Source organism: Rattus norvegicus, chromosome 14 (genome assembly GCF_021556685.1).
Source record: "Rattus norvegicus strain SHRSP/BbbUtx chromosome 14, alternate assembly SHRSP_T2T, whole genome shotgun sequence".
Lineage (NCBI taxonomy): Eukaryota > Metazoa > Chordata > Mammalia > Rodentia > Muridae > Rattus > Rattus norvegicus.
Window position 1 is genome coordinate 16,485,664 of NC_141547.1, and position 144,179 is coordinate 16,629,842.

The window sequence follows — 144,179 nt, forward strand, 5'->3', positions numbered from 1 at the left end:
TTAGTGTACTGGTGAGTAAGCTTCACCTCTTAGAATTTGCATGAGGAAGGGAGTATGACCTCTACAGCTAATACAGACGAGGCCCATCAGCATCTGAGTTCCCCAATGTATTGTAACCATTCAATTTATTGGTTCACATAGAAACAGATTACATTTGTTGATGCAAACTGACGATGTTACCGTGCAGCGGGCTGTTCTGGTGAAGTGAATGTAGCTTGCAATGCCCTGGCCAAAGATGAGATCCTTTAAGAGAAGCAATGTCACCTCTTGCAGCTCTCCTCCACAAGACCAGTGTCTTGGAACAGTGATTTTCGACTCAGTGCTTTCTCCCAAAGCTCAAACGTTAACCATCCAATTATAAATGTGTAAACTGTTTTAGATTGAATACTAAATTCTTGAAAAGATCACGATTTGATGCTGACAAATTGTCACATAAGGAAAGATATTCATTTGGACATCAGATCTGAGAGTGTGTTAATGCTACACATTCTTTTCATGTTAATGAATATACTATTCCATATAGAATATATATGAATGTACATTATACATATAGGATGTGCATGTGTTCACGTGTGGGCTCATGCGTGTTTGACTGCAGAAGGAAGTCAGAGGTTGTTGTCAGGTATCTCTATCACTCTTCATCTTACTTTTGGAGACAAGGTCTCTCCCTCTCTCTCTCCCTCTCCCCCTCCCCCTCCTCCTCTTCCTCTTCCTCATCCTCTCTTTCTATGACCCATTTTTGTTAGAGTGGCTTTCCAGCATATCTTCAGGATGCCCATGACCAGAGTTACAGACATCAGTGCCAGGCACGGCTTTCATATGGGTGCTGGGACCCAAGTTCAGGTTCTCATGCATATATAGCAAGTAATTTTCTGAATGAGTCACCTCTCTAGCCCTAGCTACAAATTCTTATTAATCTTTTGCTTACTATTAAATTTAAAGCATTTTCTTACCACCTTCATCCAGGAAAGACTTTTAAATTTTTAAATAGTTCAAAAAATTTATTTATTTTATTTATGCATTTATTTTATCTTATGATCATTAATTTTATGAAATGGTTATGTTTTATTTTTCTTTTTATTGAAATGACTATCTTTTAAAAATTGTGTGTGTATGTGGGTGGGGGGGGTAGGTGACCAATGAAACCAGAAGGAAGTGTCAGGTGCCCTGGAGCTAGAATTACAGGCAGTTGTATACTACTTATCAAGGGTGCTGGGAACTGAATTTAAGTCCTCTAGAAAGTTATCTTTTCAGCCTAAGAAATATAAAAAAGGAATCTTCTATTGCTTTTGTTCACGAGATAGGTCTTCAGGAGGTTACAATTCATGGGTCCATTGTTTGTGAGAGTGAAACATCTGGTCAGGAGAAGAGCTTTGGTTTGGTTTATGTTTTCAGAGGTAACAGTCCACGGTCCTGGCTCTCATGGGATGGTAGTGGGAGTGTTAAGTAGGAGAAGATGTTCATCTCTGGCAGCTGGAAATCGAAAGACAGAGGAGGGTCCTTCAAACCAGTGACTTAAATTCCTTCTACTGAGCTCTGCTTCATAACGATCTCACAACAACCTCCAGCAGCACCACAGAGAGGAGACCAGGCCCTCACCTCAGTACACAAGCCTCGGAGGGATGCACACTCAGATTCCGTCACCCAGAACAATCAACAGAAGGGGCTTGTTCTGTGTTTGGAATCCATTCCTTAAGATGTCCTAGCAAGTCTTTCATGTTGTGTTACTGGTAGCCGGATGACTAAATGAACCAACCCGGACTTAGTCAGCCATATAGTCAATTGTGCCTTGGTGGTCTTTGTCAATCATGCTAACACTTCAGAAATGGTGGTAGAGGACCAGGAGCTCAAGGCCAGCTTGGGCTGCATAGTAAGTTTGAAGGCCACCAGGACTTGATTAGGCTCTGTGCCAAGGTTAAAAAGGAGAAAGAAAGATGGCACAAAACTCCCCCAACCCCCCCCCGCCCCCCACCGTGCAGCTGGTCTCCTCCTCCCTATGGAGTAAAGTGCATGGGCTTTGCCGTGGCTATTTTCTTCAAAATCAAAATACTATTTGGTTAGCTTCTCAGGGTTGAAATTATACTTTGGATGGCTGAAATTGCCTGCTAATTAGCTGTCAGATAAGGATGAATATGCTGAATTTAATTTTTTTTTTTTTGAAACGGAGTGGAGCAAACACCACATGTACTGCTAATGCCGTGTGCTTTAATGTGACTTGATTATGCTTACCGTCTTGCTCATTGAATCAGAATGTTTGCTTCCACCTCGGCTGGATGGAGCACACGGAATATTTGGAAGCGAAGTCACTGCTCAGAAGGTTCGTTCAGCACCGGAAGTTCCCCAGCCTGTTTCAAGATCAGAGCGACCTTCCCAGGCTACAGAAATTATTATTTATTGATGGGGTGGGGGTGAGGGATACGATTTCTTTAAGAACAAGTCAGAGCTGTTTAATATGACTGACAAAAACAAACCCAGCAGCCTGGGCAACAAAACATCTCAAAACGTGAATCACCACAGCTACACAGAAGCTTTTAACCACTTTAATTGGCAGAGTTATAATTGGTATGCAATATGTCTTACAACAAATGCAGATATGACGTCATCAAATATCAAAGAAGTTGCACACCTTCCCATCTTCAAACGACGTCGGCTAACTTACTCCTAGAGACCAATGCGCCAACGAGTCAATATGAGCTAATGCCTCCGAGATCAAAGTTGAAATGGTACATCCATTTGCCCTCAAAAGAAGGTTAAAGGCAAAGAAGGTGAATCGACGTGCAAATTAGCATCCAGACCAATCACAAAATTCATTTTTCAAGATGCATAGGATCCAACCATGCACCCTTGCAAGCAAGATGAAGGGCAAATAGATGGCATCAGCCCATAGTCTAAGTCCTCTGAGAGCTCGGGGTGTGGAAGTCCGAGGCCTTCTTCCGCAATGTTGACATGTGCCATCCTGACCTGGATCCTAATGCAGGTCTCTGAGACCTGTGTCCTGGGCCATCTTCTCAGTTGGAGGGGAGATATCCTCTGTAGTTCCAGGAACAGTTAAACCTGCATCAGCCCGGTGCACAGGAGGGAAGTTCAGAGCTCTGATAGCCATCTGAGGTGGCCATGACATTGACTGTAGTTTCATAAAGGAAGTAAAACCAGCACACTAGTCTAACAGCAAGTAAGAAACTGAGATCACTTATATATCTACGTAATACTTGAAGTGTCCATAAATAGTTTTTCTCCGGTTGAAAACACTGTAGACACAATTTCATTAATCCTCACAACACGTCTGTGAGGTAGGAAGGGGTAAGGCCACTATGAAAGCATCACCCCCATTTTATAGATGAAGACACAGATGTGCAGGGAGGAGAGGGGCCCATCGGGGCCATGGGGAAAGAAAGCATAGTTGCCTACCATTCTTGGATCGTTTAGAGCCCACGGAGAAGAAGCTCCTAGCTTTCTTTTTGCTCTGACTTTCTCTCCAAAACATTCTGGCCAGACCGATCCATGATGGGGTATGACTGTTTGGATCTACTTAGGGGGACCACTAATTTCCCTTGTGTAGACTTAAACTAACTCTCCCTGAGGTAAAGGTCAATTATTGGCATATATACATATATATATATATATATCAGATGTGAGTGTGTGTGTGCGTGCGTGTGTGCATGCGCATGCGTGTGTGTAGTAATGTTTGTAGAATAAATATACTGAAATCTTTTGGCCAATTCAAAAGCAGAAAAATACATTTGGCAAAGTACATTCTCACACTGACACACTTTATAGTAAATAGGCTAGGGTCATTCTTGAGCTTTGAGAGGATACTGCCGGTTACCTTGTTGTATATGACAGCTTTGTGTTTTGCCGAAAGCAATTAGAGGCTAATCAGAGCACTGGCAATCACAAGCTCATATACACTGGCATCCTTCTGTGTGAGAAATTTCTTGCTGTGTCTCTGGTTTCTAACAGGTAAGAGGGCTTAGGAAGAAGCCGGTTCCTCTGGCCTAGGATTTATTTTACCTATCTGAAGTACACTTCCCCTAAGGTGTTTCATAGAGAGCTTTGTGTCATGTGTCAAAAGTGTTTTAGACTGATGGAGGACAGTGACGTGCAGAATCCTGGTGTGTACTGGTTTGTCCTTCGCCTAACCGGAGAACCGGGGTCAGGGTAGGAAGGAGGGGCAGTTGTTCAGGCCAAGTGTGGCCAGAGGGCATACCCTTGCTGTGCACAGTGTGTGTGTGTGTGTGTGTGTGTGTGTGTGTGTGTGTCTGTCTGTCTGTCTGTGTATCAGGTGTTTCCTATTCAGGGATATCTTAATTTCCGTAACCTCATTCCTTGCTACCCACTCTGCTTACAGGCTAACTTCCAGGACTGATCTCTCCTTTTGGCACTTCTGAAATTTAGGAAGGATTTTCGTCAAAGCCTGGCGTGGCAGGTTGTGGGAGGTACCCCTATCTGTGGACTCTACACCGGAGAGGTTCAAGATAGCAATTGAGAGTGTTTTCCTCAACCGAGTCATGGCGGCCAGATCCATCTGAGGAATTAAAATGGATAGTTGTTTCCTCTGACATCACAGGACAATGTAACATAGTTTGTGATGTAGATTTCCTCCTCCATGAAATCAGGACTTCAGATACTAGGTGTCAGCTGCTTCAAAAGAACAGCGGGGTAGCCCTGTAATAAAGCTCTCTTCGACCTACATGAGGCAACAACAGTGCATACCAGAAGCCAACCCATCGGGCAGCAAACTAAACACTTTGGGGGAAGAAATCCATTTTTCACTTTGTTAAACATGAAAGGGTCTTCCTGATGCCTGTTCGTTTGTTTGCTTTACGTCACAAGGGCATTGCGGTGAATGGTCTCAATCTCAGCCTTTGATGTTTTCAGCTAGGAAATTCTTCGGAGTGGACGGTTGTCCTGTGCCAGGTAGGGTGTTTAGCAGGATCCATAGTCTCTACCCCTAACTAGCACTCCCAAGGAACAAAGTCACAATAAAAAAATTGCTACTAGACACCTCGGGTGGGGGTGGGGGTGGTATGAGAGATACTCAAACACCTCCTGGTGGGTCATAAGTGAAAGAAAAAGAGCTGACAAAGAAGGATGATCTCTCCTCAGAACTGGTTGTACGGGAGTTGAGACTGCACGCCTGGGGGTATTTACGTATTAAAAGGAAGGATGGGGAAGGTTAAGCGTTAGGGAGAGCAAACAGATAGTTCTGGATGTCTCCATCCTATGGAAGTGAGTGCTTTGGATGAACAACTGCAGATAGAGTAGGGCCTCTCTTAGCTTTTTTTGGGGGGGGGGAATAGCATACAGCCATTACTCAACACAGATAGCAAGGCAGTGAGGCAGTTGCTTTATGGGTTAGAGTTCTATGGTGTTCCTCCAAGATTTTGATATCTCCCACTACCATGGAGAGCCGACTCCTGCTTGCTTCAAGAGGGTCCTTGGTGCATGTAAGCTTTCGTCTCTCCCTTCTTCCCCCATCCCTTAGTCTCTGCAGTCTCTCCCTGCCTGTTCTTCAAGATCACCTCTCCGCTTCACTCTTGGACCTATAACTTTCTTGAAAGCTATCGGGTTGGGATCCCTGTCGCCTTCCGGTGGCCTGGATGGGGAGAGCTGGTTGAGTTTGCTGACTGACAGCCTGCTGTGCTGCTCTGCCCTTGCCTGCTGCTCTCCTCCTGGGCAAGGCCTCTTTTACCTTTCATCTGTTAGGCAGCTGAGAATTGTATATCTGCTTATAGGACTAAGTCGGCATCCTGTCAGATACAACCCGGCAAACAAGGGTTAGAAAGGAGTCAAGAAGTCCCTGCTTCTTCCACACAGGGTGGCAGCCTCCTGGGATTTATTCCTTTCTCCTCGCTGATATTTAATGTAATTTCCTGTCGAGAACTTTAAGAAATAACCCAAACCAAAAGATCACCTAAAATTAAATCCCCAACCAAGCAACTCCGAGCCCCTTTCCTAGGTCATTTCCAGAGTGGTTCCCGTGATAGGGGTTCTGCAGCCCCCCCACCTCATGATATCTGGCTTGGTCAGTGCAAAGATGGCCCACGTCAGCTGCAAATCGGCCTCCACTGGCCTTTACGCAATGGTTCTTTTGTACCAGAAGGGGGACATTGTAGTAGCAGCCGGAGGAGAGAGGAAGGAAAGCAAAAACAACCAAACCAACAAAAGAGGGCTTGCGATTGTCGTTCAGTGTACATCAGGTACTTGTTATTAATTCTACTGGATAAGCACTTATAAATAAAGGACAGTTATTTCTTGTCCTCAGCCACCTTCCTTTGTTAAGAGTCATCATAGAGAGGGTTGTTGTAGTTTCCCCAGGACCCGTAGTCATGGTCATCCAGCAGCCTTCCGTAGGAGGAATGCCTGTGTGGGAAGAAGAGGGGGAAGGGTTACTTGAGGATGTGCCAATCTGAGGACAAGTTAACACCCTGTAGCCTGAACCCAGGAGCTCACAGCTCCCTGGGAGGGAAAGATAAGATCAGATGATCTCAGCAAGATACCCCTGGACCACGTCAGCCTTAGTTAGCAGCTTCTGCTGAGGAACCTGCTTATCCCATTCTCTTGAGATTGGTTGAGTCTCTTTCTCTTTCCCCTCCAGTACAGCAGAAGGGAGAAGGGTCTATTTCAACATCTACCCAGTAAGAAAGGGAATGGAAGCTTGGGTCCCAGTGTCTTGATGTAGGCTCTGGGGCTAATTTTCTGTGAAGTAATATTCACACAGCCACAGCCACTGTTGCTGCTAAACACAGCTTTTAGTGTTGTGATTTGTGAAGTGTGTCTATGTTAGGTGTTTAGTAGATCCTCAGAATCAAGGCTGGGGGAAAGAAATGTTTCTCTGATGAGAAAAAATGGTATTTGGGAAGTTTGATTGGTATGACCCAACTATCCAGCTGAGCTGTGTGCCAGATCCCCACCTTGATCTAAAGATGGAGTTCTCAGACCTTGAATCCCCCTGAGTCTGGTTAGCCTCTTAGTTCAATGGCAACATGTTCTAGCCAGGCTATGTGTCCCAAGAAGTTGTAGGACACTTAGGATTTCTGTAAGGAACTGAAGTCAGACTGCCATAATTTCTTTCCTGAAGATCTCTGAATGGTTGCTCATGGAAGCCAAAGTCCTTACAATGGTTCATAAAGGCATAGGCTCTGGATCGTCTTTTTTTCTGAGAAACATTGATTGCCACCAAACACGCTTTCCTTCTCAACAACAAGTGTACTGCTCTTTCTGTTTCCCATGTGTAAGCAGCCTCACCCCAGGGCCTTTGCATCTTCCAAAGATACTACATGATTTATATAATCGTCTTGTAATTACTTCTCCTCTCCAACTAGACTCTATGTCTTGTGAGGGCAGGGATAATTCGCCTGTTATGTTTATTCATGGTTCTATTTCTAGCTTCTAAAAGATACATGCCCCAAGTTACCCAGAATCTTCTGTCGCAGACATAGTAATTGAAAAAGATGTATCTTGAGTTCTCACAGAATTCAATCTGTTCACAAAGATGGGAGCTTCCCTGGGAATGGCATGGTCACTTAAAGACTAAAGAGAATGACAGGATTGGAAGAACGTCATAAACAAGCATGCTGTGACCCTGAGGTCCACGCTAGTATATGCATTCTTACATGTGTCATAGCCTTCCACAATGACACTGCCCATCACAGCCTGTTTAAATTGCACTCTTGCTGGGCTAAGGTGCCAATCAGACTCTGGAAACCTGAGGTGTAAGAGCTGAATATAGATCCAGGGGGCTGAGATTGGTCTAGAAATTATGGATGCTAAATACAGTGCATGGACATGCCCATTCCCCATAGTGGTCTCACAGTCAGATGTGGGTATTAAGCAATCAGAAACACAACCCTAGGACCACAAAAAGCATTCACTCTGCTTCTGTTGGTTGCTCAAACACTTGCTCCTGTCCTCCTGTAGCTTACTGACATCAGTTGGGATTGGCAAAGAGATAGATGACATTTAGTAAGAACCAGGCCCTTGCTGTGCTCATGTCAGAATTCTGATGTAGCTCCTGCAAGCTAACTCAGTGGATCCCGTCTGTATCCCTAGCAACTTGAAAATGTTTCACAAAATAATTGGTTTACACTACCAACTCACACTTGTGTGTGTGTGTGTGTGTGCGCGTATGTGTTTGTATGTGTGCATATGTTTGTGTGTGTATTAAGTGATGCATGTATGTGTATATATGTGTGTATGTGTGTATTAAGTGTGTCTGCATGTATGTGTATATATGTGTGTGTATTAAGTGTGTCTGCATGAATGTGTATATATGTGTGTGTATTAAGTGTGTGCATGTATGTGTGTATATGTGTGCATATTAAGTGTGTACATGTATGGGTGTATGTGTGTGTATAAGTGTGTGTGTGCATGTTTGTGTGTGTGCATATGTTTGTGTGTGTATTAAGTGAGGCATGTATGTGTGTATATATGTGTGTATGTGTGTATTAAGTGTGTCTGCATGTATGTGTATATATGTGTGTGTATTAAGTGTGTCTGCATGAATGTGTATATATGTGTGTGTATTAAGTGTGTGCATGTATGTGTATATATGTGTGCGTATTAAGTGTGTCTGCATGTATGTGTATATATGTGTGCATATTAAGTGTGTACATGTATGTGTGTATGTGTGTGTATAAGTGTGTGTGTCTGTGTGTGTGTGTCTGTGTGTGTGTGTCTGTGTGTGTGTGTGAAAGACAGAGATCATAAATAGCAACCCAGGGACACTATTGCCTTTTTAATATACAGGAAGAGCAGAGGTCATTTTGATGGGTGAGGATCATGAGCTACACACCGCCAACTCTCCATTTACTTAAAAGCCTCCAGTCCTAACCAACAAAATAGGATGTCAGAGAAAAGGGAGCTGCTGTGTGAGAAAATAAAGTCCTAGGCGTTTCAACACTCTTGAAATGCCACCCTCTATTTCAGCATGTCTTTATTGCGATAAGTTTGGCAAGCATTCTCATAGTAACCCCATGCCTTCATTGATGGGGGGCCTCTGCTTCACCTTGGAAGTCAATTTAATTTCTTTGTGACATTTTAATCTCTTTCTTATAATTTTATTCTCATATGCTGCCAGTTTGGTCAACAGACGTATGTCTTGAGTGGGTTCCTTGACCCCTTTGTTCCTTCATCTACAAAATGGTGAGTTAAAAAATGCATTAAAGTTGTTAGAAGGTCTCAATGAGGTAATGCGTTTAAAGGCTTGGCACACAATAAATATTGGCCAACACTGCTTTGTAACTTTTATTATAATGAAACTTATACAAGCCCATGCTAAATCTGCAAACAGTAAAATCGGACGACTGAAACTGTGCTTCGGGCACAGTAATAAATCCAGTTTCTGATGTTATTGTTATTTGAATCTTATAAAGTATCATTACAGTCCAAGTGAGGTCAAAGGGTTAGAAGTCCTCTGGTCACCGAGCTGTACAGTCTGTGGTTATTTTGGGCACGTGGGACAATGCTTCACCTGAGTTTGCTGTATTGAAAGTAGCGTCTGCTGTACAGACACGAGGGAAATGAAGCAAAGCACTGGTCTTGGCTTTCATTGTTCTTTGTCTTTACGCTTGAACAGTGAGTGCTACTGAGTGAGGAAAGACATGCAAGGGGGGTGGATCAACCAAAATGGGGAGAAATAAAGGGAGAAAAATAGGAAGCGTATTGAACCTGCAGGGTTGCCTCTTAATACAGTCAGTGGCTGGATCTCAGAGTGGATATGCTGAGGTGAGCGCTGGACTTGTGTAAACCTGATGTTGTGGACGGAGGAAAAGAAACACAGTTGTGGGAGGGCAGAGCAGTTAGTGAGCATTTGAACCTTTCTGTCTGAGCCAGCGCTTCTTAAACCATAGCACGTGGTGATTGGACCCAGGGAAGTTTCCATGTAGGTGTGTCTAAGAAGTAAAAAAAAAAAAAATGGAAACTTCCTCTTACTTCTAACATTAGGAAAGTAGGCATGAAGGAACTCAATGGCTTTGTCAATGTTATTTAATGGGAGACTCAATAATAAAACAATGTTTTGCTTCTGTCAGACAGCACTGCTGTATCTAATTACAGCCTGAAGAACAGTTGGCATGAGTGACGCCATCTTGCTCCTGTGGCTTCTCAATACAGATGGGCACCATCTTACATGACTCTGTTTTCCATTTGCTTCGAATTGTCTCCTCTTAAATGGACTTCTTGGGGATAATCTTTATCTTACTTACTCTCTAAATATCCACATGCTTAATGTGTTGACTTTGATACCATGGTTATGGTGTAAATATTTGAAGGTGACTGCTTATATCTAGGAGCATTTAAATTGCAGATGTCAAGTTGGTCAATCTTAGAGAGGGTTCTTATGGCTTGAGGCAACATTGGCAAAGTGAAAATAAATTCTCAATAAAGAATGCCAGAGGTCAAAGGCTCCTCTTGACTTAAAGAGAGGAAGAAAGAGAAGAATTATGGCTGGACCCTGTGCCATGCTGTGGTTTTCTGGCACTTAGCTCAGTGCCCAGAGTGCCCTGCACAATGACTCCATGTTTCTTAGCTGTACTCCTTTTGTTCTATATGGTGTCATTAGCTAAAGCAGAACCTGAGAGGGAAATAAGGAGCAATCTCTTATTTTATCCCCTCATCTTTTTATCAGTACCTAATTGTCCTTGAAGATGAATATGATGTCATGCTTTCTTTGCGTTTTAACAGATTTTAGAGAACACCTGATGTTTGTCCGAGGGTACGTCCCAGCTCTCGGCAAAGCCTTCACTATGCTGATTAATACACCCCCAGTCCTCTGCTTCGGCAGGGGAGACCTCACTTTTCAATCATTAGTGTTTATCATAAGCTGAGCAGGAAGGAAGCACAGATATTAAAACCGGATTTAGTTCAGGGAGAATGCTGCAGTCATTAGCCATTAGTAATTAAGCATTAAAACTCTTATCTTCCATTAGCAAAGATGTCCGTGCGGCTGTCCCTCTGTCTTCTTTCTGCTTCTACCATTTGCTTCCTGTTCCTAACTTTCCCACCCTTGCCTAGCTCCTTTCACTGAACTCTTAAAACTTAGTCTATGGGACCCTGTTTTGGAAACGGGTGGTGGGGAGGGGCACAGCGAGCAACTGAATGCACTCAGATGCCTGTCCTTAGGGACCTTACATTCTGGGATGGAGTCACAATAGCCACGTTACAAGGTAGTGAGTGCTATGGGGGAAATTAAAGAAAGACATGAGGACTTTCTAGTGGGAGGTGAGGATTTCAGTGCTGAACAGTGTCCAGAGAAGGTCTCAAGAAGGCATCACTTGAGCAGGCTCCTGAGGAGATGAGGGATGAGTCCCATGGGTGTCTGGAAACATTCTAAAGACAGAGGTGGCAATTCTAGAGACAGGACATCTGTGTGACATCTGCTAGGTCCCTAATACAAATAAAACCAACTTTTCATGTTGGATGTTTCAATTCACAGAAAGGTTGCAGGAAATGGTGACAGTGGCTTCTATCTGTTCACCGCATAGAGTCGTTTAAGGTCAGTACTCTGCATTACTGTCTGTCCAAGTTAGGGGCATTAAAGTTCTGCATCATGTTCTTAAAGCTATGAAAACGGAGGCCACAGGGACCAAGATTACTCAGCAGCAGTCACTATAGCAAGTTAGTGGCTGAGTATCACAACTCAGACCTTAGCAGTCCTGCCTCTTTCTACCAGAAGTCCCAATGATGGGCACATTTCCAAACATTGTTTTCCAAACCTTTCACGGTTCATTGTTTTTCTTTTCCCAAGATAGTATTTTCAAACCTATATTCAACAATCAACCACCTTCACACATTCACATCTGCGTCTCCTATTTTTCAAAGGTTTCTGTGAGAGGCTGTCTGTCTGACCATTGCCACAGAAGAGGGCTGGAGGCCTCTGCCTCTGTCAACAGACCCAGTGTGAAGAGTGATCAGAGAATCTGTGTGGCTCAACAGACATGAGTGGCTCCCACTCCCTCACTCTTAGTTCTTCCTCATTTGAAATACATGCTGCTGTCACATCCCAACTTTCCTCACCCCAGGTCATTCTTCCATCCAAGAAATGTCCCAATGGAACTATGGCATGTCAGCTGTGGCTGGACCAGAGCTCTGGTGGAAGATGCTGTGACACACGGCTCCTTTCTGGAAAGTGCTTGGAACAGAGCAGGGAGGAGCATCCAGGAACTCAGTATGGGGGGCAAGGGGCGGATGAAGGCTCCAGAAGGAGGCCTCTTTGGAGTCACCACTTTGGAATTTTAAAAGGATGAATCAAACACCTCCTAGTTTGTCCAAAGTCACGGAAGCATGAAGAGACAGGGCCATATGTCTGGGAGACCTCCACAGAAAAGTATTTCTTACAAAGCAGAATGATTTAAAGTATGGATCTTGGACCCTCAGCTTCAGTACCCTTGCTGGGCTAACTAGGAATGGAGATGTAATATCCCCAACTGGCAATTTTATATAGCAGAGCCCCAAGAGCCGCAGAGGTGGGAAATGAAGTAAACTAGACGTGCAAAAGTTCCAAAAGCTAATCTGAAAATTATTCAGCATATGGACAACAAATTCTAAAAGATTCTGACTGTCACAGCTGGCCAGGGCTAGTCATTAAACCCAACCACAAGCAGAAGCAATCTGCTGTCACCTCGAGACACAAAGCGAGACAGAGAATTTCTAACAAAGACATCTGAAGAGCCAGGCCTTGTTGTGTCGAAAAATCAAGACCACATTTATTTTTGTGAAGGGCTACCTAATCATAGCTTCATCCACTTCTGCAGACAGGGGCTCTTGTGTGGGGGAGATTATCTCCTACCTGAGCAGACTTGAGCAATTTAGACAAAACAGAACTGACTTCTATACCGCACTTCAATCATCACTAATTAAAGACGCCCCTTTGCAAGAGGGAGGGAGGGTTTGCTTCCCGTTAAATTTGCAAATGAGCCTTGGAGTAGAGATTGCCTGAGAGAGTTTCTGCTTAGGAATGTCTAACACAAATGCAACCTCATCTATAAACAGCATCACGAGAGAGCTGCCACGCAACGCACGGTGACACTACCGAGCTCCTGTTCCATTCTCTTCCTCTCTTCCCCTCTCCTCTTTAGCCTATGAAGTGTGTGTGTGTGTGTGTGTGTGTGTGTGTGTGTGTGTGTGTGTGTGTGTGTGTCTGTGTTCACCAAGCAGGGATGCCAAGGACCTAGTTGTTCTTCCAGCCTTATATTGGAGACTACCACGTACCACATCACATGACATGTACAGTTCTGAAACTGACAGATGCCACACAGCAAGCAACTTGGTTTAGTAGTGTCCCTCAGCCTCCCCGCTGAACATGTGCAGGTATCCTAATACAATGCTCACCACACTCTGGGGCTAAGTGTTTTATTATAGTCCCATTTTACGGAGGAAGCCAGCGTAGACGGATTGAGATACTCGCCCATAGGTCCTGTCCTTATCGCATGATGTGGTCTCCTTGGATATTCTTCTATATACATTATCTCAATCTTAAATGAATATCGACAGCTACAGCAAAAAGGCTAGTGTAGTCTTGAACTTGAATACAGAGATCCTGTTTCCCCCTTTCACATGGCACTACTGCTGGTCAAAGTGGGCCCACAAGAGGAGAGCTTGAAATAGCTCCCCGAGTTCAGTTGTATAAGCGGCGTCCCATGTTGGCTCAGCTTATTAAAATATACAGTTCTCAGGGCGGCAGACTCTGTGACAAAGGTAGAGGTCCCAGGCAAACAGATGGCTGATGAGTTCATTGATGGCTTAGGGAGAAAGGGAAAGGCCCTGAGCCCTGTCAGTGGAACTTGCAAGGGTCACTGTGTTTGAGAGGTGAGGGTGCATTTTGCAGTGGCTTTGCACTCAAGGGACATTAGCCAGGGCTAGCGTTGCTAGGGCTGTAGCGCATGGATCTAAGTCATAGGCTAACAGCTCCCATATGACTGGGATTTCAGTTAGTAGCCAAGTGGTAAGAGTCCATCAGATAAGAGAGCAGTTGCATTGCATTGCTCTCAGAAATATGGGCTGAGAGAAGCAGAATGAATTTTTAGCCAAGGTAAAGGTTGCTATGCATTGCCTAGTGTCACACATGCAAGTACGAGTTCACTTGTGCCTATACACATAGACATAGACACACACACACACACACACACACACACACACACACACACAGATATACACACTCTCAAATGGGGAGGGGAGGTAGACATCAATGGAGCTGACTATTATTTGATGAAGGATTGATTAGAGGCATTTCCCAAGAATCTGGCCAAGTAGCATTTGAAGGGCGTAAAACTCATGAAAACAATTAACCTCCTTATACTGCCACCCCACCCCCACCCCGCAGCACTCCCTCTACCCCACTGCCCCAGATGTAATGGAGAAGTAGAAAGGGGCTTTCCTTGGGGAGTTTCTAATGCCTGTGTGTGACTACCTTATCCTTAAGTTTACAGTGCCAAATCTGGGTAGATTATTAGAAAGCAGCGTCCTTCCGCTTATACCACTGTGGACCATCTTCATTTGAAAAAGAGAGACATGGGAGAGAAAAACAGAAACTCATTTAATTGTAGCCCTGACTTTATCTGTTGTTAGAGCTGGGGAGCATAGGGTTTTAATTTTGGACATTTTTCATAAGTGCACAGAACAAATTGTGATGGTATGCTAATTTTCTAAGGGTGGTGCATTCTGTGATGGCAGAACTTTGTAGTGTCTCGTCAATCAAGTGATTCCATTATTTGGAGAGATGCCTGTGTGTGCGTGTGTGTGTGTGTGTGTGTGTGTGTGTGTGTGTGTGTGTGTGTGTTGTGTGTGTATGTGTTTTGTGTGTGTGTTGTGTGTTGTGTGTGTGTTGGGTATCTGTGTATGTATGACTATGTTACCAAGATTCTTCCTAGCCTACCATTTTGCCGATGATGTCAGAGGCACACAGCCCACATTCACTCTCCCAATATATCCACCAAGTGGTTAACCTCACTGCTCTTTTCAGGATAGGAGGGTGAAGGCCACTCACGTGTCATGACCAGCCCAGGCTGCTATGACGTGGTGGGGCTGGGACTTGAACCAACATCTCCCAGGATCTAGAATTACTGTTCTAGCCTGTCTGCCAGTAGACAGTATTTGTTTGAGATGGTAATTTTGAATTCTTACTTTAAATCAAGACAAAGAGTCCTTTAGCTGATTTTAAACACCCCCCCTCTTGTTTATGTGTGTGGAGAATATAGCCAAGTGGGACAACATTCTTACTGAGTTCATGGGGTTTTTTGTTTGTTTGTTTGTTTGTTTGTTTGTTTTGTTGTTTTAGTTCTGTAGAACATCACCTTCCATGATTTGAAAGACGATTATAGTTTATCTGTAAGTTTCTTTGGCTGAGGCAGGAATATATTTTTAACATATTTTTCTGAAAGAATCGTAGTGAAGTTACTTAACTCATAGATCCAACATAGTGACAGCAATGAACTAGTAGTTAGGCTAGAAGGGAAGATGCTGTCCACAACTACCTGATTTATAAAATTACCTTTGCTAGTCAAACAAATTTGAATTTAATGAAGACAAAGACTTTTGTTTTACATCTGAAGGAGATGTCAATGTTTTTCTAAAAGCTTTCAGACATAGGTTACCCACTTTTTCCTTGAAAATTGTCCTTCGTACCTAGTAGATGGAAGCGATGTTATAAGCCACTCTCATTCCTGATGCCATTATTAGATTGATTTGACATCACGTGATAACAAATGGGGTAACATAAGGAAAGGAGGTGTTTTGAAAACTAACAATACAGGGACATAATGGGGTGCCAGAGCTCAGTTTTCTAGAAAGTGCTACATTTCCCTTTTATCTCACATATACTTGGATTAGAACTAATTAACACCCCTTGAAGAGACGGATTGCCAATCGACTGACGAGTGTGCGGAACACTGGTATTTAGTAACCGCTGATCCTACCCTCTGTCCTAGCCCACAGCTGAAGAGGCCCGGGTTCCCAGAGGTGTGCAACTTCCCCAGAGCAATGGAGTGATTTCAGGGCAGACATCTCCATAGAGTTGACAGATTCTAGGTAAAGCTTGACCCATGATATCATCAAGCCATTTACCCAATGTTTTCTTCTCCAAACTGTCTGCCCCTGTCTACTGTGGGGTTAGTTTACTGGCCACATTACTTTCCTGCCAATATTTCTGAGGGATGAGATGCCCACCACAAAAGAAGTCCTTGGCAAAACAGCCTTCAGCCTGGAGCCTCAAAAATGGAATCCTGTTCTTTTCAAAGAGGAAGAAGCGACTCACCTGATCTTCAGGTATGCCGCAGCTCCAAACACCAGCAACACCACAGCAATGACTGTCACGGTGATGGCGGCGATGCTGCCTGTGAAGGAGGAAAGACCCAGAAAAGACAATGAGGGCAGCTCAGGGACTTTACAGTATGCAATACCCACCCTCCTCTGAGAGGAAAAGGCTATTCGCCTCACCATTCTAATTAGAACTAGAAAGCCCAAGATTTAACTCTGTTATTGAACTTCAAACTAAGTTCAGTAAATGGTCAATATTTCTTTTAGCGTTTATCGTGACGTTGGATGCTCTGGAATCCAAAGGGCAATACACAGTAATGTCTCACAGTCCTCTGAAGAATGATGGCGGTCAGTTACCAACCCTGTTGTCTGTAGGGAAAGAAGATTTTAAATCTCCCGGGATTTAAAAATCTCCCAGCATGTGTGGTGTGTGTGTGTGGTGTGTATACTGTGTGCGTGCATGTGTGTGTGTGTGTGTGTGTGTGTGTGTGTGTGTGTGTATGTGTTGCTTTTCATGTCTCGTTGAGTCGCCGGTGAAATATTAGGAGGAAGGCATCCTGTTCGAGTGCCACTATGAAGTGAGGCATCTGAGTTTTTAACAAACTGGAACTACACAGCTTTATCAGTAGCAGCCACTCTAAAGAGGTCGCTTCGGTAGGAGATATGCAAATTTCAATGATGTCATCATCTCAAAGCATTTGCAAAAAAAAAAAAAAAAAAAAAACCCGCTCCCCTTTGGGAAACGTGAGCAGCTTCTGCATTCAAATGGTCTATTTGGATTACAGAGAATTAAGCCAAAAGTTGAATGCAAAATAAGGTCAAGCGTTCAGGGAGTGCTGTTTTTGTTGTCCTCATTGGAGAGACATTGGTATAAAGCAGTGACTTCAGCTTGCCGGTCCTTTGGAGCCTCTTATCGGATACCCGCATATCAGATATTTACATTGTGACTCATAACAGTTGCAAAATTACAGTTATGAAGTAGCAACCAAATAATTTTATGGTTTGCGTCACCATCATGTGAGGAACTATATTAAAGGGCTGCAGCATTAGGAAGGTTGAAACCCACTGCTTATAAAGTAACACAAATGCTTTATGTGGTAGCTTGAAATCTGGTCCCTACCGCGATTATTAATGGGAAGGTAAGAGACAGGCAGAGAGACCAACCCTTTAAGCATGTGTCCCCATAAAATAACCATTCTGCACTAAATATATCTTTGAAGTCTAGCACTCTTTCAATATGTATTTTGGGCTAATAGAGTATGAATCAAGTATCCAGGATCAATTGGACTCTTGTCCCCAAATGTTGCAAAAGACTTTTGGTGTAATACACCTGTTTCCTAAGTAGGTACATGACTTACTGCTTTAACAAGTGAATGGAGCTGTTCTTTAATGCCCAGAAAAGAGCTGAGTGATCTGGAGTGAAGTATGTAGATCTATGTGCGTGTGGTGTATGTGTAGTGTGTACATATGTGTGTGTGGTGTGTGGTATGTGTGTATGTGTGTAGTGTGTGTATGTATAGTGTGTGTGTATGTGTGTGTAGTGTATGTGTTGTGTGTGCATATGTGTGTGTGTGTGGTGTGTGGTATGTGTGTGTATATGTGTGTGTGGGGTATATGTGTAGTGTGTGTGTATGTGTGTGTGTGTGGTGTGTGATATGTGCATGTGTGTGTGTGTGTGGTGTATGTGTAGTATGTGTGGTGTATGTGTAGTGTGTGTGTATGTGTTCGGTGTGGTATGTGGTGTGTGTGTGTGTGTGTGTGTGTGTGTGTGTGTGTGTGCATGCGAGCGCACATGATTGACTATGCAGCCATAAGCTATTGTCTATCTGGGTTGATTTGTATGTTCTGCCCATTTCACATGATTTTAATACAGGCAATGAGATGCCACATGCACCAATCTGAAGAACTGTCCAAACGCATGGTCCTGCCATTTCCAATCTTTTGTACAGGGATCTTTCTCACACCCTTAAAGATTTATCAGTTGTAAAATTTTTGGCATTTCCTTTCATTCCCACCCCACTTCCATGAATGGTTTGTGCTGTTTTCTCTCTCATCCCCTCTACCAAAAGAAGAAGCTCAGAGCCAAAAGGCCAAGCTATTTCTTAACTCTTCAGTAATTCCCCTAAACTTTTAGATGAAAGGCGACACCAGGCATCTACAGGACTACAGGAGCGCTTCAGGGGTCATTGCTAACATGAGGACAATGAGAAGAGTTTGCTATTTCCATGACTCCATTTCAGAGCTTGCATATCCCAGGACGGTTTGTGTATCTATTTCTTTGCTTCTAGAAGGCTTTCGATCCAGATGAGTGTATTTAACAGTGTGGCTATCTTTCCCTTTTATGGCATTAGATAGATTGTGTTGCTGATTGTTGGAATCTAGATCTGGTCAAGCAGAGAAAGCCCGAGGTCAGATCCTCTTATGAAAAACCTCCACTCCTAATTTGAAAGGCAGCTCTTAGCGTCTTGGCCTCCAAACTGTGCTGAAATTAGAACAATTCAAGGTTCACTGAAGCTTCTTAAGAGCTGGGAGCTTTGAAAGGGAGGGTTATAACCACAAGGTAAGCCGAGGGGGCAATCTGAAGATTCAAAAAAATAAAATACAGTCATTACAGTTAGGAACAGTAAAAAAGCTGACCTCTTCATTTAATTCCCCTCCTAGGTGGCTCCCCTAAAAGTCTCTGCCCCTAACTCTTTCCCCCTCCCCCGACCCTAAGGATGATTTAATATAGGAAGTTGTAGGCCTGACCTTCAGAGTTTCTTGCCTAATTCTAAGGCGCTGGGTCTCCTCCAACTCTGCCATTTCCACGGTGTATTTATATACCACCTCTTTTAAAAATAAACCAGGCAGTTTCTCCAACTCAAGAGCTGTGTTTTTCCGTGTGGAGACAGCAAGCAACAGAGCGGCCTGCTCCTTCTCCACATCACAGTGGCTCCTGGTGGCTGTCCAGCTCCAGGAGCTGTTCCAGTCTCCAGATGGGCATCTCCAAAGGCCACCTGTCCAAGACCACAAGTGACATCATCCTTTTTACCAGAGATGGAGGTTACACAGGACATTTTACCTGGTAGTCTCCTGGAGGAAGCTGGATAACTGGCTCTTTAGAGGGTTGGTTCCACTAGTATGTGGCAGAGGGTATGAGGTAACATTGTGCTGAAATTTGGGACCTTTTCATGAACTCTTCTGTTACCATTTGGCTGTTCAAAGGGAGTGCACTACCCTCTCCTGCCCCACTTTCCATCCCCAGGAGCTGGAGACTTCTCAAAGTAGATCTTTATCAGCTGGAGATTGATATCCAGAAGATTCTGTTTTCTGAGCCTTCCCTCAGCAGCTGTTGCCTCAGGTTCCAGTCAGGTCTGGCCCAAGAAGCCCTACCTAGCTCTGGGATCTGTGTGCTCCTGAGTGTGCACTGCTTTCTGTGGTGGCCGAAAGGTTCTGTTTTCTTTCCTTCTGGAAACAAGTGCTGTGCCCCCCTGACTTTTGTTTAAACTAACCTGGAATTCCCCCTTCTCTTGTTCTCATTTTTTTTTCAAGATGGGGTAGGGAAAAGAAAAAGGCAGAAGGTATGGTTACAGGACACATGGGGAAGGAAGTTAGAGTACCTCGGGGGCTGTCCTGGGAAGGGCAGTGGGAAGTTTGCTGGCATTTTATTTCTTCCGCCTCACGGTCCATTATTCACAGACCTGGTGTGACTCATGCCATAAAGCTCTGGGATGGGCAGACCTTAAAAGAGAACTGGAGGAAACTTACCTGTATTTTGTGAGCCAAGATACAAGCTATCCCCCTGTGCCAGCACATTGCACTGTGCCAACGTGTTCTTCCTAAACAAGGGGCACTTGAAGAGCCAAATACCAATGCCTCCTTGAATTTTTTGCTACCCCCAAGGCCTGGGATTTCTTAGAGTCCCCTATTTGTGACTTTCATAATGAGAATACCCCAGAACAAGAACAAATGGGCTCATGTGTACCCACAGCTTCTATCTTTTGCAGGCAGTTACTTTGGGTCAGCCCTTGACCGTGAAGGTTGTTACACCTCTCATTTAACTATCTTTACAAGTTGAATGGACCCACCCCATTTTATAGATGAGGAAGTCCAGGCCAAGAACAGTTGAGATGTTGATTAAAGTTTTACAGTGGGTAAGTCATGGCGCTAGATTCTAAACCCAGGCTTATTTCACTTGCCTTGTGCACTTTAATTATTACTATGCTAGCTGTTTCCTATAGCCTGTTTCCTGGACTCATCTTCTTGGTTCATTCATTTGGCTCTTTTTTTTTTTTTCTTTATAACTAAATACCAAGGTGTCTTGAGAAGTTTTCCCTGATGACTTGAGTAACTAACAGTGTGTCTGGATGTGCTTACATGGCTGTGTCTCCTTTTACTAACACTGGATTGTGTTTTAGGGCTTCCCTAGACAGATTCTAATCATATCTATCTTGTGTCTCCTCCCATCATGCTTTTAGCATCAAGCACAGTCTCAAACCCATAGTGGGTTCTTAACACTATCCTTCAGCGTAGAACCATGATTGTAATATTGGCAAGAAACACTGGAAGTTTTGACTCTAGTCACTGTACTAAGAAAGTTCAGTGTACTAAGTTGAACATAGGCTTTGCACCTATCCATCCTGGAATCTTCTGGTCTAGGTATTATCCAAGGGTCTATCTCTAGGACTCCATCTCTGCCCTGCCACCCTAGACCTTCACCCTTCACACTACTTAATGGCGACTTTCTATGGATGACCAAGTGGCTGGAAGGGAGTTAATTTAGTAATGTTTGGTTAGAGTACTATTAGACCTGTGCTATAGTGTGAGTCAACTTCTAAAAGGACATGCCCCAGCTCAGAGCTGGGCCGCCATTACTCCATCTGTCAGTGCCCAGAGGCAGTCCTGGAATTGACATTTCAAGGGTGCTCACTCGCCATGATTGCCTTTAAATCACAGACATGTGAGCTGTTGTCTCAAACTTAAGGCCGCTACCTATGCTTTTGCTATCACTTGGCTGGGAAGTGACCACTTTTAGAATCTTATTGGAGGACTCCCCCATCCCAATGAAACACAAAAGGAGCCTTTCATTTGAGCTTTTTGATGGAAATATTTGCTAAGCATACCCAGAATAAAAATGCTGGGACAGATAGGGAGAGTCTAAGCACCTGTGAATAAACTGGACTAGTGCTTTTACAAGCGTTGTTTGAGAGTTCAGCGGGTGGAGCAGGCAGTGGAGGAGTGACCGAGGACGAGGAACAGGTGAGTGCTTAGCTCCTGTCCATTTGACACTCGAGCCACACAGAGTGTTTAGTCCACATGTGCGAGCGATTGACCAAGGTTCTGCGTTTATGTACACACAGAGTTGCTAACGACTCTCTCAACAGCACTTCAGTCTTATCACGATCCCTCTCCTCCTTCCTGGTTCATAAAGTCAGGAAGGAATAGAAAGGAGCAGGTGGCCACTTCAGACTGTACAGCAGCTCCTTCAGTCAAGGTCGTCAGGAGGAGAGGGACATTTGCCTTGAGTGTCTGTCTGTGAATGTGCTTTGGGGGAGGGTTAAGTACCAGAATAGCATGTGCCTGAATTTCAATTCATACGGTAGGCTCTTCTATCTTTACAGAAGTGATATCCTTCCTTCTAATAATCATGATATTTATAGTAAAAAATATCAATAATACAAACAATAGCAACTATTGCTTTCCTGCTGTCAACTCTATCAGCTTTAGCATTTTAGTATATCTACCCCCTTGTAAGAACTCTGTAAACTCAATACTTTTGTTATCTCCACTTTACAGATGGAGAAACTGAGGACCCTATGTTGATAACCGGAAGGGCCAGCTACAAGGACATGCTTGCTGGCTTGGAATCTGCACTGCTCACTACTCTTCCCACAGTCTTGGCTGGAGTGTTAGAACTGTGCCAAGAATTAGATAAGGCCTTTGTTCTGGACATCTTGTCTGCTTTCCGTTGGCTCTCAGGAATCAGTGTAATTCAGGACTGTGCAGTCCTTTGGGTCTTCCTACAGGCACTGTGAGGATGAGTCAAAGCTTAGTGATATTTAGATATTAAATAAACTTGCATACAGGGTGACTGAAGTTTCTTTGGTGGTGATGTGTGTGTTTTACGAAGAGGTCTAATTGGAAGTCACAGGATAGCAAGTTAAGATAAGAGGATCCTGGGCACTGGTTTCTACAAGCTTGCAAGGCCATATTGAATGAACTCCTTGGTCTCACAGGCTGTTTTAGATTGCTTCTTGATTTCCTCTTGATCTAGGAATGTGGAATACAGAGACCATCAAGCCAGTAGCTTGTAGAGACAAGCACAAGTGTCTGGGAGCCACACAGGAGAGTCCAGGTTTGGATTGGCAGATAGGAAGGCAGGCAATGCCAAACTTGGTATTTCTACCTGTAGCAGACAAGTGGGTCTGGAAAAATTGGAACAAGTTTTGAGAAGAGAATGAGTCATTTCACTGGGTGGACAGGATTTGGACAGACAGCAGTAGAGGTGTGTGGTAGAAGCTGGCTAGGAGAGAGCAGACAGCTAACATTTCTGGGTCAGCAACAGGCCGGTGACGGAAGCACCCAGACTCAATGTCTTATCTAAAAAAGGGTCGAGTCTTTGCCTTTTGCTTCTAGAGCCACTGAGAAGAATGCACAGAAGGAAATGTTTTGTGAATTAGCACAAAGAGAGAGGGTTAATCTGAGATCTTCGTAGCTAGTCTCTTCATGAACCAGGAGTTGGTGTGACTTTCCCAAGGTCACATGATTCACAGAAATGGATCTGTCTTAGTTTGTGTTCCTATTGCCTCGAAAAGACACTATGATCAAGGCAACTCTTATAAAGGACAACATTTAATTGGGGCTGGATTACACGTTCAGGGATCCAGTCCACTATCATCATGGCAGGAAGCATGACAATGTCCAGGCAAACATGGTGCTGGAGAAAGAGCTAAGAATTCTACATCTTGATCCTGAGGAAGCCAGGAGAAGACTGGATGGAGCTTTATCACTAGCAGCCCTCAGAGCCTGCTTACACAGTGACACACCTCTTCCAACAAGGTCACACCTAGTCTAACACCTCCTAATAGTGCCACTTCCCATGGGCCAAGTGTATTCAAACCACCACAGAACCCATGTCTACATAAGAAGATACAATGGAAATTAAAAGAGGCTGTGGAAAGTTCTATGTACTCAGGACCAAGTCTCAGAGAATTCTGAAGGTCAGGGGTGGTGTTTGATCCTAACAGTGCTGGACAGGTGTGGGAATCATAGGAGCATTCTGGGAAGAGTTTTTTTATTTGTTCATTTGTTTTGTTTTTCAAGAAACTTTTTAAATGTGATTTCCACCAGAAGTCATCTCAAAGGATGGATCTACCTTGAACCCCATTTTCTAGGTGTTTTCTTTTACTTTGGTGAGGCTGATATTGACATATGTGGCTGTGGGTAGTTATGCATGTCTGCATATTTATACCCAAGATCCAAGCATGAGATGTATTATTATGCTGATGATTTAAGTGTGCAGATCTCACCTACTCTCCATTGGAAGTCCCTGAAAGTCATGAATACCAAGCCTGGCCTAAAGTAAGTAATTCACAAAGTAACTCTGATTTATTCTGAAGCATAGCCAATTAATAATTAAAAACTAATTTCAGAGTATGTATGTGGATGTGTGTATGTTCATATGTATATGTGTGTGTGTATGCTCATGTGTGCATGTTAGAGGACAGCTTTGGACATGGCTTCTCAGGAGGTTCTCCACCTTGCTTTGGGAGACAGCCTCTCTCACTTGGATATGAGGTACAATAATTTGATTAGGCTAGCTGGCCAGTGAGTCTCCAAGGGACTGCCTGTCTCTTCGTTTATAATACTGAATACAAACATTACCACCGTGCCCTTTGTTTTAGGTGAGTGTTTGGGTTTGAACTCATGCTTGTACACAAGCACTGTACCAACCGAGCCATTGCCCCAGCTTCAGAACTGGTTTTCATCACATTTGTTAGTACTTATGGTATAAGGAAGGAAATTCCGTACCACCACATGATTTTCACTAGAAGTGTTTTAATGAACACAACCTAAGCTTGTCCCTACACATTCTTCCTTTTCTCCCCCAAACTCTTTCTAGACCTCTAAACCATTGGTTTCATTCGTATGTAGTCATCTCCTCAAATACAAGGTGAAAAGCCAACTTATCAAAACTGTTATCTACCTGGAGGGTTTTCTCTCCTTCTACTCATGACTAACAGCTGGCGAACTGGGTGAAAGGGCAGATTGGGCCTGGGGCACAACTGTACTTTTACACTTAATGTCATTTGAGGACCTGGTTCGGAGACTAGTTTTCCTAAAAGTTCTGTTCTGGGGAGGGAGATGGCTCAGTCAGTTAAGGCCTGGCCTCCCATGGAAGACTTGCATTTGGATCCCTAGCACCCACATAAACAGCTGGGCACACCTGTAATCTCAGTGCCACGGAAGCAGAAGAGGGGTGGATCCCTGGCTCACTGCTAACCACTGCAGCCAAATAGGTAATCTATCAGCTTCAGTGAGAAACCATGTCTTGAAAACAAAGATGGAGAGTGACTGAGAAAGAACTGACTCTGACCTCTAGGTTACACACACACTGAGTCACATGCATGTATATACACATACACATTCCTGCACACACATAAACATTCACACACATATCCATACACATACACACATACACATACACATTCACACACACATACACAATACACATACATACAAACACAAACACACACACTCACACATGCATGCCCCCACATACATACGCATATGTACATTCACTCATACAGATACACATACACACAAACACACACCCATGCCCACACAAATGTCCACATGCACACACATATACACATATACACACATACACATATATACAAACACATACATGCATGCACACACATACTCATGTATACATACATGCACGCACATACACATACATATACATACACACACTCATGCATACACACACACTAATGCATACACACACATACACATATACACATGTCACATATACACATATACCATACAGATAAATAATAAATAAACACTGTTCTGCATAAAGCATATGGATAAAAACGAGTAGTGGAAATGTTAATCTTGGTTAAGATGACGAAAGGCATGAACTCCAGATTCATGTTCTTTCCTCTCAGCCCCATTCTCTCATGGGAACACAGCCCCGCACTCGCTGTGAGGAAGCACAGAGCACAAGCTTGCAATTAATGAAACCATTCTGGGCCGCTCTCCGTTACTATGGTTTTAAAGTTTCATCACTTCACTTACAATTACAGTCTTTTCCAACACAAATGAGACCTCCTTCTCGCTTGGAATTTATTTTAACTACCTGTTTCGATCGCTCAGTCTCAGCTCGCTTTTGACATTTGTAACACGAGCTACCTGAGGTTTCCGAGAATAGCAATGGTCTTGCTTATCCACTTTTCTCATAGCATAGCGCTGTCTAAGCTGATTGCCACATAGCAACTCCAGGGCTGTCAGGAGCACAGCTCACCTTCAGTTGACCAGAGGGTAAGTTCCACACCCGGTCTGCAGGGAAGGAGGGTTATTAAAGACCAGCTTATGTGTCTCAAACTCCCAAGTCATCTCTTTGAGTATTGCCTGGTGGGGGTGGGGGGGCAGAGTTCTCCTCTTTTGCCAAGTAATGTGCTTATTTATTGCTTTTAATTATTACTGTTTCAGGTCATTTGTCCCAGGTCACTTGTCTCAACAGCTCTGAGGCCAGTGACATCAACATAATTACAGTAATCCCAAGGAATCAACTAAGAACCATTAGTTAAATTCAGTCTTGTCCCCCACGTAATTAATCACCCAGATCCCATAGGCCCTGCTTTCAGACACTGTATTTACCAAGTTTAAAGTTTCCCAGACTCAGGTCTCTGGAAAGAAAACTAAGTTCCCAACTGTGATGCAAGCCAGGGGAGGGCACAGCTCCTTCCTGTTCTGCCTCTGCGACCCCAGGACCAAGGTTTTCTCTTGTAGCTCACTACTTGCTTCCCTTTGGCCCCTGAGACTGCTCTCCTCAGCTGGGAAGGTCTAGTCATTTCACAACTCAGCCGGTTCCTTTCTGTTTCCCAAGTGAAAGTGTCAGTGTTTCCGAGGGGAGCAGTGATTCTCTCCCACACCATTTGGATTTATCATTCTCTCTATTGTCCTGAAGGCAGGTACTTCCGCAGGCTTTTATTACCCACTACTCACTGCAAGTGTCCCTTTGGGAGTCTTTAAGTGTTTTATAAACAGTCTAAGTTTTCAAGCTAAGGAAACTAGTCTCTACAAGCATCTGAGCTACCAATAGCCACCCCCCAAGTTAAGGGCCCAACTGTAATAATTAAGCTGACATAATTTACTGCTAACTTATTAGAAGAACGTTGTTTAGCTGTCATATTTAATGCTAGTAAGAATCTTATGGAATAGGTACAGCTCTGTGCGAGCCCTCATCTTGAAGATGGAATGTTGAGACTCTTAGCCCAGAGTCTCTCATAAGCACTGGAGACTGTCTGACTGTGGCATTTGTATCATCATCTGCACCCTTGCAGCCTGCCTTCAAAGTTATTCCATACTGCCTTCATACGGAAACATGCTACACAGTGTATGAGAGCTCATTTTCATGCACTTAGTGAGATGTTTCATTTTAGCATAAAATATACCATTGTCTTTAGGCCAATGGTCTACTCCATGAAGGTCATTCATCTAATCATGAATGAAAGCCACTGTAAAAACACCATCTGTTATGAACCGTGTTGTTTTTCCTAGGATTGAACAAGCAGTATCAATTCTCAGCATCACTTATGCATTTTCCCAGAACAAACTCAACTCCCCGTGATGAGACTTTACGTTCTTTTCTGACAAAGTTGAAGACCGGCTAACCGCCATTTCCCAACGAGTTATTCTACAGCTAAAATGATGCTCTCCCAAGATAGAGGCTTCTGATGGTTCAGGGCAGAGAGGGGATTGGGTCTATCCCCATCCGAGTCTCCCAATGAGCCACCAGGCTGAAGGTTCCTAATGGCATTATCTATGTTTATATGCTAACTTTCATTTCCTCAGTGAAGAGTTTTCAAAAACCATCTCTCACCTATCATCTATGAAAGTCAAATCTGGAAAAGAAGGGAAAGTGTTCTACAGAGACAGAAATTCTCCAAACATAACTGAAGCCAGGATTGGGGCAATTAAAATGCACAATGGTTGTCTTGCTACTGATGACAATATAAATGGGAAAGAGCTGATTTTATTACCTTGACATATATTTTTTCAAAGGGTATCTTAGAAATACATCAAAATTAGATTAAGGTTTAAGCAGGAAAGGCAAGTCAAAGGAGAAATAGAAGATTGTGTTTTAGCTGAAATAGTGTCTAATGGAGTTCCCGTGGGAACTAGCCAGGTTTGAAGGTTAGCATTTGGCCTATAAGAAGAAAGTGAGATAACAGTTCATAAGAACAGTCATAGCAGCCACAGCATTCATGGAAGGCCCAACGCGGGCAAAGACAGGTTTGTTGGGGGTGGGAATAGCTGGAAACTCATTGAGACAGCAGAATCCACTTCAGAGGCTCTGTGGTCTTGAGAGGGAATAGAGGTAACTTTACATACACAGGTGGGAGGGTTCACAGTTTTGCTTCCATTTTCACTTCAAAGCTCAGAATTTACAGAGTTTCTATATAAAACTAAAAAGGTTCATTTGTTGAGTATTTATTCAAACACCTACACTGAGCTAGGCACAATTAGGTGCTAGGCATAGAGTTTTGAGTCAAAACAGTTTCTTCCTACCGTCATGGGTCTTGAGAAACGGTGATGGCCGTAAACAAGGAGCTACATATCTAAGTTTCTCACCCTACAATGGAGAACAGGTTCATGGGCGTTGTGACAAATTATAACTGAACGCTAAGGACTGGTTTGGGAGTTGCTTAGAAGACATCTGGAACAAGCAATGTTTGAACTGAGATTTCGGGCCTGATTTGGAATTAACCTATGAGGTACCAGAGAAGGTTTCAGCAAGATACATTCTATGGATGATAGCCCTAAGACCATCGGACTGAGGAACCCAAGGGTCAGCCGGTAGAAGAGGTGCTGAGAATGAGCAGGTGTTTGGATGCTACAGGGAGGCAGGTGGAGGCCACATAAAGTGGAGGCTTGGGGGCTTCATGCTGAGGGCAGAGGCATTGATGGAAGTTGCTGATGAGTGTTCATTTATCTGAGTTCTGTTTGGTCACTGCTCTGGCTGCTCTTTCCTTAACGAGCAAGATCAGGAGAAAGGCACAGTGGAGAGGCTTCTGCTGTGGGATTTTGAGAGCTCTGACTCGAGAGTGAGAGGAGATATGTGGATGAGGGTAGGGGCTACCAATAGTGCAATCTCTGGAATACTTGGTGGGACTGGAGAGATGGCTCAGTGGTTAAGAGCTCTGTTTTTCCCGAGGACCTGGGTTTTGTTCCCAGCAACCACAGTGTAGCTCACAACTGTTAGTAACTCCAGTCCCAGAAGATCCAATTCCCTCTTCTAGCCTCTGGGGCCATAGCACACAACTGGTATACAGACATATGTGAAGGCAAAACACTCATGAATATGAAAATAAATGAATAAATAAATACTTGATAAAGGAGAAACAGGAAACGGGAGTCAGAGAACAGAAAGGCGGGCAGTGCCATTCACCGATGTGATCCTGTATTTTTTAATCTTTTCTTCGGAGCTGGGGACTGAGCCCAGGGCCTTGCGCTTGCTAGGCAAGAGCTCTACCACTGAGCTAAATCCCCAACCCCGAGATCCCGTTTTGAGCATATGTGATGTATTTATAAACCTGAGAACTGAGTAATGCGCTTGTCAGCAGTAGTCCTTTCTGATACATTCTAAGAATTCTGAAAATATGTTAAGGAAGGCTTAATATTCCTTTTACACAGTCTTAATATATATATATATATATATATATACATATGTGTATATATATATACACATATATATATTATAGTAAATCAATGTTAGGTCCTTTTACCAATTTTGATGTTTTTGAAAAATGCTCATTAATTTTCTACAATACCTATTCTTTCTACTTATAAAACCTCCCTAGATATATCTTAAATGAATCTTTCATCTTTCCTATCAGTTAATTTTTTTTCAAGTCTGCATTTATCTCAAAGGTATGAATACCTTCCACACAGAAGATTCCTGGGGTTGAAAACACAGAGAGATCCAGATGTCTCTGTACGAGTGCCCTTTAAGAATGTTCCCACTGAAGAAAAGCTAGAGTTCAAACCAGTAATGTAAAGTTCAAAGGAAGACCCCGACTTTCACAGGCCCGTCCTCATCGTAATGGAAAATGCAAAGCAGTGCGGGCCCGGTGAGCATGTGGAGTCCACACTGCACCAAGCAGACTGAGTGCAACTGTGCAGTGTGCGTGTGTGGCCTGCAGATAGCGTGAGCGTATCTCGGTCTCATCTCAGCCCCTCCCCTCCCACACCTGCCTTGTCCTGAGTTGTGCATTGCACTGAGTTTGCTCAGGGGGTGAAAAACATGTCTCAGTGTTTACACACGACGCGTTCTGGTTAAATAACACAGTTTGACCCCAGTTTGACACATGCTACGCCTTTTCTTCCTCGATTAGCTAAACAAAAGCTGCAAATCAGAACATCTGTCTTCTGTGCAGCTGACTTGTGATGGCTGCCAACGCCACCTGCTTCTCTTCTCACTGGTGACCCAGGTGGTGGGATCAGACACTGTCTCGTGTAACCCATTCAAGTGTGCTGGCAGCCCTTGTCTCTCCTGACTCTGTGTCTCCATTATGTCAGAGTGGATGGGTTCAGAGGCAGGAAACCTAAGACCAGACTCTGGGATGGAGTTTGAACACTGGCCCTGTCGTTCACTCACGTGAGGACTTGAGTAAGTCAGTCTCTGTGTACATAAAACAGATTACAGCTCATCCAGCCTCATTGGTGTATTCTGAGGACTGAAGGGAGCCTGTGCCTATGATGCCTGATCTCCAACGAGCATCTCACGAATAATGATCTCATTTCTTAGGCATTGGGGTCAGTGCGGCAAACAACTGTCATAGTACCAAGCACAAAGTGAACAGATAGCCTCTCCTGCATTCAGTTTATAGCGAAGAACCGTAACAGGAGACTGGTTAAATAACATGGCCTACCACTGATGTCCAGCAACCTGAAACCAGGTGTGAACTGGTATATATTATTGGTCCTCGACTGCTTACAACTTTCCATGGGCATTTCTCCTGCCACCAAGTAATATCATTTAAATATAATCCTTAGACTACTCTTCCCATCGGTGACTACCAATGGACTACCAGGTATAGCCAACAACTTTATCTTATGATCTAGGGCCTCAGGCATCCACCCTGAAGTTTCTCCCTCCTTCATCTGTGAGGTGCCTATCCAGACAGCTTGGGACTCTATTGCTTTCTAGGCCCTATGTGTGCTGCGTTGTAAATTTCCCGAAATGAATGACTATCATTCACAGCTACATGGATCCCTAGTATAGAGCCAGATACCCAGCCTAATAAATGCTTGTTGAAGATGGTGGGCATCCTTCATTACGGCAAATATGATAATAAAAGTGGTGATAGTTGTAACATCAAAAAGGTAATAATAATAATAATAACAACAATAATAATAAATAACAGTAACACGCCTATCAAAGCCATTGTTTGGGACACTGTTCAATAGCCAAGTGAATTGTGTTACTTAGAGCTTATACTAGCCCCATCCTACAGATGACTCCTTGCTCCATGCTGTTGGTAAAACAGGTCTCAGATAAATGCAGCAACCTCCCTGGTGCTGGCTGACCCTTTTCATTTATTCAACCAGTGCTGCTGAGGGTCTGTCACACCAGAGGGCTGGGAATGCAGCCTCCTCCTCATTCTCTACAGTCCGGTTTCTTCCTTTAGCCTAGCAGCGGAAAGCAGGCAGTCCCCCGGTAAAGGAGATGCTGTCAGAAAACGGCAAGCAGTAACGAGACAAGCGAAGCGTGCTGAAGAGAGCCACACTGATGGCAGTTATCGTTCCACTTAGCAGAGCAGAGGTCTGCCGAAGGGATGACAGCTAGAGTCCAGACAGGAAGCAGAACTGATCATTAGGAAGGGGGTGGGGGGGTGAGTGTTTCAGGCAGGGGGAACAGTGAGTGCAAAGGCCCTGAGGCAGGAAGATTCTCTGAGTTCAGCTGACAGGAAACTTGCCAGGGAGCTCGAGGGTATAAGAAAATGAGAGCAGAGAGTCTGTGCAAGTTCAGGGCACGGTGAACTCTGTGGGCTCGACCGAAACCCTGGCCTCTTTGTTCTGATTCAGAGGAGAAGCAATTAGGCTGTCAGAGCCCCAGTGCGGTGCTTTGAGCTGCCGTGGCTTCATTCGTCTTTTTAAATAATCATATTAATTAACTGTATATATCCAAAAGATTACTACCTTAGCCTGCAAACAATATAAAATTACTGAGTGTCCTGTTCTTTTTTTGCAGTGGATCTTTGAAACGCAGCAAATACGTTTCCAGCCACGGATTCTGGGAGCAGCCACAGTTCTGGGGCTGAGTAGCCCGTTCGGATACTGGCTACTCTAGTGGAAGTCTGAGGACGAGTCTAACAAGATTGTCTTCCTTTCACTTATGACATCATCAACATTAGAGGTGAAGGTTGACAGGAGTGTCCACTTATATCTGTGCACAGAAAAGGGCCAGTCTAAGAAGTGTTTGATTCTGAGGTCCTCATTTGACTAGATAAATGTCAGTCATCAGGGCTGAGCTAGTAGGGACAACATAACCCAAAAGATCCAACACTCCAATGCTAAAAGAGTCTCTCTGGTAGGACAATGATGGGTGGTCAGGTCACTTTCAGGAATACTGTAGGAATCTGAAAGGGAGAGGGAGAGAAGAGAGGAAGGGGAGGGGGAGGGGAAAGGAAGGGGAGGGGGAGGGGAAAGGGAAGGGAGGGGAGGGTAGTGGGAGGGGAGGGGGAGGGTAAGGGTAAGAGGAGACCAGGCTAGATCCATTGATTGTCTGGATGTGGAGGGTGGGAGAAAGAAGTTCCAAAGTTCTGGCCTGAGATCTCAATAGAAGAGAAGGCATGTCTGAGGAAGGAGCCGATTGCAGTCTGAGGAAGCTAACAATCCCTCTCAAACATCTGCAGCCCTAGGGAAGATCTCCAACCAGCTGACAGCAGGATAGACACATGTTCAGTTCCATAAAACAGAACAGGGGCGGTGTGTCTCGGCTTTATCAGGATGTAAGAAGGGGCAAGGGGAGGGATCGGAACAGCAGGGGAAGAAAAGGCCGGCTGGCTCTGGAGTGCTGGTGGTCAGCGAGAGGTGAAGGAGGGAGGCACCGACAGAACAAGTAGAGAAACCAGAGAGAAATCGATCATCCTGGAGCTCAAGCAAGGACAGTGCCTTAGGGGTGAGGGCACTGACCACAGCCACCAAGGTGCACAGCTGGGCAGTGGTTAGGTCATCCCAGGCCTGAGAATTAGCCAAAGGAGCTGGTGGCCAGGAAGGCACTGGGCTCCTCACTGAGATCACTCGGTCCCACAGCTGCAGTGGCTTCTCCTCAGTGTCACCTGTAGAACTTCCAGACCCTCACCTGGGCCCATTCGCTCAGACCCCTTTATTTCCTGCAGCTCCCGGTTCCCTTTACCAGGGAGTATCCAGCTTTCTCTGAACTCATAAAGCATTTGCTTTGTCTAAGAATTAACCAGCGGATGAGGTCTAGGTGTTTGCTGAAGAGAGGGATTAATAGATTACAAAGCATATTTCTGAATAGGACAGACGGTCATACAAGGTGTGGTCCATCACATCCAAAGGCAGCACATAATCTCCGAACAAGAGCATCCCCGTACCTGGAAGCGGAAATGCAGGAGAGCCTAGGGCTGATGGGATATAACAGCAGTGCCGCCGCGTTGCCCCAGAGCCAGATCACTCTGGGTCCAGCTCTGCTCCTGCGAGAGGCGTGACCTTCAGCGAGGTGCACCACACCTCCAGACAATAGTCTCTTCACTTATGCAATGGACAGACTGAATCCCACCAGGATGCTCATCCCAGCCATCTTGGTTTGTTCTTGGGTTAGAGGCTGGGAGTGCAATTAAGAGCTACTTGTGTTCCTCCTCTCTGCTTTAATCTCAGCGTGTCCCGGTGGATGCACAGGGAGTATGTTGCATGAAAGAGATCTTAAGGGACAAATCCTCTGAGTTCTATGCACAGGGGAACCTTGGCCTGGCCTTGATCATTGTCCTTCCCTCCCTCGCCCTCCTCCCCTCCCCCTCCTCCTCCTCCCCCTCCTCCTCCTTCCCCTCCTCCTCCCCCTCCTCCTCCCTCCCCCTCCTCCCCCTCTTCCTCCTCTTCCTCCTCCCCCTTCTCCTCCTCCCCTCCTCCTCCTCCTCCCTCCCCCTCCTCCCCCTCTTCCTCCTCTTCCTCCTCCCCCTCCTCCTCCTCCCCCCCTCCTCCTCCCCCTCCTCCCCCCTCCCTCCCCCTCCTCCTCCTCTTCCCCCTCTTCCTCCTCTTCCTCCTCCCTCCTTCCTCCTCTTCTTCCTCCCTCCTTTCTCCTCCTCCCCCTCCTCCTCCTCCTCCCCCTCCCCCTCCCCCTCTTCCTCCTCCTCCTCCCCCATCTTTCAAGCTTCCCTTCACTCAGTAGTTCCTGTGTGTACACGTTCCCTTGAATTACAAAGGATCATGACACAACCGTGCCACTAATTTTGATCCCGTGGTCCTGCTGGGTTAAAAAGAACAAGATACGTGATCTAAAGACCAAGCCAAAATACTAGAACATTCCTGAAAGTTCCAGCAAGAACTAGAGAATTTTAGTAGAAATAGATGCATCAGATCATGTAGAGTAGTTTTTGCCAAGTACAGACTTTGTGTCTGGAGCGTTAACCTGTCAGGTCTATGGAATATGGGAGGGAGAGGAGGATACAGGGAAGCTAAAGGGAAGCAGCACATGTAGACAATGGTGCTTAGGGCCAAAACCAGGAAGGGGAAGGTGGACAGGACCATGCCCACAGGCATGTATGTGCACGATCCCTCTACAAGAGATGGGTTTCATAAACCCACTCTGCTTTAGGTACCTCCTCCTTACTAGGGCAGGAAGTCAGGCTGAGAAAACAGCACAGCACATGTCTATGTGCAGTGCTGGCCTGGAGTCGTGAACAAAGTGCCAATGAGATACACATGGATTCCCTACCCCCCGCAGGCCTGCCTCTGCCTATCTCCATCTGGCTCTCCCCTGTACCGCAGGCTTCACCTGTCCTGGTTTCTGGCCACCTGTCAGATGGGAGGTTGTTTAGCAGAGGGCAGTGTTTTCCTCAAGGGAGAGGCTCTTCTGTCATGGAGGTGGTCTTTTCACAGGGCTTAATACTGCGTTCTGATTCCAGCTCTCTCCTGTCTCAGGCTGGACTCCATACCCCACCCAGGGCTCTGTAGTGGGCCCCTTCATTCCAACTGAAATGTTTCTTTCATTCTTTCTCCCCTCACTGATATGCCCAGCCTTTTGAAATAATGTTTATTTTATTTATTTATGTTTATATTATGTTTATAATATTTGCTTACTATAGCAATAGTAAATATAGTAAATATATTATATTTGCTATATAACACATAATGTTTATATATTATAAATATATACAAATATACATTATATATTATATAATTTATACATGTCATATAGTATTAGTTTATAATATCTATGTTATAATATATAGTTTCATATTATATAAAAATATTACAATATACTTATATTTTTATATAAATAATATAGATATGATAGGCATAATTTATTAATTGTTAGTAGACTGTGTCTGCTGATCACAGTTCTCAGGGATTGTTTGCCTGACTGGCCTGTGAGCTCTTCCATAGAGGTCACTGCGTAGGTAATCTAGCTTTCTCTTTCCTCCCACTCTCTGGTACTAGTTCTATTCAGAGCACTCGTTTGTTTACATTAAAAGATGTTTATCTCTCACCATAAATGGAGGGAAAGGGGAATCTTCCGCTATTAAAGGAAAAGTTGCCTATTCCTCCTCTTTATCAGACTCATTTTTTAAAATCCCCTGTATGCATGGCATTCCCACAGAAACAAGATAAAGAGCTGATCTCTGAGCCCAGCCTCCTGGGCCTCTGTTCTCTGCCATGAACAGACAGGAAGCCCCAATGCTCACTGGGGGCTGGGAGTTGTCAGAAGCAAAACCTGGGAAAGCCGAACTTGACCCAATTCTTTTAGTCTCCACGATCTCACTTCAGTACAATCCCTGTGGCCTTTTGTAAAGACACATCAGACAGAGGACAACTATGAAGAATGTCAACTATAACTGTGACTGAGAACTCGAGAACTTGCATTCTTGTTAAAGCTACTGAGCCTCACAATCGCCCTTAGCTTTTACACGTTCCACCTGCCTCCCGTGGGACAGGTTCTCCATCTCAGCATAACCAAGATCTCGAATTCAGCTGGAGAGGGACTCACCTGAACTTAAGGCATTCTCGACTTCCTGCATGATCAGGAAGGGGGTGGTGGTCTCAGACTCACAGATCACTTTGCCAGGCTCAGTGTCTTGGGGTGATTTCTCCTTGGGCACAGGCTCTGTGACATGGGAAGTGGGGGTGTGACTAGAACTGTGCTCTTCTGTTGGTGATGCAGGTGCCATTGGAGCTCCTGTGGGCTGGATGTTGTTCACAGTAGAGCTGTGGTTAGAGGTAACGGAAGCGGAGAGAGGCTCGGAAGGGGAAGTTGCTGGGGATGTGGATGCTGAGGTTGGACCTTGAGAAAACAGGAGTGTGGGTGACTGTGACCCAGTAGCTGGCACACTTGTTTCAGGACTGCCGAGACTGTGTTCCTCAGGTGTGGGTGCCAAGTGGATGCCACTGCTGTTTGAGGAGAACCCGGTAGGTGAGGAGTCTGTGCTGTTGACCTCCCTCTTCAAAGGCGGACTGGTGACAGCCTCTTCTCTAGGGTGAGTGGGGAGCTGAGATGTCAGGGATGCAGCAGTCATGCGGAGAACTGAGGCGTTGTGAGTGGCACTGGCTACAGGGGTGGTGGCCATAGCAGTGTGTTGAGCAGAGGTAGTCCAGGTGGCCATAGGTGCTGTACTTTTTGTCGTAAGAGAGACAGGCAATAGGGTTGGTGTTGGTGAACCCTGTACCCTCAATCCTATGAAAGAAACAGTCAGAATAAATGCAGTTAATTGCATGTATTAGACACATGTATGTTATATGTATATAATGCATACATGTATATGTTCTATATACACATCATGTACATATATGTTATATGTCATATATAATATACATATATGTTAGAGGTATATAATATATACATGTATGTGTTATATATGTATATGATATATGCATGTATATGTTTTATACATACATGTATATTCTCTATATATATGTGTATAATTCCACAGCTGTTTTACAGTGTGGTTCCAGGTATTTCTCATTTTTCCCCACCTTGTAGGGACATTGAATGGTGAAAGTGTCTTTTATAATCTGTTTTTTTTTTTTAACTAATTGTTCCATTGATTTGTGACTTCCAGTAGGAACCAGTCTGAGGCTGCATAAAAGCAGTGACTAGATCAACTTAAGACCAGCAACAGGTGGAACGAAACAAGCTTGTTTCCTGCTGGTTTAACCACTGTCCTTGGAGGGGGAGGACGTCTGCAGAAACTCTCCATCTTTGCTTACATGACTGGGTGTCATTTCATACCAACTGCACAGTGGGGACGCAAAGGTGTGAGCGTGAGAGAGTGGGCAGTGAAATTGGTGCCTGGTGACTGGGAAGAGTGGGATAGTCTCAGGGGAGCCGCAGTGTTCCTGCTCCTGCTTCAAAGCCTGAAGGGCTGTGGCGAGCCCGTCCCTTCCCTCCTCTCTTCTGCCTTTGTGTACCTCAAGGTGGGCTTGGTGGCTTTCTCAGCACATTTCCTGTGGATGGGAGAGGGGTTTTATAAGAAAGCCTCATCTGTGGTTTGGGAATATCACTGAAATTGTAGCCCGGTGTTTTTGCAATCATGATTTTGCCAAGTCATGTTTGCCTTTATATTGTAAAGTTAGGACTCATTCTTCCCTTGTCTCCTGTCCCTTCTCCCTAGCCTTTATTCACTTTCATGGTTCATAGTTTTATGGTTCATAGATGACGTCATTGAATTAGTGCTCCTCCGGCGAGCCCTGGGCTTATCCTCCCTCTCACTGTGTAGGGTGTATATGGCTTTCTGTACCATTCCTCATCGTCCGGTCAGCTTTGTTGGGTCCTTTCTATCTCAGCATATGGGAACTCCTGCTTGCCACATTCTCAGCTAAGAATAGAGATGTCATCCTTTGTCCCCCACCCCCCCCAAATCAACTCCTTTGGTCACTCACTCCCTAAACTATAGCCCCTCTTCTCTTTACCATCTTCTCAACACTCCCCGAGTTAACTAGTCCTGTGACAGCAGAAGTCTCTTGAATGACTTTCTGACTTTCAGGATTCTCCCAGAAGAAGCCTCTGTGTGATTTTCACACACAGCAAAGAAAATCTTTTAAGTGACAAATCTTAAAATTGTTTATGGTGTTTGTTGTTATTTTTCTTCTCTTTTCGTTTGAGACACAGTTTCACTATGTAGCCCTGGCTGGCCTGGAACTCTAGAGATCCACCCACCTCTGCTCACCCCCAACCCCTGCCTTGGGCAATGAGATTAAAAGTGTGTGCCATCATGTCTGGCTTCACTTCTTTCAATTGATCAAAACATTTCAAAAGCATTCTGTTGTGTTTAGAGTAAAATCAGAAAACCCCGTGTCATCTTATGTGCAAATCTCACTGTGATTAGCTTCTACTCAGAATCACCTCAGCAGCCCTTCTCAGACAATGCTAATTAAAACCACCCCACTCCAGCTCATTGTCCATTTTTCAAAAGAGTAAATGAGACCACGGCAGCTAAATCACAGCTAATGAGCTACTACCTCAGTAGTCGTCACATGCATCTCGGTGACACTGAGTTTATTAACATTGTCTCAGAGGTGTCGCCATCCATCTCTACAGCCTTTCCGTTCCTCAAGCTCACACTCTCACCAAGCAGCACCTCTCCCCTCACTTGTGTGGCCATTCTGTGCTCTCTGATGAACCGACTGTCTATGGGCCTCACAGGAGTTGAATCACATAAGTTTGATCCTTTTATCATGCTTATTTCATTCGGCCTAAATTCTTCAAATCTGACATGTGCAATAGCATGGGTTAGAAAGTCCCACCTGTCCTTCACTATCTGCCTGTCTGTCTGTCTATCTAATCTACTATCTGTCTATATGTCTGTCTATCTATCTATCTATCTATCTATCTATCTATCTATCTATCTATCCATCCTAATATCTTTCTATTATCTCTCTCTATATATATATATATATATCTGTAATCTGTCATCTAACATATTATCTATCCATTCACCTATCTATCCATCTAATCTATCATCTATCTATCTATCTATCTATCTATCTATCTATCTATCTATCTCCCTCCTTCCTTCTCTACAAACCTACCTACACCATTTGTGTTATTCGCTCATCCCAATGGACATTTGAGCTGCTCCTGTTTTTGGGCCACTGGGAAGACTACTGCCATAGACCTGGGTGCATAGATATCTGCTGTCTCCCTGCTTTCAGTTCCTTTGTGTATCTGCTCAAGAGTGATACTGCTGGGTCCCAGGGTAACCTGTTTAACTTTCTGAGGAACTGGCCTACTTCTCACTTATTTTTGTTTTGCATACTTGTATCTCTGTTTGAAGTAACATATTTTCACGTGTGCCAAGAGGTAAGCCTAGTGAGGGTACAAAGACAGGGTATTTCTCATTGTCCTTTTCCCCAAGGACAGTGTCCCAGTCACAGTTAATACTAAACAAGTACTTGTAGAAGGCAGCCAGCAGAGAAGGAAGAAAAAAATCAAATGCTTATAACCTTTCTCCCTGAGGGACTGTAGCTAGGGCTCAGCGGTTAAGAGCGCCAACTGCTTCTCCAGAGGCCACAGGTGGCAGCTCATGACAAACTGCCTGTCAGTTTAGTTTCCAGGGGATCTGCACACATGTGGAGCACAGACATACATGCAGACAAGACAGCCATGTAATGGATAATGTAATGGGTACTTAAAAAAGAGGCAAATAAAAACCTTTCTTCCTGACTATCCCAACATCTGTCTCATCTATTCTGCATGCCATTTGCCTCCAGCTGTGTCTACCACAGCTTCCTCAGGTCTGCTTCCTGTATTGTGTGAGGTCCATATCTTCGCCTCCCTCTGTCTCTCCACTGTAATGTATATGGATGACTCACATCTTGTTAGGCCCTCAACTATGTAACCTTCCATCGCTGGGCAGCCTCTCTCAAGAATGCAGAAGAGTAAAGGCCAGGCCTAAGCAGTGTTCAGAAAGAACAGAACATGGGCCAGATAGCATCAGAGAAAGGGGAGAAAGGACGTGAGGGCGGGCATTCAGGTATTAGGATAGAATTTGCCACTTTGGTGCCATGTGACAGATTCAGGGGCTAATGGAGTATGTGCCTATTCTGAACTTAGAGTTTGGATTTCCTTAAAAATGATTGGTTTAATTTTATTTTTAAAGCATTGATCAGAGGCTAGACTGACTGTTAGACGCACTTGCCTTGAATGCAGTTCAACCACTGGCAAGGAAATAATTTGTTTTAAGGAGTTGGTTATGAATGTGAACAGTGAGATAATTATTTCCTTAGGAAACAAGAGGACAGACCTCCAAAGAGGCTGCACGGTGGTCTAGGCTTTTTTTATGGTGTTATGGTGTCTTTTAGAGGCTAAGAAATCTTTGAAAGATGTTAAGGCCACAGTAGGTCAGATATTAGTAAAGCACAGAACCTTTGCACGTTGCTCTGAGGTTCAGTACCTGCGTATCCCACAGCTCCCATGGCTGACTGAAGACTCTGAGGGTGAAAACATCATTCATTCACCACACACTCACTCGTTTGTTCCAACATTTATCGAGTAGTTTCTCTGTCCACAGTTTTGCCTTCCGAGTTCACTCTTTGGCAGGACAGAAACCATACCCAACTTTCTGTAACGCGATGAGGTAAATGCCTTAGAAAAGCAAAACCAAGTCTCACTTAAAGCCTCAAAGGAAGATTAATAAAGTGTGCACTACAGGATGTAAAAACATACAAATGTCATTTTCAATTGACATTTAGAAAACTCATGGAAGAGATGGCATTTGAGCTGTTTCTAAAGGGATAAGAATGTACGCGATACCGCCTAAGATATGTGTTGTTCAGGACGACACTTACATTGTTCTATCAAGCAGAGCCAAGTGCTATTCTATTATATTGTTACATGTCTAAAATGACTGCTCCAAGTGCTGATTTATTGCTGGAGACTTCCACTTTCTTTTGCAATTCTTACTAATTTACTTTTCTTTTTCCATCCTATTTGCTTCTAAAGAGGGATGGGGGAGGGTCGGGTGGCCATTTACTTCCTCTGTAAGTACCTGCTGTGTACTTATTTACAGCACTTTACAGTCCAGGTCGGGCAATTTCTACTCCTAACCAAGCAACAATGCATGAAATTGTCTGACAATGCTGGTTGCCATCACTTGAGTAAGGTGTTAAGGACCCCAGCTTTGCTGTATCTGATTGCCTGCACCTGAAGAGCCTCTTCTAGCATAAAGACAGCCCCGATGGACTTACTATGACTGTCTTACAGAACACATTTGTTTTCTGGGGCACGGGGTGGGGTGGTGGCTATAACTGAATACTGTAGACTGCATGTTTGAAGCAATGAACCTCAGTTATAGAAGGTGGGAAACCCAACATCACTATGCTAGGCAGTTCGGTTTCTGGTAAGGACTGTCTCCCTGACTCACAGATGGCTAGCAGCTCTCTGTGTTCTCTCATGCCCTTCCTCTAGGAATTTGGGTGGGGAGCAGAGAAGGCATAGCTAGCATTCCATTCTCTCTCCTCTTTTTTCTTCCTTCTCTTTTATTTTCTTTTTGAGATTGGGTCTCACTTTGCAGCCCAGCTGTAGCCCAGGACAATCTTGGCTACACATTCCAGAGGGCTCTGATGTCTTTTGTAAGAACGCTAATCCCACAAATACGATCCCACACTCTCATACCTACCTCTAACCATAATTAGCTCCCAAAGTTCTGTCTCTAAGCATCACCACAGTTGGGGGCTAAAGCTTCACTACTCAGAACCTCTGTGATTTTTTTTTTTAATATGGATGAGGACTTGTATTTCCATAGGCAAACCAAACTGACAGAGTCTAAAGGGTAGGAGTGCATACTTTCTGAGCGTTTTAGGGACAGAGTCAGGGCTAGAGAGTGAGCATAACCTCTAATCTGCAATCAAAGAAACAGATACAGGCAGGGAAAGTCACGTGATCCACCTTTGAAATCCATGAGCCAGAATGGGCCATGTCTCCGAAGACTGTAAATGTCTCTTTTATTCACCAGCTGTAATTGTCATCTTGGAGATTTATTCCTGAATAAGCTCACCACTTCTAGTTTTTTTCTGAACTCTGTTTGGCTGGGTCAACTCTGCTGTGTTTTGGGCCAAACTTCTCTTTAACTTGACTGATTCAAATTGGCTCCTCTTGGCTTCTGCCTGAATTGCTCTGTTTGGCTTCAAACTAACTCTGGCAATCTGTTCTAATCTTCTGGCTGTTTCTCATTTTCTGGCTCATTTTGTCTTCACCTGCAACCTGTCTCTGTGAGACTGTTCTCTCTCTCTCTCTCTCTCTCTCTCTCTCTCTCTCTCTCTCTCTCTCTCTGTCTCTTTCTGTCTCTCTCTCTCTCTCTCTCTCTGTCTCTATCTCTCTGTCTCTTTCTGTCTCTGTCTCTCTCCCTTTCCCTCTCCCTCTTTCCCTCTCTCTGTCCTGCTCCCTTCAGTAGCCTTTCTCTCCTGTTCCATTCTCAGGAGAGATGGGCATATCCTATTGCTGCCTCATTCTATTAAAATCTTTCTTTGATTCATCTTTTTCTGCCCCTCAATTAAGTGTCACTTTCAAATATGGCTGCTTCCATCTACAAACTAATTTTTTACCTTCATTGTTTGTGGTTAAAGGTGTCAACTAAGGGCATGTCTACATTCCAGACAGAGGGATTAAAGGTGTGTCATTTCAGCCAGATCACACAGACCTAGAAGGTTTTTGGATGTGATCCCTTGCCAGAGCAGCCAGACTGCTGGAATGAAATTCCCCTAGAGAAGACAGTCAGAAATTGAACGCTTGATGTCTAACTCTTCCAGGCACATTGTGCCTCAACATAGCTGGAAGACCTAACTCTGCCAACTGCCATTCACAGAGTAAGGAAGCAAGAGGCCCCCGGGGTGATCAGAGAAGGTCTGAAAAGCATAGTGCACCGCCCACCCCGTTCTGCAGCAGAGCCATTTTACTCTGGAAAACCAAAACAGTTTTAGTATTTCCTTGAGAGAAACAGAAGCTACTAGAATGAAGACATTAAGCTCAGTTACCTCTCACTTAGAGGTGAGCCAACATTACTTTCAGACGGGGTGACGTTAGCAGACATGGCATGCTCTGCCTGGGCAGTGTCAGGCACTGTGTGGTAATAGGATGCAAGGTCAACTTAATCCTGAGTTACCGTGTGAGTATTTGCAAGCGCGAGCTGGTCCTGGCTTGGCCGGACTCATGTTTCCATGTTGTACGATCTGATCGCTGTCGTGAAAAACTGCAGATTCTTTGGCGGGGAGAAAATCACTTGTTCCAACGGGCATTGTTCTAAATGGGACATTGGCATTGTGCTTTATACGTCTTTGATATTTGAAAAGACAAGACTTTTGGCTTGGTCCCTGGTTTCCCACCTCGTGAGGAAGAGGGATTTGGGGCTGATGCATTCGGGCATTCGAGCATGTTCTCCAACGATTGGGAGGCACCGTAGGCTAGAGCATGCTTCACTGTCCTAATCTCTGTCTCCTGTCCCTAAAGTTCATGAGTGACACCCTGGGCTGGTGCCAGAGTCTCGGGCAGCTTGGTTTCATGACTGCTCAGTCCTTGTTTTCTCCTTGTCCCACCTTGTCCTCATTTTGTTAGGTACCCAAGAAAAGATATGATAAAGCTTCGGCAAATTTGGTGAAACTTAATAAAAATACAGTTGGCTTTCTCTGCTGCTGCCAAGTTAGGCTGCTGGCTATGGTCTCCTGGCAGAGGCCTGGGCTGTAGAAGGCCTGCATGTTAAATGTTTATGGTTACTCTACATAGCATTAGCTCAGCTTCAGAGGAGCCAGTGACATGTACATCCTCCACACATGTAAGCACATACATGGACACACATACAGATGCAAGCACACACACATGTATACATACACACAATCTGTGCATTCAAACACACACATACACATAAAAGCACAATACACATGCACACATACACACAATGTGTTCAAGCACACACATACACACGCACACATGCACACAGACATACACATGCACATGCATGCACACAAGAATGCAGGCATGCACACAGGACCCGAGGGAATGTGTGAGTGCCATGCACAGGGCCTAAGCTGGGCAACTTCTATGCATCATAGCCATTGGCTTCATGAAATCTTCACAGGGTTGGCACAATCTATCTCAAGTTTCGCAAATGACCAGAGCCAGACTCAGAAAAAGTAAAGTAAGTTTTCTAAGCTGAAATTTGAACCAACATTATCTTGCTCAAGCCTTGCCTTTTAACTGTTGCATGATTGGAAAATGCAGGGAGATTTGTAAATCGTGGAAACCATATTTGAAAGAAAAAATTCCTCCTCCTTCCCTAGATATACTGTCTAGTGTGGGTCATTAGAATGATCTTAAAAATGGCATCTGACTGTATTAGCCTTTCTTAACTTTAATGCACATCTCCACTGTGTAGACAGTATAGATTGAGCTCTTAGGCACAGTGTACCACACCTCTTGTTGTCTCTTCATGGACCATGAGGGCCTTGTCAATCATTCTGTATCACCATGAGTTCCTGAAATGTCCCAAGACCTCCCTTCTTTGGCTTCTTGTCTTCCTCTTCTGGGACCATCCTCTCTGATTCTAGCCTTGCCACCCCAGTTCCGAGAGAGGGATCTCAGTCTCCTCTGGGAAGCGTACTTGAACCATAAAAAGCCTTTGTCCAGGCTTTACACAGGCGCGAACTGTGGTGCACACTCTTCTGTGCAACCATTCCTTCTATGCTCTCTCCCACCGAGCTGACAGGAACTGAACCTCATCCTTGATGTGTTAGTGCCTGATACGGGGACCTTGCCCAGTAAAGACTGAGAAAAACAGGGATTGTCTATCCTTTAAAGACAGGAGTGCTTTCTGATTTAAATGCTGGGTCCAAATAGAAATATACTTCCCCATCTCCCTCTGGTTTGTTTATAAGTTTCAGAAAAAATGAATATGTTACAATAAATCTCAAATGGGCTTTAAACAGACATTTGTAATTTTTCCTAACTGATTTTTAGAGATTGTAGGCTTTTAAAATTATTAATTAATTAACTTACTTATTTACTCTCTTCTCTCTCTCTCTCTCTCTCTCTCTCTCTCTCTCTCTCTCACACACACACACACACACACACACACACACACACTCTGTAGCTGAGGATGACTTTCAGCATCTAATCCTCCTGCCTCTACTGCCTGAGTGCTGGAATTTCAGGTATAAGTCACCATGCCCAGTTATATGGTTTTGTGTAGTCCTAGGAATTGAACCCAGGTCCTTGTACATGTTAGGTAAATACTCTATCAACTGAGCTATATCTCCAGTCCAAGATTTCTTCTATGTAACAATGATATGGATTAGAGTTTATCAGCTCTATGGTATGATTTGGCTTAATTTCAAGCTGATATCAACATCACCACGGTAAATCAGCTGAACATTAAGAGATTCTAGAGGATAGGGGGAGACTGAGCTTTCCTTCAGCATCAAAGCTGGGTCTTTATATTCTTTAGGGTAAGGAAAACTGACCTACATGCTGCTCATACTATCTTTGGTTGAGGAGAGCTCAGGGTACCCAGTGCTCTAGAAACTTCATGTAGCATCTGGAAACCCATTGGTGATTGGGATGTGGTCCAATTTTAAATTTTATTTAGATTAAAAAATTTTAATTTTATTTAAAATTTAAATTTTTATTTAAAAACTTTAATATCTTACTTATTTTTAAATTTTATTTATTTTTACTTAAATTTAAAAATTAAAGTTGTTATATGCCTAGACAGAATGTGTGTGCCCTTAAGCTATCAAACTCTGTTTCAGAAGACACTTGTCTTTAGTAGAAAAGCCACATTATCTTGAATGTGTTGCTTATGGAAATGAGACGCCATTAGGTTCAAAAGGTAGGCAGATAGTGTCTGCTACATCAACACTACATAGGAGTCTGTAGACCCACTGTGTGACTTGACTTGTCCATCCACACATTCAGCATTACTGACATCAACAGCTGCCTAACCCTGCTATGCATGCTATAACACTAATGAGAAAATGACATTTATAAAGAATGCTGTACCTCTTGGGGAAAAAAAAATCTATTTTCATTTCTTAACATCTAACGTCGTCAGTCAAGGCCCTATCAAAACTGAGAAGGCCTGAAATGCTCAGTCCCAGGAAGCACTACAGAGAAAGAGTACCTGTAGTCGTGATTATTAATTAATAAATCCCGACGTGGGGTTTGTTACCTGCCTCAATAGTTTGTGTCCCCAAATGAAAGACACACACACACAGCACAGCCTTTATATTTTAATCTGCCTTAAACAGCACAATAGCTAGGCCACTGCCTAACCTGCATGCTGTTAATCCAGAGTTATTACTTATTAATCCTATGTTCCATTTTGACTGTTCCTGACACAGTTGAGCAGCCCTCTGAGCTGCGCTCTCCTGGCCCATTTACATGGTGGCCCTGCCTCTCTGTCCTGCACTCTCCTCAGGCATGGCAACTCTCCTCTTCCTTTCTCCAGCCACTTTCCTCTCTTCCTCTTGGTCTCAAGACCTGGGAATCCTAAAAATCCTGCCTTGTCTGCCTTCTCCCATTGGCCGTTGCCTTCTTTATTTACTAATCAGAACCAACTGGGGGCAGGTTCTCAGAAGCTATGTGCAGACCCTCTCATATAAACAGTTTTTAGGGGGAACGTAATTAGCATTAGTAATAGAAGCAGCTGCAGATAGCATCAGATAATCGACGGGTGCTTCAAGGTAAAGGCACCATAGTGATGTTCTTCAGAGGATGGTGGGAAGGAAGAACACAGACACAGGAGGTAAGATACCTTCTCTTGGATCACTTTGGGTTGAATGTGGCCATCAACCACTGCACAGTAGGTAGTGTCAAAGGAGAAAAAAGAGCTCTAAAGCTCTTTTTGGGTTAGCAGGGGCAATGTCATGCTTTCTGATACTTTCCTTCCATACGCTCATTCCTAACATTTGTGGGGTTCTGGATAAGTCCGTCACATTTCCACACAGGCCTTGATGACTTAAAAGATTCCATGTTAAAAATGAAGATGTCTCTGTGGCCAGTCTGTGTTTCCTCCGGTGCTTTGTAGACCAGTCCTCGGGGATCCCTGCACTGATCCCTACGTCATAGGGACTTAGATGGTCTGAGGTAGTGTGTGGGAGAGAGCCTGGCTTGAATGGAGTGCCCAGGCAGGCTTAGTAGGCAGTGTCTCTTTTGGTGCACCTCACTTTTCTGGAACTTTCTAGCCATTCCTAAGTCGAGAGAAAGGAGAACATGCAGGCATCACCTCAGGTGCTTTACCAGAGACAGGCTTTCTAGAACAGGGGAGGCCGTTCCCTAGGTTCCTTCATCCTGTGCTGGCAGGCCACATTCTTAGGTTTACAAACTAAGTCCTTGCTTGTCAAGAGATCAAAAAGAAGTCTGTTTGTCTGGGTGTTTATAAAAAGCAAAGGTCTCTGGGCTGAGGAAGTGGTGGCCCAGTGTTTCGTCCACACCTCCAATGGGAGCAGCACACCTTGGGTTCAGACTCAAAAAAACCTCTTGCTCTTGAAACAACCATGCTGTACAGCTGCGTGTAAGGGTTCAAACTATAAGCCAAGCTACAATTTTGCTGGGCGACTTTGTATAACTGTCTTATTCACTACATCTCCTTATGACAAGCTAGGGATGGTCTGAGTTCTTGCATTTAAGGGGCTTAGAGTTAGGATTAAATTGATACTTCAGGGAAGACAAACACTATTGCTTGGCTAACCCAACAGCTAGTCTTAATCGCCATATTGCCTGTCTTCCCAAAGAGGATAAAAGCTGCCTTTTGCATTCCTAGTCTCCTGGCCTGCTAATGGCAATCAATGTATCCCCGTGCTGGTCAATGAAATAGATGGAACAGAGGCTAAAGGACTGCTAGGAAATCCTCTGCCTCCTTATAAAAGGAACAAGCAAGAAGGGGCAATGTTCTTGGCTACTATTAGTTTTTCTTTGTTCTTGTCCCTAATGAAGACAGTATCTGGCCCAGTAGAAGACATCTTGTGAAAGTTGAAGATTAATGTGAACCCACTAAGAGTTATATAAGTGAAGAGGAGAGGTTTTCTCCTTAACGATATTACTGGACTGCCAAGCCATGCCTCAGATGACTGTCTCTAGACTTCCTGCTGGAGAAAGACATACAGACTGAGAATTGGGGCACTGTTGGTCAGCGTCCATTATGTCTACTAGAACCAGTTGGTCATTTAAATAATGTTTTTCCACAGTACCGGGCAGCAAGTAAGAGCTCAATAAGCATCAAGCTATTGTGCCGACATCGGTTACTAGAACCTGGGTCCAAATGAACTCAAGTCCTTTAATCCTGTGGTGGTTTTTAAGAACTGCTTTGTAAGGGGCTAACCCAGGGCACTAACTATTCCCTGTGGTCTCAGCTGTGAGCTGAGGGGATGTATGTCCCATACCCTTCAACAAAGCAATGAGTGGTTGTACACCCACGTGGCCTAGAGGTGATCTCTGGGCAGAAGCCTGATGATGTACAAGCTGTCCCCATATATCCAAAATACACATGGAAACAGAGACAGAAAGAAGAAAGGAAGAATGTGGAGGAAAAGCAAGACAAGAAAAACTTTAAAGTGAGTTGTGCCCTTTTGACCTTATCAAAATATTTGGAAACTTTAGAGGCGCTCTTCAAAGAGTCTTGATGCATCTATCAGGCCAGGAAATAGCACTCGGCGTTAGCCTGGGGCCCACACCTTGTTATTTTTAGGCTGCATGGCCTGACTTTATCAATGCAAGGAGGGGCAAACTAGAACACACTCATCGGAATGGCATTTCTGTTCTTTTGTTGCCGCAGTGACCCAATGCCTGACAAGACACAATGTGAGAGGGGAACTGTTTGGTTTGGCTCACCGTGAGGGGACATAGTTCATCGCTGCAGGCAAGGCACAGAGGTAGCTGGAACTCTAGTGGCTGGAGCAAGGGGCGGTTCGTGCTCGCATCTCAGCCAATCAGGATGCAGAGAGATATGGATCTTTAATATCTTCCCTTGGCCTTGCTATTAGAACATCAGGCTCTACTTCATATACATTGTCTATTTGTCTATAGATACTCATTTATTATTATTATTATTATTATTATTATTATTATTATTATTACTTAGACAGGGTCTTAGTAAGTAGCCTTGGCTTGTCCTGAAAACAATGTAGACCATGCCAGCCTTGAACTCACAGAAATTTGTCTGCTTCTACCTCTTGAGAGCATTATGATGTCATCCTTTAGTTTTCCTTCCTGCCTCTTTAAACTACCTCGGCGCTGCAGGCCTTAGGAGGGCATCAGGCTGCTGTGCTTGGAACCTGAAGAGTCCTACCTTCTAAGGACATCTAAGTGAGAACTAGGCTTGTCACTGACTTGCATGTTCCAGGCTAGAAGTATAAAAGCAACATTTGGGGCTTGAAGGGCCCCGCCTATGTGGACCTCGAGGCCAGAGCTCCCGAGTCACCTCATTCTCCTTGTTGAAGCTCTGTTTCCCTAATTGTTAACCTTCTCTCTGACAAGGGTTCTTTCTCTGGTAACATCCAGCTTTCTCCAAGATAGAATTGAGAGGAAGTTGGAGGTTGCGGATTGAACCTCTGTGTTCTGCACAACCCCAATTTGTTACCAGGGATCCAGGAGAGGTCCTGTGTTATATTTTCTTTTTCTGGGTCCTCACACATTGTCACAGATATGCAGGCTACCCAAAGGAAGCAGGAACCATGATCCCATTCTGTCCCTGGATAAAGAGTGGAAACCAGGTGTTGCCAGGCTCCAAAAACAGCTTGCACACAGTTGTGACTAGCAGAAAACTGAAGTGAGACTAATCTTCCTTCCAGCTATGCTTTCGCTGTGCCTACCCAAGTTCATGTGCTGGAAAATTAATCCCTGGTGTAGCAGTGTTGGGGGGTGGGAAACTTTGATGTTGTTATTGTGGGTTTCAAATGAATACAGAAGTTTGGCTGCAGTCCTATCATGATCCCTTCTAGCATGTACCTGCACATATATGCAGGTGTGTGTGTGTGTGTGTGTGTGTGTGTGTGTGTGTGTGTGTGTGCTCACTCACGCACGTGAGTGCACATGCTCTTTCACCACATCCCCCCTCACCACTCGGAAGACCCATCCTCGGATGTCAGCTCTTCCACTGTTGTCTCTCCATCCTCCTGAACTGGGGCAAAGCACGGCTCTTTATAAATGAGCCAGGCTGTGGTCCTCTGTTGTAGCCGCACAGGCAGATGCAGATAAGGTGTTGTTAAGGTAGCCTATTAATATTGTAGGGGTGAATCCCATTTGAGGAAAGATTGCCCATAATGAAGTAAATCAGCTGAGATCAATAGGCAAGATCATGCTTTATTTAAGAGATGCTGTGGGTAATGAATTCTCATCAAACCCTTCAAGTGACAAGGGAAATGGCCTGTTTGAAGAAACTCTGTGACAAATTCTCATTTAATGTAGTTAATCACCTCTCAATTTGTTACCTGTGCCAGAAGCGCTCAGATTTTTAATTTCCCTAAAATCCCCGCCTCTCTTCTGCCTTTGTTACCTAACATACTCGTGATTCCAGAAAGATAACAGCTCCTTCCTCAGAGTTTGAATTTCTGACTGAAATAATTTTAGTTACTACTCGAGCACACACAACCACACAAATATCATGTGTCCTCCATTTGTGTGTGCATGCGGGTGTACGTATGTGTGGGGTATGTGCTAGAAGTCAACCTTAGGTAGCATTCCTCAGAAGATCAATTAATGTGTTTTCTTGGGACACAGTCACTTACTGGATCTGGAGCTTGACCGTTAGCCGAGGACAGATGGCTGGCAAGCCTCCAAATATCCACTGGTATCTACCTGCCCAGCTCTGGAGTTCCAAGCACATGCCACTGTAGCCAGCAATTCTACATAGTTTCTGTGTAGTGAACTGAGGTCTTCATGATCCTCATATACATGTACTTTACCTAGTGAGCTTTTGCCACAGTGGTTAACCAGCCCCCCACTGCTGCCACCTCAGGTGTCTCTCAAGTGCCTGTAGCAGAGACCCCTCTGCTAATGACACCTTAGCACTGCCAGCTGGAAGGTGTTTCCGGTGCTGCTGCTGCTGGAGCACAGCCTCCTCTGATGAGATTCTCTGGGACCCATTACAATGTTATTCTGTATCCGTGGCTGACACAGGCTATTAGACACATCAGTCTGGAAGGACAGATTCTGGCAACGTGAGCTAAATTGGAGGAATTTTGGAAGCTATATAAAAATTGGCTCTGTTCATAGCTAAACCCAGAGAATAACTTTGCTTTGGGTAGACTTAGAATTTCTCAGTTCCGTGGCATGGGGGTGGGGGGAGGAGGGAAGGAAGGAAGGAACAACTGTGTATATTCAGTCTTCTCTATCATTTTGCTTTTTGTAGTCTTGTGGTCCCTCTGGCCCTGGTGGGATTCCGAGGTGACACCCTGATCTGTGTGTGATCTAAGGTTGAGTCTCGAGAAAATCTGAGGTGGCTTTATGTGAAGTAGTGCTTCCAGTCCAAGCAGCTTGTGTTCCCTGCTGCCTTCCAGGGATCTGTGTTGATACCCAAACCAAATCCCCTGAGCTCCCCTGATGGCAGTCATCACCTTCTCCCTTTATTCAAGCTCCAATCCAGAGTTAAGTAGCTTTCAAGAGGTAAAACCACCGTTTGCATCCAGAGGTATATGACTTCCAGAGATGTTTCAGGTCTTTAGTATAGAAGATATTTTTTTTTCTATAGATCGGGAGTTATTAAGAGAAATCCTTTGCAGTGGGGTGAAATAAATCAATATCTTCGTCTCTTTCTTTCCTTTCCCCTCTTCCCAAACAATTCATCAGAAAGGAAGGAATATTGAGGCCCAGCTCAGCCATAAGAATTCCCTACATCATCGCTCTGAGAAAAATGAGTGTCTCATTCTTTGAGGCTGTGGGATAGATGTTCACAAGTCCTCTGGCAGGGACTCCGATAACCAGACTATCTACAAGTTCAGAGGCTGTTTCAGCATGGCAGATTCCCATCTCATGCTGAGCGATCCCTCCCCAGTCAGGCCTCTTCAGGCTGAGCCAGAGCGCTGCGGCTGGGTACAGCTGAGGCTGTAATTGCACTCACAACTCCATCCCAGAAAATCTACCTTTGCTGAGTCCTTATCAAATAATGATGTATAGAAAAGCCAAAATTATTCTTTGCAAGATCGGAAATGGCATTTCTATTTGCTGTGTAATTGAATCAAGGGCACGTCAGTTTTGCCTCCTATCTCTTAAACCCTCTCTTTGCCTCTCTATCCAAGCGAGAAATAGCTAAGTACATAAGGCAGGAAAAACTTTCTTAAGGATGCAGAGAATGGTTCTGCCTTGATGTATGAAATGTGCCTGGTATTAATTTGGTTTCCATTTCATGGTAATAAAGCAATACTCGGCTTGGGTGATGATGACTGAACGAGGCGACGAGAGGAGAAATCTCTAAAGTGATAATGAGCAAGGCCAGCCCTCCTGTCTTATCACCATGAGAACCCATGTCTTGCCATGCCAGACTAACATAGGACATTTCTTCTTGGATGGCATTTTATCACCAAATTCAACACATCAACTGAGCCTCTAACCACCTCCAAAAATGAGTTTTCCAAATGCTTCCTGATTTTCCCAAGAGCACTAGCCAGGATTTCTTTTCTATATTTTGTCGAATGTAATATTCACATATATTTTAACTGAAAGAATTCAGCCAGGCCCTTCGCATTGTATTGTGTTGCGTGTTGGGAACAAGATGATCAGGAGTCATCGTTGTCACAGAGCTTCAGAGTCAGTGGAGTGGCCACTCACTAAGAATGGCTTTAGAATGCAGTGTGATTGGGGACAGCTCGGTGGAGGGGACTTGTCCTGTCCAAGCACATTGAAGGGAGCTTGTGGCAAATGCTGGCTAGATTACAGCATATATCCTTGAAGAGGTGTCCTTGTAGAAGTGAGTTTGGGGACAGGCTGGACAGAGGGAAAAGAGCATTCTCAACAAAAGGAGCAACAAAGCCCTAGACATGAGAGAGAAGGGAGCCTTCTGTCTGGAACCTAAAATGCAAATGAGGAATAAGACAAGGTTGGAGAGGCCAGACTGTGGAGGAGCTCTGGATGAAGGGTTATGTGATCGTGCTTCTGAAAAATCACTCTGATAAAAGTAGAGATGTGAGTGGAATCCAGAGTGACTGGAGAGTAACATCCCTGAAAAGGGAGACAGCAACCAGGTTTACTGCAGAGAGAAGACTCTCCTGGGCTGTGGCAGTGACCATGAAGAGAAGGGGATGGACTCAGAATCATCTTTGGCCTTGGCTTCTTTAGTGACATTCCCAGTAGCCGTGACAAGTAAATGTTGGAGGGCAGCAAAGAACTATGGGCCTATGTAGCCAAACTGACCTGTTCAAACCTCAACTTGGCTCATCCATCATTAGCTCTTGAGACCACAGTGACATTGAATCTCTTTGTCCCTTTGTTTCCTCAGATGTGAAACATAGAAAGTAATGTTGCAGGTCCCGTAACACGCATGATAGCTAAATATTTACAGTACCAGGCACATGGGGAGCACCTGCTTCTTAGTCCTTACTTGTGTTAGATGCATTGGGAATTGTATTGCCATTGGTTCATATCATGTCCCACCTTCCCCAGATGGTCCAATGATGAGATCTTAAATGTCTTTCCCGTACCATTCACCCTCGGCCAAATTCTACTGTGTGTATAAATTCAAGACCTCTCTTACACAGTCACTCGACTTTTCTAGATCTTGTAAGTTTCTTGCTTAAATCCGAACCCCAAAGCCATCATTCAAACACCTCCCTTAACTGCTCGATTTACTTCTCCCTTAGCTTGCCTTTTTGGTCAGCCAAAAAAAATTTAGGTTTTCGAAATTTCACTCACTGTTTGCATTGGCTTGTGATGTCTCTTATCCACATCTACAAAAGAGCTGTCTTGGATTGTGTGTACTCTTCTAGAAGCTACATCGAACAGATTGTCTATAAGAGATTCTTCATGCTTTTGCACACCCAGCCTGTCCCTGGGAAACCATGAATCTATAGTCAAGAAACAATGGCCTTGTGAGATCATTTTCCCAGTGGTGCTGAATCTCTAGTATTCCTGCCTTGCAAGGGACAATATCTGCCTTATCCTCACTGTCTGTTATTGATTTATTTATTATTGGGGGTTGGCTAAAATGGTTTACAAGTACGTGGTACTCGACCGTCATGAACAAACTAAACCAAGATATTCAGTCCTGTTACAGAATAATTCAGAAAATTGCCTTGGGAGGCCATAGTACCATGACTACTGTCCTCTACACACTACAATGACTAGATGACTGGTGTCCTCCACTGGCATGATAATGTCCAAAACAGATTTGGTGTTCTTTTAGCATCAGTGGTTTAATCCCAGCAGCTCTTGAAATGAGCTGTGATTATGTTTTAAACTTACAGGAATTTGCTTTGTCAGTGTTTCTAGGAGAAATCACCCTGGAAAAACAGAGGAAGACTTCTTTCTCTGCCTTTTCTTTTTCTTCTCTACCACACAGCAGTCAAATTCCTGCTTTTTTGTTTCCTAGTGTTCTGTCTTCTGCCTAAGTACCTCCCCATGTTTCTTCTGCCTCTTAAGCAAGGGCTGACTCTAGTTCTGATTTCTCCGATGTCTTCAGCAGTGGCTCTGTGATGTGGGGTCCAGAGCACTTTTTTTTTTATTAATTTACTTTTTACTGATAACCCAATATCCCAAGTATTAGAAGGATTTTTTCCCCCTGCCTCATGAGCACATGGGTTATTTTAAGGCTTGTATCAATGCCAGAAATTGGTTTGTCAACTCATTTCTAGTGATTTTGTCTTCAACTTCAAGAATTCTGCACATAAATATATGCTTGTCAGAGCTTAGCTTAGATTGAAAATGGATGCTCTGAAGTGTGCTCTGTCTCAAGAGGAGTTTGTCTTCCCTAAACTCCTCAATACTCTAATTCAGTTCAGAGATACTGCTTGGCCTTGCCTACAGTCCTGTCTAGGTAGCAGTCTACAGTATTAAAAGAGTATGTGTGTGTGTGTGTGTGTGTGTGTGTGTGTGTGTGTGTGTGTGTGTGTATAGGAGGGTATGGCCTTTAGTGTGCACATGTACACGTGTAATGTGTGTGTGTGTGTGTGTGTGTGTGAGAGAGAGAGAGAGAGAGAGAGAGAGAGAGAGAGAGAGAGAGAGAGAGAGAGAGAGAGATTCAGGTGTCTGTATAAAGTGGAAACTTGACATATTAGCTTTAATGGCCTGTAGCAGTCCAATAATGTTTCCTATAGCCCTTATGCCCATGAGCAAGGCCTCTAGACATACATATATATTATATCAACTTACTATTTATATTACATCTCAGAAAAGTTGGCTCTGAAGCCCATTCCCATGGTTTCTAAAATAATGCACTTGTCACATTGGCCTCCATTGTCTCTGTAGCCTCTAGAACAAATCCACAACACAAGATTCCCTCTGTACTGTCACCTGATCTGACAGTCTCAGCTATTATCTTTGTCAAGTACTAGTGGCAATCTCACACTATCAGAGGGCCTTGAACTGTCTTTAACACACCAAGTATTTAAAAAGTGAGTTGAGGTGAGAATGTATGCCATTGGGCTAAATTATTTTAATTACTTAATTGCAGTGCTAAGCTTGATTGGCAGTCATTGGTTTATCCTACCACTCACCTTCTGATATTAGCCTTCCACCCTCTGCTAGGATCATCTGGGTCTCTCACTTGGTCAGTGCTGATATGCAACTTTTCAAGACTTCGCCTAGAGGATCTTAAGTTCATGTCTCTTGGATCATAGACAAAGGCTACGGTTTTTTCCACTGTCTCTGATACGGCCGCAGTACATCTGAGTTTCATGTGTGGCCAGATCTGGGCTGTACTGAGGTCAAAAGCATTCTGAAGAAACTCACTAATCCCTATTTATACCTTGGCTGCGAAACTCTTCCCCTTTCCAACTAGAAAAACTGGTCCTGTAGAGGAAGCTATCTAAAAAAAAAAATATTACACAGGTGACAGACTCTGCTAGCAGGACACATTGCAGTGGCTCCTGGATGTTGATTGCTTAATTGGGACGTCCTATCAAGTGGGCATCCCACCCATTTCTGTTCTGCTGCACTTTGAGGCCAGCATATCCCAAATGCGTTTTTCCTTTGATCTTTCTCCTGAGATTGATTTTCATTAGTGACATTTCCCATTTTTGTTAGTACCTTCTATTTCCTAATTGGTAAAATTGGAATTCAGGAGTCATCTTTGACATCTTGATCTTTTATTATTTCTATTTAGTGTGTTTCTAACAGGCTCCCTCATCCCTCCTGTGTGACCGCAGCTTCACGTGCTTGTGGTTTCTCGTTTGCTATGAATTTTAACTCTCCAGTGTTGTTTCTACTCACCTTCTTTCTTAGTGTTCCCACTATCACTTCCTTGCTACCATGGTCCTTGTCCTGTATGCCACTGTGTCTAGCTTCACTGATCCATCCATGACCAGGTGACATTAGAAAACACACAATCGGTCTTTTTCTGATGAAAAGTGTCCCAAACTTGGGGAATCTCCAAAGTAATGTGACCGTCTTTCTAATGATAGAATTGCTAACTGGAAACCCAAAATACCAGGAGGGTGGGCAAAGTCCACCAGAAAGTTATTAGAGAGGTGGGACTTTCGGTTGCATTCCATGACCTTTAACCTGAGACAACTGAGCTGATTACCAACGATCAGTGATTTAATTGATCATGCTCACCTAAGGAGCTCTCACCAGAGGGGCAGGGTTTGGGGAACTTACTGATAATTGAACAAGTGGACATTGTTGAAGGTTGTAGATATTCCCAGAGAGCACTGGGGAGCTCTGTGCTGCTTCTACGTGCCTTGTTCTATGCATGCCCCATTGTCTGTATCTTTTGTAATAGCCCTCATAGCAAATGAGTAAGTGTGATAAATAGCAAGTTTTGTGAGACACATACTAACAAGTTAACCAAATCCCAGGAGGTGGCTGTGGAGACCCCAACTTACAGCAGTTGGTCAGAAGGGTGACAACCCATGTTTACAACTGGCATCTGAGGTAGAAGGTAGTCTTGCATAACAGAGCTCTGTAGATGTGTGGAAGCTGAAGTTTCTTCCGAGTAAGTGGTGGCAGAATTGAACTGGATTGAATTGAATAATCCTAGTCATCTAGTACCTATTAGCTCCCAAGAAAGACTGGTTCCTGGTGGAGTGGGGTGAAGAAATGGCCACACGTTCTTGTGATCATTGTGCTGAGTAACAAGGGAGAACAGGAATATGCTTTCTTCTCCCCTCTCTACTAAAACCTTTCAAAAGGCCTGTTAATAGGACATCAAACATTTTAATACCTCATCGCTGTCTCTAAAAGTCAAGTATGGTAGTTTGAAGGGGAATGGCCCCATAGGCTCATATATTTGATTGTACACGTCTAAGTTGATGGAAATGCTTGAGAAGGATTAGGAGGCGTGGCTTTGTTGGAGGAAGTGTGTCACTGGGGATGGGCTTTGAAGTTTCAAAAGCCTGTATCAGGCCCAGTCTGTCTTTCTCTCTGCCTTTTGCCTGTAGTTCAGGATGTCACTTCTTAGCTGCTATTCCAGTGTCATGTTTGCCTGCCTGCTGCCATGCAGCCTGCCGTGATAGTCATGAACTTACCCCCCGAAACTGTAAACAAGTTCCTAATTAAATGCCTTCCTTTATAAATTGCCTTGGTCATGGTTTCTCATCACAACAATCGAACAACAGCTAAGACCAAGCTCAAGCCCAGCCTCCGCATTGACCTCATTTTCCTCAGCACCTTTAGACTACTCTACATTTGCAAGCTTACCTGACTTTCTTCTTTGCAATACCACACCTAACTCTTAGCTCTTCTTGAAGTTCCTTCAAACTCAGGTTAGCCTGCTGACAACCAGAAGCCTCAACTTTGAGAGGCACACACGAAGGGGCCACCTCTGTCATGTTATATTCTTTCAAATCAGATGTAACAGCCACATGGTTTTGTTTAAAGCAGACTGTACATAAGCATTTCTCCTCCAGCATAGATGCTATGGTCTTGGCCATTCATTTCCCCATTGAGTAAATGCATCTGGTGTATAGCCTGCCATCTCTTCTATAATGAAATCTTTCAAGTAACCAACCACATCTCATCTGTCTGGTTTCACTCCCAGGATCTACCTCAAAGCCTCAGGTGACATACAGTAAATGGTGGGTTGAACAGAAATTCCGATACAGCACACTCAAGCAAGATGTAGAAGGACATTTCAAACACCTGCTTGTGTTCTGAATAATTGAAAGGAAGACTAAGACCACTTATTATCTCCAGAAGAGGCTGGCTCATTTCTTTGGACATTAATCTTTTTCAAAACAAAAAATAATTCTGCCTTTAGTGAGCAGCCATCACAAAGCACCACAGAATCTCTCAACATTAGTTTCTTCAAGAACTAATCGAGACACCAAGTTGCAAACTTTCCAGCTTCTCAATTTTACCCCTTAACAGCAACACAAATTATATTAGCTAATATTTCAAGTATTTCTGTTTTTTATGAAAAAATACCCAATGTATCTGCTATTTCAAATTTAAAAGGAGTCTTTCAAATGATTTTACTTTATATACTTATTGAATTCCACTTTCCACAGAGTTTGGCTTATACTCTTTTTCCTTAAAGTGAGTATCACTCATAATGAGGATTACTAAAGCATTCAATATAACTTATTTACAATTATTGATGTTTACAACTACTTCAAAAGTTATGAGAGAACTGAACCTCTTTCCTAAAAGCTCACATCCCCAACTTACAAAGGAATGGTCCTTGTGGTCCTACCCAGATGCTAAGCTTCTATTCTCTGACCACAGCTGATTAACAGGGTAGACTTTACCCAAGTTAGGCCAATTAAATTTCTTCTTTCAAGCCACAGGACTGAGACTGAAACTCTGAAGAGTCTGTCAGAATTAATATTTAAATGTTGAGGGAAGAACAAAGGGAACTTAACTTGTGGATGGGAAAGAATGAAATTGGCGGAAAAGGGAAGCAAAATTGGGCAGGTAGTGAGCGTTGGGTTTCTTCTCCTGTGGGTCTTAAAAGACTCAAACTCCCCAAGCATCTGTAGTGAGGGAAACGAAAAAAGTGAGGAGAGTGGAATTGAAGTAGCACACAGTGACCATCTCACACCACAGCCCACAGTTTCTGTGTGTAGGTATAGGTCAGACATCCACAGCCCACAGTTTCTGTGTGTAGGTATAGGTCAGACATCCACAGCCCACAGTTTCTGTGTGTAGGTATAGGTCAGACATCCGCAGTCCATGGTTTCTGTATGTAGGTATGTGGCAGAGATCAAGTGCTTTCGATAAGTTTGTCTCCCTTTGCTTAACAATTTTAGAGGTTTTAATTATCCACAATCTCAAGTCACCTACAACTGCTCTACCTCTTTTACTACAGGCTGAGTGTGTCTGTGTGTGTGTGCATATGCACACACAAGCACATACTTGCATACACATGCACACACATATGTGAGTGTACACCACATAGACAAGAACAAAGATACACCTGTGCATACACATGCACACAAATGTACACACACATATGCACACATAGACATGCACACACATCACAAATGTGTACAAACACACATGTACACACGTACATACATGCACACACAGAAGCACACACTCACACACACACGTGCATGAATAGCTATCGCCATTGGTTTACATTCTCTTTTTAGCATCTTCCTTGCTGTTTATGTCGGTTTCCTCCACATAAAAGCACATGTGTAACTCATCTTGCAGCTGCAGGCTCCATGCAATTCCTTGTTTGTGACAATATAGAGCTAATAAGAGTTTGGGAGAAGATGTTTAGAACTTTTTTTTAGTTGGTAAGCCTGGTTAAATCCTGAGGAAATGTTTTGCCGTGCACCACTATTCATAATACCTCCAATTGATGCTTTTAGTGTAATTAGGCAGTTAGAACATTATCTAGAAAAAGAATGAAATCTGTATTTTGTCTTCCAAACTGCAAAAGAAACTTTTCAAAACCACTGGGGAAGGTGAAAGCTAGCCAAATCCATTTATTTATTTTAACCAGGAAAGTAGTTTTGGCAGGCTTTGCTGGCACCCAAACACACATAAATCTTAAAATGGGTTATTATGCGTTACAGGTCCTATGCATTATAAAAATGCCATCTTTCAACCATTATTGTTATTTTAAAAAAAGTAGCAAAAAAAAAAAACCCACAGAGGATGATTTTCTCATGTCTATTTTCTTTTTTTTTTTTTGTAGTTTTTGGCTCCTGGTAAATTATATGAGATGGCCTGTGGTGTTGCATTCAGACAGAGGTGGGCACAATTTACATACTGGTTCTGAGCCTCAGAAACATTAATTTCGACATTAGGCAAAGCTTTTTTCTTCTACAGCCTCAGTCTTGCCAGCTGTAAGATGGGACAACAATAGTTCCTCCTTCCCAGGATTGTGCTGAGGATGACTCATTGTTGGCAATGGTGGTCTATCATGGGCCAAGTATCTGTGAGCATCTTTGCTGACTGTGTCCCACTGTCTTCTGAAACTGAGCCATTTCTGTAGCTACTCACATAGCCAACAAGCCTGTCACAATGACATAAGGAGACTAATACACTACTATTAACTCTGCAGGGGAAGGAAGCTGCATTGTTCATAGCTTGCTACTGAAGAATCATCCTGCCTCTATCTTAGTCTTAAAAAGTCACACTTCAATAAAGACAAACCAGGTTTAATCCTGTGTATGATTAAGCCTCTGTTTCTTAAAGCTTGGGATATGCCCTCCCTGTAACCTTAACTACAAATAATTCTGTACTGCGAGTTCCAATAATGGCAATCATGTCTTTGTTTTAAGAGTTGTTTATAACCAACCCTACCTTGATTCAAAACCCTTCCTTGTTATGCCCATCTTGCAGCCATATCTTTGTTTCAGGAGAGACTGACATGTGATGCTTATGTTCTGTTCTCATAACCCTGCTTATTTTGCCTGCCAAATTCCCCATTTGGAAATTTCTTACCCCTGTCTTCCTCACATCCAATGATGACCTCTTGAACCCTGCCTTAGGGGAAGCAGCTCATATACCTGAATAAAAAAAGCTTATTTTAATTCATTGCTTGCTTTTATTTGGCTGTGATGATTTGGGTGCATGGTCTTCCTCTTCCTATCTTTGAGATTAACAAACATTTGGAGGCCCCAGCGAAATCAAGATCCCAAACCAAATTCATAGATTCAGAAGCTGGATCCTTCGCTCTGGCCCTCTAGGACTCAGGAGCCTATGTGCACACTTTGGAAACATTTCAAGACCCTGAGACTGACGAGTGAAAGGGAAACTATTAAACTCAATGCCCAGAATCTGCATCTTGTGGACAGCCTGCATTTCCTATCCTTGTAATTTCTTGGCTATTGTAAAGTCTATACTTCCGGCTGATGATAAGGAATGAAGTAGGTTGTCCATATTCTCGGGAACTGGACTTTCTGCATATCTTGGACTCCTTTTGAAGGCAAAGATACAGAGTACAGTGTCTTCAACTTTACCCTTTGACTGTACTTTATTAGTCTCAGTCTCTCTCTCTCTCTCTCTCTCTCTCTCTCTCTCTCTCTTTCTCTCTCTCTCCCTCTTTCTCCCTCTCCTCCTCCTCCTCCTCCTCCTCCTCTTCTCCTCCTCCTCCTCCTCCTCCTCCTCCTCCTCCTCCTCCTCCTCCTCCTCCTCCTCCTCTTCCTCTTCTTCTTCTTCTTCTTCTCCTTCTCCTCCTCCTCCTCCTCCTCCTCCTTCTTCTTCTTCTTCTTCACCTTCTTCCCTCTTTGTTTTTCTCTGTCTCTCTTTTTTCTGTCTCTCTTTCTGTCTCTTTATTGCTCCTCTCTCTATTGTTCTTGGTTGCTTTCAAGACACTAGACCCTCTACAGAGGGAACAGAAATACATCGAAAGTATTTTTATTCAATAAGGGGAAAAGTGGCTTTATTTAACATGTTCTTCAGTATTGCCTAGATGACCGGTGTGGTAGTTTGAAAGAAAATATCTCCCATAAGCCTACAGGGGATGACACTATTAGGAGATATGGCCTTGGAGAAGGTACATGATGGGGTGGGCTTTGAGATCTCAGAAGCTCGAGTCCATTCACTTCCTCCTGCTGCAGATCCTGATGTAGAGCTCTCAGCTCCTTCTCCAGCACCAGTCTGCCTGCACACTGCCTTGCTTCCCACCATGATGGTAATGAACTAAAACTTTAAAACTGTAAGCCAGCCCCAATTAAATGTTTCTTTATAAGAGTTTCTATGGTCATAGTGTCTCTTCACAGCCATAAGACTTTAAGACAGGAATTTTTTTTTAATTTCAAGTTTATGATCCATATAATATGGGTTTAAAAACAAACAAATAAAAAACCAATGTGGGATTAACAAACAAACATTGAAATTAGCACCCCACCAACCCAAAAAGTACTGAGCAAGTCTCCTAAAAGCAACATTAAAGTAGGAAGTAATATTTTTAAGTATCTAAACTGGGGTGATGTAATTATAGAAAATACATTCTTACGTTGTTTTGCTTAGTCTTCAGAATAACACTGTGCAGTACTGCTGTGTAGAAACTGTCTCCAAATCGCAACACTCCCTCTTGGAGGGAGGAGAGAGGCTCTTCCCCACTCAGAGAATACAGAAAACTTACCAAGGCTCAGGAACAACCCCGAATCTCAGGAAGCAACTGAAATATAACAACATCCCCAAGGCTCCTCTCCAAGGTTAGGTAAGCAGTAATAACTTCTGGCAAGAAACTCTCTGACCTTTCCAGATGCTTTCAAATCATGTAGGGGGTGGTTCAGGGAGGCAGCTCTCATGAACTGTCACCCGGCCCACAGTGTGCTTTTCAGTGACGCAGCTTTCTTTGAGTCATTAATGTTTCTGTAAATACTCTGCATGGAACCCCATATTCTGTCAGTAAACCCAACCAAGCGATTGGTTCAGCAAGTTGGACCTAGTTTCTTTGGAGTGTTGTTAGGACTCTATCTGGGGTGAGTTATCAGTCACTTGAGTCTCTCAGGAACAGTCACACAACGGGTATGATGGTCTTACTATCTGTAAATAACAAAAATGAACTAAAACTCCTATGGTGGATGATATGCAGCAAAGTCAATAATCTCAACTGTAATTCTGCTGAAGCTCATACTTGTAGCCTCTGAGCCACCACCATGAGTTGTCCATGAGTCCTTGTCCCCAAATTGTCGGGTTTCATTTTGTCTCCCTGTCTGCATCCAGGAGGAAACCATCTAGGTTACGCTGTCAAAGACTTAACATTTTGAATGAAAGAAACCAGAGGATGTAGTTATTCTTAGACGGAGCCTTTGCCGCTTTCTTGGGGGGTCTCTGCAGATCAAGGGAAGAGGTGCCAGAGTACGATGCTATGTATTAACTGGAAAGCTTTTTACAAAGATGTTATAGAAATGACAAGTCTCTCAACGATAGCTCTGGATCCTGAGAAGCGCTTTACAGAATGCCAGGGATTACAGTGTTACTGAGGAGTGACTCGCCATGGCAGATTTTCTAAGAACATCCAGGTTCATCTGCCAGTGTGTAAGAGGTAAAGTGTTTGGAAACGTTTAAACTTAGATTTGTGTTCCTCTCTGAAGTTACTTTCACATCACTGCTAAATGGAGAAATTATGGAGGTAACACAAAGAAGTTTCTAGATCGAATCCTGTTGAATGGGAAACTGTTGTCACTGACAGTATTTTTTTTTAAACATTGTTAAAAGCAAAATTAAACCCATCCAGTGCTTAATGCAAAAATCAGGGATTCCCCAACTGCAAAACAAGGCCTTATAGATACTTGAGTGATCGCTCTCTCTGCCTCTGGTTGTCCACGGAGCGCAATCAGCATTGCTCCACCATGGATGACTCAGGGAGTCCTATGTTTTCATATCTCCCCTCTCTGAGATAGGACATTCACCCCACAGTCTTTCTCACCCTTGCCCAACCTCCAGAGACACCATCGCTATCAGAACTGTGACCTCAAGGAACTGTATGGGAACAGAAAAATAGCAGTGACATAAAATCATTGTGCTGTGGCTGTCTGTACAAGGTGTCCTGTAGCTCTGGGAGGGGTGGACGTCACCCAGAAAATGTGTTGTAATAGCTCACACTCCTCAGAAACCTTGAGGATTTTCTTTCTGAAAGAAGAATCTAGACTAGGTTGGAGGAAGATTAGGATCAGAGAGGCTAGTGTGCTTGAAGGTCAAGCCAGCTCCTTGTTTACCCTACCACGGAGGAAGGCATGGACTAGACAGTCCCATAAAGCAAAACTCAGAAACTCTGAGGAGACCTGAGAACTGGCCTAGCTGGCCTTCGAGGTTTGTCAGGAAGCACTTTCAGTTTAGGAACCAAATCTAGAAAGCATGAGCCTCAAATGTATCTCCACTCCAAGTGTTATTGAGGTGAGAGACAAGTATCAAGGAAATGTCTGTCTGTGACAGACAGACAGACAGATGGAGACTATTACAGAAAACCACAACCTATCAAAATGCAGAGTTGTGAAACCCAGTCCCAACTGATACACCCACAACACATTCCGGAAGAGGGGATAGAAAGATTGTAGGAACCAGAAGAACTGGAGGCTAGCTGTGAGACTGTGTCTTTTAAGAAATGTCAGAGAAGCTGAACCGATGAAGTCTCACCTATGAGATCAATAAGGACAACAAACCCAGCAGGCATGCTAATGTGAAATTGGGGAGTACTTGGGGGGTGTCAACCCTATGCAAAGGACAGGCAACTAAAGGATGTTTAGAGTAGAAGAAATAGCCTTTCCCATGGAAGAGTACACAGCATTGCTTATCTATACTAAATGGTCAGCCCCGGAAATATACCTGCAAGTAATGTTATTCAGGCTGAGCATGTTGTGTTCAGATGTTTAAAGTACACAGTTAGAGCAATTAAAGAAAAAAGAGGCCATGGATTTGAGCAGGGCGTATATCAGAGGGTTTGGAGGGAGGAAAGGAAGTGAGGGAAAAATATAATTTCAAAAAATAAAAGTAATTAAAAGGAGAGACAAAATGCTGGTGGTAACTTATAACCTGTTAGCCGAGACGCAGCCTTCATACATGGTAAATGTAAAATCAAAGGTTAAAGACTGTTTTGAAAGACTATTTAACAATTGATAAGCAGAAGCCACTTGCCCCCACATGCCCGATGCCCAATCCTAAGATCTCTGTACCCCATTATTCCCTGCAGATGCAAAAACCTCAAATCCATTGGTTGAATGACGTAATTTCAAGCCACCATGCTAAGGATTGGAAGCAAAGGGAGGAGGGCTCAGAGCAGGCCCTCGATTCCTGAGTGCTGCCTCCTAAGGCTTAGTGTGGCCTCTCACTCCAAGGGTTTATTTTTGGCTCTGGAAAATAGAAGCAAATTATGAGACAGAGCTTTTGGCCCCTGATCAGGTTTTACTTTTGATAACACAGAAATTTGATTGCTGTCCCGATACACGCAGGCAGATTGGAAGTGGCATGGCTGGACGCCTGCCGATGGCGGAGTGTGTGTCTCTAGGATGAACATACACTGTAAATCTCCATAGCCCGGCGTCCACCTGCCAGGTGAGTAAATAGCTCTAGAAAACACACCAGAAAAGCAAGATCTAGTTTCAAAATCATATTTGATCATGATGCTGGAGGACTTCAAGAAAGACATGAAGAACTCCCTTAGGGAAACACAAGAAAACATTAATAAACAAGTAGAAGCCTACAGAGAGGAATCGCAAAAATCCCTGAAAGAATCGCAAAAATCCCTGAAAGAATTCCAGGAAAACATAAATAAACAAGTAGAAGCCCATAGAGAGGAGACACTAAAATCCCTGAAAGAATATCAGGAAATCATAAATAAACAAGCAGAAGCCCAGACAGAGGAGACACAAAAATCCCTGAAAGAATTCCAGGAAAACACAATCAAACAGTTGAAGGAATTAAAAATGGAAATAGAAGCAATCAAGAAAGAACACATGGAAACAACCCTGGATATAGAAAACCAAAAGAAGAGACAAGGAGCTGTAGATACAAGCTTCACCAACAGAATACAAGAGATGGAAGAGAGAATCACAGGAGCAGAAGATTCCATAGAAATCATTGACTCAACTGTCAAAGATAATGTAAAGCAGAAAAAGCTACTGGTCCAAAACATACAGGAAATCCAGGTCTCAATGAGAAGATCAAACCTAAGGATAATAGGTATAGAAGAGAGTGAAGACTCCCAGCTCAAAGGACCAGTAAATATCTTCAACAAAATCATACAAGAAAACTTCCCTAACCTAAAAAAAGAGATACCCATAGGCATACAAGAAGCCTACAGAACTCCAAATAGATTGGACCAGAAAAGAAACACCTCCCGTCACATAATAGTCAAAACAGCAAACGCACAAAATAAAGAAAGAATATTAAAAGCAGTAAGGGAAAAAGGTCAAGTAACATGTAAAGGCAGACCTATCAGAATCACACCAGACTTCTCGCCAGAAACTATGAAGGCCAGAAGATCCTGGACTGATGTCATACAGTCCCTAAGAGAACACAAATGCCAGCCCAGGTTACTGTATCCTGCAAAACTCTCAATTAACATAGATGGAGAAACCAAGATATTCTATGACAAAACCAAATTTACACAATATCTTTCTACAAATCCAGCACTACAAAGGATAATAAATGGTAAAGCCCAACATAAGGAGGCAAGCTACACCCTAGAAGAAGCAAGAAACTAATCATCTTGGCAACAAAACAAAGAGAATGAAAGCACACGAACATAACCTCACATCCAAATATGAATATAACAGGAAGCAATAATCACTATTCCTTAATATCTCTCAACATCAATGGCCTCAACTCCCCAATAAAAAGACATAGATTAACAAACTGGATACGCAACGAGGACCCTGCATTCTGCTGCCTACAGGAAACACACCTCAGAGACAAAGACAGACACTACCTCAGAGTGAAAGGCTGGAAAACAACTTTCCAAGAAAATGGTCAGAAGAAGCAAGCTGGAGTAGCCATTCTAATATCAAATAAAATCAATTTCCAACTAAAAGTCATCAAAAAAGATAAGGAAGGACACTTCATATTCATCAAAGGAAAAATCCACCAAGATGAACTCTCAATCCTAAATATCTATGCCCCAAATACAAGGGCACCTACATATGTAAAAGAAACCTTACTAAAGCTCAAAACACACATTGCACCTCACACAATAATAGTGGGAGATTTCAACACCCCACTCTCATCAATGGACAGATCATGGAAACAGAAATTAAACAGAGATGTAGACAGACTAAGAGAAGTCATGAGCCAAATGGACTTAACGGATATTTATAGAACATTCTATCCTAAAGCAAAAGGATATACCTTCTTCTCAGCTCCTCATGGTACTTTCTCCAAAATTGACCATATAATTGGTCAAAAAACGGGCCTCAACAGGTACAGAAAGATAGAAATAATCCCATGCGTGCTATCGGACCACCACGGCCTAAAACTGGTCTTCAATAACAATAAGGGAAGAATGCCCACATATACGTGGAAATTGAACAATGCTCTACTCAATGATAACCTGGTCAAGGAAGAAATAAAGAAAGAAATTAAAAACTTTTTAGAATTTAATGAAAATGAAGATACAACATACCCAAACTTATGGGACACAATGAAAGCTGTGTTAAGAGGAAAACTCATAGCGCTGAGTGCCTGCAGAAAGAAACAGGAAAGAGCATATGTCAGCAGCTTGACAGCACACCTAAAAGCTCTAGAACAAAAAGAAGCAAATACACCCAGGAGGAGTAGAAGGCAGGAAATAATCAAACTCAGAGCTGAAATCAACCAAGTAGAAACAAAAAGGACCATAGAAAGAATCAACAGAACCAAAAGTTGGTTCTTTGAGAAAATCAACAAGATAGATAAACCCTCAGCCAGACTATCGAGAGGACACAGAGAGTGCGTCCAAATTAACAAAATCAGAAATGAAAAGGGAGACATAACTACAGATTCAGAGGAGATTCAAAAAATCATCAGATCTTACTATAAAAACCTATATTCAACAAAACTTGAAAATCTTCAGGAAATGGACAATTTCCTAGACAGATACCAGGTACCGAAGTTAAATCAGGAACAGATAAACCAGTTAAACTACCCCATAACTCCTAAGGAAATAGAAGCAGTCATTAAAGGTCTCCCAACCAAAAAGAGCCCAGGGCCAGACGGGTTTAGTGCAGAATTCTATCAAACCTTCATAGAAGACCTCATACCAATATTATCCAAACTATTCCACAAAATTGAAACAGATGGATCACTACCGAATACCTTCTCTGAAACCACAATTACTCTTATACCTAAACCACACAAAGACACAACAAAGAAAGAGAACTTCAGACCAATTTCCCTTATGAATATCGACGCAAAAATACTCAACAAAATTCTGGCAAACCGAATCCAAGAGCACATCAAAACAATCATCCACCATGACCAAGTAGGCTTCATCCCAGGCATGCAGGGATGGTTTAATATACAGAAAACCATCAACGTGATCCATTATATAAAAAAACTGAAAGAACAAAACCACATGATCATTTCATTAGATGCTGAGAAAGCATTTGACAAAATTCAACACCCCTTCATGATAAAAGTCCTGGAAAGAATAGGAATTCAAGGCCCATACCTGAACATAGTAAAAGCCATATACAGCAAACCAGTTGCTAACATTAACCTAAATGGAGAGAAACTTGAAGCAATCCCACTAAAATCAGGGACTAGACAAGGCTGCCCACTCTCTCCCTACTTATTCAATATAGTTCTTGAAGTTCTAGCCAGAGCAATCAGACAACAAAAGGAGGTCAAGGGGATACAGATCGGAAAAGAAGAAGTCAAAATATCACTATTTGCAGATGATATGATAGTATATTTAAGTGATCCCAAAAGTTCCACCAGAGAACTACTAAAGCTGATAAACAACTTCAGCAAAGTGGCTGGGTATAAAATTAACTCAAATAAATCAGTTGCCTTCCTCTATACAAAAGAGAAACAAGCCGAGAAAGAAATTAGGGAAACGACACCCTTCATAATAGACCCAAATAATATAAAGTACCTCGGTGTGATTTTAACAAAGCAAGTAAAAGATCTGTACAATAAGAACTTCAAGACACTGAAGAAGGAAATTGAAGAAGACCTCAGAAGATGGAAAGATCTCCCATGCTCATGGATTGGCAGGATTAATATAGTAAAAATGGCCATTTTACCAAAAGCGATCTACAGATTCAATGCAATCCCCATCAAAATACCAATCCAATTCTTCAAAGAGTTAGACAGAACAATTTGCAAATTCATCTGGAATAACAAAAAACCCAGGATAGCTAAAGCTATCCTCAACAATAAAAGGACTTCAGGGGGAATCACTATCCCTGAACTCAAGCAGTAGTACAGAGCAATAGTGATAAAAACTGCATGGTATTGGTACAGAGACAGACAGATAGACCAATGGAATAGAATTGAAGACCCAGAAATGAACCCACACACCTATGGTCACTTGATTTTTGACAACGGAGCCAAAACCATCCAATGGAAAAAAGATAGCATTTTCAGCAAATGGTGCTGGTTCAACTGGAGGTCAACATGTAGAAGAATGCAGATCGATCCATGCTTATCACCCTGTACAAAGCTTAAGTCCAAGTGGATCAAGGACCTCCACATCAAACCAGACACACTTTAACTAATAGAAGAAAAACTAGGGAAGCATCTGGAACACATGGGCACTGGAAAAAATTTCCTAAACAAAACACCAATGGCTTACGCTCTAAGATCAAGAATCGACAAATGGGATCTCATAAAACTGCCAAGCTTCTGTAAGGCAAAGGACACTGTGGTTAGGACAAAACGGCAACCAACAGATTGGGAAAAGATCTTTACCAATCCTACAACAGATAGAGGCCTTATATCCAAAATATACAAAGAACTCAAGAAGTTAGACCGCAGGGAAACAAATAACCCTATTAAAAAATGGGGTTCAAAGCTAAACAAAGAATTCACAGCTGAGGAATGCCGAATGGCTGAGAAACACCTAAAGAAATGTTCAACATCTTTAGTCATAAGGGAAATGCAAATCAAAACAACCCTGAGATTTCACCTCACACCAGTGAGAATGGCTAAGATCAAAAACTCAGGGGACAGCAGATGCTGGCGAGGATGTGGAGAAAGAGGAACACTCCTCCATTGTTGGTGGGATTGCATACTGGTACAACCATTCTGGAAATCAGTCTGGAGGATCCTCAGAAAATTGGACATTGAACTGCCTGAGGATCCAGCTATACCTCTCTTGGGCATATACCCAAAAGATGCCCCAACATATAAAAAAGACACGTGCTCCACTATGTTCATCGCAGCCTTATTTATAATAGCCAGAAGCTGGAAAGAACCCAGATGCCCTTCAACAGAGGAATGGATACAGAAAATGTGGTACATCTACACAATGGAATATTACTCAGCTATCAAAAACAATGACTTTATGAAATTTGTAGGCAAATGGTTGGAACTGGAAAATATCATCCTGAGTGAGCTAACCCAATCACAGAAAGACATACATGGTATGCACTCATTGATAAGTGGCTATTAGCCCAAATGCTTGAATTACCCTAGATGCCTAGAACAAATGAAACTCAAGACGGATGATCAAAATGTGAATGCTTCATTCCTTCTTTAAAAGGGGAACAAGAATACCCTTGGCAGGGAATAGAGAGGCAAAGATTAAAACAGAGACTGAAGGAACACCCATTCAGAGCCTGCCACACATGTGGCCCATACATATACAGCCACCCAATTAGACAAGATGGATGAAGCAAAGAAGTGCAGACTGACAGGAGCCGGATGTAGATCGCTCCTGAGAGACACAGCCAGAATACAGCAAATACAGAGGCAAATGCCAGCAGCAAACCACTGAACTGAGAATAGGACCCCCGTTGAAGGAATCAGAGAAAGAACTGGAATAGCTTGAAGGGGCTCTAGACCCCATATGTACAACAATGCCAAGCAACCAGAGCTTCCAGGGACTAAGCCACTACCTAAAGACTGTACATGGACTGACCCTGGACTCTGACCTCATAGGTAGCAATGAATATCCTAGTAAGAGCACCAGTGGAAGGGGAAGCCCTGGGTCCTGCTAAGACTGAACCCCCAGTGAACTAGACTGGTGGGGGGAGGGCGGCAATGGGGGGAGGGTTGGGAGGGGAACACCCATAAGGAAGGGGAGGGGGGAGGGGGATGTTTGCCCGGATACCGGGAAAGGGAATAACACTCGAAATGTATATAAGAAATACTCAAGTTAATAAAAAAAAAAAAGAAATACTCAAGTTAATAAACAAAAAAAAAAAAAAAGAGTTGCTGTCGTCATGGTGTCTCTTCACAGCAACGGGACCCAAACTAAGACAGTCACTTAGTTTAGCTACAGAAAGTGCGGCCTCTTCACAGGGAAAGGAGTTCCTTTGACTTGAGCTTTACAGCCTAGAACAGTGGCTGAAATACATTTGAGTGGGATTATTGTAATAATCAGTTCTGCACCTGCGTTGGGCATCTGGCTGTGAACTGCCTCGGTTTTCTGAGTGAACTGAAGACTTTGACAGTAACCAAGGGTGCAGCCAGGCTCCCCTGGCTCCTGCGGTCAGGGGCAGAGCTCATCTGACAAATCTCAAGATGAAAGCATAGCAAATTATGAGTTTCTACAATCGGTGGGAAACAAAGCTCAGGCTACAGGCTAGGTATTACACTTCATTGTTGCCCAGAGGACAGAGCAAGAGAGAGAGGAGCAGCTGAAAGGGAAGGTGTCAGGTGCCCTGCCTTCCCAGGAAGGATTCAGTTCTGTCACACCAAGGTGGATTTGCTAATGTTTCTTTCCTTTGCATTTACTGTCAGAGGGAAGAAGGAACAGTCACAGAGCTGTGCCTTCCAATAGAGACCTTTCAACACACCCTATTTCTCTGGAGATGGGGTTGTTTTTATAGCCAGAGAGACACTTTAACTGTTGTGATGAAATGTGAGGCCCGGTGCGCCCTTACCGTTTTCCTGCTCAGGACCATTGTGTGGATCTGGGAGGAATGATACATATGCCATGGTGGATTAAACAGTGGCAACTGTACTCAGCTTGAGCAATATGACATTGTGGGTGTGGCTCCACACTCCTTGGCACTGGAACCCTGGTGTAGCTGCCAACATTTGTGTTTTTTCTCTGGAAATTCTTCAGAATCTAAAGTTTAGGTTGTCTGTGACAGTTAAGATAAGCTGTCAGGTTGACTGTGTGGAGAAGTGCCTTTAGGATTAAATAACAACAACTCTGAGTATGTCTGTGGTGAACCTCTCAGAAGTTTTTATTCCTGGGGCTCTGGTCTAATGAAAGTATCCCCTTTATTAGCTTATAACACTATAGTAATGTCCAGGGGAAAATACGAAAGGTAGGAGGTAGGCCTATTTGGAGGAAGTGGGTGGCTGAAGGAGTATCCTTCCCTGGCTTCTTTCTGTATTTATCGTCTCTAATTTTTATTTCCTATCTGCTATGAACTGAACAGCTAGCCTCTGCCAAATGCTCCTGCTGTCCTGCTCACGTGACCAGCCATCCATGAAGCAAGGTAAAAACTTCCTCCTTTTAAGTTGTTTCTGTCAAATATTTGGTCATAGCAACAATAAAAGTAACACCTGTACTACCTCATGCAGCCAGGAGAAGGGTTTAGATCCCCCATAAGAATAACAGATGTAATACCAAATGAGGTCAGGATTGGTGTTTGCCCCCCCCCCCCCAATATAACTGTGGTAGTTCGAATGAGAATCTCGTATGTATGAATGCTTGGTTCCCAATTGGTGGAACTGTTTAGGAAGGATTAGAAGGTGTGGTCTTGCTGGAGGGAGTGTTTCACTTGGGGTGGATTTTAAGTTTTCAAAATCCTAGTTTACATTCTCTTTCTCTCTCTCTGTCTGTCTCTCTGTCTCTCTGTCTCTCTGTCTCTCTGTCTCTCTGTCTCTCTGTCTCTCTCTCTCTCTCTCTCTCTCTCTCTCTCTCTCTCCCCTTCCCTTCCTCCATCCCTCCCTCTCTATGTCCTTTCCCCCTACCCCTTGCCTTCGGTTTGTGGATCAGATGTAATCTCTCAGCTCCAGCCCCAGTGTTATGCTTGACTGCCTACTGCCATGTTCCCTGCCATCAAGGTCATTGACTCACCCTCTAAACCTGTAAGCCCGCCCCAATTAAATGCTTGCTTTATAAGTTGCCTTGACCATGGTGCCTCTTCACAGCAAACAGCAATAGAAAAGAAATTAAGACAAACTTCCAAGGTCCTATGATCCAGGAAATGTCTGCGTCTGAGAGGGAACAGCAAGAGGTCCTCAGTAGCTCTTCCCAACCCTCTCCTCAACGTTAGGAGAAGCCCAAGCACAATGTCTGTGCCATGGCCACCTTCCCAGTAGCCACTCGCAAAGCATGACTAGCAGCCCAAATCTGCATGTTTCTGTTCAGTACAGTTTGGTGGGTTCTATGTCAGGAAAATGTTTGTAATTTTAATCATGAAGAGCAGTTCACAACTTACTCTTGTCTCTCAAGTGGGAAAGAACCACTACTCTCAAGGCCAAAGGGCTTTCAGATCTTATTAACTTCTATTTCTAAAGACAGCATATATTTTGCCACTTTTTGGACAAAGGGGAAACAGAAGTGAACGGTCAAAAAGAAAAGTTTCTTCCCATGGATGGATGGATGGATGGACTGGTGATGATTAATGATAAAAGAACATACAATTACAGTGGAGCTCAAATTGTCTCTCCTCTACAGTTAGGAGGACCACGCCAAGGAATCAAGATTCACTGTGCGCTTGGTTTCTGTTCCAATTAACGACACTGCTGGTTTTAGCCCCCTAGCTGCCTTCTTCTTCTTTTTATACACAGTAACAAATAACCAGGATGAGAAACGTAAAAATGTTCTCATTTGACTTGAAGATGACAGGGTATAAAATCCAGAAACTTAAATAGGGCTCAAAACCAGAATAAATCAACTCCTATATTTCCTGACCTGCACAAATATCGTTATCTAGACCTGATGTTTTCATAATCTGATTTTCAGATGATACAATGTTCTTTTCTCTTAATTTTGTCTTGAGACAAATGCTTTAATTTTATGTGCAGCAGTTGGGGGAAAGTAAAGTTCAATGTCTAATTTCTTTGATATATTTACAGTTCTTTCCCTCTGCTTTCCAGGAGAGGAAATAGGGGAGCAGAAACAGGATCAAACTCTATAAATAAATTATGTTTGGCCTGCTCTTAAATATCATAAACTGCTGAAAAGAAATGAAGTCATGGCATACATTAATTTTATTGTGAATGTTGGCTAGGAGACGGTGTTAAAATTAAAGGGCTTTGTAAGGATCAGAAATGAAAGGAGGGAGAAAACCTTCAATATTTCAGAAATAATGAAACATGTATCATGTTTTCTGGGCCGACAACAGAGTTCTGTGCTAACAGCCTCATGGAGGAAGCCATCTGAGCACTGGCGTGTTGGCTGACAATCTGTCTGTGCTCGGCTTGTGAATAATGGCTTCATTCTCCCCAAGACTCTACCTCCGTTTTACCTCCTCCATATATCAGAGTATTCCCCAAGGAAAAGTCACAAGTTAAGTGACTACAGAACAAGAAGACCTTACAAGCAGACATGTATTTAGTTATGTTTTCAGACCCTTTTCATGTCTCTTCAGAATATTTATGCAATTGGGAGAGTCAGGATATGTTAGCCCATGAATTCTTTTTTGAACTTAAGCCATTGGGGAAAAAAATACACAGAAAACATTAAACCAGAGTTTTCAACAGCTCAGCCTACATGCCAATATCAACTTCTGCTGGCCTCCCCCAACGCACTGACATTCCCCACGATACAGTCTGCCTTCCTGCAGACAGAATTCTAAGGTGTCTCCATGGCCAAAACCTGGAGAAATGGGGCTATTGTGCAGATCATTTTAGGTCAGAATTTGACCCAAACCCAGAACTTGTTCTACCTAATATTTCCTCATGACATGAGATGGCTCTACGTGGAAGATATCATGTATTACTTGAAGATGGATAACCAGAAATAACCTAAATGTCAAATAAATGTGGCAGTCTACACTAGGAGGAGAGACTGGGCCTGCTGGCTTTGTGAAGCTCTCTCCACCTGGTTGTATTTATGCTGAACTGGAGTGTAGGGGGTATGAAATCTTACTATTGTTAAGCTTCTTGACCTACATTGGCAGGCTTAGGGAGTTCATATTTATAAAGTTCTTCAATCTGTGTAATCATTTTTTTTTTTTTTTTTTTTTTTTTTGGCAAGAAAGATGCTTTCCAGGCCTCTGGCTGAGAAAGAGCTGCCCAGTGGCTTCCAGGTACCCAGGTATTTGCAAAATCACATGCAAAATGGCAAAGCTTGCTGTCTTCAGACCCACATGCCAATCAATTTGAGAGGAAATTGACCAGTGCTAGTAATGCCAAGGCTGAGATCCAGATTCTGGACGTGAAATCACAGGTGGATCTGTGCCCAGGCTACGGCCTGCCAACAGATACGACTGAACCACTCAGATAGGAGTCAAGCTACTGAACAAATGTTGGCACTGCAGGAGCCACTCAGATTGGAATCAAATGACGTTACAGTGACCGGCGGTGGCTCACATTCTCTCTTCCACCAAACATCCGCGAGGCTCCTCTGAGCCATAGTCTCAAACAGGCCTTCACCTTGGCCCTTGTGCTGACTTTGGCCTGTTTGGCCCGGTCTTATTAAGACTCTTCCCATGTCAGGTTAATGACAACCCTGTTATATATGCTGTGTATACAGACGATCACATTCCTTATCCCCCCCCCCCCTCCACTTTTGCTGTGCTAGTCCTTGGCCGGCATTGAAGGAAAATCCTGTTAAAATGATTAGGCAAGTATCCTCCATGTTTGATGTCTCTCCTCAGTGATTTCCGTCCCTCCGCACATTGGTTACAAATCCCCACTTTCTTGCTGCTAGACCTGGGGCTGGGTCTGTGCTCTTGGCTTTCTTCTTTCACTTAACTCTGTCAGCTTGATTAGATGAAGAAACAGCTTGGGCACCAAGGAGGTACACCCTTGGGTGTGTCTGTGAAGGCATTTCCAGAGAGACTTACTGAAGCAGGGAAGACCCACTCTAAATGTGGGGGTCTGTAGCCCCTGGGTGGGGTACTGGCTTGAATAAAAGGAGAAAACAAGAGAAGGTCAGCTGATCACTGGCATCTCCCGACCCTTGCTTTCTGGTTAGTCTGAATTATTTAAATCCTTTCTCTATTTATTTGCTTCCCTTCACTTAATAAGGAGCCAAACTGAGCTGTGAGGCTAACCCTTAAGTTACCTATTTGTTTTGTGGTAATTTTAGACTTGCAGAAACTTTGTAGCAATAATACAAAGTTACCATCCCACTGAAACCACTGTCCCCTGTTGTTCACCTTAGTAGCGACCTTGTTATCAGCATCAGTGCATTGCTATTAACTACATTCCAGACTCTATTTGGATTTCATCTGTTTTCCCATTAGTGTCGTCCCTCTGATCTAGGATCTGATCTAGGTAGCACCTGGCTTCCCATGGCCACTCTCAGTCTTCTTTGGTTCGTGTTAGTTCTGTGGCGTTTCTTGTTTGTGTCACTTCCATAGTCTGGAGAATACTAGTCAGCTCTCTCCAGAACGTCCCTAGGGTGACTTTGTCTGATGCTGTGCTCCTAATAGGACCAAGTAGGGCAGCCGTATTGGAAAGTGATTGCCCAGGAGCAAGTGAACCAGCACGCCTCACAGAGGTCTTTTCTAGATAGTTTGGATTTTTCTACTTATTTCTAATAAGACCGCTTTTCCCACTAGCATCACAGATAGCCCCGATAATCCCTTCAAACTCTGTCACCATCCAAAGAACATGTGACTCCTTGAAAGAGTTCAGAATTTAATCAAAGATTTCAAGGCGGGAGGTGGGGGTCTGGAAGGAGAAAGTCCCATTGTTTGTAATAGCACACGGGTTAATAAAATCCCATTTTATATTTACCTCCCTTTTCATACAGCATGAAGTGGTTTTCATGAAGTGGTCCTCACCCTTCCCGAGGCTGTGACCCTTCCATACAGTTCCTCATGTTGTAGTGACCCCCAACTGGAAAATTATTTCTTTGCTACTTTATAACTGTAGTTTTGCTGTGGTTATGAATAGTAATGTAACCATATGTGTTTTCTAATAGTTTAGACAACTCCTGTGAAAGGATCTTTTGACCCAAAAGGGGTCCTGACCCACAGGTTGAGAACTGCTGTCATTAGGACCCCCCCCTCACCTCTCCTCTATCCATAACTTTTACTTGCCCAGGCAGCTTCCAGAAGCCTCTAGCTCCAATTCATCTTCGCCCAGAACTGTCTTCGCAATCCTCCTTGTACATAACTATAGGTAAGATTATATCTGATATATATCTGATTCAGCAATGGCCCTTTTGAGATCACTTACGCAAAAGGCATATGAGGACACTGAATAAGAAATATATTTTTATCACAAATAATTTGTTTTCTTTTATACAAAGCTGATTTACACACTACTCGCAAGCAGTGTCCACTCATCCAAAATGATCTGGGGAGCTGAGGCAATCTGTCGTGCTCCTGGCTTCTAGAGCATAGGGTGGTAAGAGTTTGCTTTGCCCAACTTTCTGTACAGTTACATTCGCTAGGAATCACATATGCCCCAATCACTTTGCTGGTGTCACTTGCCCCCTTCTCTGCATTTCTGTGTCTTAGCCTGTCTTTAGTGAAAAGTGTCACTAAGTCTAGCAAGCACTCCAGAAGAGTAGGAATGACCTTAGAGCTCGCTGAGGTAATTTATGGATCCACTCACTCAACAGTATGCGTGTGTTCAGTTGCTAAAGCAGCTAGTTCCTTCCCATTCACATGCTTTCATCTATGTTTTAATTCAGTAAGTATTTACAAAGGTCTCCCTAATTGTGTGGACTGGAATGAACCGGACTAGTCTCCAGCAATACAATAGTAAATTAAATAATATCAATCTCTACTCACAAGAGAAATCAATAGTCTAATGAGAATATAGCTATAATGTGGGATGTGTGGGGAACGGGGAGAGGTGGCTGGCTTGCTTTCTAAGTAATGTGTCAGGAAACACTGCTCCAGGGAGCAATGCTTGCAACAGACCTGAAGAATACGAGTTAGCTAATGGGACCACGAGGCAAAGCAGACCTGACTTGAAAGCAGGCTCTGCCGAGATATATTGTGAGTAGCAGAACATAGTGGTTAGGGAGTGGAGGGACTGGTGTGACCATAACCAGGTTAAGGTCAAGTTCATGGCTGTGGGTGCTGTCTTCCTGCGGGGTAGCACAGGGTAGTCCTCAGGAGACTGGGAGGTAAGGACTCCTTTGACGTCACAGACCTGGTTGTCCTAAGAGTATAGTGCTGACTAAGCACCTCTCTCCTTGACTATGCCCCTTCTCTCTTCACAGTAATGTCTCAGGAAGGAGAAGAGTGAGGTAGAAACACAATGGCCTCTCGAACTCGCCAACATCACCTGCCATTTTCTGACTGGGTTATTTTTTTTTAAATGAGAGGCTGGGATCTTTCCTTGTAGAAGGAAATGACTCTGTGTGGATCAGATGTCATAACAGAGCCGTGACAGATTGCCTCTTAGTTCAAGGATAATCAACTAAGCTGGATGCTGTACACTTGTGTCTTCTCCAACCTCCCCCCATCTCTTCCCTGTATCCTTTCTTCCTTTCCTTTCTTTCTCTTCTCCTTTTCTCCCCTACCCTCTATTTTCATGAAAAGATATCTAATATTTGGATGTGCAATGAATACACATAACATAAAATTTGTCATTTATCATTTTAAGTCTATAATTCAGTTATATTAATTACATCCATGGTGCTGTTAAAACGATTTCCTCTATTTTGAAAGCTTTTCCATGACTCCAAACAGAAACTCTGAACCCAATGAGCAATCCTTCCCACGATATCTCCTACCAGAAGAATTGACTTTGCCTATGTAGGTTCATTTACTCTGGATAGTTCATATGAACAGAACTATGTAGCATATGACATTTTACCTTAGATTTCCTTTATTCTGCACACAATTTTTAGAAGATCATTCATGTTGTAGCGTATATCAGAACTTTATTTCATTGATGACTAGATAATTTCCCATTACATGGATAAACTACATTAGTTCATCATGGACACTTGGGCTGTTCCTATCTTCTGACTACCATGAACAATGCTTCTAAGAATATTGGCCTAAAAGTTACACACACACACACACACACACACACACACACACACACACACACACACTTCAGAGATAATGAACATTCAAAAAATGAAACATTTTTAAAGCATGTGTGTGCATAGAACATAAAATCTACTGCCTTAATTGTTTTGAAGGGAACAGTTCAATGGTTAAATATGATCATGCTGTTACAACCATCAACGCACTTCCAGATCTGTCGCTAACTTGCAAAACCTGAACTCATCAGTGCGTAACAACTTCTTGCTTCCTAACATACAGTGACTGTCAGTATTTCTGCCTCTATGAATCTGACTCATGTAGATACTTCAGAGAGAGAGAGAGAGAGAGAGAGAGAGAGAGAGAGAGAGAGAGAGAGAGAATTCAGCATTTTCTGGTGACTATTTCCATTCCTCTTCATCTTTATCCTTTCAACTTATTTGCATCTCTTATAGACTGCCCATAATTGAATTCATTCCCCAAAGCTCTGTATTTTGGTTGAAAGGCTTAATGCACTTATAATAAACATAAGTAGTGGTAATGAGGGACATAATAGTTTGCTTCTTCTTTTTTCTATGCCTCATATACCTTTGTTTTTCATTTCCTACTTCGAGGTCTTCTTTTTACCTACTTGAAATTTTTCACAGAATAATACTTTAAGTCCTTGTAAGGGGTTGTGTTCTCTATGTTTTCTTTATGATTATAATGGGAATTATGTTTAATATTTCAATGTTACAACATTTAATTTGAAAGCATACATAGAAGCAAAAAAAATAAGCTGGAATGTTACAAAAACTGTATTTCTATAGTGCTGCAAACCAAGAGCACAATAATATTAGCTTCTGTATATCTTTTTAATGTCCTTTTCTTTTTTTTTTTTTTTTTTTTTTTTTTTGGTTCTTTTTTTCGGAGCTGGGGACCGAACCCAGGGCCTTGCGCTTCCTAGACAAGCACTCTACCGCTGAGCTAAATCCCCAGCCCCTTAATGTCCTTTTCTTAGTTAGGGTTTTATTACTGTGTAGCGACACCATGACCGAGGCAACTGTTATACAGGAAAACAGTTAATTGGGGCTGGCTTGTATTTCAGAGGTTCAGTCGATTATCATCATGGTGGGAAGCATGGCATCAGGAGAGATGATTGGAGAAAGAGCCAAGAGTTATACATGTTGATCTGAAGGCAGCCAGGAGGAGACTGTGTTCCACACCAGGCAGAATCTAAACATAAGAGACCTCAAAGCCTGATCCCCACAATGACATACTTCCTCCAATCAGGCCACACCTTCTCCAACAAGGCCACACCTCTTGATCATGCCACTCACTATGAGCCAATGGTTCAAATACATGAATCTATGGGGGTCAAACCTATGCAGCCCACCACAATTCAAAGGACCATGTGCTCCTCCAGACAGCACTGTACTTAGTGTCTTTAAAAGTCAAGGCCTATAAGAAGTCCTTAGGCTATTGTAGGTTTGCTCTGCATCTGAGTTGTTGGCTTGAATGGATCTGAGACCAACTAAAATGGGAGCCAGTGAACACTTCTGTGAGAGGTTTTCTTGACTAGATTATTTGAAGCAGGAAGACCCACACTACATATAAGACATATAAGGATCTTCTGGTGGCAGCCCCCGTGAAAGGACATGAAAGAGAACCATTGTATTTTGGCTGTTTGTTTTCACTCTTGCTGATAAGTTCATGAGTCCTGTTCCTGGATTATTCCTTAGCTGTTGTTAGAACAGGCTGCTTTAGATTTCTAATGTGAACTGAGGACCAGCAGCTCTCTAGGAATCTTGCAGGCCTTCAGGGCCAGATTGGGACTGTTGAGACATCTGCCTTGTGGACCAAGCAGTTACTGGATTCTTAACCTCTCCAGTGTGAGACAGCCATAGTGGAATTACCCAGGCTGCATCCTGTAGGCATTCTAATAAATCTCCCATTAATATAGTTAGTCATTCAATCAACTCTCCTTCTTCAGAGAACCTGACTAATACAAGAGGTTTTTGTGGGACCCCTCATCTCCCTCTCTTTCTTTATACCCTGGCTTGGAAATGAGTGGTTTGTTCTTGCCCCCAAACAAGGATATACTGTATCTTGGATTGAAACCTTTAAAACCATGATCCAAAGCAAGTCTCATCTTCTTATAAGTCAGGGGGTCTCTACTATGTCATTATATTGATGGAAAGCTGACTAACACATCTTTTCTTAAATCAGGGAGAGCACAAAGAGTCAAATGATAAGTCAAAATTTAAAGGATTTCTAATTGCTCATTGTGATGACTATTCTTGGTTGTCAACTTGACTACATCTGGAGTTAACAAAAATCCAAGCTGCTGGTACACTGGTGACTTTTTGTTTGTTTGTTTTGTATTTTTACTAAATCATTTGACGTGGGGAGACCCACCTTTAATCTGGATCTTTTGAGGCGCAAAGATCTACCTTGAATCAGGGCACACCTTCTGGTGGCAGCCTATGTAAAGGACATGGGAGAAGTTCTTTGTGCTTCTCTTGCTTCTCTTCATTGAAAGTCTGCTCATGAAGGGGTCCTATGTCTTTTCAGCACCTTGTACGTATCATACTGCCGACTAACATTTGGGATTTCAATTCCTTGTGTAATGAGTCACTTCTCTCTCGGTGCTTTCAAGTGTCTTTTTCTCTCCATCTTCCAGAAGTTTGAGTATAAATGTGTTTTGGCACGAGTGTTTTGTTTTTCTTCTTTATTTTATCCTCTTTGGAGTTTGACATTTGTACTCATACCCTATAGTAATTTTGGATAGTTTGGAAGCTTTTATTCTTTGAATAATGCCCCTTCTCTTCTTCTGGGATTTCCATAATGTATATGCTGGTGTAGTAGGTACTGTTCCATACAACCCTTAGACCCTGTTCAAATTTCTTTGGTAAAATTTTCTTTTCAGATCAGATAATTTCAACTGTTCTACTTCAGGATCCCAGTGCTCATATCTCGTCAGCCTAACTGGGCCTCTGAGTCAGTCTACTGAACTTTTCATTTCCGTTATTGGACCTTTCAGTTCCAGAGTTTTCGTTTCTTCCTGGCTTTCAATCTCTTTGTTGTCAGTCCCACTTCATAATTTCTTTCCTCAACCTTCTCCATATTTCCCTTGAGGACTTGGCATATCTGTAAGGTGACTTCAGGTCACTTTTATGGACAGTTTCATTGTCTTGCCTCTCCCTTTTTTCCCCCTTTTTTCTTTTTTTGTTTTATGTTTGTTTTTTTATTGGACATTTTTGTTATTTACGTTTGAAATGATATATTTTTTCCCAGTCCCCCCCCAGCACCGCCTATCCCATTCCCCCTCCCTCTGCTTCTATGAGGTTGCTCCCCCACCCATCCATGGATACAGATAATGTGGTACATTTACACAATAGAGTACTACTCAGTGATTGCCTCTCCCTTTTAATGGCCAGGTTTTTCATTTACTTGTGCATGTGTAATTTTCCTTTAGGTAAGACTCAGATGTTTGAACCTATTCATACAGTAACTCTAGAAAGTACAACCTCCTCTTCCTCTAGGTTTATTAAGCTGTTCTGGTGGTTGAGCAGGGCAGGCTCTTGCTGGGCTCTAGCTTGAGTTATAGGCACTGGCATCTTCGTTCTGTGCCTTTTCTTGGTTGTATTTCTAATATACATGGCTTGTGCATGCCCAAGACTTGAAATGCTTATCCCCTCAAAAGAGAAAAAGGACAAAGAATGAAGAGTTGGTGGGGGGTGGGGAAGAATAGTATGTTTGTCCTTTCAATTCGCTGGCAGTTGCTTTAGTCGTGTGAGCAGGACTTACAGGACCAAAGAGAAAAGCTGCCCTTGAAGGTCAGCAGGATGAAGTAGCAGTCAGATAAGGAATCCCTAATTTTTGCAAGAGAGAATCCTTTTTGCTCCCTGCAGCTCCTCCTGCTGTCTGCCAGTTGCTCTGGAGACTAACCTTCAGTACCTGGGTCCTGGCATCAACCGAAATGCACCATAGTTTACCGCCCAGTAAGTTAAAATCTTTCTCATAGACTCCAGAGTTCAGAGATGGTTCATTGAGCATATTTTGCCAGTGTGATGGCTGTCTGTCTGTGTGGGGAGACTGACTTCTGACATTTTCCTCTTCTCTATCATCCTAAATTCCCCTGATGACCCCTTCCCAACCAATGATCTGATTAAATAGATTGACAATCTCAACTTTCCAAGGATGACGTATCTGATCTCATATTTTACAGATACCTAAGATACTGTTGACATGAGCTTAGCACTCAGGAAAAGCAACAGTAGAAAGGTCTAGCTGTGAGAAGAGTGACACTAAGCAGCAGACCAGCCACTAGGACATGTCAAGTTACAGGTAGCTATTGTCAAAATAATAGAGCAAATACGTGTGAGTTGCAAATGACTCAAGACCCCTGGAAACAGCATGTGTATTGTACCAGGTACCAAATGAACACAAATGTACGGAGGGTGGGTGGGGGAGGAGGAAGACGAGAAGAAGGAAGATGAGAAGGACCCTGGAGCTCATGATGTTTGGGCAACTCGATTTCAGAATACTGGGAATTTTCCCTCAGGAGTCAGAAATGCTGGGTTCTAGTACCCGGTCAGTCCATTTCCTTTCTTTACTGTATGACCCTGGCCAAGTCCATTTTCCACTGTGTTTCTCAGCCACATCTACAAAATGGTTACGGCCAGGTAAAATGAAGGCTTGAGCTAAGTGCTCTCTCTCTCTCTCTCTCTCTCTCTCTCTCTCTCTCTCTCTCTCTCTCTGCGTGTGTGTGTCCGTGTGTGTGTCTGTGTGTGTGTGTAAGACTCTCCGTCTCTGCCTCTGTTTTTATTTTATTTTATTTTATTTTATTTTATTTTATTTTATTATTTGAGACAGGGTTTCTCTGTGTAGCCTTGGCTGTCCTTGGAACTCTTATCTATAGACCATGGTGACCTCAAACTCACAAAGATACGCCTGCCTCTGCCTCCCAAGTTCTGGATTAAAGGTGTGTGCCACCACTACCCCAGCCTCAGTTTCTTATAAGTGAAATATCTCATGATTTCATGATGCAAGACCTCCACGGTGTGATACAGAAATGACTTATCATATGTAGCTATAAAATTGGATAAACGGAGAATTCATTTTTTTTTCATTTGCAGCAGCTGCAGTTCCAACGCTCTGTCATCAGGTGCAGCCCACAGTTTACCAAAGAGGACAACACAGAGAAGGAAGATTTCTAACCTCACTGACAGTTTTATTGACTAGCCCTGTTCTAGACCTTTTCTTTCAAAGGAAACCTTGGGAGGCTTCATGTGGATAATACTTATGTATGCGCTGCTGTTGATTTTATTGCGAAGGTAGCTCTTGCTGTCATGATGCTGCCGAGAAATGACACCTATAGAGTGTGACTGCATGTTAGAATGAGCTAGAGGCTACTTTACTGTAGTCCTCACATCCTTTCAGGGTGGAAACCATTTCTCATTTTTATGAAGCATTTTCCCACCAGGCTAGCTTATCAGCATGCTCGCTATCGTTCTCATACCAGGCAGTTTGCATGCGCTCGTCATTGTAAGCCATGGAGGAGAGTAAAACAAAGAAAACCAAGCATTTCTGTGGAAAGTCTTTCTATGCTTTTTTTTTCTGTGAAAGTAGTTTGTCACTTAGACCTATGGAATACTGTCACCTCCTGCCAATTCGGATGGCATTCCATCTATATTATCTACCATGTCCTAGGCTTGGACAGTACTCTGGCCTTCCTGTGTATAGTGACAGAGGCCCTCGGAGGTACCACGGGTCTATCTGGGTGTAGCTCGACTGTTTTCTTACTTTGACTTCTCCCCAAGCAATGGACTACAGTTGCTTAAAGAAGGGACATTAAAGTTGTCCACCGCACTTTGGAAGACAGTTCAAAAGACACCTGGCAGTCATCCTCCATTTCTCAGGAAGAGGTCAGCATCACTCCATTCCCTGGGCCCCAGTTCACAAGAACCAAGTGTTTTTCTGGCTATCCTTGTCCTCTTCGTCTTCATACAGGAATCTCTACGTCAACTTTTTGGTTCTGCATTTTAGAACAAAGCTGAGTGGGCCCAAATACTAAAACGGAAAAAAGGTCAATTTAATCCATCGACCTAGTGAGCAAATTAAACGGCAAAACCATGCCACCGCCAACACAAAGAGGAGAAAGAAGTGACAGGATTCATTTATGGAAGTGTCACTGCATATCAGGATTGTTTTGGGTAAACTAGTCTTCTATCACCCGACAGTTCATATGGAGATTTTGATGTTTGTCTCTCAAGAGACAAAGACAAAACATAGAAAAATAGGAAAAGCACAGGCTTGATGGTAGAGAGACATGAATTTCAAGGTGGTAGACACTTGCTATGTGTCTGTGTAAGCTTTTACAGGCAGGTTCCTATGGGTGTATATGGGAGTTAGAACAGGTTGTCTTTCATTTTATATTTTGTTTCATATAAGGATCTCCGGAGAAAAGCACAAGAACCTATCCCAAGTCATTGATGTGCACTTGTGCATGACCTAGGGTTAAAGTATGGTTATTATACCTTTGTTAATGCTAAGTTCTCTGCCCAGAGATGGTCCTGCCCACTGTTTTTAAAGAGGCATAATCTTAAACTGGGCATGCTCAGAAATGTTCCCACTTTTATTGGTCATAATGAACCTTTTCCATATGAATGAAAAGGAGTTACCTCTTTGAAGACCCCCTGTGCCCCTCCTCTCTTGTACACCACCTTTCCTTTCCCTTTCATCTTTGTTTTCCCTTTCATGATAGTCTCACTTTCTAGCCCAGGCTAGCTCAGAGTCTACTAGTGTTGATGCAAAAACGCAGGCCTTGTATCTCAAACAGAATGAGAGTTAGTTTGTTCTAGTGCTAAATATGAGTGATCACAGCCATGGAGCACACATTCGGGTATCTAAAATACCATTTTCCAGAATGGTAGTAGTTTCATGAAATTTCTATAGTTATAAAAGAAAAGAAACTCGTAACTTAACACAGTTTTCAAAAACATTGTTATAAACATTAGGCCTGTAGCAAAGTAGAAAAGGTTTCAAATGCCATTGACAAGAATCTTAGCTTTGGGATTGGTGGACACTAGGGGTCTATTAATACGAAAAAGGTTCCATACAATTGCCACATTGATGTCAAGTCAGACACAACGATAGGCAATGAATGCTCCCCATTAAGGGACTAAAGGCAACATAATTTGGTTATAAATCAGTACCATTCCAACTCACCATAACCACAGAACTTATAATTAGTAAGTTAGCCTTACAGAAACTTCAAAATAGATATCCCTCACCCCACCCCGAGAACTTCAGTTCATACCATGGAAACATGGGTAACTCTCCTGTCTCTCAGCCTCTCCAGGACTGGGTTTGCAGGCACACGCCATGACTTGAGCCCTTTGCTTTCTGTTTGTTTGTTTGTTGTTCAGTTGAGAAGAACTTCTTTAGAAGTTATTCCTTATCAGCATTTCTTGTAAAGTGTCTCATTACTCTTCATTTCGAGTTTTTGCTTACTGAGTTTGCACTAACCGAAGACAGAATCCACTGTGTTTAGATGCAGTTGTGGGCAGATTACTTTGATTTATGTAATCTGTTTTCTCATTCAGAAACAGGACCAGAGGTACCAACCTTAACTATGAAGATATTTACCCAACACAATGAACCCCACACAATGGGTGGTACTTCGTTAGCTTTAAGAAGCGCTGGGTTTCCTCTTTCCTTGTCTGTGCCACAGAAGAGCTGAGATTCAAAGCCATGACTCTCAAGTCCACATCTTTTGGACAACTGTAATAAGATCTTGTCAGAGAAGTTCCCCCATCACTGGAGCTCCCAGTCAGACTCCAACATGACCAATTCTTTTGTGTTGGTAGACAATTCCCCATTATTTTATGTTCCTATCCACAGAGGTAAATCTCTTAGGGGTTAAAATAGAGACACATAAACTAGGCATGTCCCAGTGAATTTTATTATGTGACTCTTCAACAAAGCTCCATTATAAAAACACCTCTTCTGTAAGCAAGCTTCTAGAGGAAGGAAGCAACTGACATTTAGCTAGCTTCATGGCACTTCCCTATTATTGAGCTGGTCTTAACTCTAACCAGAGAACAGTGGGTTACTGCCGAAGTATAGTTACCACTTTATTAAAGAGCGTATCCTATTCTCTTTTCTTTCCCATCTTCATACTCTTGGTGTAGTTTAGTTCATCAACTAATGATGCCTGTGGAGCACAATAGCTACCAGCACAGCACGATGACTCTAAGGGTAGAGTTGTGGTGCTCATACCTTGGAGATAACCAACAGCTCTCTAATTGTTCTTAAGACCTACTCAGTAAGTGGGACATCACACCCAGTACTAGAAATCTTGCTAAGTACCCAGTGCAGGGAAGCCATGGGTTTTGGAGAAGAATGGGCAATTACCACTCGACTAAACCAGCATAATTCCCAACTATTTCTAAATATGTGTCCATATACCCACGAATAAATGGAATCCTCACTCCTCATCAAAGAAACTTCCCTTTGCCACAGAGACTAGTTCAGAAAACCACAACCAATCAAAATCCAGAGCTGTAGTGCCCAATCCCAAGGGATATGTCTATATTGCAGTTCCTTTACCTAGGGCTCAGGGATCATTACAAAAGAAAGATGGTTAGAGCAAAAGGATTGGAGAGTTTGCTGCGAGACTGTCTCCTACTAATATCAGAAGCTACACTGGTAAAGTCTCACCAGCATGACTGTCTAAACATGAGCTCAACAAGGACAATAACAAAAGATACTATAAAGTGCATGGGGGAAAGACTGTAAGTCCTTAACCATAAACAAAGAGCTACAGACAACTAAGGAATAATGAGAGCAGAAGAGACATTTTCCCCAAGGAAGAGCACACCGACTGGTTATCCAACACAACAGAAGTAAAAGCATACATACAAGTGACATTATAGAGACCGAGAAGGTTACATTAGGGAATATATATGTATATGTAAAAATCATGTAACAAAGATTAATGTAAAAGGGAGATGAATTTAAAATATGGGGTGGTTTGGGCTACAAGAAAGGAAAGGGGTAAAGAATGTAATTATGTAACAATTTCAAAATATAAATCTCAAAATCTCAAAAATGAAATGATTTTGAAAAAGCAATTAAATACCACATTATGCACACATTTCAACATGTCATAAGGAAACCAATTGTTATGGATAATTAATATTTGTTAATAAAACCATGTGTCAACTGAATATAAAAACAAAATTAAATAAGTGAACAGATAAACCATTAAAAAAAAAATCTCACCAGGAATGGTGTCATACACCTTTAGTCCCAGCACCCAGGAGGCAGAGGCAGGCAGATCATGGATTACTGTGAATTAGAGGCCGCCTGGTCTATATAGAGAACTCTGGAGCAGCCAGGACTACATAGAGAGACCCTGTCTCAAAAACCAAAACCAAAACCAAAACAAAAAACTAGTGAATTAAAAAAAAATATGTTCCATTTACTTAATGTCAAAATCCCATCTAAGAAAAAGGTTTAATAATAATATAATTACTCTGCTCCAGTTACTGTGGGATTTTGCAAAGAGTCAAGGAGGGCATGGGGATACTGTTTTGCTGTCTTTTTTTTTTTTTTTTTTTTTTTTTTTTAGGTTGAGTTTGCTTCTGGAAGGAAAAGAAATGCAAACGCACCAAACCAAAAAAAAAAAAAAAAATGGAAGAAAGAAGAAAAAAAAAAAAAAACAACAACAGTGTCTTACAATGTCATAGTCTGCACTTCCAGGAGAGAAGAAGTTATGCTCAGGACTTTTCTTGCTTATCACAGGTCTGGTTAGCCTCTGTTTGCTTGGTGTGGAGAAATAGTCTGTGTATGCTTAGAAAAATCCTCCCAGTTTAGACTCTTGGGAATGGCCTGTTATTTTGGCTTGGAATTTCTTTTGTAAACAGCTCCCTCTCCAACACACTTCTATAAAAATGGTCCCATGGGATGAAGGCCACCGATGTACTCAACCTTACCTCTGTCTGATGCCCTCAGAGCACCATTGCTGTCATGTAATGAGCAGGCACAAGCTAGTGTCATAAGATTGTCATGGAGTCCTGGCTCTGCTCTGTAGCCTTTGCACATGTCACTCAATTCCGTGTCATGGCTTCTCTCGTGTCTGTAATGGGACCTCTCATCGATAGTCAGAATCTTGTAAAGACTGGCACTTTGTACATGAATGCTCTGAGGAATCCACAAGGCATTTTATGATTTTTTTTCTTATTAGAATTTAGAGAGCAAGAGGCTAAAGAACTCTGCCTGCTGAGATGCACTTCCCAATTATAAACAAAACCTCATGCTTTCCACTAGTCTGATTTCTGTGAAGATACCCAGAGACAATATTCCTTCTACAACAATGTATTTCAAACAGGGGTATTAAAATAGCAATGACGCATACTCAAGGCTTAAGCAGGAAGACCTTTGAGGATGACCTTACTCCTTCCTCAGGTATGAACCTCAAACGTCCTAGGCATCCTATAATGATAATACAAACTTTGTTTATAGTAACAAAGTGTTATTGCTCCCTTGTGCAAACCTTGTGACCGGCACTTTTTCCTTATGAGCTGTCATCCCACCCAGTGTAACTTAGGAATCACCTGTGATCTCATCCGGGTTCCTAAGCAACCCTGTGAGATACAACTCCAGAAGCCACCAAAACGGTATATATAGCTATTGCAAAGACAATTATATCATGTCTCCCTCTTGGGACACCTACACCCATGCTCTTGGGCGTATGCTCTTCTTTTCCTAAGCATCTGTTTCTTGGTTGATTTTGGTTGATTGTTTGTCAAATTGACACAAGCTTGAGTCATCTGGGAAAGGAGAACCTCAGTTGAGAAAATGCCCACTTCCAAACTGGCCTGGAGGGAAGGCTGTAGATGGTTGCTGAGGAAGGGCCTAGCTCACTGCAGGCAGTGCTGCTCTTGGACAGTTAGTCATGTGGTAAATAAGAAAGCAAACTGAGTAAGCCAGGAGAAGCAATCCAGTAAGCAGTATTCCTCCATGGTCTCTGCCTGAGTTCTTGATGATGGACTCTAGTCTATAAGTCAAATCAATCCTTTGCTCCTCAACTTGGTTTTGGTCAGGGTTTTATCATAGCAGTAAAGAATCCAGACAGCTATCTTTAAACTCTCTGCTGAAATCTATGTCAAAGAATCTTTTCAATCAACCTCAACTTTACTTCTTGTTTTGAAATTCTGTTCTGCAGTGAAACCAAGAATCTTGGCTTCACCTGAGTAGAAATGAACCCTGAAACAAGGTACCAGGCTGTTGTCAGAGACAGTGTAGAGCCCTGTGTCTCTCTCTTATCTCCCCCTGCCTTTATTATTCAAAGTGGCTTCTAAACTATTGAGCTTTGTGTATTAAGGAGGAGGGTGTTGTTGTAGTTGTTTACTTTTGAGCTGAGGATTGAATTCAAGGCTTCCCTATGGTAGATGAATACACTATCTACCCTTAAATTGGGTCTTTTGAGATACTCTTTATTGGACTCTGGTGAATGATACACCAGACCAAGAAGTCAAGACGACCATGACTGACTTCCGTGTCTATTGACACAACTCAGTCAATTTGCCCTCTCCATGTCCTGATCCACAACTTGAAAGGTCACCTTCTACCTCTGAGGCAAATGAGGACAAAATGAATGGGCATGTTGGAAGCCACAGCCCAAGTAAGCTTAAATAATTACTAAAACATTCTGAGGAGGCTTGTTTTGAGGAGGTTTTTGTGGTTGTTTTGAAGAAGTCTAAATCATGTAATGGTCAGTATCACAAAAGGAATATCAGATGTTAACTTCATTTGGAAGTACAGAACCAAGGTATTGGGTCACATCCACAAGTCTTCTCTCAAAGAAAGCAGTGACCATCAGAACACATATGTTTGATATGTTCAGGCAGTTCATGGTCTTCCAGGTGTTCATTGTGAGAGTCAACAGAATTTGGGAAAGCCTAAGCTTAAGAAACCATTTTCAATCACAAGCAACAGATGCCAAAATAACCCTTACTCCTTTTATTTAATGGATGGCAATGAGGCAAGGCTCCTCTAAGTGACCTTATCACAACTACGAAATGCAATTTCAAGTAAGATTTTTTTATCTTAGTTTTTAAAATCGGAAAACATTGTAAGTAAGTTCATTTGTTGGACTTTATTTCAGTCACCAGAACATGCCATTTATAATCTATGTTAAATTAAACCTATGCAGATCTTAATCATTTTCCATAGTAGAAACTGAATTTTTATTTCAAATGGTGCCATACAAGAGAAAATCACTGACCGAGTTAACTTAGTATCCCTTTGAAAACCATGGCCTGACTCTTTTAGAAGGAAACATTACATGACTTCAGCCTAAATTTTTATGATGGATTTTGATCTGTTAATTTGCCCAAATTTACATAGCTCCCAGGTAATTTCCTGTATTTTACAGAATTTCTTACCACAAAGAATAAAACCGAAACAAAGCAAAAAAGCAAAAACAAATAAACAAGCAAAAAACAAATAAACCAAAAGAAAACCCCAAAACAAGAATTACTCAAGTATAAAATTTTTAAAAAATTCATTTTCATAAAAGTAAAATCAAGAAAATATATAAACAGTATAATCTGCACATTCAGCACAATGAGGGCCAACATCACTAGTGCTGATGGGACCCACTACTTTTCTCTATGATCACAGCCAGGGGAAATTGCTCTCTTGCAGCTGCAGGGTGGGTGGGGGTATCTTCTGAACATGTTAGGGTAGGCCATCTACCTCAGATGTGTTAAGAAAACAGGCAGTCAGGACTATTCCATGCATACCAAGGGCTGGCATTGGGTTTTGCATTGTTCTTGTAGTTCCAAGGCAGGTGTTGCATTTAGGAGGGAAGTCATGTACTCAAACACAGGTCAGGTTAGGGTGATTAGAACCCTTCAGGTTGGGGTGGGGATGTAGCTCAATTGGTGGGGAGCTTGAGTAGAATGCACGAAGCCCTGGGTTAGACCACAGCACCGTCTAAACTTGACATGGTGACATGACACACACCTGTCCTCCCAACACCCGGAAGGAGGAGGGAGGAGGATAAGAAATTCAAGGTTATCTTGACTATGCAGCAAGTTTGAGGCCAGTCTGGATATAGGAGACCCTCTCTTAACAGTCAAACAAACAAGAAAAAGGAGGAGGAAGAAGAAGAGGAGGAGGAGGAGGAGGAGGAGGAGGAAGAGGAGGAGGAGGAGAAAGGAGAAGGAGAAGGAAGAATGAAGAAGGAGGAGGAGAAAGGAGGAGGAGAAGGAGGAAGGATGAGGAGGAGGAGGGGAGGAGGAGGAGGGGGAGGAGAAGGAGAAGGAGAAGGAGAAGGAGAAGGAGAAGGAGAAGGAGAAGAAGAAGAAGAAGAAGAAGAAGAAGAAGAAGAAGAAGAAGAAGAAGAAGAAGAAGAAGAAGAAGAAGAAGAAGAAGAGGAAGAAGAAGAAGGAGGAGGAGGAGGAGGAGGAGGAGGAGGAGGAGGAGAAGAAGAAGAAGAAGAAGAAGAAGAAGAAGAAGAAGAAGAAGAAGAAGAAGAAGAAGAAGAAGAAGAAGAAAACAACTGTCAATGATTATGCAGCAAAGAATATAAACATACCCCATTCCAAGATGCTGCTATAGGTAAAGCTGGGCCAGAGTAAATAACAGATCAAAACAAACAAACAAACAAACACACCAACAAACCACCAACACTCTTCCTATTAGTAAATGGCATGCGCCAGTGAGCCTTGACTCTGCAACTTCCCAGAAACCTTAAACCCAAGCCTGATTGTCAAGGACTCCTTAGTCATTTCCCCTAGAACTCCAACCATGTTAGAAGGCTCTTGGTTCTTCTTGGGTAGTTCTTGCTTGAACAGTGTCTGTTCCCTCTCAGGAGTTTCCAGAGGCATTTCTTGTGGCTGTTGAACCTGGAGCTTTGAGGTCTATTCAGGATCTCGTCCTAGATTTCCCTGATGTTTCAAGTCAGGTCTCAAGTTGTAAGAGATGCTATCTCTGAAAGGGTAGCCAGTCCAAACATGGGGGGGGGGGGAACCTGTAAACTCTAAATCAGCTTGGCTTGCCAAATGAGACAGTAGCCTCCCTCACCAGCTGTGACCCACTTTCAGATCAGGCCCTCCAGGGTCGGAGGGGCCCCAGTCTGCTTGGTTCCCTGGGTCATATGTCTCTGGAGAGGCGGGGATGTTCTCAGATGTCAGTAGTAGAAAAGCTCACTTTCAAATTTGAACGTTTCTTGTCATTTCTTTTATTCTTGGAGAGTTATCATCCAGCCCAATCTCCCACGGAAAAGTTTGGTCACTCCAACATGTGCCCCGAAGCAGACATATGAGCTGCCTGACCTGCTCACCCTTTACATAAGCAAGATCTCCAGATTAACTCTTTCACTTTAGATGTTTCAGAAACCTCTCTACTCCTGGTCTCTCCAGCACCGGTGCTAGACACCTGAGTCTTTCGGTGTTGTTTTGGTGGCTCTATGACTTCCTCTGAGATTTTAGAAATATGATGACACAATTCTCTCACTTTGCAACTGCTCATGTCGGCATGAGCCTGGTTCTCATGAAAGACGTTTGTTTATAGACTCGGGACTTGATCCCTCTCTTCACTACCTACATAGGCAGATAGCCTAAGTCACTAAATCTTCTACGGATGAAATTATATTTTTCCAGAGAAAGGAGTTTCAAGTGCTAATTTTCATTCTGAATAGCTGTAATTAAAAAGGTCCTCAAGTATGTAGGCTCAAAACCAAATAAATATTTGTTTGTGGTTATTACTCAGAAGAGAGTGATATGATTATAGGTTTTATAGTATAAAGTATTTTACTTGTCTATGAGTTTCTCTAGAAATATGTGGATCACTGGAATATTAATTTTCTCTAATGAGACATCTTATGTTACTTGAGAGCCTTTAGAAAATTCTAATTATTTTAGTAAGGAGGAAAACAGAAGGAAACATATTACATCATACATACCATCCCCCCACACACACACACAGATACACAGGGCCACACACCTACGTACTCCCATGCACATTCACATACACACACACACAGACATATACATGTACACAGTGCACACATACATACTTTCACAGGCACACACAGTCATAAACACACAAACACACACACTATGCAGAACCGAGAAAGGGGTACTTTTTACAAATGAATCCTGTCCCACAGGAGTGCAGAGTCCAGGTTCCCTGTTTTTACACAGCAATGAGCTGCACTGAGAAGGAGCAGCGGCTAATTTCATCTCCTGCAGCCTCTCTCTCAGCTATACAATATAAGAAGCCTAGAGAAGAAGTGACAGGGGACTAAAGACTTTCCATCGCCTCCCCAAATAGCACACACACTATTTCTATTGCCTTGTCCAAATCAGAAAGTTCTAGAACTGCCTTATAGCCTCTCATACGTGGCAGGTTAGCCTGCCAATCAAAGCTGCTATTGGTTTAGTACAATCCACTCTGTCTGGAGCTGTAATGGGGGGCATTGAGAACCTGATTCATTTAGACTGCTGGTTTCCAATGAGTCTCATATTTTAGAAGTCTATAATATTTCATTCCTTACCCTTTTTTCCTAATTTTTCTCTTGTCCATTACAAGTGTGCTTTTAGAATTTAATGGCCAGGAACTGGGTAGGATGTCTCTTTGTAATAAAGAAAAAGTTTTTTAATCCCCACTGAATTGAGATGGAGAAACATCTGAACTAAACAGCCTTAGTCTTTTACCATAGAGAAGAATAAATAAATGAGCATAGATCAGGTAAGACCCTGAGCTGGTAGAAGCTGGAAGGGGAGAGAAAGCTTCCAAGAGAGCAGAAGCCTTGATTCCTTTTCAGACCTGTGAGAGAACAAATGGCCGCTGTTTAAAGCCATATAATCTTTGTGGTAATTTATTACTGAGCCTAAGGAAACCAAGACAATAAGCTAGTCTATATTTACACTGAGCTTGGCAGGTTGGCATGGTTTGGGAGGGAGGGGGGGAGACGACAAGAAGCTCCTTTGCAGTGAGTAATGCTTAGGGACAAGACTGATTTTTGCAACCTCTATTGCTGGATAATGAAGAAAATAGAAGACAGTGTCCCAGGAAGGCCTTCTTCCTTCTGAATATCTCCAGTCTTAGTTGATGACACCAGGACAGGTCTCTGGAGTCCCAAGTTCAAAGGAGGAATGTGTCTTTTTAGTGACACTAAAATCCCAGAGAGAAAAGCTCCTTTGATATATCCCTTATACTATGGCTGCTGTTGAGGCTGAGAAGGAGAGAGGGGCCACCCATGGCAATCACTAGGTTTGACACCTTCCTGCATCTCCACAAGGACATTTGCTATCGGAAGCCCACTACATTCTGGAAGGTTTGTTCGATTTTTAGCGCCTGAGGAATTGTTTATTTATACTTAGAGAAATGCACATGACTGTGTGTTTTAAAACAAAATCATCAACTGATTTGTGGCTGTTGTTTTATTTTGTTTGGAGACTGAGTCTCATGCACCTCAGATTGGTCTTGAACTCACTAGGTATGCAACTAAGGAGCCTTAATACCTGCCCCTCCTGAGTCACCCACATGCTGGAATTCCAGGCTGGTTTATAGGCTGTTTTTATGATACATTTCAAAGGTTAAACTGTCATTTGCAAGAACAATCTCGTGTTTAAACAAGAGCACACACCTATACAGAAACACAGCTCACATGCTTTTGTTTCTTTCCCCAACAAATGTATTTTTCAGAGGATTGCCTGGACTGCCTTTTTCCTCTAAAAGTCCCCACAAAGGTTAGCACTAGCTGTCCTCGTTGAGTCTTTAGAGGACAGTCCTTGCTGCGTTCGCATGAATAGACAGAGTGGAATTTTCTTCCATAAGAATGTGCTGGTGGTGTGACTGTGCAAACATAGCAAGCATCTTTGGAAAGCAATTATAATTCCTTTCTAAATCTCATTTGTTCCTGGGTCATCAGGCCACTGGGCTCTGCCATGCTTCCCCTATGTCTTCTGTGCTACTTCTAGGTCCATATGGTACCCATCTTTGTGCATCTCCCAATTCACACACTTGATATTGTGTATCCCTGGCTGTTTACTCTATGAAGGTATTATTTTTTCCAAAAGTAAGTCCTGTGGTGCTCCATGGTCATTTACATTCCTATGAGTGGCAGTGGACAATGTCTTTCTGTTGATCTGTGTTAATATGTCACTTTAATAACTGACTATAAGCCTTTGAGTCTTAACTCTTAAGAAGAAAGGGCAAGATTGTAAGGCTTTCCCCCCCCTGAATTAGGGAAGTTTTTGTTTACATGAAAACATGAGTCTACATTCCACCATCAACTAGCTGTGAGACCTTGGACTCCATATCTCTAAGCTTCAGTTTCTTTAGCTCAATTTGACAAGCATTGAGCATTTGCCCCATGGGTTCATGAGATGGAGAAGCATGAAGCTAAGACATGTCCCTTTTTCTCTAGAGGCTCAGATACCCAAACAACTCAAAGAAATCTGAGCTTGCAAGCTGGCAAATTCTGGGGAGTGGAAAACAGTGGGGAGAGCTATGCAGCATGAGGAAGTAGGCTAGCAGAGTCCTGGAGAGACACCGCAAGTCTCCCTTCTAGAGACCGATTCGCCAAGGACAATGTATGTGTCGCTTAGCCTTTTATGCTATGATTACCCACACTGCCTTGTCCTCTAGAAGGATCCCAAGCCACTTGCCAAAAAGGGCAGGGCTTACCTCTGTAATCAACAGTGAGGTCTGGCAAACCTCCTTTCTAAAAGCTCTTTTAAAAATAATTTTAATTTTTATTGGAAATAGACTTTCTTTCATGTAAGATATTCTGGTTATTTTCTCCCAACACCACCAGTTCCTCAAAGAAATTAAATTCCTCATCATCCCACCCACCCAAATCCTTCCTACTTCTCACTCTTATTAGAAAACAAACAAGTAAATTAAGAAAAAATAAAAGAAAATAAAGAAGCAAACACATGCAGAAATCCCATAAAAACATAAAACCAGAAGCCATAGCATATAAGAAAAGACCTATAATGTTTAAAAAAGACCATACAAAGCACTATGACACAAAACATCTCCAAAAATACCATTAGGTTCATTTTGTTTTGGCCACCTACTGCAGGGCCTGTCTATTAGTGTGGGTTGTATAACCAGTGAGACGCCATTTTTTTTCTTTTCTTTTGTCAGTTGGAGATAGGCTCTGGGTTAGGATGGAGATCTTTTCTAAAACTCTTTTCTAACAAGAATGGAATCAACTACTAAATGGAGGAGTGTAATGAATCCCTCTGTACCCTTTACTCATTCTCAACAGTCACTAATTGGCCACCATTTCTTCATATAACATCACAACCTATTTTTCAACTCCTGTATTATTTTGAAGCAAATCTTAGGGACAATAACATTTCTCTGTAACTCTAATGATAACGTTGAAAACCACAGTGTTTGCCAACAATCCTTATCATGGTTAAACAAAACGAAACCTCAGCCGCATTAAAGAGCAAATCAATGTTCTCCTTCACAATTGTGTCCTAACCTTCATCACTTAATTTTAGAGATATGATTGCTTCAGAATCAGAATAAGTCACACAGGTGGGATTTGTTGCTCTGTTCTTATGTCTCCATTCAGTCTACAGATCTCTCCTGCCCCTGCACATCTTTCTCTCAACCTCTTTCTTTTATTTCCAACAATCTACTCATTGAAGAAACCAGGCTGTTGATTTTGCCAACACTCCTGTTGTCGCTTTCTGTCTTCATTCCCATGATATCCACTATCTCCTTCCCCAGTTGGCTGATGAAGCTTGATGGGATGTTGGTCCCTTTAAATGCGGCAGGGCTATATTAAAAGGGATGTCGTGGGACAGAGAGTATCTGGTGATAGCACACTTCAAGATGTAGGCAGCCACCGACAATCAAACGCCACAGACTCACAAGGCTGTGCCTTAGGGTACTGTTTCTATTGTGCCTTCTGGACTGTCTAGCTTCAATACTTCTGCAGTGACAGCTGTCATCTCATCACCAAATGTTTACTCACACGGTGGGGCATTCACAAAAATCAAGGCAGAGTGAGATCCAGAAACCAACCAACAAACCTATTTGATCCTCTGTGGTTGTGTGCTATTTTTCAAAATAATTTGTTGGTTTATTAAGCATCCTCTAGTGAGGATCAATAACATCTGTACTATTTCATTGTTCTGGTTTCAAGATCATTTTGTACTTACAGCAAACACAATGAGGAAGTTTCAGTCTATTCCAATTATGATTCTCACCGATGATCAAATTGCACCGTCTTTGATCAGCAAGTTTCATTAAGCATCTTTGAGTCCTTTTGGTAAGCCTTGAGAAGGTCTTACTTCCTGGTCTAATGAAATACTGTAGCCATCTAATCAGGCTAGAATTAGCTACCTCCGTAAGGAGCTGTCACTCTTGTTAGTGAAAATGGCACTTAGACTGCACCATGTAAACACCTGGTAGAGTCCTAAGCCTATTTAAGTCCATTCCCATTTCTTAGTAGGGGAATAGTCAATCTCGCCTGCCCTAAATGGGTCTCCAAAAACTAATGATCCTGTGTGAGGACCGTGACCTTAATGTCACTGAATGTCAAATGATGCAAGCCAGGCTTACGACCAAGGCTGTAATTGTGGGAATCAAAATTGGGAACCCAAAGCAACTTAGCAATTATCTTGGCAGTTCAATATAGTGAGGGTAGAGATGGGTAAAGGTGAACATTGTAGGTTCAAATCCTAGCTCTGTTGCTTATCAACTGCCTGTGAATTGCTTATTAGGTTTTGAAGGTCTGTGCCCTTGACTGAAAAGTGGGTACAGGGTTGCATTCTTAACAAGGCTATTGGAGGATCAGTTGATTTTGTAGAGGAAACAAACACAGAGTGATGTGTGGCACCCAGTAAAGCTAAAACTTGTAACAAGCTGGTCCCAAGGAATGTGCAGTTTTGTTAAAACTGAAGGGGTTGGCTGGAATCAGGCTTCAGTTTCTGCTTGTCCCATCTGCCTGTCTGGCAGTGTTTCCAGCACACCTGCATTATTCTCTAAAAACGTTGCAGAGGATTAATAATGGCTTCTCTAGCATCTTCTTAAGCCACATTCTATTGATTGCTTTGTTGAAAAGATGATATCATATATTGAATGTTGCCAAAGGAAATAAATAAATAATATATCCTTCCGAGGTCTATTTTTCTTATTTGATATCTAAATCGACAACTTTCACTTTGAGAAAGCTTAGGATGTTTTTCAAAAGTGGATCCCATAGTCATAGAGGCTGAAGAGATGTTAGCTTTTAGAAGAAGAGAACACTAACATCATGCCTTTAGCGCTGACCTGATAGCTCAGAGCCCCTTAATGATCCAAGATGCCACCATCCTCAGTAAGGGTGGTCCCCCTATATAGTACGTGAGCTTTAGAAACTACAGTGTTATTATGTTGTCATTTTCCCAGAACCCTCTCTGCCCATTACATTGATGCTGCCCTGTAAACCTTTCTGTGGTAACTTGTTTCTCTATGACTTTATGTTTAAGGCTCCATCAGAATGACTTTTAAGTCAATACGCTGAGAATTGCATCTAGTGGTTGCTGTAGCCTCATGAACTGTTGCAAAAGATGGGACTTGAAATATTTATAATGTTATTGAAAAGTTCAGAGAAGGTGGGGGAATGACGAGAGAGAGAGAGAGAGAGAGAGAGAGAGAGAGAGAGAGAGAGAGAGAGAGAGAGAGAGAGAAAGAGACTGACTCACTGAATCCTTCTAACCTCCTTTAATGCAGCCATACACTTATTCCATAGCTTTCTTTATTCATAGATTGACAATGCTAAACTGTAGCCATGTCTACACTGTAGTGTAGCCCCACCACTCTTTAGAGCAGTCACTAGTGCTGCTTTGGATGGATAGTGACTGCAAGCTAGCTTCTCTGAGCAGCTCTGCTCTCTGCTTTACTCCGGCTGTAGCCACAGTCGATTTTGAGATTTGGGGTCCCGCAACCATTTCTCGTTGCAGCATGCTAGTGCAGTTCTCCATCCAGTAAGACATGAGGTCCTGCTTTTCATCTTGCTCACCTCACCTACTTCTCTCATCATTGTTCTTGGAGGAGAAGGGGTAGGGGATGGGAGAGGAGGGCAGCAGATCACCTGGCTTGCAAAAGCACCGTCTTAACACTACACATATTCCCTGCAGGCCCTGAACTGCAGGCCCAGGGCCACTTGAGTCTGATAACTCTCTGGTCATGGTCAAGGCTGCTGAACTTGGAGGGTGGTGAGTTTGCCCTTCTGAAGAATGGAACGAAATAAACAAGCCAAATGTTTTAAATAATGCATCAGTTTTTTTTTTCCCTCGCAAGTTACTTCTCTGGGTTGATATCATCAAGATCAGTAAGGTCCTACATCTATAAAGATCATATTCTTTCTGGTAGCTTCTACATATGCAGTTGTTCCTATTTTGAATAATCAAGAAAACACAGAAATGGTTTTGGTATGCTAAGGAGGAGACACGTGCCATGCTGGGTACCTTTAACACCAACCATGTCAAGAGGTGTTAGCCACCCGCAGGATAAATATCCAGTACCCTCCCATTCATCCTCTCTATTCTAGAACACGGGTTTGATTTTAGCTGGAATTTCAGCATCATTTCAAACTATTTCTTGGACTAAAACTTTAAGCTCATATTTCAGACTCATTAAGAAAGAGGTTATGCAGAGTCTCCAAGGCCAAGAAAGTCCCCATTATATCCTTGAGCATATTAGTGACCGGCTTACACTTTCCCCACTCGGGGTCGGAATTTACTTAACTTTTTCTGGCTTTCCTGGGATGCTGCCAATGGTATTGCCTTCAGACTCAAATCACTTTTCATCACTAAGCTGTTTTTAGTTATTGAGAGAATTCTCAAAATGGTTCAAATAGTGGTCCTCCATTGTAGCCCCAGCCTCAGCCTTTCTAGCTAAGCTCAAAGGGGACATTTAAAAAAAATGGCTAGAGAGTTAAGAATTTTCAACTAGTCTGAACTGGTGTCCATAATGCAGGAAAATGCTACCACTTAGAAGAATTTCAGAATTCCATACATGTATAGCTGTAAAATAGTGGGTTTTAAAACTTAGATTTTGCATGTTAATGTTTCTTTCCTCTACAGTGAGAACCAAAGGCCTGACTACTGTTTTTATAAAACACCATATGCAAGCGCTACTAGGCATAAACAACATAGTCAGCAAATTTTCCACGCCTCATTTTTGGATGACTTATGAAACATTTTCGATTGGCGTTTGGCCAATCTTGAAAGTATATTTTGAGCCCCTACTGTGTGTCATGAAATATTCTTCCCATGAGGACTGGCCGAAAAAGTAGGAAAGACAAAAATCCCTGTCTGCTTAAAGCTGTGTTGTAGTGCGAGGTAGCAGTGAGGGATGGCGGGAGACAGGCAGTGAAGGAGGCACAGACAGAGTTAGGTACGTGTATCAGGAACATAGACTTGGCCATGAGATTCTACTGTAATTTCAACATATTGGTCAGGGTAAGGTCTATGGGGAAGGTGCCATTTGGGTTCTACAATGTCCCTCAATGGTTCACTTATTGAGGGTTTGATTCCCAGTTCCTTGTTGGAAAGTGTTGGTGGAGCCTGTAAGAAATGACATAGTGAAGGCTTTTAGCTCACTGGAGGAGTGCCCTCTGAGGGCATTTTGAGACAGCGTTCCTTTCCTTTCACTCCCCTATGCTCAGTCAGAGGGTAAGCAGGTTTCTGCCACCCTGTGTTTCTACCATGAAGTGCTTTCCCAACAGTCAGCTATTTCAGAACTGAAACCTGCCAAACTGAGGAATCAGTCCCCCTCTCTCCTGGTTATCTTGAGTATTTGGTGTAGTTTCAGAAGGGTGACCAACAACGGCAGTCTAGAGGAGGTTAGGGAAGTCTCTGTGAAACTAGAAGAAAGAGGAGTCAACCACAGCATGCTATAAGAAAGATGGCAGGGGGTGGAGGTGGGGTTGGGGTAGGGGTGAGGTAGCAGGTAGGGGTAGGGGCGGGATAGGGGCATGCTTCTGGGGCAAAGTGAACAAGTGACTCCAGAAAAGAAGACAACCAGGTTCCAAAGCAAATGGGCCAGATGTTGATTGTTTCTTTATGGATTTGGCTTTCTGTCAAGTGCAGCAGGAGGCCTTTACAGGACTTAGCCTGGAGCAGGGACACGCAACACCCAGGCATTTCCAAAAGCCCCAACATGTCCCTGTGCAGAGCAGATCTCAGGAAGGGAAGGCCGAGAAGTGATGGATCTGGAAAGCCCTTGTGGTACTCAAGGAAAAAGAGGGTGGTGGCTCTGCTCAGGACCAGGCAATGGAAGTGCTTGCCTGGAATCATCTTAAAGAACTGAATGGAGGATGCTAAGAGGAAGAAGGCCTCCTAGCTCTAAATTTACATTATCTACTTTCATTCAAACATCCGATAATCTCTTTAACTCTGCTTCCCTTTAACTCTGGGCCCCTTGCTATGCCCAGTCATCTAGGGAAAATTTGACTAGCTCAAGCCATCTTCCTAACCTGTTTCTACAAGTAATTTGAACATCATACTTCCCTCCCAAGCATTTCCTAGAATTAAATGATGAAAGACCATTTGTTCTTGAAGGTTGACCTGCTGTCCCTGCTTAGATATACTCGATCAGTGCTTCAAAGCAGGAGAATTTTGGGGCTTTCCTCTCATGATGTCACTTCCATCAATATTGCAATTTTTAAGGCAAAAGACCCAGAACTCCTTTTTGTTGTTGCGATTTATGTGCATGTTGACATGAGAACACCCATGGCACACATGCAGCCAGTTCACCCAAACCTTGCCTTCTTACCAGGCCAAGAAAGAGGTCCTCAGTTTCCCAGACTTTGTAAAGATTTTCACACAAGCAAGTGGCAGAGAGGCCCCCTCCTACTCTATCAAATCCCCTCTCTCTGTTACAGACCTGTGTCTCTGCACCTGGGTACCAAGAATTTAAACACTTGCATGGCAAAGACTTTACCTACGGTTCCATCTCCTCAGTCCTCTGGGACTCACAATGGTGGAGCCATCATGAGAGACTAGTGACTTATAAGTGTCCCAGGGAGCTGCCTTGAGTCCCCTACCAGGCAGGTACTCAAAAACAAAGCACCATGTCCTAATGAGAAAGTACACTCTTATGACCAGAACCACTAGCACCTTGACCATGAGCTCAACAACCTCTGGAATTTCTAAGAAATAGTTTATTGTTGTTTATAAGCTACCTCATTTGTGGACCAGGCTGGTATAACAGAACGAGTGGATTGAGATCTCAGACATTTTTCTAATCAGCTCCTAAGAGGCTAACACTATCAGTAGTTTTCCATCATGGATGCAATGATGGGTAAATAAACCCAGTAATAAGGTTATGCTTTGAGATTACACAAAGCAGGGAAGAATGTTACAAATGTAAAACATAACATATTTTATTAATTATATATTAGCAGATGCCAACAGTAGCCCCAACTTTACAACCACAAGCAGGAGAAAAACCATTCCCTCTCTACCCAATTCCTTTCATGTTCAACACCCATATTGAACATTAACTCTTCGTTGTCTTGCTTATAGAAAAGAAAATCAGAGTTTGGCATGTAAATAGAGCTTGTATCCCATTACTTACCATTCATATCAAATACACATGTTTTCTAAATATCATACCCGGTAATTTCCCACAATTTCCCTTACTTAACAGTTAGCTATTCACAGATATTTTTTCCCCTTGAGAATAAAGAGTGCAAATTTCTTCCAAAATTAAACATCTTAAAAGATTTTTTAAAAAGTATCTACCTTAAAATTCTGCCTAATGTATTGCCGCAGGGTCTATATAGGTACAGCTTTTTAAAGTGATACCAATAAATCTATTCCACAGGGATTATATAAAACTTATATAATTAATATTTGTAAGATGCCTTAAGATCTTGGCAAGAAAATCGGTGCTGAAAACCAAAGCTAGTTTATAACTTTCTCTTTAACTCAGCAGCCAGCTGTAAGACGGCTTCTAAACCCAGCAATAAGCAAAAACATTGCCAGCATTAGAAACAGACGATTTCTTTTAGAAAGGAAGGGTCAGAAAGGTCCACTATGATGGATCAAAGAAGCCATGGAAATGCCATCAGTCGGTCAGAGGCGCAAAACCATACACAGTTAATGGGCACAAAATCAGAATCAAAATAGCTCACTGGAGTGCACAGACCCCGGATCCTAATGAATGCAGTTGTGAACCAAGAAAGCTGCTGTTAAATCTCCATGTTTCCCCCACAGACTTTTACCAAAATGGTACTGGTCAGCTAAGGCCCCATGAAACAAGGGTCAAACTGAAGGTCATCCTACTACAGGCCCATCCCATAGGTGGTCGGAAGATAAAAGGACCAAGGAAAGGTGCCAAAAAATTACAGCACTCCCTGGTGAACTTGAGCATTACACAGGCTATATTTAGAATCACTATTTATTTGAAATTCAAATATAACTGGACAACCTCAGGTTTTATTTACTAAACGTGGCAGCACGGGGCAAAGGAAAAACCAAGCCAGAGCGCTTTCCGCCTCGTGAAAGCATCGGTGGACAGAACCCTACTCGTCTCTACCTCAGCTAATGGGTCTTATTACTTAGAAAAATGACAAAGCTTTCAAGGTCTGTAAACAACGTTAAAAAGATATAAAGGAAAGAAATGGGGTGTGCTGGACTAAAAGATTATTATGAATTTTTAAAGGTACCCATGCCAGGAAAGGGTTACACCGGTTCCTGTCATTTAAATAATTTAAGATGTTTTAAATGGCATACACACGGCTTTGTCATTACTCTGCTTGTATGTTAACCGGCAGCGGATAACCTATTAACCCCACGTTTCCATTGAGAAGGCAACTACAGGTGGTGGCAGACCCGAGCCGCCCACTTATGAGAGCTGGCGTTGTCTTCTGCAGGAAATATTAACTTTTTCTCTTGGTGTCTCAAGAACGAGGCAAATAGTTGTCTCCTAAACGCTGATTTAGAGACCGTTCCTTTTAAAGAAGGTACCTGTTCTAATGGCTCTCATGAGAATCTTTCATTCGCCACGGGTTTCCCTGAGATGATAATAATGTGTCTTTTAAAATGCCACTCTCCAAGTTCTTGTAGGTGCCATGCTCCCCTCCCTCACCCCTGAGTGAAAATTAGTGTTTCAGGAAGATGCCTCAGACTGTAGGACTACTTGACCAGTATTCTCTTCATAAAAACACAAGCACAATTAGACCAGGCCCAGGACCGAGGTTCCATTAGAGACCTGGTCATTATCAAGGACTCTGGGTTCCGGAGAAAGTCACCCATAGTCATCAGATAAAATGACCCATTTAATGGGAATTATCCCCAAATGTGTTGCTTGGGGAAATCTGACCTTTAAGATTTAGCTGACTTGGACTTTCTAAATACACCATTTGCAAAAGCCCTTGCTGAGGACTTTATCTTACTTTAATTGTAACTGAACCTTCCCCTCCGTCCCCAACACACTCCCCACCTCCCCACCACTGTGCCATGTCTGAACTAAGGCTTTCTTAACCTTTTAAATTAGGCATTGAGCGGCTCAGCTGACTGTCTTCCTAATTTGCATACCGAGTTTGCCGGAACAGGCAGCCTTGGCGTGTTAGTTGCAGTCTGTGATCGGCATAGTTCAAGGGCTAACTCATCAGCTCTGCACTCGGAGAGGGGGCCTGTATACTCAGTGCTGAAGATGGCGATCTTTATTAAGCTTAATAGAAGCGAGGGCGAACGTTTCTGAGCATTTCCCGTGTCCTCAGTGCCGTAGATGTATAGGTACGTTCTGCAGTTAACATTTGCCCCAACCTTGTGAGCTCATCCCCTCTCCTAATTTTAAACATAAGGAAGTGTAAGGCAGCTAAGGACTTGCCCTGAACTGAGGTAGGTTCTCTAAATATTCAGGCCGCAGAGGCTACCTGCTTCCCATGAATCTCTGCTTTCATGAATGCTCCAGAGAACGATATAAAGGGCTTGTGATTTTCAGGTCCCTTTTGATAAAAAAGGAAGACGCCACGTCTTTCACTGTGACCGGATTTCAGGTGAAAGGAAAGCAAGCAGCTCTCCCTGTTACTCCACTAAACCTTCCTGGGAGAGGAGGTTGCTTTCAGTGTATTTGTGACACAGCTGCTGGACTGACCCACGTGAGGACTTGTGCGTGCAAAGGGGGGTGTCTGACACTATTTATCCAGAGAAGAGAGCTGATGGGTCCAGAAAACACACACGCCACACACACACACACACACACACACACACACACACACACACCATACTTACACACATACCACACACACCACACTCACACACACCACACTCACACACACACACCACACACACACCACACTCACACACACACACCACACACACACATACACACCACACACACATATACACCACACACACATACACAACACACACACAGCACACAACACACACACCACAACACACACACAACACACACATACACACACCACACATACCACACACACACACACCACACACACATACACCAGACACATACACACACACCACATATCACACACACATATACACACCACACACACACATACATACCACACACACACAACACATACACACACACCACATACATACACACCACATACCACACACACATACAGAACACACACACATACACACACATACATACACACTACATACCACACACACATACAGAACACACACACATGCACACACACACCACATATATACAAAACACATCACACACACACACCACATATATACAACACACATCACACACACACACACCACATATATACAACACATACACACCACACACACACATACACACCACACACACATATACACCACACACACATACACAACACACACACAGCACACAACACACACACCACAACACACACACAACACACACATACACACACCACACATACCACACACACACACCACACACACATACACCAGACACATACACACACACCACATATCACACACACATATACACACCACACACACACATACATACCACACACACACACAACACATACACACACCACATACATACACACCACATACCACACACACATACAGAACACACACACATACACACACATACATACACACTACATACCACACACACATACAGAACACACACACATGCACACACACACCACATATATACAAAACACATCACACACACACACCACATATATACAACACACATCACACACACACACACCACATATATACAACACATACACACCACACACACACCACACACATACACACACATATGCAACACATACACACCACACACACACCACACACATACACACACACATATGCAACACATACACACCACACACACACCACACACACCACACACATACCACACACACACACTACATATATACAACATACATCACACACACACCACATATATACAACACACAACACACATATACATCACACACATACACAATACACACACATACACAACACACACACACATACACAACACACACACCACAACACACACCACAACACATACACACACATACACAGCACACACACACCACACCACACACACATATACATACCACACACACATACACACACCACATATATACAACACATACACACCACACACACACCACACACACCACACCACACACACACCATGCCACACACCCACATACACACCACACATGCCACACACCACACATACACACCCCACATATATACAACACATACACACCACACACACACACCACACACACACACATATGCAACACATACACACCACACACACCACACACACATACGCCATGCCACACACCCACATACACACCACACATGCCACACACCATACACACACACATACACACCACATATATATAACACATACACACCACACACACCACACCACACACACACACACAGACACATACTACACCACACACATACACACACACCAGAGAGAGAGAGAGAGAGAGAGAGAGAGAGAGAGAGAGAGAGAGAGAGAGCAAACTATAACTCTAGCTCTCTTGGTCTTGCTTACCAGAGGACCAAAGAATGTTTCGGGGTGCCTAGGAATGGGGTGTACTGATATCTTCCTGACCCAGGGTTGGGGTGAGCAGAGCAGACCCAGACCCAGAGCAGAAGAACTCAGATCCTTGGCTTCTCATATATATGGACTGTTCATTCTTACATAACGAATTTCTTCTTTTTTTAAGTGTGTAAAAAAGACCATTTGAACGCATCATACACCTCATATATTTAAGCGTTTTGTTGTTGTTGTTGTTGTTGTTGTTTTTTAGTGGGTGGGGCCACCAAACTCCAAGGGGGCAGCCATGACAGTGGAGTGAGCAAAAGCAAAGGCAGAGAGGAGGAGTGTTTTAGGGCAGAATACTACTCACTCAGTGGTCTCTGTCCTTCCTCCCTGCATAGTTCTTTAGCCAAAGCTGGGAGACTCAGGACTGGGCTTTAAGTCCCATGAGGTACTCCTATATATCCCAGCTAAGGTAGTTTAGGGACAGGTGTTGAGCTGCCTCCTGTCAAGACTGCTGACAATGCACACATATCTTTCAATGCCCATTGTGTACACTGGGTGACACTATACATACAACAAGGATTTGTTAAGCTAAAAGTTAAAGCCTCGTTATAACACTGTCTCTGGCCCAATCAGTTACCAGTTTAAGGAGTTTGCTCAACTTTTTCTGAATCCTCTAATGCTGGAGAGAAAATACAATGGGGGTGGGGTGGGGGAAGCCATCCTCTGGTGAATAGCTTGCCACGAAAACTCCAAAACAAGCTGCCTGAACATACCTGCCATTATCCAGAGCCTTCTAGAGAAATGTCAATCTGAAAATCCTTTACTTTGGAATGCAGAGAACTCTCATGAGGCGTTTATGATAATTTTTACATTATTTTCCGGCCTATTTATGGTGAGCAATTTTATTAACAAACTGTCCATGGAAAGATTCATTCGAATCCACAGACTCCAGAGAAAGCTGCCCTCAGCCTCTTGGCTCCCTGTATGGGACAACAATGTGCATAAATAAGTAAGGGAAAGAGGCAATGAGTCTTCCTTGGCCCCAGGAGCCTGCGGCCCTGATGGCTCTGATCCTACTTAGAAGCCTGGAGGGCATGGAGCTGGGGCCGCTGAACCAGTCTCTGAAACAGCAGCCACCTGGCTCTGGGGGAGGGGGGGGAAGGGGAGGGGAAGGAGAGAGGGAAGGGAGGGGGGAGGGAGGGGAAGGGGGGAAGGGGAGGTGAAGGGAGGGGGAGGGGGAAGGGAAGAGATTGGGCAATACTTTTCTCTCAGCAGAAGGCAGCTGAACAGTAAGACTAGAAAATCAACCAATCAAACATGCATCAATCAACCAATCAATCCATCCATCCACCATCCATCGGTAAATCATGTCATTCGAGCTTCTTCTTAGGATTAATCTGTTTTTGTTTTTAATTTGCCGACTGCCAGAGATGTTCAAAAACATAAAGCAAATAATAAATAAATAAATGAATGAATAAATAAATAAATGAATAAATAAATGGATAAAGGTGAAAAATCAATTTAGCAAACTAAATCTATCCATTAGCCCACTGCAGGTTTTCTATGCTTCCGGAATGGGTTCCCTTCCGCATCCGTTTGTAAACATCTATTCTTTGAGGACCAGGGAACTACCTTTGGAAGCAATCCAGCTGGGAAGGTTATTACACTTTCATATCTAAGGGCTTCTCTCTCAAGAGGGCTACGCCACGGAAGCCGAATGTTCCAGAAAGATCCGCAGGCAGGTCTCTAGACCTTGCAGATCCTGGAGCAGAAAGGCTCTCCCAGACATTAGCATATAGAGAAAACACCACGCTATTGGCTCAAGCTGGGAAACTTTCCCTGAAACTGTATTATCCTTTGAGAGCCGCAGGAAGCTTCTAGCTTCTTTTCAAGGAGTTGTGACTTTTCTTGGGTGGGGGTGGGGAGGCGCATTTACAGGAACCCAAGCAATTCAAGAAGGGAAACACATAAACTAAAGCTCGAATCTCCAATAGGCTTGTACTAGGAGGTTTCGAGCCATTCTCAGAAAAACAGACCCGACTGCTCTCTTGGGTTACTCTCCCCAGTCCACCCTCCGGAACCCGTGTCTTGTCCAGTATCCATAGTCCTTGGGCTACACTTTTCCTAGACAAAGACCTAGGTACCCAATTCCAGATGGTGGTGACTGGTTTCTTTCATCTTTGCAGTCCGCGGCTTGGGTTGACTGCCCAAGGTCGCGACTGCTAGTCGTCCCCAGACCATCAAAAGTCGGAGTGTGATGGATAGATAGACCCGGATGGGGCAGAAGGGGGTGTGTATCCTACTTTTACCCAAGTTAGTAGTTTCATACAGAGGGCCACAGTTTTGGAAGGCTCTTGGGCACAGTAGACCTGCGGTCGCCAACCAATGATCGAAAGCCTGACCCTAACCTGGACCGCTGCCCCCGAGACTGTTTGTGCCGCATCATCCCCGAACCTAAGTAAAAGAGACACCCGAGTTCCAGAGACCTCTAAGTCCTGGAGCGCTAACCAGCCGGGTTGAGCGCACTCGATGTTGAAGTCCTCCTAGCAGCAGCTTTATCGGGCCCCTGCCGAGTCTCTGTATCCCACGTCAGGACAAACCTCTGGCAAGAAGTGATGTCTGGGGCTGTGGCAGGTGCGCCCCGAAACCCCATCAAACAAGAGAAACCGCAAAGAGCTGGTGTCTCCACGCGGGGTTCAGTGAGCTAACGCGCCAGCTAGCCGGCCACCTGTTTCACACAGAATGAATTTGTGGGGGCCCCAGGCTGCTACAGCAAAGACCCAGTTGTCCCTTCCCTCCAGGACCGCCCAAACCGCTCATCTCAAATCTAAGCGCGCACACCCCTGTAGACCCACCAGGCTCCGGTGGTGACTTATTTCCTGGTGTCGCCCGTCTTCCCACCAGCCGGAGCCTGGAGCCTGGGGCTGCCTCCCCCACCCCGCTCTTCCGAGGACCGCGCCAAGTACCTGCGGCGAAGATGCAGAGGGTGATGAGCGCCTTGCAGACCATGTTACTCGGTACCGAGCTGGATGCGACTAGGGAAGAGTTTCCTGAGACTGACCAAGTGCTCCGGGGCACCGGCAGCTCCTCTTCCACCCGGTGGGCTACGGGAGGAGCAGGGACGTACTGAAGCCCCGCACGATCAGTCCAGGAAGCTTCGGTGTCTGGCGGCGCAAGGCGAAGTGGAGGTGGCGCGGAGAGTCAGCTGTGTGCCCTGCGGCGCCAGGCGCACTTCTGCTCCATCCCAGCTGCCGGAGCCCTGGACCCGCCTGCGCGGTCGCCAAACCCCTCCCACCCGGCCCTCCTGCCAGGACTGAGCCACCCCCTGGCCTTCTCTCTCCCGGCGCCCAGGTCCCAGGAGTCCCGGGCCAGAGCGGCCTCTGCTGGACAGTGGGCGCTAGGCGAGCTTTCAGTGGATTCAGCCACAGCTTAGGGAGTTTGGCACTGTTCTGGAAGCAATGTGTGAATGGGTCCCTACCCTCAGGAATCCAACTCAGTTTCACTTATGAAAATAAGTGAACCTAGAGGTCTCCTCGGAGAATCAACACATTTCTTTCCAAGTATGGGATGAAGACCCTTCCTTTATTCCCTTCCTTTATTCAAACAGTCGTCTGTGTACATTAACCGCTCACCACACTTCCTGGTGTCTAGTCAACTGCACATCCAGAAGAAATACCACTATCAGGTGATATGATCGCCAGATACCTGAACCGGCTGTCTGACTAGTTACTATACTAAAGTTCCTTCTACTAACCTGGAAACCGTATGATTATTATTATATTATATAACCTTATTATTTCACAGGTAAGAAATCAAAGGCATCAGCAATTAAGGAATATGCTATGTTCATATAGCATATAACGTAAGAATGGCTTATACACCAAGCCTATAATAACAATGTAATAATAATATGTTGTTATATAATAATACTAATAAACTAATAGCAAATAACACTTATTTCTGAGAAATGGCAAGAGGCTATGTGTTGGACAATGTACATTCACATACTACCCAAGTCATTTACTTCCCATAACAAGTATCAAGCATTCCAAGCAAGTACCCTGCATCCTCATTTTCTGAGTAGGAAACGTGTAAGTGCTTGCCCAGGCCTTGTAGTTAGGAAAGGGTAATCAGATGCTTTCCCGGACTCATTCTCCATGTTGAATACCTCTCCAAAGATCAGGGCTTCTCCAAAGTGGGGTCAAACGGACCTTTCATTTCGTTATCTTCTCACTCCCTGAACCTTAGACATGCGTAGTCCTCATACCAGCTGCATGCCACACCCTTCAGCTTGGTGCAGTCTGAGGCTGGTGGCCCCTGGTCACTAACTAGAGCTGACAGTTGTAAGAGGAAAAGGACCCTTCCTAAGGCATTGAAACCCTTGATGTGGTCAACAGCTCTGCAGAACTGTTTTCCTGTAGTATGTTGTGTCGTCTTCCTCAGGTAAGGGGACCCGCTCTTTCTCAGCCAGGGTTCATCACTTTAGCCGCAGCCAGGTCAGTTCTATACCTCGCCTCACCGGCACCACTCCCAGATGTTGGCAGCACTTCGGCAATAGACAACACTGGGTTCATAATTGTCCTTGGTCTCTGCGCATGTACTGATTCCTGTCGGGATATGAAGTAAACGATACTGCAAGCAAGAGCTGCGCCTCCTTTCCTTCTTCCCTGGCCAGAAACCCTGACAGATGCAAAGTCTTAAACACGTTCCCCGAAGCCTTCTGACCTCAAGTCCCTCCGCCATCTAGCTAACCTGTGTGATTATGAAGCATTTTGACATTTGGGCTTTGCTTGTCACGGAGTCTGCAACCACACATGGATCGAGCCAGGCAGTGGGACTCTTTAAAGGCACTGACTGGTGCCTTTCTCTTTATACAGACTGATTTAAGTTAGTGACTCTAGGCAGATCTAAAGGTTTTTGAAGATTACATTACAGAAAAATTTACCCATTTGAAATTCAACAAAACTTCTATCTAGTGTGCAAAACGTGTGCCCTCTAACCTTGCTAGGAAGGTGCGTTGGAGATCCCCACATGCTAACCAGCTAAGATTGCCAAGGATTTTCACTGTATTTGGAATTGAGCTGAAGGCATTTCTTTTATTGAAATCGTTCCTTTCAGTTGCTGATTAGAACCTAAATTGATCAAATCAAAACACGTTTACTGCTCACTAGACCTTAAGGGTGCCTGTGGAAACAGATTGTCTGTAACATCCAGGGTAGGCTAAGTTGTACTCCTGAAGCCAGTAGGTCATAAGACCAAGGCAGTAGCAGATAATTTATTATCCAAGTTTTCTGCAGCCCCAGGTTACTACTTAGTGCCAGGCTTGTCAGGGACCCTGTGTTATACCAGTATATGGAGATCAGCTCACATAATTAATAACATGGGGGGGAAGGGAAGGGTAAAGATTAGGTACACCATTTAAACCTTCTAAGAAGTGACACAGCGACACTGTATTAGTTTGTCTATAGCAGGGCTCAGAACTCTTTATTTATTTATATTTTTTTGGCCCGAGAAAATTGTATGCGGCCCCACATATATGATACATAAAGTAAATCAAACATTTACTAATCATAATCCACGAATACATTTATTAAAAACAATTCTCTGCTTAAATATAGTTTTGCTGTTGGCTAGATACAAAAGCAAGGTGGCACAGAAATGGTATAGACCTGTGTAGGCTTGGATTTTCCAAAACCTAATTTAATTATGGTTCTTTAACACTTCAGCCTCCCTTCCAGCCCACCACCCACCAGAGGTGGGGAAAAAGGAAGGTTAATAGGAAACAGAGGTTGTAGATCTGTTTACAAGTAGTTCTTTGAGGCGATCCCAATCTGTATTGTCAGTAGTCCGGTCTACTAGTAAAACACCAAACTGAATCAGCAGTAGCAGTTCTCATTCAGAAGAAACTGTGAGACTTCGCCAACCGGCAGGAGTCCACAGCAGCAACAAGAGGCAGAGGCATACCACCAGAAATTCGTTGGTGTAGTTCTCTCTACAAAGTCACGACAAGTGAAGGTCATCCAAGAAAGCAAGGTGAACCAATATAAGAGTATTGTCAGCAAAGACCAGCCACGGGTTGCAAGAGCATCGTTTACTGTCTGTTGGGTTATACTTATACTCTTTCCAAACATCACGTGCTCTCACAAGCATCTGCAAAACATCACATGCTCGTTCACCAGGCAGCTTCCAGAAAAAAACATCAAGTGTCTTTTCTCAGCAAAACACCTTCTCGTGTGTCTGCTTCAGCAAGACATCTTCTCATAAGACAGCTTCCAGACATGACACAACTGAGTCTCCAACGAAGCCAGAAATTCCCACTTCAGATGTGTTTGTTTAGTTTTCTGTAAAGAATTTAACCATCACTGAACATTGGCTCCTGCTGGTTACAGAGCATCCCTAGTATTTCTGAGAGGACCAGTATCTTTTAATTCACTTACTGCTTGTTCTCTGTTCTCTGACAGTTTCATGCATGCACACAATGGATTTTAGTTCTTTTCACCTCCATTTCCCTGATTCGCTACTCCTTTTCCCTCTGAAACCCTTCTTTCAAAGGTGAAAACATCCTTTGTATAAACGCATAACACAAAATGGCAGCCGTGTGTGTCAGGGCATTTGAAACATTGTTGGAGATTCTGTCCAAATTCCAAGCCAAAATTCATTTAATGATATTTTTAATTATCCAGCGGCTTAAAGTGCAAATAAAAATCAAACATTTGAATACAATACAGCCAAAGAGATACAATTTTCTCCTTGTGACTTGAGAAACTAACAGTAGGGCAGTATTGGAAATCTTTGTTTTCTGTAATTAAACCATTATGTTTCTGTAAGAGGAGGCCACTGTGCTTATCGTAAGAAAACTAAAATTCCTGATGTACAGTAATCTTGGGTATGGGCTGAGGTGTTTCAGGCAGTGTAGGCTGGCATTAGGTGGTGTGATGGTATACCCAATGCTAAATGCACATGCTATGTGCTCATAACCAAGGTTTCGATGATGTCTCTAGATACAACACAGCCCAGGTCTATCAGAAACACCTTAGGTCCATTTTTTGGCTTTGAATTAATTACGTCTCCAAATATTTTTACACCCCATATCTGGTTACATGTCTATATGCAGTTTCTTCCAGCAAGTCAATGGCCAAGTCCAACTTCAAAAAAGTAAGGAAAGTTAATCTACTCATGTAACAAGACAGAGATGAGAAAGTCTAATGGGGAGGCGTTGTGATATGTGTCACAGTTATTACCTCTGACAATAGCAGGCTTCTGCTTGTATGATGATGAATTAAAAGACATGCAATAATAAAGGTTTTTATGTTAAGCGTTACAGATACTATCTAGCATTTATTGACAACTGCTGTGTGTTAGAAAAATTTCTATGTTATGTGTGTGCTCATGTGCACACACACACACACACACACACACACACACGCACACACAATTGTTTGTACTTTATGAAGTAGGTATTATAGGAGACCAGGATATGCCTCCCCCACAAAATATACCTCTTTGGCATAATAATTGCCTGGAGAATTAGGTTGAAGCAGGAGAAGTTCTGAGAATAAAATAGAAGTTACTCTCCTATAGAAGGGAATTTATAAAGGAAGCATCCATCTGTAAGGGTGTTTCTGTCTTGGTACTAGGAGAGGTAAGGATGACTAAATTACCAGACACATTGATCATGGGTTAAGTCTGTGTAACAAACCTCACACAGCTTTCCAAGCTTTTGCTGGTTACCTCTCCAACAACCATTAACATTATTAGCTCTTCCTGTTATTATCATGTTTATTATTGTCAGCGTTGACTCAGTTAATGATGGCTGTTGAGACTGAACTCAAGCCTGTTTGAGAGTCAGTCACTCCGTGAGCATCTCCCATGTGCAGGTTGAAAGTTTTTTTCTGTTGTTAATCTGCCTTTCCTATGAGGGACTCTAAGCTAAGACCTTTTATATGAGAAAGTCAAAATTGCTTTTCCTCTCCTATGATACTACTATCCTGAATTTGAAAACAAGTAATTAGGATACTTGGAGTTGAAAGAAACTAAAGGATGCTAAGATATACAGTAGCAGGGAACATGTCCTCCTCGGTGGGGTGAGGGATGAAACGTACATAGAACTGTTTACGCCTTTTTATGGAGAGCTGGTCTCTTCAGAGACTTCTCTTGACCCTTTTATAATGTTCCTGAGGGATAAAATCTGAGAAAAATATGCCCTTTACTGACTTCATTCCTTTTTTGATCATTGTTAAAATAAATTTTTAGTGTTATGGACTTACAACGTTTTACAAAAACATTGCCCTTGACTGACTTAGTTTCTGACATCCTAAATGTATTGTACTTCATGGACAATGTTAGGGGAAATATGGCAGACCTTGTAGAAATATTATTTCTGGACCTATATTCTTATGGTTGAGGAAAGAGAATAATCTGGGCTCTAGAACTGCGTGAGGTGGTTTAAAAGTGACTAGAGGTGAGGTCCTTGCTTTCTACCTGAGTAAACAAGGACCTCATTCCCTTGGCACCTGTAGGATTTTATATTAATGTTCTAAGGTTGCTATAATAATACACTGTACATTGACAGTCTTAAGAAGCAGAACGTTTTATTCTCTCTTGCTCTTTCCTTCCCTCCTTCCCTTCTTTTCCTTTCTCTTTCTTCCTTCCTTCCTTTCTTCCTTTCTTTCTTTCTTTCTTTCTTTCTTTCTTCCTCTTTTTTCTCCCTTCTTTCTTTTTTCCTTTATTTCGTTAATTCTTTCTTTCATATTTCCCCCCAGTGTTGTAAGGTAACCCTACCACAGAACACACAGGCACTCTGAAAGCCAAATCGCAAGTCTATATTTCTGGCTGCATGGAGAACTTGCCTAAATCATTCGACCTGGACCCTGACCATTCTTTTCCTTACACGCACAAACCCACATCCTGGTTGACACACGTTGTTCAGCAAGAACAGTTAGGGGAAAGTGAAACTACAGAAGCCAAAGAGCAAGCTTGGCAGTTAGGGACTTCCCCAAATCCTGGAACTATGGACTAGGTGTTTGACAGATTAAGTCTCTGTTTTCATTCTGGCAGGTAATGGGGTCAATGCGCTGGGCTCTATGGTTAAAATGGTGCCTCCAACATGGCGTCAGCTATGCTAAGGTCTTGAAGCCTGTTATACCAGTGCTGGAACACTGAAGATTGAACCTGGGGCCTCAGGTATCCTAGACAATTGCTCTACCACTAAGCTACATCCACACCCTCTTTTTACTTTCTATTTTTTTCTATTTTAAGGCAGGGTCTTGCTAAGTTGCTCTGGCTGGTCTTAAACTTCTCTGTAGTCCACTTAAATTTGTTATCCTTCTGCTTTAGCCTTTCAAGTAGCTGTGCGTATAGACCGCATACTTAGTTTTCAAAGTTCTGGTGTTTGGGTGCTCCAGGGTTGATTCATGATTGGTTTTCTCCCCCCTGGTTTGGCAATGCCTGCCTTCTGGATACATTCTCAAATGATTGCTTTTTTATTTTTAATCTGTGGTGCACATTCATACATTTTATTCCATTACCAGGGCACCAGTTCTATAAGATTGGGGCACCACCATTGAGATATAATTTATTTTTAATCACCTCCTTCAAAATGCTACCTTCAAGTATACGAAGGCACCTTGGAAGCCAGAGCTTCATCATATGAATCTGAAATTTGTGTGTAGCACTGAGTTCATAAATCCCATCTTCTGGCTCCAAAAATTTTATTTTTCTCTCACATGCACAATCCATTTTAGCCCACTCTCAACAGATCCAGGATTCTTAACCCATTGTAGCACCAGCTCTCCATCAAAGCTGTCATTTAAGTCAGGTATGGATGAGACTCAACATATGAATCATTCTGAGTCCAATTCCTCTCTTACAGAGAAACCAACAGTTATGCGCGTCCAGAATACAGTGTGGGGAAGCCTTGTGGGAGTTTCTTCTCAACCTCATCCCAAGGGCAGAACAGATAATATCCACGAAAGGCTTGACACAATGTAAGGAGCAATAAATGTCTAGAGAAGATACTTTGGAGTGTATTTGACAACATTTGGGGTGCCGCTGGATGGAGAGAACATATTTCTGCCCGCTGCAGCTCTTATCGACACACACAGTAGTGTGCCGGGCTTTGGGAGGAGTGTTTGCTGCTGCTGCTGCAACTGAGCGGTGTGGAAAGCTTTGTCCCTTCCCACCATCACCCCTCTTCCAAGGCGGGAATGCAGCCACCTCAGGACATGGCTGTATTCACTCACCGAGAGCTGAAGCACAGACACTCTCTGGGAGCTGAAGCACAGACACGTTTCTTTTCGGTCTGTATCACTTGTCACTGTAGCTTTGCCTTTCTCTTTTGAACTCTGATTCGTTGACGTTTAATATCGGCGACAGAAACAAATTAAAGGCGATCACACAAACTGTGTAGAAGTGTGAACGCGCGGAAGCGAGCTGAAAAGGAATGCTTGACCTGGGCAGTCTTCTCAGAGAGTAGGAGGAAGCATGATTGTTTTCCTGATTTGAGGAGCAGCATTTGAAGCTGCATGAGCTCTCTGAGGACAATAAACCACGTGTCAGTAATTTTTAATTAAGGATTTAAACTCTTTAAATATCTCAAGAAGGAAGAAACTGCCTTCTTGGCCGCTGCACACACAATGGAGTCGCGTATTCGAACTAGTTAAAATGTGATTGAGTTAACACCTCTAGACTCATGCGTGCTGGCCAATAAAAACAGAACACTTGCCACAAGCACAACTTAAACTTTCTGAGCCACTTTGTTTAATATCGTCCCCCCCTCCTCTCTACACCGCTCTCTTAAGTCACTTCTCCTGCCTGTCCTTGTGAAGAGGTGGGCATGTCTGATTCATTCTGACAAATCTTTCTCTGGATTGTTACTTCGTCTGGCCCTCAGTTGGACATCACTTTTAAACGCGGCAGCTCCCTTCTACCAACTAACCTTGCCTACCTACATTGTTAGGGATTAAAGCCGTGTACTAGGGGCCTGTCTGTATTCCAGCCAGAGGGGTTAAGGTAGGTGGTGAGTCTGCATTCCAGCCAGATCACACAGACCGTGGTCTTGGGATGTGATCCTTTCCCAGAGCAGCCATGTTGCTGGGTTAAGATTTCTCTCCAGTAGTAAAATCATAACAAACGTCATTGCAGTGCTCAGACAAATTCGACTCATTACTTCTCAAAGCTACTCGCTGCATAGGTTAACCAGGCTAGCCCTCCCTGCTAGGCTACATTTGCATGGTTTACAGCAGCATTTCTCAAAAGAGGTCTCAAGACGCCTGTGCCCTGTGAGCAACTTAAGAACCCGGAAAGGCTTTTGTAAGAACAGTGTCTTGTCATGGCTGCCCTCCCAGAGGCCCAACAAGCAGCTGAAAGAGTCAGGGGTAGATGCTTAGCAATGAACAGAAGCCAGGGACCCCTGTGGTTAAATTAGGGAGAGGCTCGAAGAACCCGAGGAGAGGCCAACCCCATAGGAAGACCAGCAGTCTAACCTGGACCCCTGAGATCTCTCAGACACTGAGCCACCAACGAGGCAGCATATACCAGCTGACATGAGGCCCCCAAACGAGTATACAGCAGAGGACTGCTTAGTCTGGCCTCGGTGAGAGAAGATGCGTCTAACCCTTGAGGGACCTGAGGCTCCAGGGAGTGGGGAGGTCTGTTGGGGTGGGGTTGGTGGGGACATCCTCTTGGAGATGGGTGGCGGGGAGGAGGAAGGGGTCGGAGGGTGGACTGGGGGTGGATAACAACTGAACTGTAAGAAAAGATTAAAGAGGGGTTGGGGATTTAGCTCAGTGGTAGAGAGCTTGCCTAGGAAGCACAAGGCCCTGGGTTCGGTCCCCAGCTCCGAAAAAAAGATCCCAAAAAAAAAAAGATTAAAGAATAATAAAAATAAATAAATAAATAATAAATAAGCCAGGAAGAAAAGATCCCTTCAGGTATCCACAGATGTTCTTCTTTTATCCATGTTCAACTAGGAATGTCTTAAAAGTTAGCCACACTATGGAACCAAAAGCATGATAATGTAATTTTCATATAATGTGCCATTAAAACCCATCAAACTGTTCCACACTTGGTCTATGTTTTTCATTCTCACAGGTTTTATTTTTTATACTATTAAAATCTGGCCATATGAAAAACATTGGCTCACTGAGTTTTACAGATGAGTCAAAAAAATTTAGAGCATTTTATTATATAACATCAAAAAATAATACACTTTAAATGTATAAGTTGCTTGTAAAATCTTAACCCACAGCATCAGAATTTTCTTTTAAGTATAAGGAAACTAGGACGGTATTAGTAAAAGATAATTGTCATTTAAAGTTCTAATCTCCTCTTGAAATACTGAGTCTTAGCAGTGCCACCGAATACCGCTAACTGTTTTCCCTGATGTGACGCTAAGTTCAAGAGAAAGCGTCTAACAGATCTCCAGGTCTAAATAATCATAGCTTATCTATAATTTTTTTCTTTCAAGCAAAACCAATATATTTCATGGAAAAAGTGATTATTATAGCTTGAAAGTCATCAGCCAGAATTATGTCCTATTTTATTTTGATGTTTCAGAAGCATGCTTTAAAGCCCATATTTTCCGATTTTTAACATAGAGTATCAAAAGGGTGTATATCCAAAATTTAATAAAATCAGTGATCTGTGCTTCTGAACCAAGAGCATTAACACATAAAACTTGCTGTTTTTCCCCTTTAAATCGGTCGCACTCCATGCGTAGGAACCCTGTGAATACGAGGCTAGCTTCACGTTATCGCTTTCATTTGTCCTAAGGCACTGGAAATTAGGCGGGAAAAAAGGTATTGAGTACCATTCTGGGCTTAGTGTAAAAATTGTTTTGATTTTACAAATCAGGAATAATCTGTTGCGTGTGGCACAGGGTTCATATGAAAGTCAGAGGGCACCTCTCAGAGGGCACCTCTCAGAGGGCACCTCTCAGGGGGCACCTCTCAGGGGGCACCTCTCAGAGGGCACCTCTCAGAGGGCACCTCTCAGAGGGCACCTCTCAGAGGGCACCTCTCAGGGTTTGGTTCTTTTTTTTTTTTTTTTATTAACTTGAGTATTTCTTATATACATTTCGAGTGTTATTCCCTTTCCCGGTTTCCGGGCAAACATCCCCCTCCCCCTCCCCTTCCTTATGGGTGTTCCCTTCCCCACCCTCCCCCCATTGCCGCCCTCCCCCCCCACAGTCTAGTTCACTGGGGGTTCAGTCTTAGCAGGACCCAGGGCTTCCCCTTCCACTGGTGCTCTTACTAGGATATTCATTGCTACCTATGAGGTCAGAGTCCAGGGTCAGTCCATGTACAGTCTTTAGGTAGTGGCTTAGTCCCTGGAAGCTCTGGTTGCTTGGCATTGTTGTACATATGGGGTCTCGAGCCCCTTCAAGCTCTTCCAGTTCTTTCTCTGATTCCTTCAACGGGGGTCCCGTTCTCAGTTTAGTGGTTTGCTTCTGGCATTCGCCTATGTATTTGCCTTATTCTGGCTGTGTCTCTCAGGAGAGATCTACATCCGGTTCCTGTCAGCCTGCACTTCTTTGCTTCATCCATCTTGTCTAATTGGGTGGCTGTATATGTATGGGCCACATGTGGGGCAGGCTCTGAATGGGTGTTCCTTCTGTGTCTGTTTTAATCTTTGCCTCTCTATTCCCTGCCAAGGGTATTCTTGTTCCCCTTTTAAAGAAGGAGTGAAGCATTCACATTTTGATCATCCGTCTTGAGTTTCATTTGTTCTAGGCATCTAGGGTAATTCAAGCATTTGGGCTAATAGCCACTTATCAATGAGTGCATCCCATGTGTGTTTTTCTGTGATTGGGTTACCTCACTCAGGATGATATTTTCCAGTTCCAACCATTTGCCTACGAATTTCATAAAGTCATTGTTTTTGATAGCTGAGTAATATTCCACTGTGTAGATGTACCACATTTTCTGTGTCCATTCCTCTGTTGAAGGGCATCTGGGTTCTTTCCAGCTTCTGGCTATTATAAATAAGGCTGCTATGAACATAGTGGAGCACGTAACTTTTTTTATATGTTGGGGCATCTTTTCGGTACAGGGTTTGGTTCTTTCTTGACACCTTATGGGATCCAGGGATAGAGCTCAGGTCAGGAGGACCCCGCACGTTCCCCTCCGTCCACGAATCGACTCTCTTGGACAGCTTCTTTTCATCTTTGTATATATTAGCCTCGAGTTATGCATGTCTTCGTATGTTCTACTTCTAGCAGTACAGACTTCAAGGACGCTCAAGCTTCAGAGTGCTTTTGACTGTAGTATTGATCAGAAAATTCATAGAGGCTGATTTTTCAATCTCTCAAAACATTCAATATTACATTCCCAAGCGACAAGGTGCTGGGTAGTTAGAATATCGTAACTTGACACAAACTGAAGTTATGAAAAAGGAGAACGCTCAGTTAAGAAAATACCTCCACAAGATCTTTATGCCTCCTTAAGATCTGCCTCCAGAAAGTCTAGAGGCCATTTTCTTAGTCGGTGATTGATGGGTGAGAGCCCAGCCCATTGTGGGTGGTACCATCCCTAAGTTGGTGGTTCTAGGCTCTATAAGAAAGCAGGCTGAGCAAGCCACGAGGAAGACACCAGCAAGCCTCCACTTCTGCTCTGCCTCCAGGTTTCCGAATCCTTGTTTGAGTTCCTGTCCTGACTTCTTTCAATGATGAACAGCGAAATGGAACTGTAAATAAAACAAATCTTTAAAAAACTGAAAATACCTTTTTCGAATACCTTCATAGTTTTCTCATACCCAAAAGAATTATCTGATGATGTGGGGTTAGAATTTTACAAACACATCATACTTTTCAAATGTGTTATTTTTGGTGTTGTATAATAAAATGCTTAAAACACGTTCTTTGCTTTTTTGGTCATGGTGTTTAATCACAGCAAAAGTAACCCTAACTAGGACAAAGTAACCCTAACTAGGACAAACAATAACCAAACAGTATTTATTGGTAATGTCACTGACTCATCAGGGGCCAAAGGAAGCATGGGCAAGTAACTGCTTGTGTCTTACTTTTACTTGGTGTTTCTTTTCTTTTCCTTTCTTTCCTTTTCTTTTCTTTTCTTTTTTATCTTCTTAACTTCTTGGGGACCTATTCTCATAGGGAGTCTAATTATCTAAGTGACGTTAACTTTCTCTGAGAGCTCTATTTTTGGCTACTGTAATTAAGTATAATTTAATTTGGTCACGCATGGTAAATAGATTTTCTTCTATGTTTTTATTTTTCTTGTTGCTGCCATCAAATACTTGAGAAGATGCAGGGAGGGGAGATCTGTTTGGCTCACACTTTCACGGTTAGGAGGCTTGACTGCAGAAGCACTCTCAGGAATAGTTTGAATTTGCAGCATAGCCTGTTCAACGCCAGCAGGTCAGCAAGCAACATTCAAGGCCCCATGCCTAAAGACTTCTATGGACTTCCTAATCAGTGCCACCGGCTGGTGATGGACCTGTGGGGACAGTTCCTAGTCAAACACTTGTTTAACAATTGAACCTCTTGGAAAGTTAACTTAGTTGAAGCTTCACTGGGATAAATTATCCCCAGTAGGATTTCATTTCGAAATTTATTACAACTCGTTGAGAACATTGTATATTATGCAGAATGTGACATTTAGTCTCGTTCAGCCACTATCAACTCTATTATTTTAACACAGCAGGTATAGATTAAAGTTTATTAAAGTGTATTTCAGTTTAGTTAACAAATGAACTATTTCCCAGTCCACCTTAGAAGTGCGAAAATTAAAGTCTAGTTTACAGTCTGGTTTTCTATTCATTTTCTTTGTCGTTTGTCTTGTTTCTACATGGAAAGTATGCAATAACAAGTACAATATAGTACACTGATATGTGCTATGGTTTTAATGTGCTCCCTGCAAGGTGCTCTGTTGGAAAATCAGTCCTTAATAGATCAGTGTTCAGAGGTGAGGCTGCATGAGGCGTGACTATAACACAGGAGCAGAGGGGGCAGTGCATTCTGTGACAGTGACTTACCTCAGAAAGTCAGTCAATGGCACATACCTGTGACAGTGGCTTACCTCAGAAAGTCAGTCAATGGCACATGCCTCTAATCCCGGCACTTGGGAGGCAGTGGCATAAAATGGACAAAGACCATGTCCATTAAAATAAATGAGATTCAAGATGCTTCCAAGCTATGGCTTTATCAGCGGGATGTGTAGTGCCCTGGGAAGGAGTGAGAAGCATGTGGCGCTGTCACAGTAACTTCCCATTGATTTTTGCTATAGGGTAAAATCATGACCATAAATCACGCAACCAAAAGATACATAAATGAGTGGCTATTTCAGTAGATTTTTGATTCAAGCAGAAATGTGGATTTCATGTCATTTTCATGTGTCATGAAAACTGCTTTGGTTCACTTCAGCCACTCTGGGGTCACAGAATTTAGGCAACACATTTTGCATGAATTACCATAGATTGCCAACCCATGCTCTAAGGGACCTACATTAGATTCTATTTAGATTTGTTCAAACCTGTAACTACAATGATCAACCCAGAATTTCTAAAGGAGGTAATAAAAAATTCCAACTGACTCCAGCTCAGTGTGCAGTTGGGGCGAGGGTTCTGACCTGTGAAGAAGTCTCTTTTCTCTGTTGGTACTCTTCTGGGCTTTGGATGCAGTTTTTCTGCCCTGGTTCGGCTGTCGAAGGCTTGCCACTCAGTGTTGATGCCTTTAGGTGGTGAAAATTGCACAGTAGGTTCTAGCGGGGGGAAGGCTAGGCCACACTAGTGGTGGTGGGGTTACCCTCAGAAAAGATTAAAATTCCACAAAACTGGGTCATTCTAACAGAGTGCCTGAGTCCTTCTGAGTCCCTTTCTTGCTCTGTGATCTTTCTCATGCATGAGGTCCCACCATGATGTCACCTCCATGATGTGACTCAATCAGGGGCACTGAATAAATAGGGGTGTCCATCAGAGAACTTTTTTTTTCCACATGGAGAGGTTTAATGAGAGAAGAAGAGTAGAAAAGGGGAGAAATAAAGGAGGCCAGCCATGGCCATGTTGGGGGAGGGAGGATGGGTAGAGAGGACAGAGACAGAAGGGAAGAGAGCAGAGAAGAGTAGAACAAAGAGCCATGAGAGAACTTTTAACTTTCCAAAATGTCGACTCTTAAACCTCCTGTTCTGCATTGCCCGATTTTTGGTATTTGGTGGCAGCTGACATAGTTTGTTTTTGTACCATGGAGCTGAGATAAGGTTTTGACTAATTATCCAATGTGTTATCGTCTGCCTAAAGTACACTTATATTTTTTTATAGCCTGCCTTTTCATTTTAAGTTCTCTTAAGGCACAGGCCCTTCGGGTTAGACAAGGAATCTAATTACATTACTCCAGGTCACAGAGCCAAGTTCTTATCTCTTGTCCCCCAAGTGGCCATTAAACCTAGGGCATCTCCAGCTTTAACAGCTGTCGACCACTCTAATTATAGCTCCATTCCCTCTTCTTTCTGGACCCCTATGTTTTGCCTTGCCTTTTTTAGACCAGAACTGTAGATTTATGAAAAGATTATAGTAGTTTTCCCACATTTTAAAGACAGTTTGCAGCAGCAGGTGGATTTTCAGAAATTCTGCATTTAAGGAAGTGAATGTCCTTTCACTTTATCTTTCCTTCTTCTGTTTCCTAACATTTCCTTTTACCTCCTCTAACTCATATCCAGTTAACTTTAACATTAGTCACTGTATGTTAACTCGTTTCTGTGTTTTTTTTTAAATAAATGATGATCCCATCTTGCATGATGCGAAACTTTTGAGTGGAAATGAAGCCTTTATACAGTTAAGTCATCTGCTCTGTCTAAACTCCAGGTTAGCCCAGAAAACTGGTCATTGCTTTCAATATGAGTCTTCAGATCCAAGGTCTTTCTGCGAAGGTTGTCAAAATCCTTTCAAAGATAGTCATCTCCACACTGAAGGACTTGAACTCTTCAAGGGACTATAACTAGAAGCAGATCCCAGATCCCCTCTCTACTCAGACCCTAGGACTGCCTCTGTTTAATATTTAACCCACTCCCTTAACCTCAGGAATTTCCTTGTTTCTGGGAAACTGTAGTCTTCTCATGATTCTGGCATCAATACCTTGTCTGCTCCCTAGTCATTGGGATTTAGGGATCAGATCTTTAGAAACAAAGACCTGGCAGACTGCCAGACCTTTTCAGCATTTTCACAATGTATTACTCTCTTGTCCTTTCTCCTTCAGGCTGGTGATGAGAGATAACTGTAGTCAAGTAAAAACAAAGTAATGTATACAATGTAGACACATATCTTAGGGTTTCTGTCAACATGTCGGGAAGGCATTGGCTCTGAAAGGGTCGATAGAGTTTCTGTGGAGGAATGGCTGTCAAGAGAGAAAGGGGAAGGAGTTTGAGGAACTCTGAGAGCAAAAGCACCATGATTGCTAACTGATGACAGGGAATGTGACTTCCAGGTTTCTGTTGGCCTAGTTTGTTGAGCTGTGACATTCTGTAGAAATAACGAATTTGGGAAACAATTTCACATCTACTTTCCTACTTGAATATATGGACTCAAAGTTACCAGGGAATGGAATATGTGCAGGTTGAAGAATATTAATCATGAATAGCACCTAACAATATCTCTGGTCCTATGCAAAGCTGTTTGACCAAAATAGGCATTTTTTTGGATTTTATCGTGACTTTAGATTTGACTGATTTGCTTTCCGAGTCATCTATTTGGCAGGATTGTTCAACTATTAAAACTATAAAAGAAATGACATTATTGTATCTTAGAACTCTTATGTCTGGGTGATTATTTGGTCAAAGTTTAAAGTCTTTTTTTTTTTTTTTGGTTAGGTGCTCATGTCTCAAACCACAGGGACTGATTCTAGTTAATTCAACCAAGGAAATGGATTCTTTTGAAATATTTAAGTGACTCAGTACTTGAGGAGAAGTTAACTATCAGAGCTTCAGAGACAGTATAGCAGGGACTAAAGAGTCATTTCTTTAGAAATCCCTATAGGAGGTCAAAAAGAAACCCCCTCCATCCATCCATTAATTGATTAATAATCTCATGAATGTGAGTCCAACTTTCACTAGATGGTATTTCTTGGCCAAGGATGTCTCAAAAGGAAAACAGTATCACTACTATAAAAGTAGATAGTTAGAATTAAAGTTGTACGATTAGCTTTGTTTTCTTTGTAATTTTTTTAAATTGCATTTTGTGTGTGTGTGTGTGTGTGTGTGTGTGTGTGTGTGTGTGTGTGTGTGTGTGTGCGCGCGTGCGCGGGCGCGCGCCTCTGTGTATCCCAAAGCATAAATGTGGATGAGTCAGTTCCCTCTTTCTACTATACATGTCCTAGATTTAAACTCAAGCCATCACACTCAGTGGGAAGTACTTTTATTCCTGTTGACTTCTCTTCTACCCAAGCTCTCTTTTCTTCAATCCAAAAAGAAGCACCTGGATTTCATCAGTGTCGTTAACCCAACCTCGGTAGGCAGCCTCTTTTGAAGTCATGACCATCAAAACAGAACATATAACTTAACATCCTTATAGTTTTTATAGAAAAAAAGAAAAGAAAAAAAAAGAGATTTCTACACCACTTTGGCCTTAACTCAGTAACATGTCACTTGTCTCTGTGGAATCTAAGGTCTCATAATTATTGGCCCAGCCCATCTGCCTTGGGATTCCAACAGCCATTAGCTGGGACCACACTGGTTGTTCAGAGAACGGAAGCAATCAGCAGGGGATCCAGCAACACCACTGCTCTTCCACTCACCAGACCAATGTGCCTTCCCAAGAATGTTAGGAAAGTTTCCTCTGGTGTATACATCAAAGGAGAGTCCATGATTTTAATACATTCATTTTAATGCTTATAGACATTTTTCTGTCTTTACCACTTGCCATTTGGGTATATATTTGTTATATTTACATAGTGTTTTTTTAATGAAGCATCCAAAGAAATTGGTTAGTGATCCTTGCTTACAGAGGTAATAAGAATTCACTGAAATTGAAGATCTTAATTCATTTCTTCTGTTTGATGCTAATAAAAGGTTAACAGGGATGTCATGTCATCCCATTTTAAAATATTTTAAGGCTACTTAAAGGTATGCATTTGTGCTACCTTATTTTATAATGCCGATAATAAATAAGGGTAGGTTTGGGGGTTAGAAAATAATGTTGACGGTCAAAACAAATATTATACACTATTAAATAACACCATATAACACATGGGAAATCTATGAAGCTACCAAGAATCTAAAAAGAGCTTTGTGAACATTAGTCTTAATAATTCAAACATCTTTATTAGGTCCATGCATTCATAGTCAAAGTGAAGCAGAAATCTGTCTAATTAACCAGCCATGTGAGACTGGTGCATTCCAGTGGAGGTTTTATTTTGTCTTACTAATTGTATGTCGTGGGTGATTGTAGTAGCTGTCTGCTTAAAAGCCTAGGTTCTTCATATTATGTGTGATATTGTAACTTGGGGTGTGTCCCCCCAAGAAAACTATCTCATTTCTCATCCCCTTGTCCTTGCTTTTGATATGCCAAATCGTTCCTTTGAAATGAAGTATAATAAAAAATTAACAGCATCCCTTCCAGGCTGGTACTGGGACAATTGCAAGCAGGACTTCTCGTCTGCCATGAAGCCTAGAGTTCAGGTGACTATGGAGGAGAGCCCTTTTCCATTAAGAATACCTACACTAGATTATCATATAACCAAACAACCAACAGCTGTTGTACTAAGCCACTGAAATTACAGGTTTTGTTACTGAAGTTAATGGCACTCCGATTAATATAATATCAACATTTCCTACTTGGTTCTTATAACCTGACACAAACTTCAATATATTTGGGAAGAGGAGATGTTAATTGAGAAAACACCTCCATAAGATTAGCCCGAAAGCAAGTCTGTGAGAACATTTTCTTGCTTAATGGCTGAGATGAGAGGGCCCAGCTCACTGTGGGCCGTGCTGCTTCTGGTCAGGTGCTCCTGCTTTATAAGACAGCAGGCAGAGCAAGCCAGGAATCAGTATTCCTCTATGGCTTCTGCTTCAGTTCCTGCCTCCAGGTTCTTGTCTTGCTCTTACTTTTCTCAGCGTAAATGATGAAGTGTGGCCTGAAAGTTGTAAGATAAAATACTCTCCCCTCAAGTTGCTTTTGGTCATGGTGTTTAATTATAGCAATAGAAACTCTGAGTGAGACATTACAAAAGAATACTAACATGGTCCTCTTCTTTGGTTTATTTCTATCCATACATCTTTCATCTACATCCATCAATTTTTCTATCATCTACATTCATCCATTTTTCTATCATCTACATCCATCCAGTTTTCTATCATCCATTTATTCAGCAAATATAATTTGAAGTATCTATAATGTGCCAGTCACTGCACTTACTGTACAGTAATGAACAGACATAGAATTCTACATTTTGTAGTGCGAGGGGTCCACTCATTGGAAGGGAAGTGGAGAAGTTGCGGGGAGGAAGATAGGGAGTGAGTGAAAGGAGAGCAATGATCTTCATCCACTTCATACACAACCAAGAAGGCCCTTCTATGAACGTGAACCCCTGTTGAAACTAGAAGGTGAGTATATATGGGTCAGAGAAAGACAGGGGAAGGAAGGAGAGGTAACAGCATGTGTAAAAGTCCCTGGGTGGGCTTCTAGAATACAACACAACGGAACAGCTGATCTCGTGTGTAGCAGCGGCATCCTTTAGAGGACAAGCAAATTCGAACACCACTGCGTTTAAAGGCGCACAGCACGGTGGCGTTTGCAGCCCAGGCCTCAGCTTCTGTGCAGCCCAGGCCTCAGCTTCTGTGCATCCCAGAATATAGCTAATGAGAGTGGCTCTGATGGAGGATAAGCTGAGCCTTCTGAAAGCTGCCCCGGTGCTGCATCAGGCTAGCGGCAGCCTGCTAATTACGAGCAGACTTTTATTATCTGTCCCTTGTTGGCGTGGCTGGGCTGATGATGTCTGAGTCTCCGATGGGATCTGGCTTAGACAGTTCATCCTCTTGAACTAATCTATGTAAATTTACATAGAACCTAGAGACTCTAACTGATCACTATTTAGCAGCTTATTCATCATCCCCTCTCCATTGTCCACCCCTCCTTTCCTTTCCCTCTTTATTCTTTTCATTCCATTCCATTTCATTCATTCATTCATTCATTCATTCATTCATTCATTATACATCCAGATCACAGCCCCCTCCGTCTTCTTCTCCCAGCCCCACACTCACAAACCCCTCCTCCATTGCCCTCCTCTTCAGAGAAGGGGAAGTCCCGCATGGGCACCAACCCATCCTGATACATCCAATCTCTGCAGGACTAAGTGTATCTTCTCCCACTGAGGCCCAACAAGACATCCCAGCTAAGGGCAGGGGATCCAAAGGCAGGCAACAGAGTCGGAGATAACCCCTGCTCCAATCGTTAGGAGACTCAAGTGAAGACAGAGCTGCACATCTGCTGCAAATGTGGAGGGGGCCTAGGTTTAGCCTCTGCATGGGTTCTGGTTGATGGTTCAGTCTCTGTGAGCCCCCAAGGGTCCTGGTTAGTTGACAGTGTAGGTCTTCTTGTGGTGTCCTTGAGCCCCCCAGCTCCCTCAATCCTATCCCACACACTTTCACAAGACTTACAAAGCTCTACCGAATTTTACCTCTGTTTCCATCAGCTGCTGGATGAGGTCTCTCAGGAGACAGTTGTGCTAGGATCCTATCTGCAATCATAGTAGGGTATCATTAGTCGTGTCAGGGGTACTCAGGAAATGGTTCTCAGACTGGGCCAGCCATCGGTTGACTACTTCCTCAATTTCTGCTCCATCTTTATCCCTGTGCACATTGTAGGCAGGGAAGATTTTTAGGCAAAGGTTTTGTGGGTGTGTTAGCGTCCTTATCCCTTCACTGGGTATCCTGTCTGGCTACAAGAGGTGGCCTCTTTAGTATTCATATCCCCAGTTGCTAGGAGTCTCAGCTAGGTTTTACCACCATAGAGGCCCAGAAGCCTCCCTGTCCCAGGTCTCTTGCTTATCCCAGTGATGTCTCCCCCCCACCACTCTGTTCTCCTCTGTCTTCTCTCCCTACCCAGTTCCCATCCCCGTTCCCTTCTCTCTTCCCCTCTCCCTCCCAGTTCACTCACTCCATTCACCTCTGATGTCTACTTTTTCCCTCCTTCTGAGTGAGATTCAAGCATCCTCTCTTGGGCCCTCCTTGCTCCTTAGTTTCTTTGAGTCGGTAGGGTGTAGCATGGTTATCCTGTGATTTATGGTTAATGTTCACTTATACGTGATTACATACCATGTGTGTCTTTCTGGGCCTGGGTTAGCCCACTCTGGATGATATTTTCCAGTTCCATCCATTTGCCTGCAAGTTTCACGATGTGCATGTTTTTAATAGCTGAATGGTACTGTGTAGATGTACCACATTTTCTTTATCCATTCTTTGGTTGAGGAAGATCTAGGTTGTGTTCAGTTTCTGGATATTATGAATAAAGCTAATATGAACATTAGTTGAACAAGGATCCTTGTGGTATGGTGGGGCATCTTTTGAGTATGTGCTCAGGAGTGGGTAAAGCTGGGTCTTGAGGTAGAACTGTTCCTAATTTTGTGAGAAACTGCCAAATTGACTTACAAAGTGGTTGTACATGCTTGCTCTCCCACCAGCAATAGAGGAGTTTTCGAGTTCCCTTGCTCCACATCCTCGCTAGCACGTGCTATCACTTGAGGTTTTGATCTTAGGCATTCTGATGGGTATAAGATGGCATTTCAGAGTTGTTTTGATTTGAAATTTCCTGATGACAAAGGATGTTGAACATTTCTTTGTTTCTCGGCTATTAGAGGTTCCTTTGTTGAGAAATCTTTGATTAGCTCGATATCCCATTTTTAATTGGGTTATTTATTTTGCTACTGTCTAATTTCTTAGGTTCTTTATGTATCTTGGATACTAGTCCTCTGTTGGGTGTTCCTCATTCTGTAGGCTACTGTTTTGCTCTATTGATTTTATCCTTTGCCTTACAGAAGCTTTTCAGTTTCATAAAGTCCCGTTTATTAATTGTCGATTTTTACTGCTTGAGCAATTGTTGTTCTGTTCAGGAAGTTGTCTCCTGTGCCAATGTGTTCAAGGCTATTCCCTCACTTTCTCTTCTATGAGATTTAGTGTGTCTGGTTTTATGTTGAGGTCTTTGATCCACTTGGATTTGAGTTTTGTGCAAGGTCATACATATGTGTTTGTGTTTTTCTACATGCAGACAGCCAGTTAGCCAAGCACCATTTATTGAAGATGCTTTCTTTTTTCCAATGTATGGTTTTGGCTTCATTGTAAAAAATCAAGTGGCCATAGGTATGTGGATTTATTTATGGGCCTTTGATTCTATTCCATTGTTCAACCTGTCTGTCTCTGTACCCGTACCATGCATTTTTATCACTATTGCTCTGTAGTAAAGGTCAGGGATGGTGATTCCTCCAGAGGTTCTTTTATCATTCAGAATTATTTTGGCTATTCTGGGTTTTTTATTTTTCCATATGAAATTGAGAATTTTTCTTTCAAGGTCTGTAAAAAATTGTGTTGGAATTTTTGATGGGAATTGGACTGAATCTGTAGATTGCTTTTAGAAAGATGGCCATTTTCACTATGTTAATCCTAATGATCCATGATCATGAAAGATATTTCCATATACTGGGGTCTTCTATTTCTTTCTTCAGGGAGTTGAAGTTCTTGTTATCCAGATCTTTCACTTGCTTGGTTAGAGTTACACCAGGATATTTTATATTATTTGTGGCTATTGTGAAAGGTGTTGTTTCCCTGATTTCTTTCTTACCCCATCTGTTATTTTTGTAATGGAAGGCTACTGATTTGTTTGAGTTAATTTTATAGCCAGCCACAATGCTGAAGGTGTTTATCAGCTGTAGGAATTCTCTGGCAGAATTTTTGAGGTCACTTATGTATATTATATCATCTGTGAATAGCAATACTTTGACTTCTTCCACTCCAATTTGTGTCACCTCATCTCCTTTAGTTGTTTTATTGATCTAGTTAGAACTTCAAATACTATATTGAATATTTATATAGAAGTGGGCACTTTTGTCTTGTCCCTGATTATAGTGGCATTGCCAAGTTTCTATTTAATTTGATGTTGGCTATTGGCTTGCTGTATATTGCCTTTATCATGCTTATGTATGCACCTGTATCCCTGATCTTTCCAAGACTTTAAACATGAAGGGGTGTTGGATTTTTGTCAAAGGCTTTTTCAGCATCTAGTAAGATGTTTACTCTTTTTTTGTTCTTTCAGTTTGTTAATATGGTGGGTTACATCGATGGATTTTCATATATTTTGCTATCTCTGCATCCCTGGAATAAACCCTACTTGATCATGGCAAATGATATTTTTGGTGTATTCTCAGATTTGCTTTGTGAGTGTTATTTTTGCATCAATGTTCATAAGGGAAATTGGTCTGAAGTTCTCTTTTTTGGTTGAGTCTTTGTGTGGCTTAGGTATCAGGGTGACTGTGCCCTCATAGAGAGTTTGGTAGTGTTCCTTCCATTTCATGTAACAGTTTGAAGAGTATTGCTATTAGCTTATTCTTTACATTCTTAAAAATAGTTACTTTGTTTCTTTAAGAGTAAATGAGTACAAGAAAAGAACATATTAAATTACTATATCATACATTTGTTGGGAATAATAATAAAAAAAACAGAGAGCAATGAATTGGGGAGGCTCTATTTCATGTGGGAACTGTGAATGACTATGTGGTAAAAATATATAGTTTTATAAAAAATTCTCCTTAAGACTGTAGGATCTGTGTGTGTGTGTGTGTGTGTGTGTGTGTGTGTGTGTGTTTGTGTGTGTGTGTGTCAAGGACACCACAAGGTCATGGCCCACAGAAATCAATTAAGTAGGGCTCATAGAGGTTAACAGACTGACTGAAGGGACAATCAGGGAGCCTTTCTGTGTCTGAGGTAGGTCCTCTTCATATATGTTATGACTGTGTAGCTTAGTGTTCCTGTGGAACTCCTACCAGTGGGAGTGGGAGTGTCTCTGACTCTTTTGCCTGCTCCTGGGACCCTTTTCCTCCTACTGGGTTGCATCATTCAGCCTTGATATGAGAGTGTGTGCCTAGACTCATTGTAACTTGTTATGTTGTATTTGGTTGCTAGCCCTGGGAGGTCTTGCTGTTTTCTGAAGGGAAACAGAGGAGAAACGGTCCTGGAAGAATCGAAAGGTTGCCTTAGAGGGACTAGAAGGAGTATAGGGGGGGAAACTGCAGTTGGGAATGTAATATACGAGAGAAAAAAATCTTCTTAAATTTAAACCAGCATACAACAGAAATACTTGCATACATATGTTTATTGGCCCTGTGCGACAGCCACGAAATACAAATCAGTAGACAAATGGAAATAAAAATGTGTGCTACACTACATAATACATTTGATCTGGGCATAAAGTGTGGAATTAAATTATTCACAGGAAAACAGATGGGACTGAAGGGCATCAGGTTAAACGAAATAAACCTGGCTCGGAAAGACAAATGTCAGACTCTCTCCCTCTCATTTGTGGAATTTAGATTTAAAAACAAAAATAAAACCTAATGGTGGAAGAGGGATTTGTTAGGAGAGCAGCAGAAAGTAGACGGGGACGAGACAGGCTGCCGGGGGAGGTGAATAGTACATGATACAGACGCGTATGAAGATGTCATAATGAAACTCATTGTTTTATACAATGAAATATGTCGAAAACAGCAAATTCCCAATTAGACGTCTTTCTCCCTTATGTCTGCTTCCTGTCTTCATCAAACAGACCTACCTTGCTGGGAGTGAAAGGGGCACGGCACCAAAGGGAAATAGATCTATCTGGCAAACATCTGTGCTGACTTACACGAAAGCTTTGAAATCCATTAAAGACAGACAGCAGCTGGAAACTGTCTCTCCGCGCAGGAGATCCACCAGGAGAATTCTCCCCCTCTTCCTCCTCCTCCTGCTGCTGCTTCTTTTTCTTCCTCCTCCTCTTCCTCTCCTTCTTTACTTAAAAGGTATTTATTTTTGCTTCATGTGCAAGGCGTTTTTCCTGCTCGCATGTTTGTGTGCGTGTCGTGTATCAGGTCCTCTGGGACTGGCACTACAGACAGTTGTGAGCCGCCATGTGAACTGGGGTCGTCTGGAAGAAAAGCTGATGCTCCCAACCTCTGAACCATCTCTCCAGCCTCTGACTTAAAAAAAAAGTTTGTGTGTGTGTGTGTGTGTGTGTGTGTGTGTGTGTATTCATGTGTGGGTATGTATGGATGGATCCCAGAGGTCAACTTTGGATGTTTTTTCCTCAAGAACTTGTCTTTGGAGACAGCAGTTCCTACTGGCCAAGAGATTACAATGTAGGCCATACTGTCTGGTCAGTGAACTCCGGCCTGTCTCTGTCTCCCAGTGCTTATGTTACAAGCAAATGACCTCAGGCCACTCTTTTAGCTTTTCTTTGTGTCAGTTCTCCTGCTTGAGCTCCGTTCCTTATGCTTACAATGCAAGCTTTAAAGACTGACCTATCTCCCCAGCCATTGTCTAAACATTTTTTGAGATTATTTATTTATTTATTCACTTTACATTCTGATATGAGCTTCCCCCTTTCTCCGAGTACCCCTTCATACAGAACCTCCACCTGTCCCTCCCTCTACTTCTCCTTTGAGACGGGGGGAGACCCCCTATAGGCATTCATATGCATCATCCTCCATGCCAGCCCCCTGCACATCAAACCTCTGCAGAACTAAGTGAATCCCCTCACAGTGAGGCCAGACTAGGTGGTCTATTTAGTGGAACAGGATGGGCAGGCAGGCAGGCAGGCAGGCAGGCAGGCAGGCAGGCAGGCAGGCAATGGATTCAGAGACAATCCATGCTCCTGTTATTGGAGGACCCACATGAAGACCAAGGTGCTCATCTGCTAATTTGCGCTAGGCACAGCCTGTGCTCTTTGGTTGGCGATTCAGTCTCTGGGAGCTCCCAAGGGTCCAGGTTAGTTGACTCTGTTGATCTTCTTGTGGAGTCCCTGTCCTCTTTGGGTCACTCAATCCTTCTCCCAACTCTTACATAAGAATCTCCAAGCTCTATGTAATATTTGGTTGTGGGTCTCTGCATATCTTTCTTCTGACTTCTGGATGGAGCGTCTCAAGGGACAGTTATGCTAGACTCCTGTCTGCAAGCATAACAGAGTATCATTAATAGTGTCAGGGGGTTTTGCCCATGGATGGACCTCAGTTTGAGGCAGTCATGCGTTGGCCATACCCTCTGGCTCTGCCCTTCTTTGTCCCCTGCACTTTTGTAGGCAGGACACATTTTGGGCCGAAGGTTTTGTGGATGGGTTGCTGTCTAACCCTTCATTCTGAATCCTGCCTGGCTATCGGAAGCGGCCACTTTCGGATCCATATCCGCTACTGTTAGGAGTCTGTGCTCTGCCCCACCTCCAGACCTCCTTCGAAAAGACTTCTTACAGGTGGATTGGGTTGAATTAGCATCAAGAAAAAGCAACCAGATGCCTGTCGGCCCACGTGAGGATACTTACAGGCGAGAAGCTCTCCATTTCCCTCCACATTCTTTGCGTACAGCAACAAACATAACCATCGAACCAGCTGCCAGGCTCTCGTTCTGGGGGTCCCAATGCCCGATGCACATATTTCCTCCAGCACAGTAGCTGCCTTCACAGGGCTGTGCTGATGCACCCTGGTCTGGAACAGTGACTGGAGCACTCTCTTTTAATGTTTCTACTCTAGGTGAAGAGTGGCCTGCTCATCAAGGTTCACTAGTCGTCTCCCACATCCGACATCCAGTGAGTGACAGAGCCCGTTATCAAGCCCCGGCTGCTTCCCGGAGCAATACTCAAAACTGCCGTTTTTAAGGGTTCTTTGTCTCTGTCTGACCCCTGTGCTGTGTTTAGACGCAACTTGATCTAATTTCTTCTCATCTAGAACTGCAAGGATGGGCATGAACTGGGCCTCTGAGGTTAAGAGCACTTGGAGCTCTTGAACCTAAATTCAGTTCCCCAAATCTGGAGTGGTTCACAATCATCTGTAACTTAGCTCCACTCCTGTCACACACACACACACACACACACACACACACACACACACACACGAACGCACACAGACAGACAGACACACACACAGACACACACAGACACATATACACACACATACACATACACACACAGACACACAAGATACATATACACACACATACACAGACACAGACACACACAGACACATATACACACACATACACATACACACACAGACACACACAGACACATATACACACACATACACATACACACACACACAGACACACACAGACACATATACACACACATACACATACACACACAGACACACACAGACACATATACACACACATACACAGACACAGACACACACAGACACATATACACAGACACACACACACAGACACACACATACAGACACACACACACACACACACACTTTAAAAATATTTTATATCAGGTTGGGGATTTAGCTTAGTGGTAGAGTGCTTGCCTAGCAAGCACAAGGTCCTGGGTTCGGTCCCCAGCTCCGGAAAAAAAAAATATTTTAAATCATATCTGATCACTCCCAAGTTATGGAGTCACTGCTCTTCCTGGGCTCTGCTCTGTTTTCTTTGTGGCCTAATTCCTTCACCCTGGCTACTCCAGGTTTCTCTTGCTGCAACTTGGCCATCTAGCTTCCCTCCGAGTCTCTTGTATGTACCTTGTGACTGGGCTGGATCTAGTTTTGGATTCCTCACTTGTGGCACTGGGAGGACTCCGGCTCAGGTCACTCACTGCCTGATCTTTCCTGCTCTTCTCCACCTCAGCCTGCTGCCCCTCTTCCCGCCATCCTGCGCTTGCCAGAAGGGGAACGAGCAGGTTGGCAAAAATAGAAAGAGAACGAGTGGGCAGCAGAGGGCCTTAGTTTTTCCAGAATTTTGCAGCTAATGTGTCAAGGAAAAAATAATGGTCTCCAATTCGACAAACTGTTAGAGGATTTGAGAATTGAAGGAGTAATCATTGCCGTGGGACCCAGGAGGTAGGGGCTGCATTGGTAAACAAGTCATTGCCAGAGCCACATCGAAAGGGTTCATGGTTTGATGGTGCTTAAGGTAGGATATAGCACATCGTAAACTTTCATGAGGGGAACTATCAATCAAATTTTGGATGCTAGCCAAGTCGTTTGATGCCACCAATGTTCAGCTCTTACCTTATTATAAGGGTAAGGATCTTTATTTCGATAAAGTTTCACCCTTCTGTTTACCTTTGACTTGCTATGTATGTATGTGTTTTCTTTTTCCTTGCTACATAATAGTTGGATATGTTTATGGGGTCCAAAGTGTGGTTTGAACATATGTGTAAGAATGTGCAATAAATCAGAGCTAAGTAATCAGCACATATATAACCTTAAATATTTATCATCTCTTAGTGTTAGTAACGTTCAAATCCCTTTACTAATTATTTAAAAATATACAGTCGTGGTTATCCTGTGGAGTTCTGGAACATGAGAAGTTGCTCCTCCTATCCAACTGCACCTCTGAAGTCATTAACCACTCTCTCTCTCCGCCTTTACCTCTCTGTATTCTCTCCATGCCTCTGGTATTCACTCATCTCCCCTCTAGTTCTCTGAGATCCAGGTCATTAATGTCTGCATGTAAGTGAGAATGTATAAGATTTGTCTCTGTTTACTTCTCTTAACATTCTGTTCTCTAGTCTGTGTTGCTATAATGAAAAAAAATCATTTTTTAATTTCTGAGTCATATTCCGTTGTGCATACATTTATATATACTTCTCCTTTTAATGTAGTAGTTATGGTTGGAAAATGCCTGTGCTTAGCGTCCAGAGAGATGGCTTATTGGTTGAGAGCACTTGCCGCTTTTGCAGAGGACCTGGGTTTGGTTCCCAGCACCCACAGGAAAGAACGTGACTACAACTCTAGCTCCAGAGTGTCTGCCGCCCTCTTTTGGTCTCCATGGGAACTGCATGCATGTGGTCCACATACACCCAAGCTAAACTGCTTGCACAAATAAAAATAAATAATGTTTTAAGAAAGGAAGTTATTTGCTTGCCAGGCTAGGTGGTACAGGTTGTAAGTTCAGGCTCTTGGCAGGCTGAGCTAGGAACATTGAAAGTCTAAAGATTACCCTAATTATATACCAAGCATAAGGCTAGCTTGGGCAACTCGGTGAGACCCTGACTCAAGATAAAAAGTGAGAAAAAGAGTTGAGGTTATATCTCAGTGGCAGAGTACCCACCCAATGTGCACAAGGTCCTGGTTTCAAGCCCCAGAACTTCTAATGAAAGGAGAAAATGTCTGCACTTTGAGGAGTTGCACAGACCAACGTTACAGTTACTCCTGGAATGCAGCATTTATACCGAACGCAGGTCAGCCACCTCAAAGAAAATTTTCCTCTGGCTATAGTTTAAACCACGTGGAATTTCACAATGAAACTTACTTTTCTTTATTGCCATATGCCGTATTTATTAGTCCATTTATTTGGAGAATTGGTTGGTTACAGGCAAAAGTTATGATTAATGGTTCATTTGCAAAGAAATTTCTCTTTTTCGTAATTTTGATACAGGGTCTCATGTAGCCCTGGCTGTTGTGAAATTTTCTCTGTAGACCAGGCTAGCCTCAGATTCAGAGATCTTCCTGCCTCTGCTTCTTGAGTGCTGTTCGTAAAGGCATGTGCCAATGTGTCTGACATTAAGCAATGATTCATTTATCAAAACAGTTTTCTGCAGATGAGAAATATTGACAGTATTTTCCTATTCTGAATTATGTTATAAACTTAGGTATCTTAACGAAGCTTTATTATATTTAAAATATCTTTATTTTTGCTCTGACCACCCCAAATTTTAGCAATCATAACAAGAGCTTTTAAAAATTAGAAGCTTGACTTAATAAAAGTCATGTCAGTCTCAAAGGCCAACAAACAGGGTTTTGTTCATTTGTTTGTTTCTTATCAGAATGACTACACACACACACACACACACACACACACACACACACACACACACACACACGCATATCAAGATTGGGATGTTCTGGGGTTGGGGATTTAGCTCAGTGGTAGAGCGCTTGCCTAGCAAGCACAAGGCCCTGGGTTCAGTCCCCAGCTCCAAAAAAAGCAAAAAATAAAAAAGATTGGGATGTTCTTTTTAAAATCCCATCTCAATCCTGTTACAACACTCAGCAAATTGGCTTCTCTACTTAAGTGTTGTATTCATGTCATCCATAGAGTGTTTTTTATTAAAAGTCAGAACTATACAAAGACACACACACATATATGTACATGTACATATACATACATGCACACACACACACTCATATATACATATACACACATATGGTACTGCATAGAGAGATCATATATGTGTGTATACAACATATATATGTATATATTCACACACATATTCATATATATGTGTGTGTATGCATAACATACACACACATACACATATGTGATACCATATAAGAGACCAGATATATGTGTGTGAATACATATATGTATAGACACACACATATGTCTCTGTTTTTCATACACACACACACACACACACACACACACACACACACACACACACCTCAAAACAAATCAACATCTACCAAGTAAAGTCGGTAGGTATCTCTAAGTAATTATCCAAGATGCCTTGTATTCTGTTAGATTTTTGTCAGGTCTTCATGTCCGGACATCTTTCAGAAAGACCATACCTGAAACTGTCTCTCTGTTTTTCACTACGTACAGTTCCTACTGATGGGCCTATCCATGTGGCTGTACTATACACAGGTGACAATAGCCATTGTTTGAATAAATAGCTTCTGTTCATTCTCATCTGGACAGCCTTTGGTTATTTGTGCTTTCCATGACATTTCGCCAAGACACAGCATGTGCTTCTCAGTGCTGGGGACCAGGCACTCAGCCAGGTGCGTGCCTGTGTAGGGTTCTGTGTTTGGATACCCACGTGGCTGGGCAAGCCCACACCAGTTCTTGTATACCAGGTCTAGAGGTGTTTTCTTTTTCATTCTGCCCCTAAATGTTTACTAAAAATTTTATGTATAGTTTTTTCTAAAAACTCATTTTGAATTATTTTATATTTTTTGTTAGAATTAGACATCTTTTTTTATTTTTAAATTTTGATTTTGTTATTTTGCATGTATGTTGTACTCGTGTGTGTATGTTCATGTATGTAGACCTATTTTGTGCTAAGAACAGAGGTTGAGGATGGTCAGTGTCTTTCTGTTTTTACCTTATTTTATAAAATTTTAATTGTTTTAATTTCAAATAGATCTTTTAAATCATAAGGTAAGAGTGGTCACACACTGAATCTGACAAGCAATTCTAGTTTGTATTTTGCAAATCCAGTTTCCTTTTAAATTCTTCAGCTTTTCTGAGACCTGGTGCTTAAACTAGTCTACCCTAATTGCACACAATGCTTGTGGAGTTGGTGATAAGAGTTTTTTTTTTTCAAACTGTCCATCACATATAAAAGATTTCTATCCCAGGATCAGCCAGCGATGTGAGAAGAATCTTCCAAGAATCACTTCCTTTCGGGGTAACAGAGAGAGTGCTGTTCTCACACTGTACTTTTTGAGACATAATCTCTCAGTGAATCCCATGCTCAATGACCCGGCAAAATGAACTAAATGATAAACTGCAGGGATCCTCCTGTCTCCATGGATCTTGCTCCAAAATTTTCCATCCCCAACTCCAATGTGCTAGAGCCTCCATTACAAGTTATGACCTCATGTATTTTGGTGGATTGTATCTCAAAGCAGGTGTGCCAGTATTAGTTTAAGATCTTTTTTGTTAGACTATCATCTTCAGAGAAAACAAAATCTGACCAATTAGCAGAATTGATTGAACTTTCTAGAAGTTGTCCATCAGCCAAAGACGAGAAAACAACACTGAAACGTAAACATATGGGGTTCCGTAGCTTTTAAACCTGTGACAAGCATACAAGACCGAAGAGAAAGGGGATACTTTGACTCACAGTTGTGGGAGGATTCAGTGGTGAGGATGTGATTCATAGCAAGTGCTGGACATGGGGGAGCAGAACTGCTCAACTCATAGCCAAGAAGAGAGAGGGGGAGGGTGGGGAGGAGAAGAGAGGAGAGAAGGATCAGGTTCACGTTACAGACTGATTTTAAGGCATATTCCCCCAAATCTGAAGAACCCAGAGTCGTCTATGGCTCTTAAGGATTCTCTGACCTCCCCACAGTACCAAGCTCTTAGCACAGGCATTTGCGTTCTGTACTTTACAGGATTGCATGTAAAGTGTAGAGGGGAGCTAATGTCAGCTACAGTCTTTGAAGCAGTGGCTTGGGGTCACTTTAGAAACAGGGTTTCTCACTGCCACTGCCACCCCCATAGAAAAATGAGCCCCAAAGTTATTAACTTTAAATATAAGTCTACTTTCTAGAGATGTGGCCGTTTCATCGGCTGAAGAGTAGAAGGCTGTAAGAGAATGTTCTAGAAGTTCTACATCCGACTGAGGTTATGGCCTTACCTAACCCCACACAGGAAGATTCCCGAAGAACTACAAAGGATCCTTAGGAAGCAGCAATGCGTTTGGCACAGTAATGATCTCCTTTGACCTTTCCTTCGTGTCATTCCTGCGACTCTCTAGTTTGGTAACACAGTAGTTAAAAAGATCTCAGATGGGAATTCATCAACTCTCTCCATGAAGCTCATCGTCCTGACACAGGTAGACCCACTTCATTACCCAAGTCTACATAGGCTGGAAAAGCGAGAGCTGAGTCAGAATTACTGAGCGATTCCTGTTTCGTTTTTCACACGTTGTTTCTAATCATGTATCTTCCCATTGTCTATCACTCCTTTTAAAGTTTCCTGTAGTGTCCACTTTCTTCTTTTCCTTCCTCCCGAGGACCCTTTTTTAATTAGAATATAGTCATTCTAATACAGCGTTCCAATAGTCATTGCTCTCATTTTATTGACTTTGTGACCGTCCATGGGTCCCCATGCAAAACTTCTGGCATAAATTATTTTAACAAAGTAGGAACATGGGGATTAGTGTATGACGTTCCCACCTGTGACCTATGACTTGAAACAAGACTATCTAATTAATGATAAGAACCTGTTATTCTACGTTTTAACAACCTTAGCAGGGCAGTGAGCCAAGTACTTGTAACCTATGAAAGCAATAAAAGATGAAAATCATGGAACCCATGGTCTTGATCCTGACCCTAAGCCATGAATGGCTCCTTTCTCCCTAGTGCTCCATGGTACCTGCACGAGATACCGTTGCCTGTGTGTGCAATGTGTTTGTGTCTGCTTTTCTCAGACAAGCACTTCCTACATTTTGGGAATAGTATTCTGAGACTTGTCTGGACATAAAGTCCCAGATTCTATAAATCACTTGATTGAAAATTCCTAATCCAGTCGCTAGCTCCAGAAGAAGTGCCTTTGATTATTTTGCGTTTTTACCTGTAGACATTTCTGACTCATTGTTTATGCAAACAATTGGGGCGGTGTTCTCGCCTGTGGGAATCATAAAACTAGAAAAGACTGCCGTAAGCCTCTGCTAGCTTTGACAGACGTTTCAATGGCATCACCTCTGTTTCAACAGAACAGAGATCAGCTTCAACTCCTTGGCATGAGCAGGGATGGATGGTCTCCCTAGATTTATTTTGGCCAATCAGGGCGGTATCTGTGCCATGACTAATCTTTGTTTAACTGACAACAATGTAACAGTTTAGGTACAAGAGGTTGTATATACCACAGGGAAAAGGCTGATCTCTAAGGTTGATCTTCACGGCCAGTTATATCAGCCTGATTTTCATCATTGTGACTCAATGCCTCAGATAATCAGCTGAAAATGGAGCCAAAAGGTCGGTTTTGGCTCATACTTTCAGAAGTTTTGGTTCATAATGGCTGGTCTTGCTTTAGGCTGGTGATAGCATAGGACATTGTGGCTGATGTGCTTTGTGAGGACATGGTGCTAAGAAGAAGGAGAACAGAGAGGAGGAGAAGGAGGTGTGAGAGAAAGAGCAGTCCAGGGGCCTAATATCTCCTTTGGGCCACACTCCCATTGACCTAATATGCTTCCATCAAGTTCCATCTCCTAAATATTCTACCACCTTCTAAAGGCACACAGGCTGGGAACCAGTCCTCCAGAACACATGGGCTTTGGACAACATTCAAGATGCAAGCTATAACAGCGAAACACACTATTCTTGACCTGGGTTTGCCAACTAGACTTTTCTGGGTCCATGTATCTTTTAGGAACTGCTAATT

At 42.9% G+C, this 144,179-nt stretch overlaps 1 protein-coding gene across 1 annotated transcript; it reads right to left on the bottom strand.

Moving 5' to 3' along the window:
• Nucleotides 1-2,375: 2,375 nt before the first annotated feature.
• Parm1 (prostate androgen-regulated mucin-like protein 1) lies at nt 2,376-111,182 on the bottom strand. The gene is given in 4 exon segments (NM_173114.2): nt 2,376-6,363; nt 16,250-16,328; nt 35,693-36,376; nt 110,913-111,182. Coding segments are annotated over 4 exon segments (891 nt in total). The 5' UTR covers nt 110,956-111,182; the 3' UTR covers nt 2,376-6,278.
• Between the last annotated feature and the right edge of the window lie 32,997 nt (nt 111,183-144,179).